This window comes from Carettochelys insculpta, chromosome 24 (assembly GCF_033958435.1).
Source record: "Carettochelys insculpta isolate YL-2023 chromosome 24, ASM3395843v1, whole genome shotgun sequence".
In the NCBI taxonomy this organism is placed as follows: domain Eukaryota; kingdom Metazoa; phylum Chordata; order Testudines; family Carettochelyidae; genus Carettochelys; species Carettochelys insculpta.
Window position 1 is genome coordinate 9065047 of NC_134160.1, and position 121896 is coordinate 9186942.

General features: G+C 44.6%; 1 protein-coding gene and 1 pseudogene across 2 annotated transcripts; both read left to right on the forward strand.

The window, feature by feature from the left end:
• Window positions 1-7450: 7450 nt before the first annotated feature.
• MAN1C1 (mannosidase alpha class 1C member 1) lies at window positions 7451-117367 on the forward strand. Of its 2 annotated transcripts, none has more exons than XM_074976151.1 (13): window positions 7451-8126; window positions 8566-10191; window positions 44113-44209; window positions 83956-84071; window positions 88766-88846; window positions 94968-95062; window positions 101708-101831; window positions 105309-105402; window positions 110215-110330; window positions 110456-110675; window positions 114386-114558; window positions 115848-115963; window positions 116565-117367. In XM_074976151.1, the coding sequence occupies exons 2-13, from the start codon at window positions 9667-9669 to the stop codon at window positions 116686-116688; spliced, it is 1881 nt and encodes a 626-aa protein (XP_074832252.1). In that variant the 5' UTR covers window positions 7451-8126; window positions 8566-9666; the 3' UTR covers window positions 116689-117367. The 2 variants fall into 2 exon arrangements, with proteins under 2 accessions (XP_074832252.1, XP_074832253.1); XM_074976152.1 differs by having other exon boundaries at window positions 7451-8070.
• On the forward strand, window positions 85658-86303 carry LOC142001113 (large ribosomal subunit protein eL13 pseudogene; annotated as a pseudogene).
• Window positions 117368-121896: the final 4529 nt, after the last annotated feature.

The window sequence follows — 121896 nt, forward strand, 5'->3', positions numbered from 1 at the left end:
ACACAAATTTGGTACACAGCTTCCTCTTGCCCTGTCTTAAACCAAGGTCAGGGTCTGGTGGTGCCTGGAAAGTGGGTAATGCCTAAAAACGTAGGATTTCCCAGCCCTGCCCAGCCAGATCACACAGGGCCCATTGCAGCTTGGTCCTGGGCCCCGCTCCCACTGGATCTTAAGCCTGGGCTGTGAGCTGGAGCCTGACCTGCCCCTGCCCTTGCCCTTGCCACCCCCGGCCCCACGCAGATGGAGGGCTGGGAACCACAGCCCAAACCGGTCCCCCAGCTCAGGGACAGGGGGGCAGGCCAGGAGTCAGGGCCCAACCAGGATCCACCTCTGAGGACAGGGGGAGGGGCTGAAAACCACTGCCTGATCTGGTCCCCTAACTTGGGGGCAGGTGTGGGGGGATGGGAGCTGGGGCCCACACCAGTCTCCCTCTCAGGACAGGCAGGAGGTCTGGGAGCCATATCCCAAACCAGCCCTCCCACCCTCCGAGAACAAGCATGAGGGGCCAGGATCCATGGTGTGACCCCCACTTCTCCAGGGGGCAGGTGAAGGGAGGGGCTGTGAGAAGTCAAAAAAAGCCAGTTATGGACCAAGCAACGTCGGGTGCGTCTGCTAGTACTTCAATATAAGATCTCTATGGTGGCTTACAGTAAAATGAAGAATAAGTGTATTAATGAAGAACGGAGCTGCAAGGGATACTAACCAGGAGGGAAAAGGGCTGGATATTGTTACAAACAAAACATGCTTTGTTTCTAGTGCCTAAAACTTAATTTTAGCAAGTTATAAACTTTGCCTAAGCAGGTTTCTCACTTACATCAAGTTCCCGACATCACCAGCCCTGCTGGCTAACAGATCCAACGTTCACAGACTCAGAAGGTGCCCAACCCTTTGTTCCATAGGTGATGGATGACTGGAACGTCTTTTTTGCTACTCTGACATTTCCCTGAAGTCCGCTGACTGCCTCGGACGCAGATTCTGTCCCCCAATGTGTTTCAATATGTTTTCTTTATTTACCTTTATGTATAAACATACTTTAACTGCCTTCCACCTATTGTCAAGCCAGTCAGGCAGGAAAATCCACAATCCTTTGTCTAGGACAGGAGTCTCAAACTCAATTTACCTTCGGGCTGCGGCTAGCCCTCAACTCCTCCTTGCGGGCCAGTGGACATCTCCCTCTGGCAGTGGCTTGGGGTATGTGTGTTTCATTCTCTTGTCTCCCATTGGCCTCACGTCTCCCAGACCTTCATGCTGCCTTTGGGAACACAGCAGGCTGGGGCATTCAACTTCCCACTGCCACAGAGAGACCAAGCTGGCTTGGGAGATGTCAGTGGAGCAGCACAAGCTGCTCCATCCCTCCACTTCCCTGAAGCTTCTGCTGCTGTGGTGCATGCAAGGGGGCCTGGTCGCTGCTGCCACCTTGGTAATCCCTCAGGCTGTATCCCTTGGGGCAAGGCATTTGGGGGAAGGGCTGCACTGGGGGGAGAGAGGGAGGAACGAGTGCAGGAAGAGGCAGGGCAGGGCAGGAGCAGGAACTGGACTTGGGGAAAGGAAGAGATGGACACACATGGGTTGCATGGACCATTGACCAGCTTATGGACCTGCATGGGCCATAGATGACCATGAGTTTGAGGCCCCTGGTCTAGGGTGAGCTTGAATATTGCTCTGTCTCCAAACCACATTTCAAGGACATGTTGCCAGCACACTTACCTAATTCTTTATACACAACCCCTATAACCATCATGCAATAATATTCCTGACCATGGAGCTAGCAGTTTATATATGACATCTCACATGATACCTTTTGGAACCATATGGTGACAGCAGAGCCTTGCGGTTAGTGGGTTTTTCAGGCCTAATAGGGGCTACCATACAGGACATCCTGTGGAGTAGGATTTAAGGGGCTCTGAAGGTAACAGATGCTTCTTAATTCACAGGTTTTGGCCTCGGAGATACTACTTCCTTTTCTGTGTGGTTGCTGGTCGTTTAGACCCATGATCCTCAGTAAGGGAGCTGCACCGATTTATATTAAATGGAGATTTAAGCCATTGGTTTTCCCCTCTCTGCACTTACAGCAAAGTATGAATTTCCTAGTGTATGTGGCTTTAAGAATAACCACAAAGAAAGAACAAATATAAGGTGCCCATTGGAGGGGAGAAAACACTGACTTGTTCTGTAATAGTCTTCATCTAGAATAGTATCTCACAACTTCTCTACATGACTGGCAAGATGCCCTAGGAATGTAAAGGTACTGTACAGAGAACACCAGGTTATAACTGTTACTACACAAAAACAAATGAACATCCAGCATATTTATTGAAAGGGCCAGCTCTTTAATTGGGAAGTTGCCTCAGAACTCTAAATGACGACTGTACTTAAATAGCTTTTTTGGAATGATTATGTACCCCCTGTTGCCAAAGTTAATCCATCAACCAACTATCCAGGTGCCTTCTGCTTTCTCAGTGACTATAAGCTCACAGGGCTTGTCTTTCTGGTGAAACAGTGTGAGCTATCTCCTTCCCAGAGTGTCTGAATCTCAGTAATGTGGAAATCTTTGGCTGTGGTTTGCATATACACCAGCCTGACTGAATGTGTTAATTTCTTTATCCAATTCCCACACAGATCAGTGGACTCTGATGTACCTATAAGATGGACTCAAAGGTCTATATCCCTTATCTAAGCCTTTGTACAAATACAACTCTTCTGCACTAAGTGGGAAGAAAAAGACACATCTTAGTGTCACAAAGGAGAAGATAGCTAAGTGAATATGGTCTTCTTCAGTGTTCCCTGTAAGCTGACCACTTTGGGCAGCCACCCAGGAGAGATTCAGGTGCCACCCAGCTGATTCGCAGAGAGTCCAGAGTTGGCACTATGTGTTTCTACTCGTGGTGCACATCTCCTGATGCCTAAGTGCACATAACAAAATTTATTCTGCCCGTGGATAGAAAAATTAGAGGAAACACTGGTCTCCTCCTTTGCAGTGGCTGGGCTACAGGGGAAAAGGGACACCAACTGGGAAGAGTATAGAAACTGGGGAACTGTGTCAACCCCTAATTCTGAGTAGGCATTCATCATCTCGGAAGATCAGGCCCCAAAGGCTGAACCACAACAAATTAGGCTAAACGCCACCATAAAGCGATAGAAGTCTTTTAACATTGCACTGAAAAAAATGGCACCTCTTTCTGTCAGCCATGGTAAGTGTCCTTTTAAAGGTAAGGAATTTTTAAATGACATTTCTGTCTGTTTTTTGTTATTACCTCTACTTAATAACCACACACTAGGGCTAAGTCTACACTATCCCATTAGATCAACCCATGCAGGGTTGATCTTCCAGGGTTGAATATTATGTGTCTCCTATGGACATGTGAAATCAACCTCTCAGGGGTCTCAGTTGACCCCTGTACTCCTCATGAGACACAAAAACTATGCAAGGTCAATGGGAGAAACTCTTTTGTTGACCTCCAGTATAGACAGCCAAGTTAGCTGAGCACAGATACATCAATTTTAGCTATGCAATTTCCATAGCTAGAATACCATATCTGTGGTCGACTTACTTTGACTAGTAGGTGTCCGCAATTTCTGTAGCTAGAATTGCATATCTGTGATCGACTTACTTTGACTAGCCCAGGTGTCTAGTTTACAAAGTTTGGTGGGTTTGCGGCACTTTGAAGTAATATGCTTAAATCTAATATCTCTTCCTTCCAGATGAAACAGGATTGTTTTGACAGTACCAACCACAATACAACTAAAATTGTCTGACACCACTACAACTACTTTATTCCATCTGTCTTCTATAGTCTCTTCTTGCTTTTGTGTCTAGAAATAATAGGTCTAGGAATTGTAAGACACAGAGAGAGCTTTTATTGGCTACAAAACCAGAATGATAGTCCAGCCCAAGAGATATGTTGCATCTACTCCTTCAGCTAGGACGAAAATGCTTTCTGGAGTGAGAGAAAACTTCAGACTTCTTTAAAACATAAGCTGGAGGCTCTACAAATAAACTTAATTATTTAGCCAAACTATTTTTCCATGCGTACTATCCATTGCATTCTAGTTTTCTTTCTTCTGTAACTGTAGATATTAAATTCTATTTTTCTTGTGGCTATAAAAGAGTAATTTTCCTTAATTATTTCTCCCAGTCCTGCTAAAAATAAGAATCATAATCCAGCTTGACCCCATCTTTTCAGTAATTACACTTCTGCTTTATAACTCTTTAAATGCCAATTTCGCCAGAAGAGGCCGACTATGCCTTGATTGAATTGCAGTTGTGTACAGGGGCTAGGCTCTCTGTGTCGCTCCATGTGCTAAATTGTTTTAGAAATGTAATTAAACATTTACCTTGAAGGCAGTGCCCTGTCATGAAAAAGAAAAGCAAACGGCGGCATGTCTCAATTTAACCTAATTTTTAAAAACAGAAACTTTCAACTTCTCTGGTGGTGTTGCATGCATCTGTCACACCAGTTTTGTGTTGCAGATCTGTGTTTTCTCGCTGTTTCTGATGTTCCATATAATCTTACCAAGCAAGGGTGTCCAACCTTTTCAACTTAAAGGGCAGACATAGAAAAGGGCATGGGGCCATAATTGCTACCTTGGAGCTCTCTTTGCTGTTTCATTCCCTTTGCAGCTTTCAGGCTGCAACAAATGGAGGGGGAACCATCCACTGCATGTCCCTTGATGAAAGCGCTGCCCCGGGGGGCTGATTTACTGGCATAGCCAACTCACAAGGGGAGTTTAGTACATTGGGGAGGTGTAGCTGGACTTGTACACAGGGCTCTGGCCATTCTGCTGGTCCTTGGCCCATGGTGAACTGCTGCCAACGAGTGGAAGCTAGAGCAGTGCTGTGGCTCTAGTGGAAGCTGGAGCCAGTATGTGCCAGGGGTGGGGTGGGGTGGGGTGGGGTGGGAGGATAGATGCAGCCTGGAGCACAAAACTGAGGTGTATGTAGTTGCTGGTTCTCAGCTTCTTTTTCCTTCTCCGGGGCCTATTGCATTCCTGCTCTCTGTGGGGCCCCCACAACACGACAGAAAAGCAGGCAATACACAGAGCTGCCCAGAACTACTTTTTTTCTCCAACCATGGAGACAAAACCCAGCAGTGTCTGGAAAGGGGGACCAGCTACTCAGAACGCTTGTGGCTAACACCAGAACCTCCCCAAGGCTGCAATGGAAACAGGGCGAAGCACTTGGGAGATGTTGCCCCATTTCTTTGCTGGCGTGACAGGACTGAATCGGATGTTCCTGGAGGTACGGCTCAGTGGACATATTTTTAATAATAAAATGTAAATATTCTTCTTAACCCAGTCACCACCAAGGGCTGTAGAGTGGCCACCACTGGTCTAAAATGTGGCTTCTGTTTTCGAATGATGTTTAATGCTGGTTAGGAGCTGGACTGTGGGTGTAGCGAGGGGTAATGTAGAATGGTCAAGTGGCTTGAACAGGTAGCTAGATTCTCCTGAGCCCTAATCGGGAAGATGCCCAATTTATTCCCTCGGTCTCATTTTCCCCACCTACAGAGGGATCGTAATGTTAGCCCTTCTTGACCCAAGTGGTTAGCCAAAATTGCAGGTAATTTCTGTTAGGGGGAAGAAATTGATCAGAGTATCAGGCATTTTTTGAGGCAGTGATGCTAATTTACCAGGAATAGTAACAGAGAGATAGCCGTGTTAGTCTATATTCTATCAAAACAAAAAAGCAGTCCAGTAGCACTTTAAAGACTAACAAAATAATTTACTAGGTGGTGAGCTTTCATGGGATAGACCCACTTCTTCAGACCATAGCCATACCAGAACAGACTCAATATTTAAGGCACAGAGAACCAAAAGTAGTTATCAAGGTTGACAAATCAGAAAAATTGTGATCAAGGTGGGCAAATCAGAACAGAAGAGGCGCAGTAGGTGTGGGGGTAAGTCAAGAGTGAGATAAAACAAAGTATGTAAAATTATTTTGTTAGTCTTTAAAGTGCTACTGGACTGCTTTTTTATTTACCAGGAACGTATAAAAAACCTGTTTACCTGAACACAGTAGGAGTGAAGTTTCTTTGTCCACAGTTCCAAGCACATTCCTCCCCAGTATTTTAGTCCAAAAGCCTCTTAGATTTGGGGTGGTTGTTTTCTTTTTCTTGGAATCACACTTCAAGTCGTTTTGAGACTGGATTTAATGCTTTGTTGCTGCTTTCTCTGCCCCCTTTCCTGGTGTTTTTTTAAAAAGCAATACTTAGTGCCTCAAAAAGATCAGTTACTCACCAACTGTGCATGGCCTGTGTTTTAGGTAGTGGCTGCAATTGTTTCAGAGCTACAGTTTATGAAGGAGCTTGATTATGTCTTACGTTTGTCCTGAATGAAAAACGATGGTTACGCCAACCAACTTTTGTGAATTGTATCCCACTCCTCAGCATAACAGCAATATTTAATTTGTAGAGCGACTACATATATGTTTGTGTGGCCCTTTGAAGATTAAAATGATTTAAGATAAAAAAACACACACCAAAAGTTTGGAAGGGATTTAAGCCTCTGGGCTTCAAAGTTAATAAACCAATCTCTAACTGATGGAGGTTAGGAAGAAGTTTTCTGTATCTGCAGTTTATTCCATAACTTTTCCTGCCTGTTTCTAGCATATTTCTGTGACTTCTCTAGTCTGGACATTGGATTAGATAGATCATTGTGATCCGGCATGAGAATTTCTTATTCCAAAGTACATTGCAGTGTACAGAAATATAAAAGAACTCAAACTGTGTGGTTTTTTTTGCCATTTTAGAAAGATGAAGATGAGACGATCCAAAGCTACAAAGCTTCCTCTCCATTCTGCTTCGGCAGAGTTTCTTTGATCATGATTAAAAGCATTTCATGTTGGGCCACCCCTTATCTCTGTTGGGGTAGGTCAGGTCGTAATAAAGCAGCGTGTTAGTAAACTGCTTTTGTCATTGGGGGTAGTGGTAGGGAAATCGGTGACCCATGCACGCGTCCTCACATCTTTCCATCACCACTTGACTTGGGACACAGCCACTTAGAGCTGTACAGGTGTTATGCCGACAGGTGTAACCAAACCTGGGACGGCTTAGAGTATGCACCTCTGCTGTTCAAGCTAAAAGTTCTCAGCTCAGGCAGTTGAGGAGATTCACTCTTTCTCTGTAAAAGTGATTAAAGTGCCACTGCATGGGAGAGCAAATCACAGCCAGTAGGTCTGTTGGTTACACAGGGCCCTCTTGTCTCCCTCACAGCTGCTCAGACCAGAATGTTACAGAGCAGGTGCTGCCATCCCGAGGGCATGCTGAGTAAGATGAAGCACTGAATCCTGGGCAGGTCCACTTCCTAAGGTACTTGGAGCAAGAGAGAGTGATGCACCCCAAGTGCTCAAGGCAACAAGCCCAAGGGAAACTGTTACTGGTTGAAACAAGCCTTCCGTATATGGCCCACTTAGGACAGGATGGAGCCAGACATGCAAGCCACGGCCCTTCCCATAACGTGGGATAGACTGTTGCATGCTGGCAGGTGCTGAATTTTGGGGTGCCATGGATGGGGTAGAGCGGTGCATGCTGGGTGCTGCCATGCCCCGAGTATTGGAGGACAAGGCTAGAACATTGCCTTAGCACTGGAGCAATGCTACCCGCTGGCTTCAATGTCCACTATTTAAATACCCTCAGCGCCTTCAATGTAAATTTCCTGAGGCTTCTCAGCCAATCACAATGCAGCTGAGCCACTTTAACAGCCAATGGCACGCCTGTTCAGGCAACAGCCTGGAGCCGGGGCTCTGTGGTAAACAACGGGGAGGTGCTGCCAGCCTGTCTGATGCAGAGAGTAGCCAATAGACAGGGGAGACTCAACCAAAGACCCAATGGCAAATAAGGGAGGCGGGCAAAGGCGGGGCCAGACGTTGCCGTGAGTACAACGTTTGGCGGCGATTGGCTTATGACGCCTCCGCCCACTCCTCTAGCGACGGTTGGGCTGTCGCTGCGACGGTTGAGGCGAGGGGGCGTGGCCTGAGGGAGGGTGTGCGGGGCGTGGTCTGCCCAGGGGGGTGGGGCCACGTGGAGAGCTGTCGCAGTGAGAGCTGAGCGGCGGCGGAGGCAGCAGCAGCCGGTGTGTACCGGGGGGACAGCTGCAGCTGCAGCCCGGGAGCAGGATTTTTTTTCGGGGTGAGGTTAGATGCAAAAGGCAGGTGCATCGAAGCATTTAACTTGGGGCGACTGGCTGGGGAGAGGAGCCGGCGGCTCGCAGAGGGCAGCCCATCCCGGGGAGTTTAGCTCCCGACCGACCTAATTGAATGGGCACTTGAGTGCGCGGGGCGCTGCAAACGGGCTCAGCTCCCCGAGCTGTAGCATCCCCTGGGTAAGGCGAGATCGGAGGCGATGCTGCGGTTTCCGAGACGTTTTAGGACCCCAGTGGGGGGGGGGGGCGCGGCGCTGCGAGGGGTTGAGTAAAGGGGGGCAGGAGGCGCAGAGCGGGCCCCCCGGGCGTGGTGGAGCGGCGCGGCGCTGCAGGTCACAGCTCCAGAAGCGGCTCTCTCCGGGCTGCTCGGTAAACTCGCTGGGCGCGCCCGCCCCGAGCTGAAAGTTGTGCGTCTCTTCCCTCCAGGGCCGGAGAGAAAAGCAGCCCCAGGAGAGAGGGGAGGAAGCGTGAGGACGACATTGCCCAGGCGGTGGGAGATAACTGGCCAGACTCGCGGCTGGACGGCCTGGAGCCCCTGGCCGAAGCTCAGCCCGCGAAGGCGATTCCTGGGGAGGGGAAGAGGGGAGCAGCCCCCTCCTTGCTGGCTTTCTCGTCCCTCCCCGCGTCTCGCCTCGGTCCCTTCTCAGGCTGGGCAGCCTTCGCCCCTTCCCGCCGGGGGCGGTGGATGCCCGGTTTCCCGGCTGCCCGCGGAGGCTCGAGGATCCAGGGAGGTGGTGCAGAGCCAGGAGCCGCTCGCGAAACGGCGCTTTGATGGCCGGCCGGCGAAGAGGGGGAGCGAGCTGAAGTGGATGGGAGGGCGGGAGGCTCGCGGCGGCGGCTGCAGACGCACTCCGGGACAAAGGCGAGGAGCACGCTGCGTGCAGCGGCGGGTCCGCGTGGGGAATGAGCCGCTGGTCGCTCCTGCAGAAATGCTGCAGCGTGAAGCCCCCTTCTTCTGCGGACCAGGGATCGCGCCTCTCCGGACTCCTGCGGTCTAGTCCCTGAGCCGCCTTGAACCCAGCCCCAGGACTGGGATAGGCGCCGAGAGCGGCCGGTTGGGAGCTCAGTCGTGGTCCAGTGGGATGGATTCGCCGTCGCCTGCATGCCAGAAGGGGGGACTCTGAACCACTGCCCAGCGCCCTGCAGACGCCTGTGCCCGGGGGAAGGAAGGGGGCGGCCGCAGCCGAGCAGCCCAGCCCCGCTCGCCTGCCAACTCCGCTCCCCGCCGGGAGCCTGGCGGCGGCGGACCGCAAGCGGTGGGGGCGTGAAGCTCAGTCCCCGGGCTCCCCTCTGCCCAGACTGATCCACGTGTCAGCCCGCCTTCCCACCCGCCCGGGAGAGAGGAGGGACCCCGGGCAGGGCAGGGGCCAGTGTCCGGCCATCTACGCCGCCCCCTGCTGCCCGCCGCCGACTCCGCTGGACCCCCCCGGGGCGCCTCGCCTGTCTCTGCCGGGCACCCCTGGTGCCTGCAGCGTCTCCCGGCTCCCCAGCTGCCTCGGCCCCCCGGCGCCCCCGCCGGCCGTGCCCATGCCGCTGCTGCGGAAGCTGCCGGGCATGCCGGGCTGGCCGGCGGCGCTGGGGCTGCGGCTGCCGCAGAAGTTCCTCTTCCTTCTCTTCCTCTCGGGCCTGCTCACCCTCTGCTTCGGGGCCCTCTTCCTGCTGCCCGACTCCTCCCGCTTCAAGCGCCTCTTCCTGCCCCGCCGCGCCGCCGCCGGGGACCCCGACCTGCCCCGCAGCCCCCCGGCCGCCGCCGAGCCCCGCCACGCCAGCCCTCCCGCCCCCCGCCGCCTCCGGGACAAGCCGCGCGCCGCACCGCGACCGGGCGCCCCCCCGGCCCATACCGCTGCCGCGGGCAGCAAGCTGCAGGTGCAGCCCGCCGACCGGGGCGCCCAGGCGGGCACGGACGCGGACCCCGCCGCTCCCCGCCAGACCCGGGCCCCGTTCCGCTTCGACTACGAGACCTTCCGCGGGAGCCTCCGCCACCCGGTGCTGGGGAGACGCGGCGGCGGCGAGGAGCCGGAGATCCGCGCCCGCAGGCTGAAGATCAAAGAGGTAAAAGGCTCCGCGGTTCCTCTGCCTTCCCTCAGGCTGGTGCGGCTCCCGTCTCCCTCTGCCCCAGTGACCCTGCATCCATCCCTGGAGCGCTGGGCTCTGCTGCTCCCCCACGCTGTGTGTCTCTGGTCGAAGCACTCCTCTTCCACCCCCGCTGTCCCCTCGCTGACCCCTCGGCTCTCCTTCACCAGCCCTTTGCAAGCCTCCCTGGCTCTTCTCTGTTGTTGTTTGTCTTAGCATAGCTTTGGGCACAGTAGTTCCTCTCCTCTGTGTATGCTCCCTTATCACCCAGGTCTCCTGGTTTTTCCGCCCCTATCCTTGCCACCTTTGACTTTTCTCCCAAATCCATTAGCTTGCAAGATGCTACAGGATTTCTTGTTTGTAGTAGAGACTAACACGGCTGTCCCTCAGAGCCAAAGCTCCAAAGTTAGAGGGGACTCATGATGCCCCTTTAAACGGGGTGTCTTTTTATCCTGCCCCCAAAGGCATGTAGGCTGTTGGTGCAAGATTCGTGCGTCTGCATTTCGAAACCACACAACAGATATGTATTTGAGCCACCTAATAGGTGTGAGAAGGAGCAATGAGATGCAATTACAAAAAGGGCAGTTTCAGGTTGGCTATTTGGGGAAAAAACTTCCAAAGGGTTGGATGTATAACAGTGTGGAATAGTCTCCCTGGAAACCTGGCCACTTAAGACATATTTAAAACATGGAAAGGCCAGTGCACATTTGATGAATTTTTCTAATGCTTTAGCTAAAGGGGGATAGACTGGATGTGACCTAAGAGATCTTTCTCTCCTGGAGAATTCTAGGTCCTCTTCTGTAAAACACTCTGGCATCTGGAAATAGAGATTCATGAGTTTTTTACCTGGGGAAAAAAGACCAAATTCTGGCCTTGATTTAGACCTATGCTGTCTTGATCATGTCAGTGGGGTTACAGGAGTGTAACTGAGGGTAAAATTTGGCTTCATGCCTATGGTTTGTGCATAAAGGCTGGCTGCTTTGCAAACATTGCAGTGTAATCTGTGACCTAGTTAACCAAGAGCTACAGAATCAATGTAATACTAGATTTTATTTATCCTGGCTTTTGCCATGACTGATGATAAAGTTGGAGTAAATCTTCATACATCAAAAATGCCAATAAATAAAACACACAGATTTAATGATGCAGACTATTAATTTCCTGGATTTGTTCCTTAGTAAAGCTGTAGGCATTCAGCACGTACTTATTCAGCCCCTAGTAGAACCAGGAAGGAAATGAAAGGAGAATGGGATAATGTAAGCATGACAAGCCCTTGATGCAACCTCTCTTTTAAAAATATACTTTTTTTTAAAATTTTTTTAAGCCCTCCTTTTTAGTTCTGAGGCTGCGGTCCTCAAAACAAAGGCTGCAGTACTGGTAAAATTCCAACTACTCTGCCAGGCAGCCAGACACAACACACCCCAGGGTGCTAGGTTTCCTTACCATCCCAGGTATGATTGAGCTATCCTTTCACTCTGCCTGCCTGCACACGGTTGTTAGCCAGCAGGTATCAAAACAGACCAGCATCCTCCTCTCCCATGCGCTTTGAGGCAAGGATTCTTGTATATTGTGATATCCTGTGGACTACAGTGCCAAGGTACACTAGAACAACGTGAGGCACACATATAAAGCTAGCGTTAGTCCTTTTTAAAATAATCAAATGTGGCATTATACTATTTATCTGTGTTTAATTTTTAACATGGGATTAATATTTAGTAGCCTGAATATACTCAGGCCTGAGCACTTGGAATGTATTCATAATTAGCATGGGATGGCAAAATTAGATTTTTGAGGGGTTAAAATACAGAAATACATGTCAAAGGATAGTTTAATGAGCAGGGTACTTAATCATGAAAACTGCTTGCACTTTTTTCCCGCCTCCCTCTGTTCAAGAGCGAAGCAGAAGACAAATGTGACTATGCCAAACAGGAAGGGTATAGGCTATTTTTTATTTTCAATAGAAGAGACATGAGGAAGGAAATGAAGTGAGGTGAGGAAAAATAAAACATTATATATAAAAAGGAGAGTAGAAAGGGTACTAAGTGGTAAAGAGGAAACCAGCAAAGTCCTGACACAGCATTTAGCTTGTCAAACTGCATTTCATTTGTACATATCATGGAAATGTGAGGTTTGGCTGTATGGTAGTAGCAGTGGCATTCTCCAGGGATGAATGATCAAATTACTGCACGTTCAGATATATAGATATCAAAAGAGTCTTGAATTTGATTGAGTCATCATATCTGGTCCCTGATTTGTCCCCCTCCCCTTTCATTCTCCCAGAATTTCAAGGTATGCTGGTTCCTAAAATCTGCTCCAGAGTGTTTGTGTTCATGTCTTCTTTTCCCGCTAGCTTGCTCTTATCGGACACTAGGTGCATATTTCAGACATAGGGAGGATGGATATGAACAGGGCTTGAAAAAATGTTTGGACACGAATGAGCCTGAGGCCAGTGTTAAAGAGGAGATAACTGGGACGTTTTCCAGGACCAGAGATGATGTCTCAGTCAAATCCAGGTCTGTCTTTTTCCTAGCGGTTGGAGGAAGGGGTGGAAGGCCTAACAGGTCCTATTCCTGGTATTCTGCTCAGCAGCTCCATCTTCTGTGTCAGCTTTTTTTTTTTTTTTTTAAATCTTGGCCTGAAACACTGAAATTTGCTCATTTTTCAGGCCATTCTAGCTCACAGGAGTTAGGTTTGTCTCCTTGTTTAGCTCACTTCCAGAGCCTCTTGGCAGTTGGGTGTATCCTCAGTTTCTTGGCTCCTGGGAGGGTAGGGTGATTGTGTGTGCCTGTGTTCTACTCTATTCCTTCCAGCCTCATCCCACTGTAAACTTACAGCAAGTAGCACTTCCCAGATTGCTGTTATTTGAACTGTGCTGCTAGTTTGGAAGGTGCTGAGGATGCAGGCACTGTAGACTTGCATTTGGTGTGAGTGTACAGCTTGTTGTTATTCCACACTCTCTTGCTGAGTCTGGACAGAGTTGTGGCCGCTTTTCCAATCCTCCTATTTAGCTCAGTGTCCAACGGAAAGCAGACTAAGGACTTGCCAGACACCCACTACATCTGCAAGAGATGCAGCAGGGACTGTCACTCTCGTGTGGGTCTTCATAGTCACAGTAGACTCTGTAAATGAAGTCCTCAGTTGAAACTATAAAGGGCGCGATCCATAGTCTATGCAGACTGAAGGATGCCTACCTACCTACTACCGCTAGTTTGGGCAAGTCCTGAGCAGCATTTGAATTATGTACACAGTGTATTTTATTTGCTTCTATTTTGACTCTCTAATTGGAATACAGGGCAGACTGTTGGTGATGTTACTAATTGGAAGAAATAATTGCAATATTACAGTGAACTTAACTGGCTAACATATTTTTCCCAGTGCATGCCTACGTATAGCCTTTCTATATTGGGCGCATTATGGAGGCTCTAATTTTTTTTTATTATTATTATTGTTATTCCTAAAGTCAGGGAGCTATCTCTGCATAAAATACCACCTGTATTGCACAGGCTTCTTACTGCAAAAGGTCATTGTTATCGGGAGACTTGCCTAGGATGTGCCGCTGTATGTTACTTTTTTGACAGTTGAGTACCACAGGAGTTCTGACCTTTGGAGAAAATTGTAATAAAACCAAATCCTGGTATCCCCAGGGCTACAGGTCAAGAAATCTAAAGGGCCTGGAATAATTCATCTCCTCAACTGAGCTCGGAAGAACATTAGTTGGATAATTGATCGGTCATGCCTGGTTTCAGGGAATAGTTAATTTTTAACGTGCCAAATGCTCATTACTGTTCAAAGTCAAAATGTGGTTATAGTCAGAAAGCGGTTTGTGAAAACAACTGTGTGGGATTCAATGTTTTTTTCTCTCTGAGCGATCTTCACATCAGATAGCTCCAATTAGAAGTCAAAATCATTCTCCTTTTTCCCCCAACATCCATGGGCCATCACTGAAAATTCAGGCTGGGATCTGGAATAATCAAGCTGTGTGGTTTCTACCTTTTGCCTCATAAAGATTTTGCAACTGGAGCTTAGCTGACAGTTTTGCTGATGATGCAGGAGGCAAAATAGAATGCAGCATGCACTCCTGTTGCTGCATTGGTCATGCAGGTCTAATGAGAGGAAACTTGGCGCTGCCTGGGACCAATGGAAGAGATACAACTTTACCCTGAAGTGTCTTCAACTCAACAAAAGCAGCAATGTGCTAGCATTGAGACTGCGTACCAGTAACTTAGTAGAAATTGTTCATAAACAAAAGAAAAACTGCTTAGCCTACTTTCTCAAAGCTGTGGAAAATCCAAACAGTAAACAAGCAGCAGTAAACAGGGAGAATTGTAGTTTCTTCAAGTTTAATAATAAGACATTAATAAAGGTTGAACCTCTCTAGTCTGGCACCTTCAGGACTGTGACCAGTGCCAAACAAGAGAATTTGCTGGACCACGGATGGTCAATATTGTGTACCACATTGCCAACACTTCAACTGCTTACTGGGCTCCATAAGACAGTTGGGGTAAATTACAGGTAAATAATAGCACAGAACACTGAGAGCCAGGTCTGGCGGCTGTAAACTAAAATCAGGCTGGATTACAGCCGTTGCTGGACAAGAGAGTGCCAGACTAGAGAGGTTCAGCCACATAAGTAAAGAAATGTGTCTTGACCAGACATAAGAGAATATGATCTTAATCAGTGTCCGTGTAACTGCATTGTCAAGGCATGCAGAGGGAATGTATCAGAGTTAGGATCACAGCCAAGGAGCTGTTTACTCTGAGTCCTGTGCTGGGAATTGTATCCCTCTAATACGTATTCAGATTGTTTTTATTGGAAATTAAAATTTGCTTTATATCGTAGCTGTTTTCATATAGTTTTTCCTCCTTTTGTCCCTACTCACCTTTACGTGTCTGTGCCATTTGTTTGTCCTTTTTAACATGGATCTAAATAAGTATTTGACAGTTTTTCCATATCCAAGTTATTACTCTCAAGAGGCCATCCAGATAGTTTTCCCCAGTCCCTCCTAACAAATTGTTGCCATCACTGAAAATATTATTTAAAGCTTTGTGAGCAGCGGTGAGGCTCTTGTCATCCTGATACAATACTATATTTTCAATTAGTATAGTAATCAGTTTCAGATGTAACTTATTGTTGGACAGCAAACGGCTATCAAGATAGATCAATTTGTAAACCGCTGTCTTGACAGCTAAATTACAAGAATTAGAAACATTAGATTAGGTGTTCTGCTTCCATTGAAAGTCGGTGGTGTTGCATGTCTAATTCCCTTACCTCTGGGATGGGCAATAAGCAGCCTGCCGGCCAGATGCAGTTCACCAGAGTTAGCTTCTACCGGGCCACAGAACACTTCTTTTTTTACCTGTGTGTCTGCAGGTACGGCCACTCATTGGCCAGTGGGAGCTGGAAGCAGTTATGCTCACAGATGGTCAGGTAAATAAAACTTCCTGCGGCCTGCCAGGGGTTAACCCTGGCTGATTGCATCTGCGCTGCTTATTGCCCATCCCAGTTTTGGATGCTTTTGCCAGTCCTACCCAGTAATCCTTCGGTGGGTAAAATACAACAGGTACACTACAGGTAGGTGCCGAGTACAGGTCTTGTATCAGCTGAGAAAATGCCTCAATACTGACCCCTGGTGGGAGTGGAGAGTTCAGATCCCATGCTCATTCTGTCCTTTGTGGCTCTGGAGACAGACAGATGTTCAGGTAGTCGGGTAGTTGTAATTGCGGTATTTGGTGTATACTGAGCCACTAAGAATTTGGACTGAGACCACCAACTTCAGTAACATAGAGCTCCTAATTGTAATTGGTTTTAACTTACCACTGGCCTGATAATGAAGTGTCTTATATGCCATTATTACTTCTGAAGACAATTCCTCCTCCAGTCCCGGGGTAATGAATAGAAGGCTGTCTCAGCCCCTCTGTCTCTCCATGTTCTTCTGTGTGGTGTAATTATTTCTCCCTAATTCTAGGGGCAGCCTTAAAACTAAATACCACATAAGGTCAGTTCAAGTGTTTGCATAGTGACAGTAACACCTCCTGATGGAAAAACGCTTTTCAGAACACATCTGTCTGGCTTTGACTCAGTAAATGTAGTCTTTCCTGGGGGTTAAACATTAGTCAGGTACTCTGTATAAGAGATGTACACTGGAAATTGATTAACGAGTAAACTGTTATAGTAAAACTCTTTGTAGTGAAATAGAATGAAGATTCCGAGCTGTTTCAGTATCTTGGTTTTAAATCATAATTTTGGGTGAAGAAGAAAAATAGTCCTGCTGTATTTTGGGATTCTAGCTGGGTCTAGGCCTACTGAAATTCCCCTTTATCTTGTAGTCTCTTTTCTCATGCATTATTTACTCAACCTTTGAAAAGACACTATACTGTAAATTCCCCAAATGGGGTGTTACAGTATATTTTGTGCTTCCGTCGTGTCTGGTGGTTTAGTGCAAACAAAATTTATACCTAACCTGTGAATTCCTCATTCAGCACAAGTGATATATGGCTAACTGTGGTAAACATACTTGCATATTTGGGTAATTGACTAAAAATATTTGTCCTATTGATGTGATGTATGAATACAGAAAATATTTTTACCTCTGTAACTTACGCTACATAAAGTATATTTGAAGATGCTTATGGTATCTAGGAATACCCACTAGTTTTTATGCAGTTAAGGTTATTTCAGGGGATTATAAATTGTCATTAAATATTTCCTCTTGGCTACAAAATCAAACAATGTGAGCTCTTTTTCCAAAACAACTAAATTTGATATAAAGCTTCTTTGTTAACTGCCGCTGAAAAACAGCCTCCTGTTCACACACAAGTAAAATTGCTAGAGCGTGGACCTCTCCAGACAGATTACAGATAATGACTGAACATAAGCACTGGACGTTGTTAAATGAGTTTCCAGGATGCATAGAAGTCTATTATACACAAGGCCTTACGTATTGCTGAATTAGTTCAGAACATGCATTGAAATTCATTGGGTTATCTCGGATACAAATACAAGAAGGGTGGAACAGTATAGTTAGATAATGGCTTCACCTCATCTGTAACACTTTACCATATACAATTATTGAGAAAATGTAAGTGATTAAATATGTCACAAATATTTGCTAAAATATGGGATCTTTTCAACTTGTCTCATTCTCTGTGCAAAATATTTATAGGTTCTTGATTAATCCTGTAATCAACAATTAAATCTGCTCCCTTACTGGGAGGATTATTTCCATTTGTTCTTTCACTTGGCTTCTTTGCAAGAATTGACAGGAAACACTCTTCTTATTCTTTACATTCTAAATATGTATTTAATCCTGAAAATTAGCTTGTTCGTTATTAGAGGGGAGAGGATATTTTTAAATTTGGAAAAGCGGCGACTATCTAGAGCCAACAGCTACCTTAGAATTGTAAAAGGCATTTGGTGTGTGGAGCTGACATGCCTCCATAATTATTATCTTAAGTATTCTATTATGTGACAATATTTTAGAATATCACCAAAGGATGTGTTGTGATGTTTTGCACCAATGATCTGTACATAATGGCTGCATCTGTGCTAGAGAGTTTTGTCGACACTGCTGTCGACATAACTCAGGGTGCGTCCACACACACACACACACACACACACACACACACACACACACACACACACACACACACACACACACACACACACACACACAGAGCGTTCTGTCGACAGAGGCTCGATCGAACTCTGCATTTGCCTCGACCGTGTTATCCCTCAAAAATTTGATGAATAACCCTTTCTGTCGACAAAAGTGCAGCATAGACACTTCTGTCAACAGAGGGTAGGTCAGTTTGGCTGCTCTGTCAATCTTCTTTGGTGTGTAGATTCATTCTGTCAACAGAAGTTTTGTTGACAGATCTTACTGTTGACAGATGCTTCTACTGTAGATGTAGCCAATGGGTGTATTGTGTGATGGACTTAATATAAACTCAGGGAAGAAGGCGCAGTGGGAAAAGAGGAGGATTGAATAACATTAATTATGACAAGTATCAGAGAGGTAGCCATGTTAGTCTGTAGCTTCGAGAACAAGAAGTCGTCTTGTGGCATCTTACAGACTAACAGATATTTTGGAGCATAAGCTTTCGTGGGCAAAGACCTACTGCATCTGATGAAGCGGGTCTTTGCCCACGAAAGCTTACGCTCCAAAATATCTGCTAATCTATTAATTATGACATACATACATGTCCTATTAAGGACAGCAGAACATGAGGCTCTGGATTCCATGTATGGCCACAGATAGGTTTTGTGGGCTTAGGCAAATAATAGTGAGAAATGACTAAGTTAAGCAGGGCCCAAACTTTAAATGTATTTTATAAAAATAAGCTTTTGATAAACCTGTTATCATGGGCATTTCTGTTTTTTAAATGTCCAACTGAACTACTACCAAAAACTTCCCATTGTTTTTAACCCAGGCAATGCAAATATTATTCTACTATAACAGAATCAAAAGTGAAATTTATTACAGCTAGGAGTGAAATAGGTCTAACTCATCTTCATTATCCATCTTGAAAGACATGGCAAAAGTAAATTGCAGAAATTGTGAAAAATCTTTCAGAGTTAACCTGAACAGCCTGGCATTTGTTGCGTAAAGGATCAAATCTTTAAACGTATAAAATTTTACTCTTAACTCTTCTAGCCTAGTATGTCCATCTATGAAATGCCTATTTCTGTACTTATTGAATTCATTTAGCTGGTGTGAGACATAACTAATGCTTAAAACACTTTGAGTTCCAGGTGCGACTAAGTTAAATCAAGGTGATTAAAATCACAATTTAAGTCATCAAAAATAAATAATTACTGATTTAAATCAGGTTACCCAAAACCTAAGACTGACAGCACTTAGAGGGCACTTAATTTTGGAGAAAGTCCCACTGAACTCACCAGCACTTCTGTTTTTTCGAGAAAACAAGTAGAGAATGGGGCTGCCTTGGAAAAGCTGAGTTAATGCTGAAGTAAAATGGAGAATAGACTTATGGCCTCACTAGTCTGGTCTGTGGCCGTGATGTTCCACAATAAGAGGCACGTATTATGTAATATAAAATAAGAAAATGGCACTCAGTGGCAACTGGCAACTCTAGATTTCTCTTACTGCACCTTTCTGTACTCTCTACTTTTGTGATAGATTCTAAACCTAGTTAACTCATTGAACAAGCCATAAGGATTAGTGAAGATAACGTTGTTTTTTTTTTTTCCCCCCCTAGCAACATCCAACACAGCAAACAGCTTGGGAATTTACTTGTCAAATTACACTTATACTAAATGACATGGAGAGAGTCTTGATGAATGATGCATTGCAAAGTGAAGTATTTAAGTTAGCAACCAGTTCATCCACACCTCTTTCTCCCAAGAAGCAGCTTTTCTTATGATGTTTAATTCTTGCAACAATGGCCTGCATCATCTTGCACTGCTTACACTTGACATGGTTTCCTTTCCTTACACACGGAATGAATTTCTTGAAAATATTACCAGATAGGGTCTCTCTTACGCCCAAAAAGCCGTGCAAGTTTTTCGGTAGGAAAAGTATAGGAGACTATGGGAAGCTGTGTGTGTGCTGAATATCTTCTGGCTTTCTTTCTGGTCCACCCCATTGTTCTTTCCATCCTGCCTCCATTCTTTGCTATATATTGTCTCTCTGTCTTTAGGAAAACGTCTTAACTAACGACAACTTCCACATGAGCGCAGAACAACAATAGTCCTACCCAGCTTGTGTCTGTCTTTGTACTTTTGAGACTGCTGAGAAACAGAAATTGAATACTCAGTACTTTCCAGAAACAAGAATTAGTAGTTAGGGTAGACAGACTGGAGCTGATCATTCATTTTTATTAGACTGTACGGCTGCGTACATCTACACTAGAGAATTTTGTCATTAAAATGGGGCTTTGTCAGCAAAACTCGCGGAGCATCTACACACAAAATGCATTTTGTCAACAGAAACTGCTGACAAAAAAGCTGTGTAGGCACTTGGGTTGTTGGGGGGGCGTTTGTCAACAGTGGCTCAAGTTTTTATGTGTAGGTGCGATTTGTTGACCAGTTTTGTTAGAACATCTCCTCCGACAGTAACTTTAGTAAACTGATGCGTTTAGTATAGATGTAACCTATGTGTGTACATAGCATATATGTGGTGTGATTTAATGGTAATTGTTATTTTTAAATGAGAAATGTAGTATTTGATTGACTTTCAAAAAATGTTTAAATAAAATATCTGATATTTTATTTAAAATAGCTGGGCTACCTAGTGGGAGGGATAGCTCAGTGGTTTGAGCTTTGGCTTCCTAAACCTAGAGTAGTGAGCTCAATCCTTGAGGGGGCCATTTAGGGATGTGGGGCAAATAGATTTTTGATTTTTTTTTTAAAAAGGGGGAGGTATGGTGCTTGGTCCTTCCAAGAGGGCAGGGGACTGAACTCAGCAACCTCCCAAGGTCCCTTCCGGTTCTATAATATATGTATTTCAATATGTTCAATCCACTCTTTTGACTTCTTTGGGGAACTTTATAAATGCTAATTACTTTTCAAGATTGTTCTAAATCAAAAGGTGTTATTCTCCTTCCCCCTGCATAGGTTTATCTTGAATGCAGACATAAGGAGTCCCTTGCATGTAACCAAACGGTTTACTTGACTCGGTGGAGAGGGGATTAAAAGAAAAGCAAACAGAAGTCCCCATTAAAAATAATTCATAGCTGCTTATTTAATTGTGTGAGACTGGGAGCCAGGAATTCATTAGTTCTGATTCGGCCTTTGACATTTCCACTCTCTGGTCTTGGAGGAATCACTTACCCTCTTTGTTCCTCTGACAGGTACGTGGTAGAATGGGGAAAATCATAACAGCATTGTGAAGAAAAAATTTTGCAGGAGGTATGAAAAATGCTATAGTAACATACTGATAGTGCTGTACACTGTCAAAGTGCTGTACAAACACTTACTTGCTATAATAACGATATCTTCAGTATTCCGTAGGAAACGTCAGTTCTTTAAGTATCCTGTCTTGTTTTATTTGAAGTGAATGTGAAGCTCTCACTGACTCTGTCGGGGGGCTTGGGGGTCCTAAATGCTTGTCAGTAGTGAGAATTTAAATCACAGTAGTATCTCTCCAGAGAGCCATGTTTTAAAAGTGCCTTCTTGCAGTATTTGTGTTAACATGATTTTCCTGGCTGGGGAAGAAAGTGCATAACTGTGTACTTTGGAAAGTAACAAAAAGGCAATGATAATGCTATAGTGCCTGCTCATACTATTTCTGCCCTAAAGTCTTGTATATAAGTGAGCCCAGCTAGCAGATAAAAAGCTGCCAATGGAAGCACTGAAGTCTCTTAAATTTTCCAGTTTCTCATCGGAAGGCCCCCTTCTCAGTTTTTAGTGCTGAGAGTCCTGAGTTGTTGACAAAGTCTGATTCTTCTGGAGTTATGGAAATAGAAATTTGCTCTTCATAGCTATTTTAAGGTGCATTAGCTATACCCAGGCAAATCCCCAGCCACCTTTTCTGATGCTGCTTAACCTTCTCAGAAGCCTTCCTCCAGCAGTGGAACCAGGACATGATTTTCCAATTCCTAAACATGGTGTTTGCTTTGCACTGAGGGCAGGTCAATATTACAGCAGAAGGTAGAATTGAGGTACAATGTCTAATTGTGTAGCTAGAGTTGAGTGTACCTTAATTTGGACTTCTGTGCCGTCTCCACTAAGGGAAGTTGATGGGATCGCCTGCTCCTGTTGAGTTCCCTTACTCCTAATGGGGGAAGTAGCGGGGAGCAGGAGTATTGGTGCCGATGCAAGCACTGTGTAAGTTCTATTTAGCACACCCCTATTAGGCTCTCTAAATCAAACTCTGGAGGAACCTCTGTGGCAGGGTCAGCTTTCCCTGTAGTGAATACGTACCTGGAGGCTTGGTCTACATTCGGAGAAAAGTTTGAATTTAGGAGACTTAGATCGAAATTATAAGGAATCAGTCCACACTACAGGGTCCATTATGTCAATTTTAAGGATTCCTAAGGTCAACATTTGTACTCCTGCTTTTTACAAGCAGTAATGCCGAATTTGACCTTGAATGGTTGACCGTAAGGTAGTGGAGACAGAGCGTTCTTGGTGTCTGAGATGTGTCCCACATTGTCTCAATATGACCACTCTGGTCATCACGTTCAGCTCCAGTGCTCTCCAGGCCTGCAGGAGACAGACCAGGAAAACTTGAATGTCATTTCCTGTTTGGCCAGCATGGTGAGCAGAGCAACCACTTTGGATGATTTTTTTAGTTCTTTAGAAAAAGCCTCATCCACTTCTTCTGCCTGGGTAGGTGGTCTGTAGTAGACACCTAGCATATACCCTTGGTTTTTTTTACTCATTTTAACCTAACCCAGAGACTGTCAATGCATCTGTCTCTTATGTCTATCTCCACCTCAGTCCAGATGTGCACATTTTTAATGCATAAGGCAATACTGTGACTGTGCTTGGCTCTACTGTGAGGGCATGGGACTGGATTCAATGACCTCTCAAGGTCCTTCCAGTTACAGTGTTCTATGATTCAATGACTGTCACGTGGCTGTTGGGTCATTCGTAAAGCTGTTTTTCAAAGCTTCCCTGATTCGCTGTGCCCCTCGCTGTACTCTCTCTTTTTTGCCCTAGTGTCTTCCTTCTAATTACTGGCTAGGTGATCTGCCGCAGCGTGGCATGAAAATTTCCCCCTGGCTCTCAAATCAATTACAAAGCACAGAGCAGGCTGTGACGGTGAGGGGAATGTTGCCTTCACTGAGGTCTAACCGAGTTAGGAGGCTCCTGAATCTGGCTTTTAAACTGCCAAAGGCATATTCTACTACCATTCTGCACTTGTCCAGCTTGCTCCTTACTGCAGTCCAGGTTGCCTGTCTATGGCTTCACAAGCCAAGGTTGCAATGGGTAAGCTGGATCTCCCAGGATCACTGTTTTGGCATCTTCACATCTCCCCAGCTAAGAAAATCACCATTGACGAAAGTTCCATTCTGCAGCTTTCTGAACAGGCCAGCGTTCCTAAAGATTTGCGTATTGTGCACCTTTGCCAACTATCCCATGTTGATGTGCGTGAAATGTTCCTTGTGATCCACCAATGCCTGCAACGCCATGGAGAAGTACTCCTTGAGGTTTACGTACTCTGTGCCAAGGTGGTCTGGTGCCAAGATAGGGATGTGCAGGCCATCTGTTGCCTCATTGCAGTTAGGGAAGCCCATCATGGCAAAACTGTCCACTATGTCTGGCACGTTTCCCAGAGTCACTGTCTTTTGTAGCAGAAGAGTATAGATTGACTTTACTACCTGGATGACAGCAGCCCACGCTGTAGATTTACCTTCTCTGAATTGATTGCTCCCTGACCAGTAGCTGTCTGGTGTTGCAAGCTTCCACAGACCTATTGATGCATACTACTTAACTGTCAGGGCAGGTCTCATTTTGGTATCGCGGAGCTTCAGGATGGGAGAAAGCAATTCACAAAGTGACCTTACGCATGCAGAAGTTTTGTAGCCAGTGCTGGTCATCCCTTACCAGCAGAAGAATGTAGTCCCACCAGTCTGAGCTCGTTTCATGCCAGCATCTCCCCATTCCTCTTCTCCAGTGTCTACCTTTCATGTATGTCTGTGTCCTACTCAGAGTCTTTATTGCTCTCACGGCTGCTTAAGCTCTGCATTTAGTGCAGCACAATGCATGAGGTGCTCATAATACTTGCCTCCACTGTTGTAAGGTGTACAGGTTCCATGCTAGCCTTGCAGTAGCATCTGCATTGTCATGAAAAAGGGCGTGAAAACACTTTCTGCCATTGCTTTCCAAAGGGAGGGAGAGGAGACAAGTGCCCTAGGGGGATGCTGACCACACACGCCAGAATGAGCTGTGGCACATTTTTGTCCCATCGCACACTGGGACACAAACCCCCAATGCGATGGGGCAGCAGGAACTGTGGGATAGGTACCTACAATGCATTGCTGGCAACGTGAATGGGGGGACACTCCAGCAACTTTATGTACTTTCAGCTTTGCAAAATCAGGTTCTAGAAAATAGACCTTAACAAATTCAACCTCATTTCGTAGTGTAGACATGCTCTTAGTCTTATTGGAATTACAAGAAACTAGCACATTGGTTCTCTGATTTATATACATTCTTCTACTCTCTGTGATGGACTGATTCAAACTGTATATTTTTGAAAAGGTCAATAAATCCTCTATAAGATACAGGGAAAAGTCCTAGAAACCTCCTCTTCCTTTACTTGCTGGTTTTTAACTTAAATCAAGGACAGGAAATTTTAAGGTGAATATTAGGGTGGAAATTCCTAAAAATGCGATTTATTAGAGTGTGAAATAGACTTCGATCACTTCTTTTGGGAAAATATTGCTTTGGTGTTTAAAACAAGGATAGACAGAGCATTAGAAAATGTATTGTGCAAGGCAGTTTTTCTTGCAAGAACTTGGACTCACTGACCTAATAGGTCTCTTTGGTCTCCGAGTTCTGTGAATTCTTGTGTGTGTTTGTCTTAGTTTATTATCTGTGTCGCCTAACTCTCTTTTCATAGCTTTTTTTCTTTCAGAAGTTCATTAATCATTGTAGCATGATGACCATCTAATGCAGTGTTGGGGTTATGCTAGGGCCAACCACAGGTACTCCTTGTAATGAGAGGACAGATTAAACGAAAGCAAGTCCCCTTAGTTCTGGCAGCTGAATTCTTAACACTATTCTCACATCTACTCCACATGCTTTATTTTTTATTAAAGACCTGGTATTTGAAAGCCAATTTATCTGATTTATTGCTGCCCAAGAGACTCCTGAGGGAGTTGATCAGCCTCTGGCTAATAAATTTGTTATTGTGCTCCAAGAATTTCTTAACGCTTTCATTGAGTAATAACTCAAACATGGGCCTCTGGGAAGGTTGTAAGACAACTTTCTCGTATCCTTTGTGGGATCATTTTCTTGTATCTTTTACTGACCAGAATGGTGATAAATGGTGTCGGATTACTCCTTGCTGCCTGGTTAATACTTGAGAATTGCTCCTTCCCCCTCTTCAGAAGTTCAAATCACAAGTAACTCTTGAAAGGAAGGGGACTGCAATGCTCCAGTCAGTGCCTCAGAGCAAGAACTACAAAGACAGGTGGGCTAGCAGGTCAACCAGCAAGAAATCATTAAACTAGAGCTCACCCACCAGATTGTTCATGTTAAGCATTTCAGGATCTGACTGAAGCACAAGGGACAAAAGTTGTGGGCTATTGTGGGTCCTTCTCACCCCCACACTCCTCCAGCCTTTTGACTGGAGTACAGGCAAATTCACCTCAGATCTCCTCATGCAGACCAGAAGCAGAGAGGAGGTAGCTTACTGTTTGTATCTTCCCTTGCTTTTCTTTTCCTTGACTGTCCCACCTGCTTGTACCTCTGCATGTTTTGAGTCCACATTGATGCCATCCAAGTGTTAGAAAAACTCTTTATCGTTAATGGGGAAGACCTTAAGATGCCAGGTCTAAAACAAAAACAATGATCAACACAAATCATCAAGTGGCTGGCTAACAACCTGTATGTACATTACTTATTATATTTTAAGACCATGTTCCAAGTACCAGAAGCAGTCCCTGTAAAGGAAAATTCTGGGTCTCTGTAACTTGTAGCTCTTATTTGAACCCATTCACCTCCAACTCTTGTGTTGTGAACCCTATGATAGCGTTGTTGTGGTTATTCTGTGACTTCCAGGTGATGGGCTTAATTTCCTGAAGCTAGCAGCCCACTCAACTATTTTGTGTCATTCAAAAGCAGTGCCCTAAGTCAGTGTTTCCCAAAGTGTGGTACGTTTATCAGTGGTGTTCCATGAAGGGATTACAAGAGGTACCCAGCAGAAATATATTGCTGAAACTCAGGAGATAAGCACTGGGGTGGCACTGGGAGAAGGGGTACGCCAATAAGGCCAAAGCCCCGAAAGGGGTATGCGAATGTTTCAAGTTGGGGAAATATTGGGCAAAGTGGTGATGCTGCTGGAGGGCTGTGACTTTCTGGTTGCATGTTACATTACTATTACCTGGTTAGGTTAAAGCTAGAGAGCCTGTCGGGGCTCCTCTGGTCTGAGGCCAGGCAGATATTACAGTGGGAAGGGGAGGAACCTTTTTTGAGTTGGAGGCCACTGACCCACAGCAAAATCAGTCCAGGGCCACACAAAAGCAACAAAACAAAGAACTTTATCAATGTGGCCCCAGACAGAGGAGCACACCAGAGTCTAGGGAGGCCTGGACCCAGGTTAACAGATTTTGTGGGCCCCCCAGACTATGGGGTGGGGCCAGATATGATGGGTTGAGTGCACGGAGGGGCACAGGTGTTGTCTGGGCAGTGGGGAGCACTGACCTACACAGCTCCCCAATGATGCGCATGGCTCCTTGTCCCTTGCCACTCCCAGATGCTCCTCCTTACTGTCCTATTGGCCACAATTCCAGCCATTCAGAGCTGAGGGGGGAAATCCTCCAGACCACAGTTTCCTGTGCTGCTATTTCCCCTGGTGCAGGAGGGGGCAGTAGAAACGGCAGCACTCAGAGCTGCTTCCTCCCTCCACCAGGCAGAGCCCACGGGCAATAACCAGTACTGGTGTGCCTCGCGCTAGCCCACGAGGCTCAAGGCTTCTGCTGCCACCACTGGGGAGGGGGAGTTGCGGGGCTGGTATGGAAGTGCGAGCTCCCCAGTTGTGGAGTGAGTAGCCTCTAGCCTGGGGGACCTGATCCAGGGAAGCTGCGGGCCAGCCAGCAGTTCCCCACCTCTTCCTTGCTTATTTGCCTCAGGACGGCTCGGTGAAAGACCTATGCATAGAAGATCCGTGAGCCTTTCTCTGTTCTTCACCACTTATATTCAGTACCTAGAGAATGTTCCTGGTGTGCACCTTCATCTGAGGCAGGTGACAGCCTCCTGTTCTCCCTTTCTGGTTTCTTTAGGATGTCCGTTTAATTTCTTATAAGTGTGTTAAATAGTTCAGCCTGACAGGTTTTGGGTGGCATCATTTTCTCTTCTCATTTTTTGTTTTTAAAGGATGAAAAAATTCCTTGGCATTTGCCTCAGTTCTTGTAGCCTGATGCTTTGTCCTGTGGAACATCTCTTGGGCTTCTTCCTCTCCAAAAGTGAGAATCCTCAGAGGTCTCTTTTAGAGAAGGGGAAATTACTTGCTTTGTACTAACGCAGTCCAGAAAGAAACAAAACTCCCGCCAGCAGTGTTCCCTCCAATTTTTTCCATCCATGGACCCAATAAATTATGTGCACCAAGGTGTGTGTGGATGTGTACCACCAACAAAAACACACGATGGCAGCTGTGGGTGGCTGCAGGTGCTCTGCTGATCAGCTGGACAGCATCTGAATCTCTCCTTAGCAGCTGCCCAAATGATCAGTTTACAGGGAAGAATGCCTGCAAGACACTGGTCCGCCTATTTTCCCTAGGTATTTCATGTGGCTTGATTCGGAGGTGAAGCACTCTGGGCTCATCCCCTAAGTGATTGTATGTCGCTCAGCTGCAGTGTTGGTTGCTGCAAGAGAGCAAGGGAATTTGGTATTCTTTGTGTGTGGTTAGAGACTTAAATAAAAAGCATGAGGTCTTCTTAAGTCGGAGTCTTTAAGGAAGCCTGCAGGTAAACCATAGGGCCAAATATCTTAGGGCATGGGTGTCCAACCTTTTGGCTTGCGTGGGCCGCATTGAGTGAAGATAGTCTTGGGCCGCGTACAAAATATATAATATAGTTAATGTTATATAAATCACATAATAATGTTAAAAGTTTACAATCTTGTGGGGCCGCATTACTAGCTGTCCAGGGCCGCAGGTTGGACACGCCTGTCTTAGAGGAATTTCTTGAATGACTTATGCTCCAGGCACAAGACCCAGGAGTGTGATTTTTTTTGCAAGATACTTTCAGAGAAGCATAGGTACAAGATAATTTCTTCTCTTTTATTCAAAGCAGGTGGGAATAGTAGTGACTAGTAGCTAAGAGCTAGTACCAGGCTAAACAACTATTTGACAAATCCAAATAATAAAGCAGTTGCTGAAGTTTAACCCTCTGCCTCTGGGTTTTCTCAGAGCCCATGCATGGTGCAGCTCCCTTCCGCATCCCGTGACAACAGTTGTAAAAAGAAAAGGTTATTTTAGGGAGCCACAGTAATTTTGCAAACCTCTTCTAATTTGCTGCTTTGGCAGCAAAAACAAATTTTAAAATTGAAACTGTGACATAAAATTTGAGCTGTAAGGTTACTGATATGAACTGTTCTGTTGATAAAAAGGGGAATTTTCTTTTTTTCGTTTCAAAGTGCTTTATAAACTCCAGATAATGAAAGGATTCTTGAAACCACCATGATGGTAAATTAGAGCACTCTTTTGAGTAACTCTTTGCTTTGTTTCTTACTTTCTAATATCCGATGTGCTGGATGTTTTTGTGGACTTTGCATATCTGTGCATGCACAACAGCCTCTTCAAATATGGGTTGAACCTCTCTCATCCTGCACCCTTGGGACATGACTGAAGCTGAACAAGAGCATTTGCTGGACCATGGGAGGTCAATATTGTCTAGCATAGTACCAATGCCTCCACTGTTTACTGGGCTCTTAGACGTTTGGGGGTAAATTGCAGCTAACAGCACAGAACACTGAGGGGCAGGACTGATGGCTGTAAACAAATTTTATGGAAACCCAGGAAAATTGGCCACTCTCATGATAAGTGGCTGGCTGGCTACTAAAATTATGCCAGATTACAGATGATGCCAAACGAGAGAGTTCTGTAATAGAGAGGTTAAACCTGTATTTTTACCGGAAATGATAGATACATATTTACATCCATAAGGCCAGTTTAGCAAAATATGTTTTTGGGGACGGAATAGTATTCTGTATGCTTCTTAAATGCACGAGTGACCCTAAATCCAGCGTGTTTTCTTCAAATTCTGTGTTAAATTAAGTGTGGTGTGTGGGGTGGTGGAAAGACAGCATTCTGCAAGCAACAAACTAAAATGAAGATTCTTTAATAATGTGTTAATGTCTTCATGACATAGATGTTGCTGAAATGATTGCTTATCTCACCTTTCAGTAACTATAATTGAGGAATTAATTCTCACCCTGGTGGCTTTTAATTCTTATGAAGGAATATGAAGTCCCGGCTTGACAAAGTCCTGTCTGGGATGATTTAGTTAGGGTTCATCCTGCTTTGGGCAGGGGGCAGGTCTCAATGACCTCAGGAGGTCTCTTCCAGCCCTAGGATTCTATGATTCTGTGAAGAGAAAATTTTCCCCCTTCTTAGTTTCTCTTGTCTTCCCCCGAGTCGTTTATATTCTGCAGGTTGTTTGACAAGAAATCTTCAGCTTCATGAGCATCACAGAAACTACAGTTAGGTCTGATCTTAGCAGCTGACCCTAATTTTTTGCAGCGTGCAGAATTACCTTTTGAGCACCAGTCTGCAAAAGAAACAGGCCCTCCAGTTTCATAGGATCATTTCCTCCGGGCCCGTGCAAGTTGGGAACATGTAGAGCCTCTTGTGAAAATTCCCTAAACCTTACGACAGCAAGTACTTGAGCAGCAGCAAGAGGTGATAAGCTATGGACCATTGCTTTTATCTCCACTTGTTTTGTGCTGAAGTAGTGTTGGTCATGCACTGGAATCTGATCTGTGGATCACTTATCGAAGCTTAAAACAAACGAGGTTGGAGAGACCTAGAACACACATGCTTCTAATAGAAGTCTCTGTAAGATTCAGTTGGAGTAAGTGTGGCAACCATTAATATAGCTAAAGTATTACAGCAATCATTGGTTTGTGCCCTAGACTCATATTCATTCTTAAAAAAAAAAAAAAAAAAAGTCTTCCTTTTGAACCTGCTGTTTCATTAAGAATCTTTTGCTACAAAATCAACCACTGTTGCTGAAATGTTTCCTAATTTAGCTGCAGCTGGACCCAGTGGGACTTAATGCCCCATGTGAAGATTTTTTTTTTTTTAATTTTGATACAGTTAAACCCAGTTGTGTTTGGAATTTAATTAGGAGTTAGTTTAATTGTGGCTTGAGATGTTTCCTTTTCCTTTTCAGCTTTCCTAGCAGGGGACAGAAAGGCAGGAAGAGGCTTGTGTTCTGCCCCTGGCTTTGTCGCTGACTTGGTTTATGTGTCTGTTTCCCTGTTGGGAAAATGGGAATAATACTTGCCTTTGTCTCATGAACTACTAGGGCTTCGTTTAAATGTCTGCAGAGTCATTTTAAGATAAGTGTTGAGTATTATTACCCCCTGCTCCCAGTCTTGTCCTTTGTACATGCGAGATATTTGCCTCTCTGGACGTGGGGGAGTGGTGGTGAAGCAGTTTAATGGTTTGTAAAGTGCTTTGAGGTCCTTAGATGAAAGGTGCTGTAAAGTGCAAGGTTTCATAGCAAATCTGCAGCCGCCTGGGGCTTCACAGCTGCTGTTATATTGTGTTTATCAGCTACTCAGAATGTTGCAGCAGCAGGATGGGAGAGCATTTGGATCTTTCTGCTGCAGAAGCGTGAGCCCCTACCATCTAAATGAAAGGAGAACCTTAATTAGCAGGTAGCTGTGCAAGACGTAGGATACAGTTGATCTTTCTGATCAAGTCCAGTAGAGGCCAGAGTAAGCATTCATCTCAGCTAGTTCTTGATGGCGCACTTGTAGAATTAGTTTATCTTAAGTGTGAACCAGGGATGAAAGAAACTTAAAATTTCTTACAGGTACTGTCTTATTGTAACCCAGGTCCCTTATTGTCAGGTCTCTAAATTGCTTCATGTTGACTTTTGCTGCAGCTTAGCTAGCACTAGCTGGAGCTGCAGACCAGGACAGACCTGCTTACTTTCACCTGTGATGTGAACCTGAACTCAAGAATGTGTTATCAGCCCATGTCACAATGCCACTGAAGCACCCTTAGGGTCCTGCATCTTCTGGTCACCTGCCTTTCTGCATAATGCAGCTTACCAGATGAGAAGCATCTAAATCCAGTCTCTGCCAGGCAATAGAAACAATAATGAAGGGTAAGTCTATACTAGGGAAATAAGTCAATTTCAGATACCCGGTTCTAGCTGTGCCATTTGCATAGGTAGAATCAACATATCAGAGTCAACTTGCTTCCCTAGTGAACGCTGAGCCTCTATAGCCTCACATAAATGTCCATTACTCCATGGAGTAGCATGGTGTGCAGGGATTGATGACCGAGCCTAGAGAGGTCAGTTCTGCCATATCTTCACCAGATGCGCAAAATCAAACTCCGAAAGATCGACCACCAGTGCATCAATGTTCCAGTAAGTGTAGACAAGCCCTAAAAGTCTCTCAGCCAGTCTTCCCTTCTTCTGGGATCCACCTTTGCTTTTCTTCTTTGTTGCGCTGAACCTTGTCCCCACATCCAGCCTCAATCAGACTGTTCTCCTGCAGCGGTAAACAGGATGAAGTTTAATTAGGACAAATGCAAAGTGCTCCACTTAGGAAGGAACAATCAGTTTCACACATACAGAATGGGGAGAAGCTGTCTAGGAATGACTACAGCAGAAAGGGATCTAGGGATTATAGTGGACCACAAGCTAAATATGAGTCAACAGTGTGATGCTGTTGCAAAAAAAAGCAAACGTGATTCTGGGATGCATTAACAGGTGTGTTGTGAACAAGACATGAGAAGTCATTCTTCCGCTCTACCCTGTGCTGGTTAGGCCTCAGCTGGAGTATTGTGTCCAGTTCTGGGCACCTCAGTTCAAAAAAGATGTGGAGAAACTAGAGAGGGTCCAGAGAAGAGCGACAAGAATGATTAAAGGTCTAGAGAATGTGACCTATGCAAACAGGTTGAAAGGATTGGGCTTGTTTAGTTTGGAAAAGAGAAGATTGAGGGGAGACGTGATAGTGGTTTTCAGATATCTGAAAGGGAGTCATAAGGAGGAAGGAGAAAACTTGTTCTTCTTGGCCTCTGAGGTTAGAACAAGAGGCAACGGGCTTAAACTGCAGCAAGGGAGGTTTAGGTTGGACATTTATGATTCTATGTTCTCCGGCAGCTTTTGACTCAGGCCTCTTAATAGACATGTCTGGTTTCTCCCTTCAGATTGAATGTTCTCCCTTTTTTTTAAGGACCAGGTGTCCATTAAGTTATCACCTGACACCTCCCAGTCCTGTCTCTCTGGCTGAGGAGCAACTGCAGGTTGAACCTCTCTCATCCAGCACCCTTAGGACCTGACCGATGATGAGACAATTTGCTGGACTACAGGAAGTCAGTATTACCTAGCAGCATTACCAACACTTCCACTGCTTGCTGGACTCTTAGAAGACATTTAAGGGTAAATTACAGCTAAATAACAGCACAGAACACTGAGAGCCAGGACTGGTTGCTGTAAACAAACTTTTTGGGAACACGGGAAATTTGGCCACACCCATGGTAAGTGATTGATTGTCCCACTAACTAAAATCATAGCGGATTATGGATGCTGCTGGACGAGAGAGTTCTGGATTAGAGACATTCAACCTGTAATTAGATACATATGTTGTACCCCTGCTGTAATTAACTGGCTGTTAACCCCTTTCCAGCCTATAGTCTCATCCCTTCACAGCCCTGCTTTTGCTTCTGCAAGTTAACTCTCCAATGAATTCACCTGGTGCTTCCAACTGTAGATTATTGTTAAAGTTATCAGCAATTTTTGCTTTGTTTATGTTTCCAATTCAGTAGAGATGAAAATGATGGGGGAAAAAGATCACAAGTATAAGTAACTTGAAAATGCACCCTCAAGACTGAAACAAAAGTCCTAGGCAGAAAGCTCTCCACTATTATATTTACTTTATAGATAATAAAGGTGCATGTAGCAAGCGATTTACAGTATCTACTTACTTGAATTTATTACTAGACATTATCTACTGCTGTATTTACACTTCAGCAGTCAATTTGGCAGGGTTTCAAGTTCAGCTTTAAAACCCATTTCAAAGCACTTAATTGCATGGGAATGGCTCAAGATTCTGGGCATGACTCCTTGATTTTTACTCCGTGATCGGGGAAGAATCAGCTGGATCATTGCAGAGGGGTCTGTAAAATACTTTCTCTGACCTTGGGTGTCTTTCTAAGAGAGACGTTGGAGACCCAATCACCAGTGACTGGACTTGATGCAGTAATTGCTTGGGTGAAATTCCATGGCTTATGTGATCATGGAGGAGGAGGCGGGGTAAATAATTGCAATGGTGCCTTCTTCCATTAACATGTGAACATAATCCCAGGTGTTAACTTGTGGTAGATAGTCTGTTTCACTAGAGGTGTGTTACTTTCTTGATCTGCTAGGGTTAGAGTTAAGCCATACATGATGGATCAAGGACTCTGTTGTGGTAGAGTATGTGGCCTCTGCATTGAATCCCACTGGGGCCCAAATGCATCTGAATTAAATCTTGACCTGTAATCCTGACTCTGCCATAGAATGTTTGAATAATGTTGGGCAAGTCACTTTCCCCCACCTGATTTTTTTTCCTCTCCTGTAAAACCTTTGGCTACATCTGCATTACCACACTAGGTTAACCTAAGATCTGCAACTCTAGCTCCATGAATAACGTAGCTGGAGTTGATGTACCTTAGCTCATCTACCTGCGGCGTTGATAGCAGACATTCTTCTGTAGACTTACCTTACTCTTCTCATCCAGGGTCAAGTATCGATGTTAACTGGAGAGTGATCTGCAGTCAGTTTGGTGAGTCTTCACTAGACCAGCTAAATCACCTGCCAGTGCATCGATCTCCACTCTTTCAATCCAGCTATAGTGTAGATGTAACCTTTGAGATTCCTACTTTGTTGAAGGTTGAGAATTGATTCCTTTCATGTTATGCACATTTGAACATGCAAAACTCTACTCAAATTCAGTTTAATATAAGTAGTTCGTTTTTACTTATTATATCTCAACACTGCTGTGAAATAATCATTATCTCTAGAATTCAGACTGGTAAACTGAGCCCCACAGAAGATAAAGTTAATGGCAAAGTAGGGGGTTGATTTTTCCAATGGCATCAGTGACAACAAGGTTTCCATCAGGAGGAGTTCAAACTTCCATTCCCAGTTCTAATTCCAGGTACTCACCTCCTCAGTGGTGATAAAGATGAATTGAGTTTTTATTACAGTTAGTTAAATAAGAAAAGATCCAATGACTAGAAAAATGACTCACGTCATGTTTGTCAGGTGCCTGAAGGCCTGTTAAATGAAAATATCTCTCACTCTCCTCATGGCTGCTTTAAAACAGACAGGTTAGCCAGGGTGTCTTTAAATTGCTCAAGTTCCTGTTGGGATCTATTGGATTTACAGTAATCTTTAATTATAAAATGTAATTACTTTAGAATGGATTATCAGTGTTGCTGTCCATTGCTGCATGTTGCCTAGTAACATCCTCATGTGCTGTAGCAGTGTCTGTTCTGCTAGTTACAGGCTTTTATAATCATGAGATAAAGGCCTGTGGTTATTAGCATGGTTAAATTAAACCTGTTAGCCAAGTGCTACAATATTTAGCAATAAAAATATTATGTAGAGTGACTTATTCAAAATGAGTAGGTCTGAAAGGGACCCAGCATGACAGTGGCTTTATGATTAAGCTTTTCAACTTGAGTCAATCATTCTGTTCCTCAATGGGGCTTGTGTGGGAATATAATATATATATATATATATATATATATATATATATATATATATATATATATATATATACACTCGAGGGTCCGATACTGATGTTGCACTGGTTTTACAGTGGTATCATCTTCCTTGACTTTGAAATTATTCCTGATTTACATCCAGAGTAAACAGTTGAGCTCAGGATAAGGCCCTCATACTTGTTTTTGACTGCAAGATACTGAAAGCAAGTTATACAGTTCTACTACATACCTTTGGTTGGATTTTTTTTCAGGTTAGGGGAGACGAAGCTGCAATGTATGAGCAGTAAGGAAATACGAAATGGAAATTTCAGTGTCCCAAGAGGCTGGCGGCAGAAAAAGTTGGCTTGAGTCTGATAGATTATATCAGGCTAAGTGTGGAAAAGGTCAGGTCCTGTCTTGTGCTGCAGCTGATCTTCAGAAAGAGGAAGAATCCTACCAGTTTTGAGTAACAAAACAGTGGGACATTTATATTCATAATAATTTTAAAATCAAGAAACAAAAAGAAAAAACCCAAACCTACTATTGCTGTTGGAGATTCCAACTTAGAATTTTTTTTGTGACAGTTTAAAAATTTATAGGAAGGCGATGGGTGAGGATTTTATCTTTTAAAGCAAAAGAGCCATGAAAGTGGTTATCTTGTAAAGATAATTGCTTTGTATAATGTTCCTGAGAAGCTCTTGAAATGGGCTGATTGGTTGGCATATTTAAATTTCATCTCTTAGGCATTTACTAATTATCCTACGCTAGATGGATAAAACTAATCAAATGACTGTTTGGAAATGCTCTGCATGTTAAAGTCATATGGGGCTGACGTGAGGAGGCAAATGTGAGTTTGATTTCTTGCTGATCCTCTGATTTTACAAGTAGATTTAACTCGGGGTTTTTAATTTAGTGAAATACAGCATCTTTTAAATCACATCCCAAGTATTGTGCACATCCATTTCCGCTATAGACTATGTCTTTGCTAAAGTTTTTATCTTGGATCCTGTTTCGTCATCGTACACCCAGAGGGTTCTCCTTGCGTGCGTTAGCAAAGTGCCTCGCTCACACAACTGGCAGATTGCTTTTACTGTGTTAAATTCTTATTAGTGGCCGTCTTTTGCCTCTGCCATGACACCATGTGAAACCCAAAGCTTTTTCACATGTATTGAGCCCCTTCCCCTTCCCTCGACTCTCTTTGAAGTCAGTGGAATCTGTACGCTCTCAACTATTCAGAAAATCATGCTTCTTAGTACTTAGAGATGGGATTATTCTTGTCCGTTGTGTTCTGTGATCTGCACTCCTGGATTGGAGCCATAAAACACTGCGGGAGCAAGGCACTCATGGAAGCTTGACATGGTGTGACTTTTAGTAGAATTTTGTTGATAATTTGATCGGGATGGGGCAGGGGGGCATGCAGGGGCTATGGCCACCCCAAAATTTGCTGTAGCTCTCCCCCAACATCCACCTCATAGCAGCTGCTGCTCTCCAAAGCAGCACTAGCAGAGAAATACGCCAGGGCAGCAGGCTAGGGTGGCCAAGAGCAGCCCCTAGCCCATGTCCCTGCCCACTGGGACATGCCACTAAGTGTTGGTGGGTGGTCTGAGGCTACACACTGCAGCCTGGACTGACTCACTCCAGTCCAGCCTCCAGGATCCTATCCCTAGGAGTTGCTGCTCCCTGAGGATTCTGCCAGCCTCAAAGCTGATTCCTGCTACCCTGGCAGCTCTTACCAGTTGCAAGCACTGTCTGATTCAAGTTTCTGGCTTCTGATCTGCTAGGGGGCATGCCCACAGGGTGGGCTTGGGCTGTGGAGGGACAGGGGTTTGTGGCAAGGGTGATTGTAGTCTCCCCGGTTTTCTGTCTGGTCAATGCTGATTTTCCCCCCACTAGGAAGGTGTTGGCATCATCACTGAATTTAAGTCACTAAATAAACTTGCACAGATGGTTGGTCATATAAGCAAATCCTGCCTGAGTCTAAATCTGCCCCCCCCACCACCACCACCAAAGAAAGAAAGAAAGGAAGCAAGCAAGCAAGTAAAGAAAAGGGGAGAATCAGAGGAAATACCGTAACAGTGTAGATGCAGCCATGGTCGGCATCAGCAGAAAGTGACTTGTCAGTATAAAGATTAAACACTTGTAATATATCTTTAAAGAACCATTGTCAAGAACAAATTGTCCCAGTGTTTTAAAGATAGTTTTTGTCAACCCCATGTCTAATAGAAATGTCATCTTCCATTTAAAAACAAAGGAAAAAAAAAGTCAGGGAGAATAGTTCTGACAGTCTTTCCTGGGCAGTATTTGAAACCCAAATATAGGAGTATTAGGAACCTGCACGTGAAACTGACTAGGACTCTGAACCTGCAAGCTGTTCTGTCCAAATTAACTTTTCCACCCACTAAAGTCAGTAGGGCTCTACCTGGGTACGGGGTTCCGTCGATGTGGAACAGTTTACAAGAATGAGGTCATAACTGATTTCCATTCTCCAAGCTGAGAGGAGCACAAAAAGTATTCAGAGCGTAAATTGTGACAAGTAAATTATGTCATCAGTGAAAAATTCTAAAAATCCAAAGTACTAGTAAGGTAGGTAAAGAAGTATTTGTCCATGACACATTTAAATTAACAATGCCGTTTGAATATATAGGCTGGATTTCTTTCTGAGAAATAAACTGGATTATACAGTTCAGAGAGGAAAGGCAATCTGACAAGTTTAATTATCTTAAAAATCTGTGCTGTAAATCAGGTCGATAATTGTCCCATCAGGTGGCATGTGGCACACCAGTAAATATAAAATCTAAGTTATGCGGCAGTTTGCATAAAGTTCCTCTTGATGTTTGTAGATGTTGTTTTAAAGCTCGATTTCGTGTGATCTGCCATGGCTAGAATGGTATAAAACATTCACTTTTAACATTGGCTTGTCCTCAGAAATCAGACTTGAAAAGTGTAGTCCTGGGTGGCAGCTTGAGACGAGGGAGTACGTATTATCTGGACCTTTCCAGACAAGTGTATGTCACATGGGTCTGATTTCCATCCTGCATCTTTTTTTACCCATTTCAATTCCAGCAAGACTTTAGTGACTATTATTAACTTCTCAAAAACTTTTAGAGCTACAGACCAAACATCCGTATCATGTAAAAATGTCAAATCCCTACCTTCTGATGTGCAGTTAATCTTTGACTTTAGGGGTTCCTCAAATGCGCTACTAAACTTATACAGGAGAATGGCTGCTGCAAAAGGGTAGAACTGGTAGAACTGTGGTGTCCAATAGGTTTGCCACTCACCACCTGTGTTGAACAGAACACTGTGATGTGGCAATTCCAGGCTCTGGAGCTACATGCAGCTCTTGGAGCCTTTAAAAGTGACTCCTCAGAGCTGCACATGTGAAGTGACCTCTGGCCACTCCACACACATATCCCAATGTTTGGTGGGACGAGCGTGTGGTTGCAGCGGTGGTGGCTCCTGCGCCCCAGGCGTGGGCCTGGGCTCAAGCAGCTCCTGCTGCAGCAGCTCTGGTGTGTTTGCATTGGGGGGGGCAGTCTCTGGGGGAAGGGAAGGGCATTTATTTAGAGCGCAGGGGTAGGGGCTATGGAGAATATGAAAGGATGACAGCTATATGTGTGGAGATCCTTGAACTGTTGTTGGACACCACTGGTGTAGAAAGTTTTGTTACTGTTAAACTTTTCCAGTCGCTATTTCTGGACCCATGATCAGAGGGAAGAAATCCTGATCCTGGAGTATGAGATAAAGCCAAGTCATGAATCTTATCACAGAAATATTCCAGAGTTTAAAAAAAACTGCAAGTGAAATTTTTCTCCCATAAACGAGATGGCAGCCACCCTTCAGTATCTCTAGGCAGCGTGCCGAATCTGTTCTGTCCTCTGTCTGATTATCAGCCCAGAACATAACAGCCAAAGAAAGTCTGAGGCATTGCAGCCAGCAGGAAATCATTTTATACTGAGGCTCTTCAGAACTGCATGACAAATTTAACTTCATTTGCCCGTTCATCCATTTTGAAGGAGAAAAGACGAATCCACGAGTGGGTGGGGAGCTCTCTCCATAAACAGCTTTTTGGGAAGGCCTGTTAAAGTGAGCACACTTTGGAGATTATTCCTGTAGTCTTCTGACATTAGTGGTATAACTGTCCAGAAGTGGGACAGTGAGACCCCTACAAAAATTCTTCCACCCAATTGAAGGAGAGATAATTGGGGTAACTTCTTTTTTTCTCTCCTGGTGTAATTCACCCTCTCTGGATATCGTTAATTACATCTGCACAGAGAGGACAGATTCTGGAGCTGCAACATACTTCAAAGAACAAATGCTAAACACTGGAATAAATTGCCTCTGAAGATTGTGAAATCTCCATCACTGGAGATGTGTACGACAGGTTAGATAAACATCTCTCAAGAATAATCTAGATCAGTGTTTCTTCTGCGGAACACTGGGGTTTGGCTCACAACGAGCGGATGTGCCAACAAACACTTTTTTGATGTCGTGCACTGAATGTCCATATTTTCTGTTATTAAAACCAGATACAGTGTTGTTTTTTCATTGCTGTGATACCTGGTTAAATTACTTCATTTTGGTTTTGCTGTATGTATGACTGTTTGGTTTTTGGGACTCACGACAATTTTTTTGAAGAAAATTTTCATAGGCGTTCTGCATAAAAATATTTTTGTTTGATGTTCTGTGGTCTCAAAAAGTTTAAGAAACAATGATCTCGATGGCACCTGGTCCTGCTGTGATTGCAGGGGAGTGGATTTGATGACCTTTCAAGGTCCCTTCCAGTTGTAACATTCTGGCTACGTCTACACTACCGAGATCTTTTGGAAGAAGCTCTTCCGGAAGATCTCTTCCAGAAGAGCTGCTTTGGAAAGAGTGTGTCCATGCACAAAAAAAGCAGATCAAAATAGTGATCTGCTCTTTTGCAAGAGAGCATCCACCCAGCTCCCACTCTTTTGAAGGAACAGGCCAGGGATCAAAAATGAAGACTGTTCTTTTGAAAAAAGGGCCCTGCAGAGTGCTCTTCCTGAACCGAAAAAGAAGAGGAATTTCGAAAGGAGCACCACATTCTTTCAGTTTACTTTCGAAAGATGCTTTTTGTGTGTCGACGCTCCGTGGATTCTGTAGACGCAGCCTCTATGTTTTGCCTTGTAGAATGGATCAGAGAGACCTAATAGCAGGTACAGGTTGTACCTCTCTAACTCAGGACTCTCATTCGGCAACAGCCATAATCCAGCATGATTTTAGTTAGCCAGACAATCACTAACCATGGTGTGACCAAGTTTCCTGTGTTCCCATAAAGTTTGTTTACAGCCACCAATCCTGACTCTCACTGTTCTGTGCTGTAATTTAGCTGTAAGTTATCCCTAAATGTCTTCTAAGAGCCCAGAAAGCAGTGAAAGCGCTGGTATTGCTGCTAAGCAATATAGACCTCCTGTGGCTGGGCAAATTCTCTCGCCTGGCACCGGTCAGGTCCTAAAGGTGCCAGAAGAGAGAGTTTCAACCTGTATTTAAAAAAATCTAGGGAAGGATACCCAGTCTGTGTCTTTTCATCACAATCTTATTTCTGTGCCTATGGCACTATGTAGTAGACTTATTTTTCAGCAACAAAGTGTGAATGTTGCAGCAGAGTGCATGTGTTTGCCAAAAGGCTGTTACCTTCCTCCTTGGTTAAGATTGACAAGCAGGGAACAAAGGATTGCAGAAGTCCTGCCCCTCTGGTATGTGGGCCTTAGTAGGCATCCTTCAGTCTGCATAGACTATGGATCGCGCCCTTTATAGTTTCAATTGAGGGCTTCATTTACAGCGTCTACTGTGACTATGAAGACCCACACGAGAGTGACAGTCCTTGCTACATCTCTTGCAGATGTGGTGGGTGTCTGGCAAGTCCTTATTGTGCTTTCTGTGCGCTCGCTTCTCCTCTGCTAGCTGTCTGATCTTCATCTCGCCCTTCTGAAGGCCCTTGTGTAACCCCTGCCTCCATCTGCCGCGGTCATCTGCTAGTTCTTCCCAGTTGTCCAGCTCGATGTCTACCTCTCTGAGGTCTCTCTTGCAGACATCTTTGTAGCGCAACTGGGGGCGTCGGGGAGGTCTTTTGCCAGAGGCTAGCTCACCATACAGGATGTCTTTTGGAATCCTTCTATCATTCATCCTGTGGACGTGGCCAAGCCAGCGGAGCCGACGCTGCCTGAGGAGGGTGTGCATGGTTGGGATTCCAGCTTGCTCGAGGACGGCGATGTTGGTTACTCTGTCCTTCCATGATATTCCAAGGATGCGCCTGAGGCAGCGCAAGTGGAAGACGTTCAGCCTCTTTTCCTGGCGGGCATACAGGGTCCAAGTCTCGCTGCCATAAAGGAGGGTTCTGAGGATGCAGGCTCTGTAGACTTGCATAAGGAAACTTTTTTTTTTTTTAGTAACAGAGAAAGCTGTGCTAGTCAAACCAAAACAAAAAAAGCCATCAAAACAAAAAAGGAGTCAAGTAACACTTTAATGACTAACAAAATAATTTATTAGGTGAGCTTTCATGGTCTGAAGAAGTGAGTCTGTCCCATGAAAGCTCACCTAATTCATTATTTTTTAGTCAATAAAGTGCTACTTGACTGCTTTTTTTTTTTTTTTTTTTTTTTTTTTTAGTGTGTGTGTTGGAGCCCCTTGTGAAATGTCTGGCGGAGCATTGCTCTCTTCCATGCCGTACAGGATCAGATCTTCATTAGAAAAGGATAAAGATCCTTTGCAGTGTTGTTTCGTATCATTCAGAAAATGCCCCAACTTTTTCTAAAAGCATTATTATAAAAATAGTTAAATAATGAAAACATCCTGTTAAAAATAATACTGTCACTGGAAAACCACATCAACCTAGGGGCAAAAAAAGTGAAAACCCTGAGTCATATGGTTGGTGGGTACTCAAGTGGCTTTTACAGGCAGTTGTTGCTCTGTTGGTCGTTCCGTCTTAGCTGCCGAGAATCAATGAATGCTAGTGACTAATTCATCCCACACAGAATTCATAGAGCCAGAATGGCTTTACTTTTTCAGCCAAAACTCCTCCTTCTGGTGGGGGTGGAATCTGAATGTTATCACTTAGTTCTGCTAATGTTTATCTTTCTGGGTGGGACCAGCCCTGTGAAACTTTTCTTTGGAAGCTGGATGTTTTAAAAAAAGAGGGGGAAAAAAGTGATGTCTTTTCTGTGTGTGCTTATTAAGGGGGAGAGATGCAGCTGAATAGGGAAGGACAGAAAGGAAATCAAAACAACTAGGAGAGTATCAGACTAATAGAGCTTGTCTGTTTAGACAATACATAGGCCAAGAATTCCTAATCTGGCCAGATAAACATAGGTCACTGGTTACATAGGTGTGACTGTTTTAATCACTCCTCCTCTACAGTCTCACACCCTCACAAGAAGACTCTTATCTGGGTATGTCTTCATTATGGGGAAGATGGACCCGGTTCCTTGTCAGTATTGTCTATATTGTTTACAAGGGAATGGGAATTTAGATACGATTATTGGTTGGGTAACGGTTTGCCAGTCTGACCTATGCACCTCTAGGTTCGCCGTCCACCCCAGACACGCCAATAAGGAGCTATAAAAGCTCTTGTCTGGAGGAAGCTCACTGGACCTGCAGGAACCGTATGAAATCTATAAAAAATAAAACAAAAAAAGTAGTCCTATAGCACCTTAAAGACTAATAATATAGTTTAGTAGGTGATGAGCTTTCATGGGACAGACCCTGTTCTTCAGATCTGGAGAATAATAACTGATAACTCAGTTGATTTTCCATATCTGAAGAAGTAGGTCTGTCTCAAAAAAGCTCATCACCTAATAAACTATACTGCTAGTATTTAAAGTACTACAGGACTGCTTTTATTGTTCTGCATAGGTACAGACTAACACAGCTACCCCTCTGAGTCTATAATGATGTAACAGTAGCACAGAATTTATTACATTTAATAATGGAGCTTGCAATCAAATATCTAGAGTGGTTACATATAAATGAATTCACTTTGATTAGTTACAGAAAACCAATATACAGTACAAATACACCTAGGCTAACACTAAACTCGCACTTCTTCCTGATGGATTCAAGGAGTTGAAGCACCAGCCTCACTCTGAAGGTGCCGAGAAGTGAGACAGTGTTAGATCAGGGGAAGACTTTTAAAAGACCAGCACTTGTAAAATAAATGAAAAATGAACAAAGAAAACTGAAAATTCAGAGGAAGAAGAGCAGAGAAGTGAAGAAGAAGCAAGGAGAACTCCTTGGTCATGGGGTGTTACAGGTTGCCAAACTTCACTTCAGTCCGACCTTTCAAAGCTAAAACTAGACTTCCAGTCCCTAAAATATTGAGGTTACACATACCTGATTGGGGAATGGCAGTCACCCTCATTTGAATGTGCATAAGATACTACATTACAGCCTCATTAACCTTCAAAAATGGCCAGAATACCATCTAATAGCCTCAGTAACCTTGGACTTCACTTTGCAATAAACAAGATGGCTGATCCAAGAGGACCATAAGATAAATGGCACCACATAAGATAAAAAAGTGCTGTGAACTAACTAAACTGAAGTCTGGGAATGCAGATGCCAATCCTCCTTATCTGTATCTATCTGGAACTGTCCAGACGCCCACAACTACCTAGCTCAAGCTAATGTCTTACAGAGTATGACCCCTGTAGGCCTCTTGCATTACAGCTAAAATGGAATGACATTGAAAGGTGAAGGAAATATCAAATACTATATAATATAGGCTTAGGCTGCAAGAAAAAGATATATAAAATAGGCTAACAATATAGGCTACAACATTTACTTAGTTGTGTTTGCCAGGTGTGAACTAATGGATGGTTTGCTATAAGCAAAATAAGGAAATGTTAAAGCTAAAAAGGTAATATTAATTTAGTGAATTAATTGTGGACCCATCAAGCTTAGCATTTATATTTTACCCATCTGTAATTAGCATTGTGAAATTTTAGAAACTCTTGGCTGAAACAATATAATTCAAATAACTTAATATTCATCAAAAATTGTTGTTTAGTTTAACAGTAAAGTATTGGATATTACGTTAGCATCAGACATCTACTTTGTTACCAGAATTTCAAATCGTGCCCCCAGATTGATGGGTCCATCCCATGAAGCTTGATATATCATAGTATAATAAAAGTGTGGTACTGAATGTAAATCTCAAGCAGGATTCTTATGCATGCAGTGCATTGTAGACTTTCATAATTAGAAGATGCAGGACTCCTCGCTGATCGCAGTTCTAGCCCTGCATTAAAACTGAATTTTCGTTCACTTTAATATTTTTTGCTAAGTGCTTCTCCCCCCTTTCCAATCTCTCTTTGTAGATGATGAAGTTTGCTTGGGACAACTACAAACGATACGCGTTCGGAAAAAATGAACTCCGGCCACTGACTAAGAATGGACACGTTGGTAACATGTTCGGTAAGTTGCCACCATGCAAATGTAAAGTAAGAACAGCACTGAAAATTCCAGGTGTTTCTCCTTTGCCCTTGTTGCAGGGAAGAAGCCTGTGTAACCCCAACTGCCGTGCACTTTCCATTGTAATAAAAGGGATAGGTGGGATTTTCAAAGGCACCTCTGGAAGGTCGGTGCCCAGCCCACATTGAAATTCATTTGAAGCTGGGAAAGGAACGAATTACAGTTTTGTGGGGCCCTGGCCAAGAGCAAGTGAGAGTCCTGTCCTCCTATAGGGCTCTTGCCAGGAGGGAACGGAGTTGGGGTTGCAGCAGAGTCAGGGCATGAGAGCTTCCCATACCCCTCAGCAAGAATGTCAGGTAGGCAGAGTGGAGCAAGCCCCCACGCCCCAACCCCACTCTCTGGCAGCAGCACCAACCCTAGTGAGGCACGGATGGGCTCATTTTTCTGGGGACCCCCAGTTGGGTGGATTCCCTGGGCATGCGCCCCATAATCCTATGTCTATTCTGCCACTGAGCTAGGCCCCTAACTCCCTTCAGCTCCTTGGAATATCCCAGCCTAGATCACTTCTGCTCTATCCAGCACTAAGTGTGTATTGGAAAGACACAGAACAATTCTGAAACTGACCAGTTTCTGCACTAAAATACAAAGTTAATCTCACTTTGAAAGCATTGCTGTTTGTCTCTGCTTGTAAATGTCAGGATCCAACCGAGCTCTGTTTTCTCTGTTACTGCTCCACTGTTGAGGGGGGACGTGCACTTCGTGAAATATTGAATAAGGGAATCAATATTAAAGACTCTTGATGCTATGTGTTTACTGGCTTGTATAATTTTTCTCTTCATCAGTTAAGATTTATGAGGAGAGGGAGGAGAGGTAACTTGCATAATTTCAGTGCTAAGAGATCATGACAGAGCTGTGTGGCGATCCCACTCCTGCAGAACTGGTAGTGTAGTAGTGGAAGGGCTTAGTTGCAGGACTGGAAGTCAGGAGATCTGTTCTCAGCATTTATGTCCTCTTAGGCAAAGCACTTGGCTTTTCTGTTCCTGCTTCTTTGTGTAAAACAGAGATACAGGTTGAACCTCTCTAATCCAGCACTCTTGGGACCTGACCAGTGCAGGATGAGAGAATATGTCGGACCACAGGAGGTCAATATTGTCTAGAAGCATTACTAACACTTCCTCTGCTTACTGGGCTCTTCAAAAATATTTAGGGGTAAATCACAGCTGAATAAGAACACAGAGAGGCAGGACAAGAAAGATGTGGAGAAATTGGAAGGGGTCCAGAAAAGAGCAACAAGAATGGTCAAAGGTCTAGAGAACATGACCTATGAAGAAAGGCTGAAAGAAATGGGCTTGTTTAGTTTGGCAAAAAGATTAAGGGGGAACATGACAGCAGTTTTCGGGTATCTAAAAGGGTGTCATAAGGAGGAGGGAGAAAACTTGTTCTTCTTTGGTCTCTGAGGATAGAACAAGAAGCAATGGGCTTAAACTGCAGCAAGGGAGGTTTAGGTTGAACATTAGGAAAAAGTTCCTAACTGTCAGGGTGGTCAAACACTGGAATAAATTGTCTCGGGAGGTTGTAGAATCTCCATCTCTGGGGATATGTAAGAAAGGTTAGATAAATGTCTATCAGGGATGGTCTAGATAGTACTTGGTCCTGCTATGAGGGCAGGGGGCTGGACTCGATGACATCTCAAGGTCCTAGCATTCTATGATTCTACGATTCTATGACCTGTAGCTGGAAAGAAACTTTATGGGACCACAGGAAACTTGGCCACACCCATGATAAGTGGGCTACCCAAAACCATGCCGGATGTTGCCGAACGATTGAGTTCCAGACTACAGAGCTTCGACCTGTAATATTTATATCACAAGAGTACGGGAAGTGTCACATCATTAATATTAGTGAAGTTCTTTAAGTTTCTTGTGTGGAAGCCAAAGATGAACTGACAGAGTAGCTTGAGGAGGCTCATTGTGCCTGCTTGTGCTCCAGTCACTGCTATCACCCAATCCCATTTTTCAGACGTCCTGATTTCACCCAGCCCTTTTTCTCTAGCAATACCAAGAACATTCTGCCATACTTCGGCTTTTTTAGCTCAGCATTTGCATTAGCTGCACTACTTAGTTTTGTGTTGTGTAACTTTTCCATTCTGGTGAATTTGTTGGAATTCCTTCAGGGATGCACTGTAAATGAGCAAAAGATACTGAAAGGTTTGAAATGTGTTTGTCATGCTAAAATGATTGGTGGTACTTATGCTTGCTTGTAACGTGTCCAGGAGGGCTCTTAAGGAAAACACTCTCTGTAGCAGAAGGGTTTTCAGAGAATCGCTGAAGAGCTGCTACGTGGTGCCTTTCATACTGTTAATATGCTTCTCCCGCTTCCCCCTTCTAACTGCTGCTTAGTGAAGAAATAAAACACTAAGCAGTCTTTTGCTGCAGCATCGCATTCCTGTCATATTAAAATGCATTTAGAAATTAGGAGAATGTTTGTTTGTTTTTTCCTCATATAAATCATTTTCATTCCAAACCACAGATGTACTGTAGGCAATCCTGGTATTCTCCTGACTGGAGGTGTCAAACTTCGGCTGAGATTTTACCTCAGCTCCTTGTTTCTGTGTGGGAGGAAGGACACCTTTTGGGGGCTATTTTGGAAAATATTGGTGTGACTGAAAAATATTCAGGTTTTCTACAGGTGATCTGTATGTGATGCTCGCTCACAGCTGAACTGTTGGTTAGCAGCAGCGTCACCCCGAGAAAAGCGGGGGAACTGTTTTTCATCTTGCAAGTCAAAATAGAAATACAAACTGAGCATTCACCTTCTGATGATTGTGTTCCTGTTCTGCTCCAACACTCATGTGTTTGCACCTGCCTGACTAGCTGTGCAGCTAGTAATGAGCACAGGCAGAATGCATCCTTTGCTGTCTCCAGGCTTATTTTCTTTTCTTTCCCCACAAACCAGCTCTGCTTATGAGGGAACAGGTCAGGGCAGTGAAAGGTTCTCTGCCCATACTGCCTTCCATATGATGCCCTTCAGACATGGGGGGTCAGGGAGAGACGGACTCTTCCCTGACATTCAGAATTATACCAGTGCCAGGTTAATCTTCTCTGAAGCATAGACATGGAGACTGAGTCTCAATCTGGCCTGATCAGACCTGGCAAATTATTCTTACACTTTCACATGGGTAAATAATGCACTAAATCAGACGTGTCCAACCCGCAGCCCGCGGGCCGCATGCAGCCCTGGACAGCTAGTAATGCGGCCCCACAAGATCGTAAACTTTTAACATTATTATGTGATTTATATACATTAACTATAGTATATATTTTATATGCGGACCAAGACAATTCCTCTTCACTCAGTGCGGCCCAGGCAAGCCAGAAGGTTGGACAACCATGCACTAAATCTTTCCCTCGTAATCAGCTTGTACCAGGACTTTCCAATATTCTGTGTGAAGCTCATTTGTGTAAGTGGTTCCCCCATTGCAACAACTTAGAATGTTTTAGAGACCACTAGCCAGTGGCCAGTGGTAAAGACTCTTTATTGCGCTCCAGCGTCTTCAGTATGACGTGCCCCACTTGGCATAGCAATCTGCCAGGCTCACCTGTGGGAGGGACAGGTGAAGAAGTCCCTGATCTCAGGGGAAGGGAAAGAAGACCAGCAGTGTCCCAATACATGCAGATGCCGCTCTCCCGCCTCCTCCTTCAAAAAGATACTCCCAATCCCAAATCCTACACACCCCCATGCCCCTGCCCAGATTTCTGAACTCCTCCATGTCCCATAAACCTGACTCCACTTCCTCACCGCTGCCCTGAGCCCCACACTTTCCAACCCCGACCCTCCCCAGCTCCCTTCCCCTCCACTCCACACTTACATTTCTTACAGGTACTCTCGTATTGCACCCCCTTTCCTCGTATCACATTTCTTACAGGTACTTCTCGTCTTGCACGGGAGCCCCCACCACCAGTGGGGTGTAATATGACAAGAAACTTGCAGTTCTCTCCTGAGTCAGGGACTTCAGTAATGGAGTAAAACTATGGAGAACACTGAAAATTCTGAAATTATCAGGGTTGAAAGTGACTTAGGTTTCTTACAGTTATTAGCACTTCTCAGGATCAGACCCAAAGCATATTTGTTTAGAAAAAATGGCCATGGAAGCTCGGCTGGGCAAGAGCACGTGGCCAAGGCTAGAAACTGACGGGCATAGGGGCGTACTCGGTTTTCAAGTGTAGCTCAGATCTGTGCGATCTAATTATTTAATCCCTGTTTTTCTCAGTTTCCTAGCGTTTTGCCTTTGGTGCTAAGAGCTGGCACTAATCAGTATTTGTAAAGAAAGTTGAGATCTTTGGAATAAAAGGTGCTAGAAAAGGGCAGAGATGCTAGCTAGGCATTTCTGATGCACCTGTTAGTGTAATAACAGAATTACTGTGTCTGCTCTCTGTCTGTCATAGCTGTTTGTTTTTGGACAAAATGTTTTGCAATCCCGTTTAATCTTTCAGCATTTACATAGCTGTGGAAAACAAGCTGGGTTCCATTTCTGCTCATGCATCAACTTGAATTGTCAGTTTAAATTTTAATTGCAGGCTCTTTATTACAGTGATAAGTTAAGAAGTTTGATTTTTAGATATTTCATGGTGGATGCAATGCTGGCAACTAGAAAAATCCATCTTTTTGATTTGTAACCTGAGCCAATTTGCCCTGAAATCCCTGACAGGAAATAAATATGGTACCTCACTGTGCTGTTATGGAGCCACTTTTCAGAATCTAACAGCATTTTAATACACCAGTTTTAGTGCAGAAATAGCCATTTCTAATGAGATCTCTTTTCTTTAGCTGGAAATTGCATCTAGCACCTAAAATTGTCTTGTCAAGGCTTCTGCTGTTTTCTGCGGCTCTTGAATTTGTACATCTTTGTGACTCTTTGCAAGTTCCTCTGATGTGAATGTATGTGACAACTGTCACATTGAGGACACAGTCAGGTCAGCAGTACTAGAAGGCGAGACTCTGACAGCAGCTAGGTCTAAATGATGTAAAACTGGAATTTATCCTTGAGGACTGCAGACAGGCCTGGTGTTGCTCCATGTTCAACTGTTGGTGACCAATTACTACAGCATGTTAGGATTACAGATACTGTGTCAACAATTCTTGGGAAATGAGTGGCTGTATAGACTCAGCTCATTTATTTGGCTTGGGGGTTTGTGAGCTTCCTGGACTGTATGACAGTTTGTTTTGAAGATGGGATGTTATCAGCCCTAGCTGCTCGGAAATGGCGCAGTTTCAAATCCCTGAGTTGAGCAGGATGGTAATGAGGTGGGGGAGGGAAGAGAGTGGTTTAAAGTATACATGTCATTTAATTTAGTACTTTAGAACGGTGCCAAAACAAAGGTTCTGGAGACTGAAATCTTCTAGCTTTTCATGTAGTTACAACATGGTCAGTACCAAGGCAAGCTTACTGACCCTGCCTCCTACCATGCCACACATTAACAAGAGTGTGGTGAGCAAGACATGAGACGTCATTCTTCCGCTCTATTCTGCGTGGAGTAGGCCTCAATTGGAGTATTGTGTCCAGCTCCGGGCACCACTGTTCAGGAAAGACGTGGAGAAATTGGAGAAGGTCCAGAGAAGAGCATCAAGAATGATTAAAGGTCTCGAGAACATGAGCTATGAGGGAAGACTGAAAGAACTGGACTTGTTTAGTTTAGAAAAGGAAAGACAGAGGTGGGATATAATAGTGGTTTTCAAGTACTTAAGAGTGATACAAAGAGGAGGGGGAAAAATTGTTCTCCTTCGACTCTGAGGGCAAAACAAGAAGCAATGGGCATTAACTGCAACAAGGGAGGTTTGGGTTGAGCTTTAGGAAAAACTCCCTAACAGTCAGGGTGGGTAAAGACTGGAATAAATTGCCTCGGGAGGTTGTGGAATCTCCATCACTGGAGATATTTAAGAGCAAGTTAGATAGACATCTATCAGGGATGGCCTAGAGACTCTGGATGCTGCTTGGTCCTGCCATGAGGGCAGGGGACTGGACTCGATGACCTCTCAAGGTCCTTGCAATTCTAATGTTCTTTGATTCGTTCTGTGCCTCAGCCCTAACTTGGGTGAATTGATCACTGGAGTGGTGACAGCGTTGTTCAGTTCCCAGCATTCTTTAACACCCTCTGCCTGCCGCAAGTTGCACTGATTACTCCCCCCATACGCGTCCTCTTAGTCCGGCTCTTTGAAATTACCATCTAAAGGATCAAGGAATATCAGTTTTGGTGGTGACTTTTGACATGGACACCCCTCTACTGGCCTGAGACCACCAAATCCATTCCACATGGATTCCTGAGCACTCATGGACTGCAGCAACTTTGTGTCACCACTAACTAGAGCTGCTGAATTCACACAGGTTATTTAGATATGAAAGGTTCTGTGTTCCTTTACCTGTCCCTTGATTCGACTAGTCTCCCCATCTTAAATCTCACATTTTTCAAAGTTACATATTTTGTTGTTTGTAGTGTTATTGTAGTTGTGTTGGCCTCAGAATAATAGGGTATGTCTACACTTACCAGATCGAAGGATCTATCTCATGGAGTTTGATTTTGTACATCTGGTAAGGATGCACGAAATTGATCTCTCTGGGTTCCGCAGTTGGTCCTCTATACTCCTCTTCTCGTGAGGACTAAGGGAGGTCAGCGGGAAAAACGCTCCTGTCGACCTCGTGCAGTGAGGACAGACCTTACAGTCGACTGCAGATGCGTCAGTTCTAGCTACACAGTTGTCGGGTAAAGGTGGGTAAAGGAATGTCTTTTTTTTTTTTAACTTCTGCTGGTGAAAGAGACAAGCTTTGGAATTTACACAGAGAGCATGCAGTATTTTGTTGTTAGTGAGAGAAGAGGAAGGGAGCCATCAGAAGCAATAGGCATTCATGTATGCGTATTTAATGCAGGAAAGGTAATTGGATGAAAGTGTGAACTAGAGACATTCTAGTGACAAGAAGAGCAATACGTGCTCACCCTGTAGAGTTGTTTTTGGCTCGAGTAGGTGCTTTGTTCCCTGTGATCACAAAAGTGCAAAACCCTGGGGTGTCATTTATGTGATTAAAAAAATAATAGTTCCCTGAATTTGCATCCAGAATTATTCCCTCTGTCACATTATGCAGTTTGCTTCGTGTGCTTTTTATGGACAGAAATATTGTTTCCACCTCTGCAGTGCTAATGAAGATGTTTCCGTTCTTCCTGGAACATTGCAATCCTTTTTTTTTTTTTTTTTTTTAAAGTAGCTTATTACAGTTGAATGCTGTTTTTAAGGAAGGACATTTTGTATTTACACTCTCTTGGCTGCCACTGAAATCCGTAGCAACAAACTGATTTCCTGTCCGTATGAAGTAGTGATTCAGGATAACCCTCCAAACAACAGATTCAGTGGGTATTTGTAATGATTTATATTGGAACTGGCATTTATTTCTGTGTTCCCCACAACATGTCAGAGATGTCTCCTTCTAGATAAACTTGACATATCTTTGACCTTCTAGCAGGCATTTATGTGCATCTTTTTCTCCTCCAGACTGTTGATGAGGGTGGTTCCATCAAATACACTAATGCCTTTTAAAAGCCCTCAATGTGACCCATTAGCAGAGCAGCATCCCTCTTGCCCACACAGGCTATAATCCTTGCTTTGTGGCACTTCTGTTCCTGGGCAATCCAGGGAGAAAAAGCTCATCACATCGGGTGAGCTCAGGCCTTCTTTGTTCTGTGGGGTATTGTAACTAAAATACTCCTCCAGGTTTAAAACTAGTTCATGTTGTGAGCCTTGTGATGAGACCTTGTACTGCTCTGGGAGTCAAAAGCCTTGTGATTCTCAATGGTCTGAAGGCTTCCCAGCACAATATGTGCCATGGCTTGTTGTATTGCTTAATTATCAAAGCAGTAATGATCCCTTTGAGGACAGTGAATAAATCAACTTGAGTTGTTAATTTGTTTTTAGGTGACTTTTTATGCATATAAAGGCCATAAAATACTGCAAAGCAAAAATGTGCTGCTTATAAACATAAAGCAGAATCAAAAGCCAGCCTGACAAGACTTTACCAGTGTGGTACGGCTAACCTCGTTCCTGGGCTCCGGGCCTCTGTTCGGTCCACTAGCCCCACAGCCAGGATGCTCTTGCCCTTCTTGAGATGGGGGGGATGGTGGTCTGGGGGGGAACCCGGGCCCCACCCACTTGTTCTGGGTTCTGGCCCAGGGACCCTGTGTGGCTGCTGCTAGTGGGGAAGGGCTCCCCTCGCCATGGACGCTACAGCTCTTCTCCCTGGGCCACTTTCCCAGATGATCCTTCCCCCCATACCTCCTCCACATAGTGGCAGCGGCAGCAGCCGCATGTTCCCCTTCCTGGGTCAGCTCCCCCTGTGCCATCAGTCTGTTCTGGCCTCCCGCTGAATCTGAGGGCTGCCTGGATGGGGCATTAGCCTCTTGCTGCTGCAAACTCCTCCCCTCCTCTGCTGTTCCAAGAAAACTCCCCTTGCTTCTTTCCACTCGCCTCCTATACTCTCCTCAATCACCCTCCCCTCCCACTGGGCCAAGGGTTTTTAAAGGCAGTCTAAAGTGGGACCAGGGCCTCCTCTTCCCCAGCTGCTCCCACTCCGTTTGTTTGCCAGCCCTGCTTTTCCCTCTTGTACTCTCTCCCTGTCACACCAGTTGTCCAGGTAGGGCACTAATGTTCACATACAGTCTTAAGGTCCCCTCAGAGGCCCTAAGTCAAAGCTCAGATTGACCCCAGCGGGCTCTACATCTGATCCACATGATTACATACTATAGGGAGTGGTGCAAATGTTGGCTTTGGCCTTCCCACCCTTGAGTTTTGCTTTGAGTTTCTGATTCAAACACCCCCCACCACCAACCCAAATTCCTAAGATTTTGGCCCACAATGCAATATTCAGCTGCAAATTCAGAAGGTTGGCTCTAGAGTTTCAGTTCAGCTCTTTCAGTACAGGGGGGACAGCTGTGAAGTGTCGACTGCAGGGTTTTGATAGTAGAAAACAAGGCAAACTCATATTACCTCAGCATAAAACCATTAATCATCTCATGTTTCCTCCAGAGCTTTATGAACTATCTGATGACCCTTGGCTGAGTTTTGAATTTAATGAAGCCAAAACCCAGGAAAGTATCGTCAGATTTGCTGAAAACGTTCTGCAGAAGGGAAAAACAAAAAACCTCAGAACAGCTAATAAGAGCGTAACAATGCCCATATTGAGTCGGATCAGTGGTCCATCTAGTCTTGTATTCTGTCTTCCAACCATGGCTGATGCAGGATGCTTCAGCTGGAATGAACAGAACTGGGCAATTTATCAAGTGATCCCCTCCTGTTGTTCAGTCGCAGCTTCTGAAAGGTAGCTGGGCATCCTTGACCATCTTGGCTATTAGCCATTGACAGACCTATCCTCCCTCAACTTAGTTGATTTTTAAAATTCATTGTACTTATGACCTTCACAACATCCTCTGGCAAGCAGTTCCACAGGCTGATTGTACACTGCGTGAAGAACTGCTTCCTTTCCTTTTGTTAGTCTCTAAAGTGCTACAGGACTGCTTTTTGTTTTTTTGCTTCCTCTTGTTCATTTTAAATCTTCTGCCTATTAATTTCTGCCTAATTCTTGGGTTATGTGAAGGGATACATATCAAGACGGCTGTACTATCCCTGCCTCCCAGTCCTAGTCTTTTTAATCTTTCCTCGTACGGAAGCTGTTCCGTCACCCTAATCATTTTTGTTGCCTTTCTCTCTACCTTTTACAATTCATCTTTTTTTTGAGATGGGGCAACCAGAAGTGAGCACAATAGTCAAGGTATGTGCTTTAGATAGGTATGGCTTTATATTGTGACATCGTTTTTTCCGTCTTACTATAGATTTTGCAACTGAAAACCTATAGAAAGAAGAAATTCCTGTTTCAAGGTTGTGTCTAGGGAGTAGAATTACAGTCTCAGAATGTTTTTAGATGGCTGGGGAGAGTACAACAGATACCTACTTGTTATGGCTCCTTTGTAATCCAGAGACCTCACACTTCGTATCTCCTCTCCAGGACTAAACCACAGAGTTTCAGGGACATTCACTAAGTACAAGAACATACACTCATATACAAGAAAAGAGCAGGGTAATAGCTGTCCTGCAACCTTGTAGACAAGGATATTAACCAGTGCTGGGCTGCTTTTCTTTCTCTGATCCCTAAAAGAGTTATTTAATGCTCAGTGAATCTGTTTTTTAAAAATATGAAAAGCAAAATTACCTTGTTTGTGCCTCACTCTGGATGCTAATTATGCAGAAATAATTCACCCATATAAAGCTTATGATTAAAAGGCAGTCATCTGGTAATGGGTGTGGTTGGACTACTGATGGATTCTTTTCAGTGTGATGGAGATGATAGCAGTTCTGTGTCTAAGACTGCATTGAAATTTGCACTTAAAGCAGGGCTGAAATTAACATACAGCACACCCAGTGCTGGCTTAATTTTAATGCCGAATTTCCAGAACTGAATGGCAAATGGAGAGCAGTCACTGAAAGCACAGCTCACCCATCCGTAGATTACCTTATCTCTTCCTTAAATATTTAGGCAAATTTATCTTCCAGGCACTATGTGCAATCAGATGCTGTACATACCCAACTTACACACACACAAACACGTACAGCCAGATACCGCGTAGCTTAGGAAAGTCATAACAACCCTATATTAATCATCAAAAACCACAGGCCTGTAATTAGTGAACATCAGTGTTAAAGCTGTACAGTAATTGTTCAATGTGGGGGCTGTGGGAGGAAGATGGGGAGTAGTTGAGTTTGAAAAGAACTGACTAGTGGATCAGGGTGTTGTGTGCAACTGCTTTTTGCACAAGAAGTCTTGTGGCACCTTATAGACTAACAGATATTTTGGAGCATAAGCTTTCGTGGGCAAAGACCCGCTTCATCAGATGCATCTGATGAAGTGGGTCTTTGCCCGCGAAAGCTTATGCTCCAAAATATCTGTTAGTCTATAAGGTGCCACAAGACTTCTTGTTGTTCTCGAAGCTACATAACACAGCTACCTCTCTGATGCTTTTTGCACGTTGCACTGCTAAAAAGTCAGCCCTGATTTAGTAAATAAATATATTTTTTGGGGGGTAGGGGGGAGGGAGGCACGGAAAGAGTCTATGCTGTGTTATTTCACACCTATAATTTGGACCAGCCCTGGAGTGTCCACACGTGCCCCTCACAGCTGTCTGTGCTATGAATATGAGTGACTCCAGTTGGGGAAGGTCCATTGGCAGGTGAGGATTCTGAATGCAGTAAAAATAATGACCCTGTGTCCTGACCCATAAACCTTTCCCTGAAACTCTCCTTTGTGGTTTAGCCCTGGGGAGCAGATTTGAAGTATGAGGCTTTTGGATTACAGAGGCACATAACAAGCATGTATCTTTTGTAGTCTGCTTATACCTGCTTCTGCCTGCGGCTTTTCTCCCTTGTGCACGCAGAATGTGGCCTCTGAGTGTGTTTGCTCAGAATGGATTCTATTTTTCATTATCTCTTGTATGTTTCATTGTACAGCCCCTAAATGTACTGGATGGGCCTTTGCAGGCTCTCCGTGAAGTCACCATTATCTCAGAGATCATTATTTATGATTTCTATTACTGTTGTGGCTAGCGGCTCTGGTCACAAAGAACAAAAGAAGACAGTCTCTGCTGAAAGGAGCTTACACGGAGAGTGGTCTGTCCTGTGCAGATCTGACTGGATGAACAGAGTCATAGCTTGTGTGATGTCTGAGCCCTGAAGATGAATTAAATCCCTGCTGATAATTTTATAAACATGGGCATTGTATGTCACTTTCTTACGCCTGCTCCCCAGTGCATACCACATCCCCTTCCCCCCTCTCCCCCGAAAGAAAGATGACCACCAGAAAGTCAGCAGAGAATAGGAACATGTTTAGAACAAAGGCCTCTGGCATCAAAGCTTTTTTTTTTTTTAAATCTCCATTTTGATTGTCTACACAAACAGAAAAGGTAGATGTAAATTATGTCACAGGAAGCCCCTTCCTTTTCCTTATTTTTATTCGCTGCTATTTGTCTCTCTTTATTCTGAAAAAATGAATTTCAAAGAGATTTGATTGGGTCAGAACTGGGCTTGCTGTGGTAGCTTTTAACTTCAGGGCTTAACTTCTTTATCATGTTTCTAATTGCCTTATAACTTAATTATTTTTCTCAGAGAATGTTCATCTAGGTTAGTTTGAGTCTGCCTTTTTTCCCCATTTTCCCACAGTTTGATCCCATGTAAAACCTCTTCTTTTGTAGCATTGTGTTCTGTGTAATTTCTCTAGATATCCTTCTTCATTCCCTGTGTTCTCTCGTCTTTCTGAAACTAGCCTTCTTTTATCATGAAAGAGATTAAAGTCTGTTGTCCTGTTTAACACCTATTTAAATGATCGCACAGGACATCAGCTTTCATATCTGATTTGTCAGTGATTTCAAAGTTAGCTTCATGTGACAGGCACTTGAATTCTTAGATCCTAACAACTTTTTAAAAATACCCTCTTATGAGAGCAAACTTCTCTGGTGTGTTTGCTCTCCGAAAGATAAAAAGGGGAAAATGGGTGAAAAAGTTTTTTGTTTTTGTTTTTGTTTTTTAAGAAAATCCCCTCAGCCTTTTCTGGAGTATTCAGCATTTCTTTTGTTCAGATGTTTTGTGATGCTCTGTTCTCAAAAGTCGTAATGCATCGTGCTGATGCTGGCTGTGAGTCCCCAGTGGAAAAGCAATAGTGCTGGATTCATGTTAAAAATTGATTGAAGAAAATGAAGACATGGTATGTGTATTGCACAGGACTGCTCAGATTTACAAAGGTGTGGCTAAAAGCCCCTAATTTTTTTTTTCCAGAGTGCTTTCATTTGAACATATAATCACATGTAGCTGTATTTCTTTTCTGGTTGAAACTTTGTGCTGCAAAGTCACCAAGTTGCAAGTGATGGTGTTCCAAGAAGCCACGTAATTCAGCCATATTGTATATATGAATCCCTAAAAGCCCTACATGTGGTGTTTTCTGCATGTGGTAGCAAATAATTCAGGAATGTAGGAACTGAGGCTTGGTCTATGCTAGGCAGGTAAGTCAATTACAGATATGCAATTCTAGTGGGAATAGCAACAGAATCAACTTATTTATAATCAACTTACCTGGCTGTCCTTATTAAGGAAGGTTGATGGGAGAGTTTTTCCTGTCGACCTCCCTTTCTCCTCATAGTAGTCAGGATTAGGGGGGTTGACTGCTGACCCCTGATAGGTTGATTTCACACATCTCCTCCAACTGCATGAAATCGAACCCCAGAAAATCAACCTTGAGCAATTCAATCTTCTGGGTAATGTAAAAGTGGCCTAAGCTTTGAGTTTCACCCTTAGATGAAGTTAGATGGGCTTCCGTTATTATTATTCCTCTTTATTCAGCTTTGGTGAGGCCTCATCTGGAGTATTGTGTCCAGTTCTGGGCCCCATTTATAGGAAGGATGTGGATACACTGGAGAGGGTCCAGCAGAGGGCGACCAAAATAATTAGGGGGCTGGAGCATATGACTTATGAAGAAAGGTTGAGGGAATTGGGACTGTTTAGTCTGCAGAAGAGAAGACTGAGGTGGGACTTGATAACAGCCTTCAACTTACTGAAAGGAGGCTGCAAAGAGGCTGTTCACAGTGGTCATGGATGGCAGAACACGGAACAACGGTCTCAAGTTGTGGTTGGAAAGGTCCAGGTTGAACATTAGGAAAAACTTTTTCACTGGGAGGGTGGTGAAACATTGGAATGGTCTGCCCAGGGAAGCAGTGGAGTCTCCATCCCTGGAGGTGTTTAAGTCTCGCCTCAACAAAGCGCTGGCAGGGCTGATCTGATGGGTTTGGTCCTGCTTAGAGCAGGGGGCTGGACTCGATGGCTTTTTTTAGGTGTCTTCCAGCTCTATTGTTCTATGATTCTATGATTCATTGATTTCACGGACTCTCTAGCCATATATTTGAAGCCAAAATTTACCCTGTAGGCATCGAAATTAGCATCTTATAATAGCATAAAGTGTTTCTTCTCTAAGGCAGGCAGAGTTCTGGTAGCTGTGAGAGTCAGTATTTAGAATTTTGGTTGTACAGAGGCTTCAGGAAATTCAAATCCTGATGAACTGCTTGTTAATGTCGCTTTTTGTTTTTGCAGCTCAGATGTGAGAGCGGTCAGAAAGCTGTTTAAATAGAGGTTCCTTCCTTCACTTCCCACTGTAGTCCCTCTCCAAGAGTCTGATCCTGGAGGTGCTTGTTAATATCCCCGTGTCTCCCATTGACTGCACTGAGTAGAGTTTGCAACCATGCAGGGCGGGACCCAAAGAGCCATTTCTAGTACTTCCAGTTTGAGCCAGAAAGAAGAGGCAGTTCTTCAAACAGCCTCTTGCGTCTCCAGGCACTGCCCCTACCATTCAGCTGCAGACTGAACAACAGAATTGCTTGTGTTTGAAGCTTTATCCCTGCTCCTTTGACTCAGCTGTAAGCACCAGATCATCTCTCTGTTCATTTATAAACACATTATGAGGGTTGAGTTCTCAGGCCCCTGGGCTGCAGAGCATCACACAGGAGATAGGTAGTTTTCCTCTTCCAAATTAGAGATCTGTATCGGGTCTAAGAATCTCCTCCAGAATGAGTCTTCTGTACCATTTGCTGAGGGAGAAATATTATCTAGCATTACAAATTGTTTCTTTCCTGCCATAACACATCTGCTACTGCCTTTTAGAAAATGTATTTGGAAGATGGAAAGGCACCTTTTTTTTTTTAAGCAAAGTCTCTCTTGAATTATAAACTAAATTAGCAGCCTCCACTCATTAACAGCTAGCTATGTCTCTTACAGTCCATGGCTAATTGTTTTAGATGGTATGTATATGTTCCTTTTAATAGGTCTGCCGAGGCCCCTCTCATTAATGGATGCAGTCCCTCAAGGTGGCATGTGAAGAAGAAATAAAAGGTGTATGTAATCTTATTACCTTTAACCAGTCTAAAAATCATTTCAGACAAATGGAACTGAAACTAGAAGCTTTTCGTTCCAGTTGTATGTCAGTTGTCCACTTCCTGTTTGAACCAATGTCATTTACTCCTTACTGGTTATTAAATGATCAAACTTCGCAAGTAGTGATCATGTCAGTTTCACTGACATCCAGGGCTTGCCCAAATGGAAAAAAAAACCTTCTCTCCCTAAGGAATATTTATACCATTAATGCTTTCAATTTCTCACTGAGTTCTGTATAGGTGCTGATGTTCATTTTTGCTGTAGTAGAACCTTCCCATCCAATCCAGACAGTTTCTCCTTCCAGAAGCTCATGAACAGGTAGTTCAGTATGATTTCCAAGAAATGTAATTTGTTCATGCATTGTGCCACACAAAGTGCAGAGGAGCTCTACACACAAAGGTGAGTTTTACAGGTGGAGAAACTGAGCCACAGAGGCTTAAACTCTGCAATCAGACACTACTAGACACAGTCAACTATGCCCGCTCATACAAGTTTTACTGTGCTGTGCATTTAACTTTCATATTGAGTGCCTCTCCTTTTCACCACACAAGAATATTGTCAAATGACTTCGACCACTCTGATTTTCCCCTGTGGCTTACCTTGCCATATTCAGCTTTCTAAATTAACGGTATCTCTTTTGTTCTGTCCCTCTTGAGTACCCAGGTGCCCTTCTTCAGAGAGACTTCAGAAAATTCATTTGAACAATATACTTAAAATTCTTCGGGGGGCGATTGAGACTTGAAAACCACAAGTGGTTTGTAATGTCAACCCTCTCCCCACCAGAAAACTATATCCAACTCAGCTGGTGGAATCTATGAACGATATTGAATTTGACCTAAGCAACCTAATAGCTTAATCTCATGGGGCTCTCGTCTGTTAGGTGCCAGGTTTTACCTAGTACCTGTGCAGCACATATGCTAACGCACATTGTGCAATACAGGTAGAACTGTGATTCATTAACACTGCCTGTGAATTCAGAGGATCAACTCGTGTTCACAAAGAAAAACAGATTGAGCTGTCTTGCAGCCAGATGTTTGGGTAGATCTTAGTAATGCGGTCTTTAGAATTCTTCTTATTCCAACGGGAAGCCGAGTATCCTCATTTGCAAACAGCTTTCTCAAATTCTGCCAACATTCTGTAGCTCTGTACAGTGAGGTGTACAGGTGGACTTCCCATTCCCAAGCCTCGTACGCTACCCTCGTGTTCTGCGGTTGTTTGCAGGAAATGAGCTGTGCTTTTATTCTTCCTTGCTTTGAGCAGGAATGATGTAATTAGTTCTGAAGCTCTTAGTTCTCACTTTGACACAGGTGTACACTGTTGTCGTGGTCACCTGTGTAACTGGGTGAATACTGTGTAGTGTAACAGATGGATTTCTGATGAATCGTCTATATCCTTCTCAGGGAGTTGCGAGAAAATTAATATCTGCCGCTCCTACTGTGCAAATGTTCATCTAGCTGATTGTATTTTTAGCTTGTGTGCGAAGGATAGAAAATAATTTGGGGTTCTAGCTTTTGATGTAAGCCCAGAAAATACAGCAATGAGGGAAACTGGAGCAGACAGAAATATTCTGAATATAAAGGATAGTGGAACTCAAGTAGTGGTGCATATTGGAATGGTTTATTTGGAAAGCAAAGAAGTCAAGTTACTCGAAAGCAAATAAATGCTTTTGTTTTGGGGAGAATGTGCTGATAAGAACGGAATGGAACTTTTCTTAGTTCTTAGATTGATTTTATCTCCTTTATCTCTTTGCAGTGGCATTTTACTGCCCTGATGTAGTTTGTTTAAGGTAACCTAAACTAAACAAAGGGAACAAAGTTACACTGTTTTATTCTTTAAGCTCACTGGACAAAACCACAATAGAAAATAAATTGACTTAAGTCATTAACAGACTAATCTCTGTTGTTGTTCAGATGGCAGAATTTATGTGGTATATAACGTTGTTGCAGTCCCCTGGATGATATGATAGAAATCATTTATAGACCATTGAAGTAGTAGGATGTGAAAGGATAATTTTATAAGGTCTTAATTTATTTGGATTTCCACTTCTTGGTGAAAAGATCTGTAAACCATTTTGCTACATTTACTTAGGCTAGATCTATACTAGGGAAAAAAGTCGATCCCAGATACACAATTCTAGCTTTGCCATTAGCGAACTAAAATTGACATATCAGAATTGTCTTTCTGCCCTAGTGTAGAAGGGGACTCATCCAGATCACACCCACATCCCTCATTCCACGCATTAGGGTGAAGTACCAGAGTCGATGGCTGAGCCCAGAGAGATCTATTTTTCCGTGAATTCACACACACAGCAAAATCGAACTCTGGAAGATCCATCACAGCCTGTCGATCACCCAGTAAGTATAGACATACCCTTAGCTTTTCTGTTTAAATTAAACTTGCTGAACTACCACTATAACCTCTGTTCAAGAAAGCTAGTGATGAAAGTGAAATAATTACCAATTGTTTTTATCCTTCTCCCACCACTTTACATTTCTGAATTTGCTGTAAAATCAGATTATGTCACTCAACAGTGGTTGAAAGGGAAAAGTTTCCATATTCAAGTGTGTAATTAACGGGGGCAAAGTTAAACATGAAAAAATGGGAGCTTTGGACTGTAAAGTTAAAGCTGAAGGCTACACATTGTTTTGTGACTAGCATATTTATTTGGGCATAAATTTTCATAGGCTGGAGCCCACTTTAGACGTTTATGCCCAAATAAATTAGTTGGTCTTTAAGGTGCCACAGGACTTCTTGCTTTTGCTGAAATGGGCTAACGCAGCTGCCTCTGAAGCTTGTTACTCTTTTATTTTAGCCTATATATACCAGGAAGGTGGTGGTAGGGGAATGAGTAGCTAATTTGCCAGTCTTGAGGGGTTTGTGGAAGAGAGAGTTGAAGATCTGCCTGCTCAAATGACTGAGGAGTAAAGATGGAGAATTTGCTCTTACAGTTGACCAGATTTTGGTAGCAAGTCAATACAGGAGAGGGGTTGTTTGGTTAGGGTCATGGCTGGTGGTGTTTGGTGACTTGCACATATTTTTGGGCCTTGTTTGTTACGTTTTTGTAGCCAGAACTGAGTTTTAGTAATTTTTCATTATAAGAGCTACAGGCTCTTCCAAGGCCTGTTTGACATGAGCTGACAGAATGCCCCTGGTTTGTATTAGACATCTCTAAAACTGCCTTTCCAAGTGTGGGGCCTTGCTGCCATCAGCACCTGATGGTAAATGAAACTGTGCTTTCAGACTCAGCAGTGAGGGTCACTGAGGGTATGTCTATGCTTACTGTACAAATTGTCTTCTTCAGGACAAAAAAGCAGTCAAGTAGCACTTTAAAGACTAACAAAATAATTTATTAGGTGAGCTTTCATGGGACAGCCCCACTTCTTCAGGGCTGATCAGTGTTTGATTTAGCATGCTCAGTGGGGATTTAGTAAGTAAAATAATCAGAGGTCTATGGTTGTCCCTGGTACCCCTCATTCTCACAAGGTGTAAGGGAGATTGATGGCAGAGTTTCTCCCATTGACCTTTCGCTATGGGTAGGGCCAGAATTGGAAATGGGTATCTTAGATTGACTTTTTGATCTAATTTAGACCAGGTCTCAGACCAACTTCTTCTCTGGTCCTGGAGACTGACCTTCAGCTCAAGGTTAAGGCTCCACAGGGCAGGCGCTTGAGGGAAACCTCTGCTGCTGCTCTGGTTGTCCCTCTTCTAAAGCTTCCAGGGTTGTCAGTCAGGCACAAGCCCTGCATAGGAGGAGGCAGTAATAGGACACGGCATAGAGCGTCAGGAACAGAACTTGGCTCTCCAAACTCAACAGGTATGGAGCTGTGACATTGGACAAATTGGTTCCCTTCTGTCTGCTTCTGTCACCTCAGTGGTCAGATGGGAATGATGATATTTGCCCTTTGTGTAAAGAGCCTTGAGCTGACTGGAGGAGAACATAAGAACGGCCAGAGTGGGTCAAACGAAAGGTCCATCTAGCTCAGTGTCCTGTCTTCTGACAGTGGCTAGTGCCAGCTGCCCCAGAGGGAATGAGCAGAATAGGTGCTTATCAAGTGATCCATCCCCTGTCACGGGTTCCCAGTTTCTATGAAGAGCAATACACCAGAGCTGCTGCTGTTATTATTCTTCAAATTGCTTCATAATGGTTTTTTTTTTTTTTGGGCGGGGGGGGCAGAGTATGGGAAAGGGGAGTTGTGTTATGAGAGGTACAAGGATATTGGTTTATTCATTCAGAACCTGAATGCAAAACAGTAGGTAATAGGGTTTGGCTAACAGTGCTGCTAACTGAGTCTGTGTAATAAGGGTTCGATTTTCATTTGTAAGGATCTGATCCTGATTAATGTATTGAATAATAATAATTTCCTGGTACTTCGATTGTAGCATTTCAAAGGATTTCATAAATAATGTAGTCCTCACAACACCCCTATTAGGTCAGTCACTATTAACTCCTTCTGCCCCTTTAAAGACAGAGGAAATGGAGGCAGAGAGAGCCTACAACTAAGTAGGCCAAGATTTAGGACAAAGACAGGTTTAGGTCTCTGGAGTTCCTGGTTCTCCACATCCCCTAGACCAATCAGATTGATTCTGTTAGCCATGGGTTTGAAACCATATTTTCCAAGACATTGTTAAACAAGCCTAAAAGCTTGTTACCCCGTCAAGGAAAGCTGTGTGATACAGGAAGCAACCGATGCAGTATATCTTGACTTCAGTAAGGCTTTTGGCACTGTCTCTCATGATCTTCTCATAAACAAAGGAGGGAGAGTACCTCCTACATGGAGCTGCTGCAAGGTGGGTGCATGGCTGGTTGGAAAATTGTTCCCGGGGCCTACTCACCATTGGTTCACAGTCGAGCTGGACGAATATATTGAGTGGGGTCTCACAGGGATCAGTTCTGGGTCTGGTTTGTTCATCGGTAATTTAGATAATGGCGTAGAGAGTACACTAACAAATTTTGTGGATGAAGCCAAGATGTGAGGGGCTGCAGTTGCTTTGGAGGATGGGATTCAAATTCCAAAGGATCTGGAGAAATGGTCTGAGGTAAATAGGATCCAATTCAATAAGGACAAATCCAACGTATTCCACTTAGGAAGGAACAATCAGTTGCACACGTACAAAATGGGAAGTGATTGTCTAGGAGTCAGGAGTACTGTGGAAAGTGATCTTGGGGTTATAGTTAGGGCCCGAGCAAACTCAGGTCCGTTTTGGTCAGTTTCACGGTCATTAGATGTTTTAAATGATTACTGTGTATTTTTTTTAAATTTCATGATCTCAGATGTTTAAATCTGAAATTTCACAGTGTTGTAATTGTAGAGGTCCTGACCCAAAAAAGAGTTGTGGAAGGGCCACATGATTATTATAGGGGCAAGGGCTGTGATAATGCTGTCCTGTCCTTCTGCACAATTGCTGTCAGCAACACTGCCTTCAGAGCTCAGCAGTGGCTGCTGTGTGGGAGCCCCTCTCTGAAGACAGAACCACCACCACCAGCAGCAGTGCAGAAGTAAAGGCTGCATGGTTTAGTAGTGCTAGCCTTATTTCTGTGCTGGATGGCATGTTATGGTATTACTACTCTTACTTCTGCGCTGCTGCTGGCAGGGTGCTGCCTTCAAAGCTGGGTGCCTTGGCCACCAGCTGCTGCTCATCTCTGGAGACAATGCGGAATGAAGAGTGGCAAAATACAGCAATGTCCACCAACAATTTCCTTCTGGGTCTGGTGTCCCAGTTAGAGAAATTCTGGTCTCCCCCTCATCCAATCTTTATAGGATAGGGTAAAAGCACACAAAACAACAGATTTTACTGGGGGCATATGGGGAGACAAGATTTCATGGCCTGTGACACATTTTTCATGGCTGTGAATTTGGTAGGACCCTGTCTGCAATACTTAGTGTCGAGGACTGGACTAGTTGACCTCTCAAGGTCTCTTCCAGTCCTATGATTCTGTGATCGTGCAGTGAGCTTTTGCAGAATTGTCCAAGGCCTAACAATCGTCACAGTTTGCTTTGTTGCCAAAGCAATCTTGAGCTGTGTAAAACCATATTTAGAGACCCTTTTCCCCTGAGTTCTGTAATATACTGCTACCACCTGTAGGCCATCTCGTGACATGATCTCAGGCAGCTACCAGAGCATTTGCCTGAGTCATTGGGCAAACACATCAAAAGTTCACTGTGGTTTCAGAGCAATATTAATAAGTAAAATCACTGTCATGGTTTCTTTTCTGGATTTGTAGTCTATCCAGGCACTGATTTTAATCAAAACTAACTCAATCTTTTCCAGTCTGCAGTAGCTACAATCGCCTGAAGAAAGGACATCAGTGTACCAGTCCTCAGTTTCTGCCCTTTCTGGTACTGCAGCTCCCCGAGAAGTATAACTACTAATGTATAACAAGTGAATTCTTCTGTGACTGAGCAGTTAACAAGCTCATCTTGTTCCATGGAAACAGCATCCTAATTTTTATTCCAAACAAGGTTTCAGTACTAATTTTTGTTTTGACAAATATGATTTGACATAAGAATAGTGGGAGTCAGGGCCTTTCATTTTTGATGTAGGTTTACATTGCTAAGATCTGAATTCCTCTCCCTCTCTCGTGTTCCTTTCACTTGTAAGCTTAGTTATTAAAGTTAGCAAGATGCCATTTGAAAACTCTGTGCTCTGTAGCATTTAAACAGCCCTGCTATATGCAAGATTAAGTATGATCGCTTTTTAATGACTTGTGCTGTTCGCTTTGAGCATTGACACAATGGATTACTGTGTATTTTTTTTGGAAACAGCCTTGCTGAAAACAAAAGATTCAGTTTCTATTCAGTGCGAAACTTCAGAAGAGAATGTTGATGAGGCAACTGAGTCAGGACTCCTGGGTTTTATTCCCAGCAGTGCAGCTCAATCTGTTTATGAAGTTTGTACAGTCTCTCAAACTCTTTGCCTTCTCTCTTTTAGGACAGATCTACCCTACAGCAGAAGGTCAAATTAAGGTGTACAATTAAAGCTACATTAATTACATAGCTAAAGCCAATGTACCTTGGTTCGGAACATCGAGCTGTCTCCATTAAGGGAGGTCAATGGGAGCATGCACTCCCATCAACATCCGTTACCCCTAATGGAGACCAGGAGCGCTGCGGTTGATGGGGCTCCCTGTTAGTTCAATTTGGTGCATGCCCACTAGGTGTGGTAAATTGAACTCTGGAAGATTGCCAGCAGCAGGATCAATCTTCCCTGTAGTGAAGACGTAGCCTTAGAGAGGAAGCAGTATTTATCTGTCTCCCAAAGGTTCTCTGAAACTCAGTTAATGGCTTTACCTGTCATAAGACACTGCAGAGTTTAGTCACCACCATGGTGATGACTTCAGCTTTCTCTGTCTCATTCATCATATGCAGCAAGGTGCTCTAATAAACCAGATGTGGCACCTGGATGTCACAGTCCAGCAGGAGATACACAGATGGATGAAGCATACCTGGCTCAAGCTAAACTGAGATGAGACAGAGGAGGAGCTAATTGATGAAGGGAAGCACTTCTTAGAGCCAGCTAAGATGCTTCTTCTTTCTGGCAATGATGGTCACCATTCCCCTTTACCCACCTTGCAAAGGTAGTACACAGTCTTCCACATAGATTGCAGTGCTAGGGAGAAATGTCTGATGAAGATCTGACAGCTGTGATACATGTCGTTGCTTTCCCCAGATTGGCAGAGAAGATGCCATTAACAAGAATAGAGGTGAAGCTGTTGAGAACTGGAGGCAAGACGTTTTTGGAGGAAGATCCTAGACTGTGAAACATCTTGACCAGGAGAAGTCTGGCTGAGTCCGAGTCTATTAGCACTGAGGGCAAAATGGAAGACAATTGTGGGATGCTCGTACCAAAATCATGCAAAGCTGAAGACAGCCATTGCAGGGAAAGAAGATTCTCATTTGCATATATACAAATTCTTCATATCCTAAGGAATCAGCAGCCTGCTGAGCAGAGTACAATGTTCCTTCTGGAATGTCCTGGTGTTCTTTAACTTCCAGCAGAGGCTCCAGTTTAGCTGGGTATTATAGCTCCTTCATTAGTCACTACATCAGATTGATTCTCTGAGTGCCTCTTCAGCATCCTTGAGGCAAGTGATCCTTCAGTCCAGGTTCTGAAAGCTTCCAGGAGCAGGAGTGATGACCCAGAGCAGATCTCTCCACGTGTTTGCCACCACGGCAGACCTCTATTTAAATGTGCAGTGCTCCATTTTTCTCTATCTAGACACAAGCTCACATTAAGTAGCACAAGACAGAGAATACCTAGCTGAAGTGGTATGTAACAGCTTTTGAGCTGCACCATGGTGGCAGTGCTAGGGGATTGTAAACCTGTTATTCACCATAGTGCGCCAGTTCCTGGCATCAGCATCAAGTGTGGGAGCCAGCTAGAGTCTTTGGAAATGGCAGCTTCTCTTTTATTGGCTAATAAGCAGGTCAACTTTAGCTACAGGTTTACTGCAAATCTCCTCTGTAGACAGCTAGGGCAGCCCACTCATAGCATCACTCAGCTAGTGGTGCTGGACACCTACCCCGGATCAGAGCCATGAGATGTGGCAGAGCAGTGCTGCTGCGACATTGCAAAGGAGTTGAGATCACCCCAGGCTCCTTTTGAAATGCTGGGACCCCATGCAGCTCAGCTGTCCCCTTTGGTCCCCACCCTACCCCCACCCTATCAGCTGGCCTGCTTGTAGATCTCCCTTAAGGAACCTTGAAGGACAGAGTCATCTCGTCTCTCAAGTCTGGTCTTTGGTGTCATTTGCTGTGAAGAGCTTGTGGAGCTCCTGTGGGGATTCCATGTGGAAAATTGGAGGGTTTCCAAGGAAGATAAATGGTTTAGATTTTATCTTATACAGGCCTATGCGGAGGATTATGAGGCATTTCCCTATGTCAAACATTCCTGGAAGCAGAGCTGCTAAAATAAGGGGCTCTTTCCCCAGGGTCTGTTCTGTTGCCCACCTCCTTTAATTAAAACCTTCTGTGACAAAGGGGAAATGGACATGTAGTCTGTGTTGTGTACATGTGAGCTGCTCTGTGGACTCTCTGCCTGTGGGCTAGCCAACATCTTGTGTTCTTTCTTTTCCCAGTAAAGCATGCACTGCCGTAGAACAGCCAGCAAGGCCCAGGGGATTGGACTTGCCGTCAAGCACAAACATTCAAAGGGTTTGTTTTCAATGCAACAAAAAGTCTGGAAATCCTGCATCTAGCTGCACTGAAAGGCACTGCTTAGGAAGGCCAGAGGTGGTTTGCCTGAGTTATGGGCTGTGCCTTTTAACACTCGGAGCTGATCAGACACCCCTAGAGCAGGGGATAGTAACCCTTGCAGCAAACACGGAATACAATCTAGAAGCCTTATGGGGCCATGAGAATGTACTTAATGATCTGATGAGCACAAAAGTTTTCTCTCCTTTTTTCCTTCATCTTCTCCTTCCCTGCCATTCTCAGTGTTATTTCCTCCTTCCACTTCTGCTCATTTCACAGCTGGGTACCTGCGAGTAAAGCAACAAATAGAAATCCGTCTGTTACAGGCTGAGCCTCTCTAGTCCCAACACTCTCTGGTCCAGCAACATCCATGTTCTGGAATGATTTTAGTTAGCCAGATGTCCAATAATCATGCTTGTGGCCAAGTTTCCTGCAGACACATAAAGTTTGTTTATAGCCACTAGTCCTGCTCTGTGTTCTCTGCTGTTATTTAACTCTAATTTACTCCTAAATGTCTTCTAAGAGCCCAGTAAGCAGTGGAAGTGTTGGTAATGCTGCTGGAAGATACTAACCTACTGTGGTTTGCCACTGGTCAGTTGCCAAGGGTGTCAGACTAGAGAGGTTCAACCTATGCTCTATATCTTACTGATCTGTCTGCATGTGGCGTGTAGGAAGCAAAGGTGTTTTGTGTGGCCATCCTCTGGCACATGCGCTGAAGATCGCTGAGCCTGGATCTGAAAGATAAAACTGTTTTGAAGGTTTGAGGTGGTCTTCGAGTTGTGACTGCCTCGCTATGTGTCAGCTCCCAGAGAGACAGCAGAAGTGCTAAGCCAAAGGTATTGGCAAGATAGCTGGGAAAAGGGTGATGCTTTTGTGGAAGATTTTTCTTTTATTCTTTGATACATTTTTAGAAGTAGGACTGTGTAACTTGGCCTGCGGGGCTCTCTACACCACAGCAACCAGCCAATTCATGGGAACACCATCAGAAAGGATGTGCCAGCGTAACGGACTCTTGTGTTGGCACCTTGTAATGCCTAGGCAGGCCCTGATTATAACCCTATGCAGGTGCAGATCAATTTGAGTTTGCAGTGGTTTGAGCTTCAGACGTAAACCTTGTGGTTAAAAAAGATGCCACGACTGAGAAGTAAACTGCTAGTACTTGACGTGTTCAGACTAGAGGCTGCCTGGTGTGTGAACGTGGAGCTGATGGGCTTGGCCTGTCCATGTTTATTAAAAAGGTGTCTGGTTTTGTTTACTGATGATAGGTAGTGTAAAGGTGACTGTATAGACAGCAGTGTAGGGTGTGATTTTTTGCTACCATTGTGTTCGTTCAAAGTGCTTTGGAAGCCTTAATTACAACACTCCTGGCAGGTAGCTCGCATTCACGGGGAACCTGGGACCTTGGGCAGGACACTTGAACTCAGCAGAGCCAATTTAATTTCTGGTGTTGCTCCTTTAATATTTGTAGAGTTACACTAGGGATGAAGTTGATAACATGTTTGTCTGAGTCTGGCAGCACCAGGATTAGTCTAGTTCCCAGGCCCATGCTCATTCCACCTGCTCCAGCTGCGTCGTCTTATACTGTACATTGTGAATGAATAATGCTGCACTGTTCACTTCTCCTCATAGTATTTATTTGCTGGAACCTCAGAGAAGAGCGTGTTAGCAGCCCATGTACCAATGGTTGAGGCACGTGTCTGTACCAGGCAATCCCAGCTGCTATTTATCTAACTTGGTTGAATGGAGCCAGTTTTTTTATTTTCTTTTTTTGCTTTGATTATTATCATTCATCTTGCTGTTAGGATGACACATCTGTTGTGTATTGGCTTAAGTCCATGGGCTCATCTTGAATATAATCAATGCAAATCTCTGTGTTAGCATGAAAGTAAACCTTAGGCTTCCCTGTTAAGCAATGGAAGTAAGAGAGAAATTATTTATTGTGCTCACATACTGTTGTCTGTTATCCCAAAGCACCTGGTCAGGGGTTACTTAGGCCTGGTCTGCAACAGAAAATGAGGTTGATTTAACTACATCTGATGGGGTATGAAAAATCCACACCCTGAGTGGCGTAGGTAAGCTGACCTAAGTCCCCCATATGCAGCGGAAGATAAAGGAGAAGTCCGTCCGTCAACCTAGCTCCCACCTCTTGGGGAAATGGATTACCTATGCCAAGGAGAGCATCCTTCCCATCAGTGTAGGGAGTGTCTGCACTGAAGTGGTGCAGCTGGATTGTTGTAGCGTTTTAAGTCTTGATAACTCCTAAGAAGTGTAACGCTCTGGTTAGTTACATGACAGACATTTAAACGAGTTAGTGTCTTCGGCTGTGCTGTTTGATGTATGTCTGCCGAAGCATTCCCTTTATGGCCCAGTGAATACCTGCTAACCCTCCGAATGAGCCCTAGGCAGTGTATTCAAACCATCACCACTGCTGACACCTTCTCAACCATCTCAAGAGAAAGGCCAGCAGTTAAAAACACGGAAACTCAGGGTGAAGACGACCCATTAAATTGCCCACAAAATGTTGGACATACCACTTCTGGGGCAGGATTGTTTCTTACGGTATCACTTTTCAGTGCCTTGTCTGGTGTAATGTTAAATGTTTTTAAGGCCCAGGCTTCCAGCAAGTCCCGTGGTTGACTTGCCATTTCCACTCTCCTCTTGTCCCTTGATTTGGTTCCCTCCAGGCTAGTTCTCAGGCCCATTAGTATTGGGTGTTGCAGTGTCTCTTGTACTGTTACTGCATGGTGTGTACACTGCTGGATCTCTTTCGAGAGCTGTCCATTCAGCACTGGTCAAGACTGTTGCATTAATTTAATGAGGGTAGGGATGGTTCAGTGGCTATCATATTGGCTTTGTAAACCCAGGGTTGTGAGCTCAATCCCTGGGGCCTTTGAAACCTTCAAGACGCAAGAAGTCATTCTTCCGCTCTACTCAGCGCTCATTAGGCCTCACTGGAGTATTGTATCCAGTTCTGGCTACCACATTTCAAGAAAGATGTGGAGAAATTGGAAAAGGTCCAGAGAAGAGCAACAAGAATGATTAAAAGTCTAGAGACCATGAGCTATGCGGGAAGACTGAAAGAACGGGGCTTGTTTACTTTAGAAAAGAGAAGATTTAGAGGGGACGTGATAGCTGTTTTCAAGTACCTCAAAGAGGGTTACGAGGAGGGAGAAAAATTGTTCTCCTTGGCCTCTGAGGGTAGGACAAAGATCAATGGGCTTCAACTGCAGCAAGGGAGGTTTAGATTAGACATAAGGAAAAAATTCCTGTCAGGGTAGTTAAACATTGGAATAAGTTACCTGGGGAGGTTGTTGAATCTCCATCCCTGGAGATATTTAAGAGCAGGTTAGACAGACACCTAACGGGGATGATCTACGTGGTGTTAGGTCCTGCCAAGAGGGCAGGGAACTGGATTCGATGACTTCTTGCGGGCCCTTCCAGTTCTAGTGTTCTGTGTTTCTAATATTTGTTGGTAATTTCTGCGAGTGAGCGAGCTGAGGTGGATGATTTGCTCTCTAAGTGGGTAAAAATAGATATAGAGCAGTTTTGTTGTCTTCCTAGATGTCTCCATTCTTTTCTCGTCAAAGGGCAAAAACACTTGAGGCTTAGTACAGGATGGTACACGCTCTCCCTGGAAGTGCCGAGCTGAAGAGTTGAAGCTTTGTATTAGTACTTCTTCTGGATAGCCGCTTGTCTTCTCTCAGATGAAATTTAAAACAGAGGTGGCTCTTGTAGTCGTGAAAATTGCCATGATGTCCACAGCTAGAAGAACATTAACTCAAATTTTATAGCCAAATTTGCTTGCGTTCTACCTACCAAAGATTCTGCCTGTGCTTTTAGCTGGAAGTGTTGTACTTTTTCACACTTGTTCTATACCTAAACCGTTGCTTGTGATTAGCATGCAGTATTAAATAGTTGTCACATTTCACCCACCAGGTGGCTGCATTTCAGTGTGTGTCTGACAAGGGGACGATGTCAAAAAGTTATAATTAAATTACTAACCCACAGTTGAAAAGCAGACATTGTGTTTACAAGCTGTAGTAGTACATAGTGACTGGATACCGATGATAACTGTCATGGAAAGAGACTGCTTTAGATTGGAGAAAGAATCTGTCTCAGGTCAACAAAAATGTTGGACATTTAGCTTATTGGCCACTGACTACTTCAGTTTGGAGTCCACGCCTGACTCTGGACAATACCGCTTGCTGGAGAGAAAGGCAGCTGTCTCAAACATCTTCTCTCGCTCTCCTATTTGGAGCTTGATCTAGCAATTCCCAAGACAATTTCTGGGTCAGAGGGCAGAGAATCCACTAACTTTCTTTTCTCCTCCTCACTCTTAAGACCAGAGGGAGTCTCAGAGAGATAGCTTTGTTCAAATGAACCTTTAAAACTTGATTACAAAACAAAAAAGCAGTCCAGTAGCACTTTAAAGACTAACAAAGATAATTTATCAGGTGATGAGCTTTCCTGGGACAAATCCACTTCTTCAGATCATAGCCATACCAGAACAGACTCAGTATTTAAAGAAAGTTGAATTGGAGCTCTTTACAAAATCATAGCTATACACTTAGGTCTCAGTAAGGATCTAAATTGGTTAATGCTCTACAGAGATAACTTCCCCTGGACGGACATTCACATCTCGCCATTGGCTACGCTGGCCACAGTCACCTCTGACTGATCACCCTAATTTACAATGGATAGCAACCTCTTTCTTTTGCAGTAATTTTCTTACATATATATCCACCTTTGTAGTTCCACACCATTTCACCTGATGAAGTGGATTTTACCTATCAAGGTTTATACCAGGGATCAGCAACCCCCAGCAGGGGTGCCAGGAGTGGCATGTGAGCCAATTTTCATTGGCACACAAGGCAGGAGCTCGGCCCGACCCCTCCTCCCCCGTGCACTTGGAAGCTTGATCAAAGCCCATGGATTAACAAAAGGCCAGCTAATGTTACCAACCAGCACCTAAACAGTAAAGCTCTGCATCTTCATTTATTTATTAACAAAGCTGTTGTAAGTAGGAATATTAGTGACTTTAAAAACTATCCCCGGCACTCGGACCGGTCAAAAGGCACTCTGCCTCGGAAAGGTTGCTGACCACTGCTCTATGGCCACAGTTTCCAATACTCTGTCCGTTTGCCACATGTGCCAAAAAGGACACCGTGGTGTGGCGAAGCGGCTCCTTAGAGCTGCACGCATGGAGCGTCCTCCACACACAAGCCCCACTGCTTGGTGGGACGAGTGCGTGCCTGCAGCTGTGGAGGCGGTTCGCTCGGGGCAGTGGGGAGGCTCGCGTGGCTCAGGGCAGTGGGGCGGCTGGCGTGGCATAGCTCAGGGGAGCAGGGAGCTTGCACAGTGCGGCTGTGGTGGCAGCTCTGGTGAGTCATCGGCAGTTTGTGCCGGGAGGTGAGTGCCTGTGGCTGTTGATGTATTTTGTTGTGGACTCCATTGCTCTAAGCTGTTAATGACTCCTTGTCGTTTTTACCAGACGACAGCCTCAGCCTCTGCTTCCCTTCTCCAAAGGTTAGTGTTGGCATCTGTCTGATGACTGGGTGGGTCTCAGAACAAGGTGGGGCAGGGCTGGGGAGGGGGTGAATCCTAAAGGATTAAACACCATCTGACTGGAAGGGGAATAACATACAAGATCTCCTCTGGATAAGAGTTGGCCCTTTTGTTCATTTTGTTCTCAGCCTTCCCCATCTCTGGAACTGTCTTTTGGCTGAGCGTAATCTTCCTGTGATTACTCTGGAGCCACCCAGCATTTGAGTAATCTGCTTGATCTCTCTTGAATGGGTAAGGAACTGAGAAGTATTCACACTAATTAAAGATGGCCTTCCACAAATGAGCAAAGCCGAGCCCTGGCTGGAGTCTGATAGGTTACCCCTGAGATGCAGGGGAGAAATCAATGGGAGTAGCAAAGGCTTTACTCCAGAGTGGAAGCTGGTCTTCACAATTTCAGTTGAGGGGTTGTACCTGGGAGTTCAGCTCTTTATTGCGGTGCTGTGTGTGTTTGTGTGCTTGTCTCTGCTTGCTCCTGGTGGCATGGAAGAAATAAGTTGTTGGGGTTTTTTTTCGGGGGCGTGCCTGATCCTGCTGCCAGAACATAAATAAACACCACATGAGACAGCCCGTAATGAGCTAGTCTGTGTGAGAAGTAATCCATTTGGAAAGTGCTTTGTCCAGGGGTATTTTCAAGTTTAAAAATGAGAACTGCCATTTGTGTGCCTGAGGGTTTCTTGAAAAGATTTGTTTGGTTTCTCATTAAAAAAACCGCGCAACAAAGGGAGTGTCAGGGTGAAACCAATAAAGTTCTCACAGGCTCTTTCCTATCCCCTTTGATTGTGTCTTTTGCATTAGATCTGTAGTTCTGGCAAGGTGAAATATTTTTAAAAATATCTTGCGGTCTCAAAGTATGCAGTATATCGGCCAAAACGTCACCTTCCTTAGTGTCTGAGTATATAAAACAAACAGGCTATTAGCATCTGCGTCTTCTGTATACCAAACAGGATCACAACCACTGGACCATGTGTCATAAGTGCTATACCACTGACTGCTATTGATGAATATTCTCTTCTAGGGCAGTGGTTTTCAAACTTATCACACACCCCTTCTTTGTGGCTATGGTAATTTATTCCCGACATCACTACACAAGTGCATACCAGTGCATCTCTTGAATCAGTTTCAGCTTCTTTGTTCGCACTTGAGTTGTTTTTGTTTTTGTTTTTGTTTTTCTGTTGCTTGAATAAGCCAATGATCCATTGTAGCAAGAGCCAAGGCAAAACTGCAATTGTGGTCAATGCTTATAGTACGCACCACATGGTAGCAAACAGATTACTGTACAGTCACAATGCACAGTGCCATCTAGAGTCAAACGCACAGCACCATCTGAGGATCTGGCATGTCTGGAGGAATCAGCTTTATTAGTTGTTAATTGCTGTAGCTAAATTGTGAACAATAAGTCTGATTTCAGCCCACCCCACAAAAAACTCTTCTCATGACTTCTGGAATATATTCTGTGCATGTCCCCCAGTCCTCCAGGGGGCTTACCCCACACCTGCTCACTTTGTGAACCCCTTGTAGGGAAAGCTGATCAGGTCCTGTAGTCAGGGTCTGGCTCAGAAATTCCGAATAGCCCTATCCCGTGACCCGTTTATCTCAAACCTGGGCTCCACATTTCTGGCAGTTGCGTATCTGAGACTCTCAAAGCCCCGGCCCAGCATCAGACTCTGCCCCTCAGGTCCGATTGGTGGAGTCCCCATGCAGCTGATCGCCCCACTGGCTCTCCTCAAGCTAGTAGCAGAACAGAAAGCTGTCCAAAGCAGCGCGCTCTGCCCTACACTGGCCTTATGCTCCCTGCTGCTGCTGGCTTAGCTTGGTTTCCTGGCATTCCGACCCTGCTTGACTCTGAGCAGCTGACCTGAGATTCCCAATCTTAGTTTGTCTCTTGCTTCTGACCCCGGCAACGTCTCTGAGTACTGGGTCTGGGTACCTGTGATCCAGCCACACTACTTGGTATATAACCTCAATGCAACTGTGACGTCCTTCACAGCCATAAAATTGTTACAAATTTCGTCTTTGCTCTGAGATTACTTCCATTTACATAGTGTCTCTCCTATATTCTTACGAGAAAGTGTGTGTGAATAGGGAAGAAGTCACATACAGCTGCTGCAGATCACTTTGAGCAAGGCACGGAAGGCAAGATACATTTAAAAGACCACCGTGCAAAAGACACAGCTTTCAGTTCCTCTGACATCCTTGTATACGAGGGATATTTAAACCACTTTAGTGGAAGGCAAAGACAAATGATCAATGAAATGCTGCCTTCTTTTGTGAAATACAAGGGCGGAAACGAAAGCTAAACCAACGCTGCATCACACTGAAACAAAGAGCAGAGCATATTTCTAACCCCCTGTGTGCTTCGTGTATTAAAAGGAAAACCTAAAAGACGCTGTAAATTCAAACACTATTTTTTCATTTCAATTAATCATCCCACAAAACGGTGCCTACTACTCTTTATCCCTATTCAGTTCCAGCAAATCCAACTTTTTGGATTGTTTCGGAGTTTGCAGATTATGAGAGGCTTTGTGGATTCTGTCATCACATTAAATCGAACCCATTAGTGTGGTACTCTCAGAAGATCACAGTAATGGGCTGTGCCTCAGGCAATGCTTCACTGTTTTTTTTCTTAAAGTGTTTTGCCTCTGTCCATGTAGCTCAGTGCTGGTATGTTTCTCCTCGCTAATAGGAAAGCGCATAAAAATCCCATAATCATCATTAATATTGCAGAATCGTTAGGGTTGATAAAAACAGCTCTGACTGAGCTGTTGTTGTTTTTCATGGTCACTGCATTTCATAAACATGCGTCAGGACCATTTATTTATTTTATTTTATTTATTTTAGACCAAGCTTGTGGGTCTGTTGTTCAGGACAGTCAAAACCAAAAGGGATTGTGAAGAACTACAAAAAGATCTCAGCAAACTGAGTGATTGGGCAGCAAAATGGCAAATGAAATTTAATGTGGGTAAGTGTAAGGTAATGCACATTGGAAAAAAAACCCAAATTACACGTACAACATGATGGGGTCAAATTTAGCTACGACAGATCAGGAAAGGGATCTTGGAGTTATAGTGGATAGTTCTCTGAAGACATCCCCGCAGTGTGCAGCGGCAGTTAGTAAAGCAAATAGGATGTTAGGAATTATTAAAAAAGGGATAGATAATAAGACAAAAGATATCATACTTCCCCTGTATAAAACTATGGTACGCCCACATCTTGAGTACTGCGTGCAGATGTGGTCTCCTCACCTCAAAAAAGATATATTGGCATTAGAAAAGGTTCAGAAAAGGGCGACTAAGATGATTAGGGGTTTGGAACGGGTCCCGTATGGGGGGAGGCTAGAAAGACTGGGACTTTTCAGTCTGGAAAAGAGGCGATTGAGGGGCGATATGATAGAGGTATATAAAATCATGAATGGTGTGGAGAAAGTGAATATAGAAAAATTATTTACCTCTTCCCATAATACAAGAACTAGGGGACACCAAATGAAATTGATGGGTAGTAGGTTCAAAACTAATAAAAGGAAATTTTTCTTCACACAGCGCACAGTCAACCTGTGGAACTCCTTGCCGGAGGAGGCTGTGAAGGCCAGGACTCTATTAGGGTTTGAAAAAGAGCTCAATAAATTTTTGCAGGTTAGGTCCATAAATGGCTATTAGCCAGGGGTAAAGTATGGTGCCCGAGCCTTCAGTACAAGGGCAGGAGATGGATGGCAGGAGATAAATCACTTGATCATTGTCTTCTGTTCTCCTTCTCTGGGGCACCTGGCATTGGCCACTGTTGGCAGATGGGATACTGGGCTGGATGGACCTTTGGTCTGACCCAGTATGGCCATTTTTATGTTCTTATGTTATGTTCTTTATGTCTGGTAGTTGTTTTAACTCTGTCTACAACTCTTCTATAGATAGTGGCAGTTAGGTGATTATTTTCCAAGTCTGTCAGGGTGAATGAGGCTCCAGTGATTAGCTCCAATGCTTTTCCCAGGTTGTGTTGCAGACGGCATTCAGAAGCCAGAAATCTGTCGATTTTTATAAAGTGAGCGATGTGCTGACTGGTTGAAAAGTGTCAAAATTACAATCTTGTAACATTGCCAAAGTCAGTCACGGGGCCTTTTTTTAGAGGGAAACAAGAACGTTTAAAATAAAAATTAGTCCAAACCAAACATCTAGATTGAATCACTTGGTTTGGGGGGTGGAATATTATATGCCCAGGTGATTTTTTTTCCAGGTGATTTTGTTTTACATGAAGAAGGATTTTCGAGGTTTGTTGCTACTGTTCCCCATATTTCATTTTTTTTCCATGCTCTCCAATTTCCTGACATATACCACTTCCTGTGAAGACGCCTCAGTGTAAATTAAGGGTGTGTCTTCACTACCTGGAAGATCAACTTGGTCAGGGTTGATCTTCCCGAGTTCAATTCCGTGCGCCTAGTGAGGATGTGCAAAATCGAACTATCTGGGGTCAACAGTCAATCCCTGTACTCCTTAATACTGTGAGGTGAAAGAGAGGTCAATGGGAGAGTCAGACTTACTAGCCTATAATTGCTCAGATCATCTCTGGAGCACTTTTTTAAAATTGGCAGCATATCAGCCATCTTCCAGTCATTCGGTACAGAAGCCAATTTAAAGGATAGATTACAAAGTACACTTAATAGTTCTGTAATTTCACATTTGAGTACCTTCACAACTTTCGGGTGAATACCATGTGTTCCTGGTGGGTTTTTAGTGTCTGATTTATCAGTTGTTCCAAAATCTCCTCTAATGGCACCTCAGTCTGGGACAATTCCTCAGATTTGTCAGCTGAGAAAAAATGGCTCAGGTTTGGAAATCTTCTCACATCCTTAGCCGGGAAGACAAATGCAGAGAATTAATTTAATTCCTCCACAATGGTCTTATCATCCTTGAATTCTCCATGAGCATCTTGATAGTTCAGAGGCCCCACTGGTTGGTTAGCAGGTTTTCTGATTCTGGTGTACTTCAAATTTTTTGCTAGTACTTTGAGTTTTTACCTAGCTGTTCTTCATACGTTTTGACCTTCCTTTGGTATAGTTCATGATGCTTCCTATTTTACTCACTAGGATTTAACTTTCTAAAAATACCTTTTTGCCTCTCAGTGCTTCTTTTACTTTGTTGTTTAGCCAGTGAGGCTCTTTTTAATTTGGGGTATACATTAAAACTGAGGCATTTGTGGACACTTTTCAAACAGCTGGAGGATATTGATTTTGCTGATGTCGCCCTCTTTTCACACCAACATGGAAGCGTGGAAGAAAAGGTCCCAACGCTAGAGAAAACTGTCTCAGTGACTGGACTGAACATTAACAAAGGAAGGACCAAGACAATGAGAATCAACCAGTCCAGCACCACCACCATCACACTGGGAGGGGACGACCTGGAAGATGTGGAGCAGTTCGCTGGCTTGGCAAGTATTATGGGCAGATGTGGAGGAACAGATAAGGATATCAGTGCCAGGATAAGGAAAGCAACAGCTGCATTCAAGACTCTTCGTCCCATGTAGAGTTCACAAATAATATCCACAAAGATGAAACTGCGGATCTTCAACACTAATGTGAAGAGTATGCTCTTGTATGGATGTGAGACCTGGCGCACTAAAAAGTCTTGAAATCACAAGCTACAGACATTCATAAACAGAGGCCTGAGGTACATCCTTCACATCAAATGGCAAGACTTGGTCACAGATGAGGAGCTTTGGAACAAAGCGAGACAAGAACCACTTGACATTCAAATCAAGAGAAGAAAGTGGGGATGGCTAGGCCACTCTCTCAGAAAACCGTCACCCAGCACAGTCCGTCAAGCTCTCACATGGAAACTGCAAGGAAAACACAAAAGAGGGCGACCTTGGAAAACGTGGAGAAGACCTACAGAGACTGAAGGACAACAACTGGGACAACTCCTGCTGGAGTCAGCTGTAAATTTTGTCTCAGGACAAAGTGAAGTGGAGGAGACTTGCAGATGACCTATGCTCCATTCGGCGTGTGAGGGTTTATGTCAAGTTAAAACAGAGCCTCTATTACAGTGTCTTAAGTTTCCTGGCAGCTTGCAGAGATTTTGCTTTTATCACTGTGCCATTTGCTTTCTGCTCAACGAACCTCTTTGTGTGTGGGTGTGGGTCTGCATGTGGGTAGCAATACTCATCTCTTGGACCAGAACCTGTGGTCCACTTAGGAGTAAATCAGGAATTGCCTCTCCTCTTGTGGATTCCAGGACCAGCTGCTCCAAGAAGCAGCCATTTAAAGCATCAAGAAATTTTCTCTCTTCACGCTGTCTTGAGGGGAGACATACCCAGTCAATATGGGGATAGTTGAAATCTCTCACTGAATTTTTATTGTAATGACCCATCTAACATCACTGAGCATTTTACAATCACTATCACCATCCTGGTGAGGTGGTCAATAATATATCCCTACTGCTGTATTCTGATTATCAGAGCATGGAATTATTATCCCACAAAGAGTCTGTGGTATGGTTTGGTTTATCTAAGATTTTTGCCTCATTCGATTCCATGCTTTCTTTCACATAGAGTTCCTCTCCCCCACCAGCGTGACCTCTTCTGTCCTCCTGAGATGTTTTGTACCCTGGTATTACTGTGTCCCATTGATTAGCCTCATACTACCAAATTTCTGTAATGCCTATTATATAAATATCCTAATTTAATACGAGGTACTCTAGTTACCCATCTTAGTATTTAGACTTGTAGCATTTGTATATAAGGACTTTAAAAACTTGTCACTTTTTAGCTGTCTGCCATTACATGGTGTAGTGGAATGAAACTTTCATTCGACTCTTTCTGATCAGATCCTGCCTGTATTTTATCATTTTCCAACCTCTCCTCCTTACTAGGACATAGAGATTAATCTCCATTAATACATTCTCCTCTTAGGGATCTCTGTCTGAACCACATAAGCTTCTGCATCTGTTGGCTTTCCACTAGCTCTTAGTTTAACAATTACTCTGTGGCCTTTTCAATTTGAAGTGCCAGGTATCTGGTTCCATTTTGGTTTCGGTGGAGTCCAACGTTCCTGTATAGGCTTCCCTTTTCCCCAAAGTTTCCCCACTTCCTAATAAACTTGAACCCACTCCTCCATATACCAGTTTCATCCATGCATTGAGACCCTGCAGTTCTTCCTGTCTGCCTCCCCCCCCACCACATGTAACTGTAACTCAGAGAATGCCACTACATTTTATAAAAGTCCTAGGCTTTAATCACTTTCCTAGCAGGCTAAATGTGGCCTCTAGGACCCTATGCTGTTGGTACCTACATGTACCACAACCATGGGCTCTTCTCCAGCACTACACAGAAGTCTTTCCAGACTCAAAAGACCTGCACCAGGCAGGCAAGTCACCGTGCAATTCTCCCAGTCCTCGCAAACCCAGCTGTCTGTGTTTCTAATGATCAAATGACCCATAACTATTACCTGTCTCTTGCTGGTGTCTGGAGTTCCCTCCCCTGGAGAGGTATCCTCATTGCAAAAGGATACCGCAGCATCATTTGGAAGCAGGGCCAGGAACAGCGAACAGTGGTCAGTGGGAATGGAGGAGGCATTGCCAGCAGTGAGGGGCAGCTCACAGAGCCATGTGTCCTCCACCCGCAGGGCCACAAGGGCTCATTGTCCCCTAAGGGGTGAGGGGGTTGGTGAAGGCAGAGAGCCTGTCTCAGCCTCACTGTGCCACTGACTAGGAGCTGCCAACGGTAAGTGCCATCTGGTGGGAGACCACACAGCCCCCTTTTATAGCCAGCATCCTACACTCCCAAGTCCCAGCTCTGAGCACCTTCCCATAGCCAGCACCCTGCACCCCAACCCTCTGTCCCAGCCTCACCCCTCTTTAAGCCAGGACCCCATGCCTCCTCATGCACCCCAAGTCCCTGCTGTTGCTGGCTGGACTTGTATATTGGGTCTGGGAAGAGGCCATTTATATGCCCGTTGTGGCTATCGGCCCCCAAATATTGTGCTGGGGTGTCATGTGAGGTGTCCGATGAAAGTTGATGATGCCCTGCATCTACGTGTGCCACTTGTGTGTCTGTATCATGTACGTAGGTCAAGTTATGGATTTTTAGTTTTGCCGCTGTGTGAGAAATGTTTCAGTGCTGAGGTTCACAAGGGGAGGTGGGGCTCCACCCCAGCCGGGACAATAGACTGGGCAAAGGCCCAGACTGCCAACACTCATTTGGTGATGGAGGGATTTTCCTACTAGGAGTTCAATGAATGGAAACTCAGCACAGTGACCCACCTGCTCAGGTGGTAAGCCAAGACCTATGCAGAAGAATGGAATTTTCCCTCCACATATGAAGAGCTATAAGATGGGCCCTTGCAGGTCCTTTCTTTGTTCTTCATTCCTCATGAGTTAAGCCTGTCTGCACTGAGCAGGTGGGTCACTGCTGAGTTTCCATTCGTTGCAGTCCCAGTAGGAAAATCCCTCCATCACCAAATGAGTGTTGGCCACCTGGGCCTTTGCTCAGTCAGTTGTCCCGGCTGGGGTGGAGCCCCACCTGCCCTTATGAACCTCAGCACTGAAACATTTCTCACACAGCTGCAGAGCTAAAATTCCATAACTTTACCTACATACATGATGCAGACACACAAGTAGCATACATAGATTCAAGGCATCATCAGCTTTCATTTGACACCTCACATGGCACCCCACGCACAATATTTGGGGGCCAGTAGCCACAATGGGCATATAAATGGTTTCCAGACCCAATATAAAAGTCCAGCCACATGACACCTGCCCTAAGAGCCCTTCTAGAGCCTGCACCTGGAAGCCCCTCCTGCGCTCCCATCCCTGAACCTCTCTCTGAGCCAGCACCCCATACTTCCTCCTGTACCCTGAATTCCCTCCTGCATCCCAATTCCCTGCCCTAGCCCAGTGAAAGGGGTGGGGTTGGACTGAGCAGGGCAGGGTTTTGAGGAAGGGGTGTGGCCTCAGGGTAGGGCCAGGGTAGATCCTGGTTTGCCCTTAAATTCAGAAAGAGGTCTTGGGCATAAAAATGCTGGAGACCACAGCAGCAGCCAGTCTTTGAGCCAGGAGGTCCATGCACCAAATGCAGACACCTGCCCGTGGGGCATGTATGCTGCATTGGGTGCCATAAACTGGATGGCCCTCCACTCTGTTGCTAGATTTCTGCTTGCATTATCGTTTTACTCCCTAAGCTCATTCCTGTGGTGTGGTGGTGGTGGTGGTGGTGTTGTTTTATCAGGGGCTTTTTTGGGCTTTACGTTTAAGATTGCTCCAGATCAAGGAGTATCACCACGTGACATCTGTCTCGATGTCATCAGCTGCAGTCACTTTGCTAGAGCAGTAGTCCCTGGTAGATTGCATATGTGTGATGATGACTTCTCCCAGGAGCTGTGCAACTGTGTTGGGAACTAGATTAAAGAGGCTGCAAGTCGGTTGGGGCAAGGCTTTGCATCTGATCAGCTGAAATCTCTTGAGCTGTCCTGACTTCAATCACAGTCCAGAACTGGACAGGAAAACCAAGATTTGCAGATGTGACTAGTAACTTTCAGGCCCAATTTCAAGACCATTTTTCAGCAAGTGCTCAGTATCTGCTCTCTGAAAATCAGGTCCCTTTTAAAGCATCCCTATTCGGACACCCAAACTCACTGCTACTTTTTATTGGAAAATCTTTGGTCCAAGCTCCTTTGCACAAACTTTGTCCAACATGGAGGAACATTCTCAAAGTCTGGCAGAGATCCAACCTAGAGTTCTGGCATGGGCTGTTTCTAGATTATAGCCATCTGCTGTTGTGGTTCTCTACCTGATCTCTGCGGTTGCTCTCATCATATCCTAACATGCTATTGTCTTATCCCATAGTTAAGGCTGGAAACAGGAAGTGAGCATGTTAAAGGGTTGACACCTTCCCCAATGTGGACAGTCATCTTTTGCGTTAAAAGGGTGAAATGAAAATGCACATGATCGGTTGATAGCTATAAAAGGAAGGTGAGCATGATTTAAACAAGTTGTTCTTTGTTTGCCAATACAGGGGGCCTCCGTGGGGCTACCATCGTGGATGCCTTAGATACTCTGTACATCATGGAGCTTGGGGAGGAATTCCAAGACGCGAAAAGCTGGGTGGAGAAGAGCTTTGACTTAAATGTGGTGAGTCAGTCATTGAAATTGTCCGTGTGTGCTGCAAAAATGCCTGGTACATTTATTGGTGTGTCATAGCAACAGCATTTTGACCAAGAGATGTTCTGCTAGGACAGTCTATGACGGGGAAAATGTAGTTTGCAAGGAACTGTGAGTCAGCTTGGTAGATTGCAAGGCCAGAAGGGAACACTGTGATCCAACTAATTAGCACCCCCAGCACAGACCACAGAACTCCACCCTATGATTCTTGCATTCCCCGTTGAAAATAAGATCTTCAGTAGCATTATCCTGCACAGGCTGTAATGCTCTTTCTGTTAGAAAATTACTGTCTCGGATTTTTGGAAATTTGATCATTGTAAACAGGAGACTTCTGGCATATGTCCCCTAGATTCAGCACCCCAATACCAGTTTTTCTTTCTGAGTATTACAGACTGATCACCCTGGAATTTTTTTTTTTTTTTTTTTTTTTTTTACTCCCCTTACACATTATTGATCAATAGCTCTATCTGGTAAGGAAAAACAGCACAGGATCCCAGGGCTGAGGAGAAGGGGAGGATGCGACAGTTGTCCCAGGCCCCTGAGTTCCAGAGGACCCCAAAACATCTGGGTAAATAAAGTGAAAATGAGAGGTGTCTGTCCCCAGTCACAGTGCTGGAACCTTGGATAAGAGAGAAAAATGAAGAGCTCTGCCTGCAGAATGACCAGCACAACTTCCGGTGTGTTATTTGAAGGTCACCCATCTACACAAAGAGTTACTCTTTCCTTCTGAGATGGGATCACGGCCTGACATGGTGATCTGTGGAGGCCATTAAGCTCAAAATTCCATTAACATTTTACTTTCCTTATGCCTGTCCTAGTTAGTAGCTGGAGAAAAATGGTTCTGCCCATGTGAACAGTGAGTGCAGCTGCCTTTTTAGGAAAGCATTATTTGAGAAGGGCTGGCCAGCATAGATTCATCAGCTCACATTTGATAAATTTGACTGAATGCTTTTAAGTATGTTACTGAATCAATAAACAAGGGACAAAATCAATGGAGAGAGAATTTATCTGGATTTGACAAATGCTTTTATTCCTGGCCCACATGACAGAGTGATCTGCAAAGTCTAAAATGAATACTGTAGATTGATCACTGCAGTCAGATGTGCAGTGCAGAGAGGAAAGGATTGAAACTAATTAAAAGTTGGCTTTGAGACGAGATGCTACCTTCATCAGGCAGAGGTGGGTTGGTGGCCTGGGCTGGAGAGGGGTATCCAGTGTGAGGCTTGAGAGAGAAATGGTGAGGAAGAAGTGTCATTTCAAAAGCAACCACATTTGCTGCTGAGATAATTTGCCAGGATGGGGAAGAGAAAACAAATTTCAGAGCTACAAACCAAACAGTCTCAACAGAGGACGTTCCACTCTGAGCCGTCAGCAACAGTCACTCCAGTGAGTTTTTTCCCCCACTGGCTGCCCGCTAAGCACAGTTAAAGCTGGAGCTACTGGTCTTGCGTCAGAGGGCTGGACCTAAATTCTCTGTGGGACAGCCTCTCCTTGTGCAATCAAGGTTCCCCCAAGAGTCCTCCTGTCTTCAGGAAGCCTGGAATTCTCAAGCCATCATGGCACGTCGTCGAAATGGCATGATCCCCATTTTCACAAAGATTGGCAAAGGCAAGTTGCCACATGGTTTAACTAGCCTGCTAGGAAGATCAGCAGGAGAAAGGCCCATCATATTGCTCCATATCCAGTGTCTGGGCCAATCCAACCCAGTGTGAGGTGTACCACTATTAGGTACCATACAGAAGTTCATGCTGGCAGAGGATTCAGCTTGGAAGAGCTGAGAATGGCTGGCATCAGTAAAAATGTTGCCCAGACTATTAGGATTTCTGTGGCTCACAGATGATGCAAGAGGTCTAGAGAATCCCCACAGGCGAGCGTGCAGAGATTGAAGGAGTATTGCTCCAACTTCTCCTCTTCCCATCTGCGACCAAGAAGTGAGCCAGCTTGCCAGAAGATCTTGAGATGGCGACTCAGCTCTCTGGACCTATTATGCCGATCAGGAATGTTTACAAAAAGGAAAACGCCCATGTCATCTCCGAGGATGAGAAGTTCAAAGCCTTTACCAGTTTGCATGTGACCAGGGCAAATGCCCATCTCTTTGGGATCCGTGCAAAACTAGCCAAGGAAGCTGCAGAGCAGGATGTAGAGAAAAAGAAACTGTTCTCCTTTGAAATGTCAACAGAAGAGTATAGAAATGTTTTTTAAAAAGAAAAAAAACCCAGCAGGACCTGGCAGTCCCTGTCACACTAACCCAAGTGACTCCAGCATAACGTATAAAACTCTGTATTCTGACCAGAGCTAACTCTGAAATAGACGGGGGGATGAGCCTGACTCAGGGAATAGGGAAAGAAGAGGCAGTTCAGGCCTGGTAGAACACCTGTTTAGATTTCCTAACGAATGGCAAGTGTAGTACAGCTGCCTTGACAGAGCACTGACTCAGTGGGAAGTGAAGTTAGCTTCGAGGAGTGAGAGACAGTGAGGCAGAAGGACAGAAATAATCACTGAATCCTAAAGGAATGCAGCACGAAATCGAGGAGCACAGCAGGGCTGTGGTAACCAGCATCAGGCTGAGTCTACAGCAGCGCTGCATGAGCCTGGTTAATTTATAGCCTAAGATCTAGTGCACAGCAAACAGCATTAGTTGGTAGTTGCAGCTATGTTAGGGCCACTGATTTTATTTCCCAACCTGCATCTTTTACTTTTTCTCTGCCGTCCAGTTGGGCTTTTTCCAAGTCTCCCGCTCCAGGGCCATCCTCGGGGGCAGGGCAGAGCCCACGCAATGCCCCATCCAGTGCCTCAGGCACAGGACTCCAGGCAACCTCCCTCCCCATGCTGCAGGCCCCATTCCTCCCCCTTCCTGCCTTCTTCACCTCCTCCCTCACCAGCTGGATCAGGGATTACCTGAGGCAAGGTGGTACAGCCACACGAGGTAGCAGCAGCAGCAGGGCATCGCCTCCTCCCAGCCGGCACACACCAAACAGCAGTCTGCTCTGCTCTGCTTGCCCTCTTGGCATGCTGAGCCCCACTTCTCCGTGGGCAGCAGGGAGCAGAGGACACGGCCCACTTCTGCAGAGAAGAGAAGCTCGGTGGGCTGGGAAGGCAGCGGGGAGTGGAGCAGAGCAGGCTGCCGCTGGTGCTGCCCGCATGGTGTGTGCAGGAGGGCCGGGGGAAGGCAAAACCCTGCTGCTGTTGCTGTCACACCCTACCCCAGGTAATCCTCCCCTGTCCCGTCCACAGGGCGGCTGGGATGGCCACCTCGCCTCATCTTCTGGACAGGATTGGCTGTGTTCCCTTTTCAATATTCTCTCTCCCTGTGTGATCTGGAGATTCTTCCTCTGGCATTTGCCTCCCTCACTGACTGGCAACCAGATCCTTCCAGCCTTCCTTAGGAGAATACACCCGTTCTCTTGTGCAACCCAGGGAGCTGGCTGGAAAGGACAGATTAATGCAGTGGGTAAAGAATTCCTATCCCATGTGCTGAAATTGCTGAACTCTTGTAAGAGCCTCCTGTTGGCGGTTTGTGTGCTTATTGAAGGGGAAGGAATCATTTGCCTTGCAGATTCCCAGTCCAGGAGCATATTTTTAAAAAGCACAGTTTGAAGGCAATTACTTTGACATTTGCTGATTGGGAATTGAAATAAAATAGATCTTAACTTGTTCCAGGTGAGCGGCTTCTTGAGGAGTTCAGCGAACCACATCATTGCATGTTCATCATGCCCATTGGCACTGGTTGGTTTGTCTCCTGCGGAACGTGGCAATAGCTGTGCCACTCTGGGCTGGAGTCCTGTCAGGTGTGACAAACTAAGTTGGGGTGGGGATGGTACATCCTTGAATGGGAGACTTCCGGAGAACATCCGGGGGCTGCAGGAATTTGTCCTGATGAGGCAGAAGGTGGCACCCTCCCCATTGAGTCTGTGCTGAAGGATTACTTTCGTTTGGTGCAAGAGGACACAGTACAGGTGGTGCCATCATTTGACCATAAAAAACAAAGCCCTGATTTCTTGTGGTCTGTCAGAATCCCTCAGTACTTGTTAACTCCAATATCTTGTCCAGCTTTCAGCTCAGGGAACTATTTCTGCCTTTGCGTTTTCAACTGAATAAAGTTTCTCACGCTTTCTTCTGGAAACGGCTGTGTTGTGTTTCTGTTCTTTAAACAGCTGCTGCGCTTTACCCAGGAACTCTTTCAGTGGTGGCAAAGTGATCACTGTAGTTTGCTTACGTTACCTTCTAGGGAGTTGTGAGGCTTCATGTGTCCCTTTGAGATCCTAGATGACAGATTTAGAGGGCTAGCCGTGTTAGTCTGTTTGAGCAAAAAACAAGGAGTTCCATGGTGGTGCCTGAAAGACTACCACATTTATTTGGACATTAGCTTTTGTGGGCTGGACTCTGCTTCTTCAGCTGAATCTGACAAAGTGAATTCTAGCCCATGAAAACTTACGCCCAAATAAATGTGTTAGTCTTTAAAGAGCCGGAGGACTCCTCCTTCTTTTAGATGAAAGATGCTCCAGAGAGGCAAAGTGTCACTGAGCTGTGAATAAGGGTCGCAGAGGTTTGCGACCACATCTAGAAGAATTACTCCCATGTATTAGTATTAGCCTGATATCTGCGTGGATGCTGTTTGGTTTCACTTGTACCTTCCAGTGACTATTTGACGATGATCTTTTCAGAATGGAGAAGCCTCCTTGTTCGAAGTGAACATTCGTTATGTCGGAGGGCTGTTGGCGGCATACTACCTAACCGGGGAAGAGGTTCGTTTCTACACATCCTGCGTATCCCGGGTGGTCTCAAGTAATGACTGTGCAGGTGTATTTCTAGACATGGCCGCTTCCAGCAGTGCTCCACTGAACATAAGTTAATCCCCCTGTAACAAGAGGCTAAGTCTGTTTTTATGAATATTGAACTCCCACTAACAGTCTTTTAATTAAGCCTCACACAATTACCTTATGCTCACCATGCATGTCTCATCTCTAAAGATCTTTTCTCAGACGGACAATTTCAGCAAGATCGTTTTTCAGCTCGGTACATTGCTCCCTACTGAAAGGCATTTGTAGCGAACTTTGCCTTCCTTGTTATTTTGCAGCCTAAATATAGGAAATACCAGGAGAGTTGGGGTCAGTCCAAATTCCTTGTAATTAAAATGTTAGCTTTTTAGAGGCAGCTGTTTGGAAACCCCCAAACTGTTATATTTTTGGTGCAGCAAAAGTTTGCGCTGCTAAAGCGGGGGCCAAGTTATGGCGAACAACATCCATGCACAAGAAGCTTTTCTTCAGTGAGCAAGTGTCATGCACTGCTGAGTGTGTGTTACAAGCCCCCCTCTGTGCTAGTCCACAGTAAATATGAGTCTGTTACAACCAGTGTTCCTGCTAATTTTTTCCATATATGAGTGGAATAGATTTTGTTATGTGCACCAAGGCCTGTGCAGATGTGTACTTGGGAACCCTGGTCGCAACCCTCAGCTACTGAGTTCACCGCTCTTCACAGCTCACTCCTTCGGCTCCAAAGAGTCCCAATTCGTTGCCCGTGTTTGGACCCAGACATCCATCATCACATGTATGGGGATTCATCTGGGATTTGAACCCTTTGAGAAGAGGAAGTGAGTAATATACATATATACCTCATAGCACTGGAAGGCTGCGTCTACACGTGCACGCTACTTCGAAGTAGCGGCACCAACTTCAAAATAGCGCCCGTCGCGTCTACACGCGTTGGGCGCTATTTCGAAGTTAACTTTGACGTTAGGCGGCGAGACGTCGAAGTCGCTAACCTCATGAGGAGATAGGAATAGCGCCCTACTTCAACGTTCAACGTCGAAGTAGGGACCGTGTAGACGATCCGCGTCCCGCAACGTCGAAATTGCTGGGTCCTCCATGGCGGCCATCAGCTGAGGGGTTGAGAGATGCTCTCTCTCCAGCCCCTGCGGGGCTCTATGGTCACCGTGGGCAGCAGCCCTTAGCCCAGGGCTTCTGGCTGCTTCTGCGGCAGCTGGGGATCTATGCTGCAGGCACAGGGTCTGCAACCAGTTGTCAGCTCTGTGGATCTTGTGTTGTTTAGTGCAACTGTGTCTGGGAGGGGCCCTTTAAGGGAGCGGCTTGCTGTTGAGTCCACCCTGTGACCCTGTCTGCAGCTGTGCCTGGCATCCCTATTTCGATGTGTGCTACTTTGACGTGTAGACGTTCCCTCGCAGCGCCTATTTCGATGTTGGGCTGAGCAACGTCGAAGTTGAACATCGACGTTGCCGGCCCTGGACGAAATAAGCTATTTCGATGTTGGCTGCACGTGTAGACGTAGCCGAAGGGACCTTGAGAGGTCATGAAGTCCAGTCTCCTGCATTCACGGCAGGACCTTCTACCATTTCAAGCAGACTTTTTTTTTTTTAATCTAACCTGCCCCAGATCCTCAAAATGCCCCCTCAGGGGTTGAGCTCACAACCCTAGGTTTACAAGGCCTATGCTCTAACCACTGAGCTATCCCTCTCCCCTGGGATGGCTACCCTCCTGGCTATCAAACCAGGGATCGAGCAAGAGACTGCAAAAGAATGAGCATTGGTTGTAACACCTTGGGCTGAAGAGCCACAGCCAGTGTTCCCTCTAATTTTTTCCATCCATGGGCAGAATAAATTTTGGTTTGTGCAGATGCACACTGCTGATTACTGTGCACTGTGGGAGGCTGTGGGTGTTCTGCTAATTAGCTGGGCAGCACCTGAATCTCTCCTGGGTGGCCACCCAAGAGCTCAGCTTACAGGCTGTGTAGCTGGGGGTTGCTAACAACTCATATCCTGTGGGGGTCAGCCCACAGGGGGATTTATAGCAGATGGTGCCCACAGGGTCACACAAGGACTGATAGGAGCAAGGGGTCTGGGAGAACTGTCTCGCCCTACGGGGGGGAGCCCTTTCCCACGGTGATGGAGCAATGTTTCAACAGGCACGAGGCCCGCAGTGAATTCTGGCTAACTCAGAAGGCTTCCACTACAGACGCTGCTTCCTCCTTCTCTCCACTGCCACTCCCAAATGCGGGTCATGGTTTAATAACACCATCTCATGAATGATATACTTATGCTGGAATTTTATAACCAGATGTGCAGAGGTCAAGAGATTTTTCCTCTGCCTTGAATACTTCTGGCAAACAGACGGTCTGATCTCGCTAATCTCAGTGGGAATTCTACCAGCAAATGGTTGCGCAATTGGACCTTAAGCGACCAGTAAATGACCCTTTTCAGAAACTCCCATAGTGCTGCAGGCCAGCTTCTGCAGGAGGGAGGTTTCACAATGGGAGGAAATGACTTGTGTTTGTGGTGCCATCGATTTGTGGAGGTGGGTGAGAAGCTCCATGATTAAAGCTGCATTTTAGATGAGTTACAGGAATTCCGTCCTCTTGGGCTTTCTCTGCTGAGAACACTCTCAGAGATCTAGTGCCCAGTTCTGCAGCCCATCGTGCTCCCAACTTCCAGTGACTTCAGCTTCACAGAGAAGCTTGGGCAGCAAGCTAGAGAGATCTCAGCAGACAGGTCAGTGTCTGCCCTGTTTTGATTCAGTGCCTCCTCTGCCCCCAGTAATCCAGTCATTGCTCATGGCTTTCACTTCTGAACCAGAGCCTTGTACCTTCCTGCTACTGTAACAAAGGCTTGAGAGCCCATGCAAAAGCTCAGGTTTGCTCAATGCTTTATTTCTCCGAGCAATAGTGTCCTGCTTTCTTACAATTATAATGACAGTGTGGACTAAAACAGGGGCCTCGAGGTAGCAGGCTTGTGCTTGATATACTGTCACATACAGGCTTCTCTTGCTCAAGACTAATCTCTTGAGCGCAGATTACAGCCTGTATCAGTCTGCCCCCAAATAATTGTGTGCGGTGGCTGTCTGCAGCAAGCCCTCCTTTGGGAAACCCACAACTCAGAAATTAGAAATTGAAAAGGTGATAACTTAGCAATGAGGCCAGGGATCCTCTCTCATCATCATCATCATCATCATCATCATCATCAATAACCGTGGGCTCAGCACCCATTGGTGCCTGATGCCTCTCGCTAGTTCCTTCCATCTTTCCCTATCCAGTGCACAGTGGCTTAGTTTTTGTAGACTAGCTCCACACCAATCTACTACATCATCTATCCATTCTCTGTGGGGTCTGCCTCTCCTATTCGAACCATCCATTATGCCGCATACTATGTTCTTGATTTTTTCATTCGTCATTCGTTCTGCAAATATGTCCAAATAGTTGTAGCTTCCATTTTATAACTTTCTTCAGCAGGTTCTCTTTTGGCTGTATCGTCCTATATAATTCCTCATTGGTGACTTTCTGCATCTATCCCATTCTCAGAATCTTTCTATAACAGCTGCTTTCGAGCACCAATATTCTTCTTGTCAAATCTTTTATCATCACCCATGTCTCACATCCGTACAACATGCTGCTGAATACATACATTTTCAAGACGCCTTGCTTCGTTCTTAAGCTAATTGCTTTGCTTTTCCAGATCTTATCTATTGCCTTGAAACTCGCTCTTGCTTTCGCTATTCTAGTCGCTATTTCCTTCTTACAGTCTAGATCATACGTTATGTTGCTCCCCAGATATGTGAACTTCTCTATATTTTCTAGTTCAATACCATCCACACTGATCTTCCTTTCTATTTCCTTATCTCCAAATACCATAGTTTTTGTTTTACTGATGTTCATAGTCAGTCCGTACTGCTTCCCTTCTTCGTTTAACACCCACACCGTTTTCGCTAGCTTCTCCTCATCTTCCTCAATGATAACTATAACATCCGCGAACCTCAAGTTGTTAATCTTTTCCCATGCACAGATACCCCTTCTACCTCTTCCTTGATCTTGCCCATTGCTCTCTCAGATGTGCGATGAAGATACTTGGCGATATTGGATCTCCTTGTCTCGTGCCTCTACTTGTTTTAAACCAACTTCCCAACTCCCGACGTGTTCTCACTGCTTCCTCTGCATTATCATTGATATCTTTCAACAACCGTATTAGTCTGCTATCCACTCCGTATGACTGCAACACCGCCCAAGTCACTTTCTGATCTATACTGTCAAATGCCTTTTGAAAATCGACGAAGCAAGTGCATACATTTTTGTTCTTTCGTCAAGCTTTCTCCGCTATCAGTCTTAGTGCCAATATCTGCTATATGGTACTTCTGTCTTTTCTGAACCCTGCTTGCTCATCTGCTATATGTTCTTCTTTCTGTGATCTCAATCTCTGTCAGTATCGTCATCAGCACCTTACCTAGATGACTCATTAGGGCAATCGTTCTGTAGTTCTTGCACTCCAATGTACTTCCTTTCTTGGGTATTGTACTAGCACATCTTGTCCATTCCTTAAATGCCTTCCCTTCTTTCCATGCTATATTACATAGTCAGTGTATTTCCTGAATCATGCTTTCTCTGCCATATTTGATCATCTTTCTGGAAATTACTTATGTGTAAAGGTGTTCTTGACATTAGAAGTAATATGAGCTATCAGCAACCAGAGGTGGAAGATGTACCTAAAGTGTTACTTGAGTAAAAGTGCCACTGCTGGGGGTGTGCATGTTTTACTTAAGTACAAGTTACCAGTGTCCAGCTGGAAAACTACTTGAGTAAAAGTACATGTGTGGCACATCTAGGTTGTACTCAAGTATGCAGAAGAGAGAGCACCTTTACTCAAGTAACTTTTTGGATACTTTTCCCACCTCTGTCAGCAACCTGCGTTGTAAGATATAATCACTGTTAGAAATCTCCTGTAATATTGATGTATTCAATTCTGCTTCCCCAACGCACATTCCTAAGAGGGAACCAACTCAAATCAAAACAGCTCAGAGAGGCGCATTTTGTAACCATGCTCTAAGCAAAGCGACGAACCAACTGCACAGTGTTGGTGTTAGATTAGAGCAGCCAGTGGTGTTTGAAGTGGAGACCCCTGACCCAAGCAACTGGTCTTTGCTCAGTAGGTTAAAGGAGACGTTCCAGTCACTCAGAGAATGGAAATCTGTGCCTAATTCATTTTATCTATTGTTCCCCCAGAGAATGCAGAACTTGGCTTTGAGTTCATGGGAAAATACTTGCAAGGATTCAGAGAGTCCGGAGAAGAGCTGGATGTAGCAATGGGTGGCTGAACACCTACAGACATTGCTATCTTCAGGCAGCAGGAAGCATACAGCTTTGGGAGTGATAAGAGCTGCACTGAGGTTGGGGCTTCACTAGCCTAACCCAAGCCAAGTTCACTTATGAGTCTGGGACGATCTCTGATTTCACAAGGAAGCAATGGAAAACATGGTGGCTTGGAGCCCTACTTGGTCAAAACTTGGCCGTTTTAACTGAGTTAACTTTTCTAAGTTCAAACTAAAACTCCCAAGGAGTTTGTCTGTAAGAATCAAAGCCGAGGGCAAAGCTTCACACAAACCCCAGTGATCTGAAACTCCCAGATGTCCTTACTGCCAGTTAGGTTCCAAATAGGAACTTTCAAACTCACTGGCCCAGACTCTGCATCAGAAGGTAACAGAATTGATCCTTTACTTGTCTAGAAAGGGTGATCCCTTATTTGGTAACGTGAGCCAAAGCTGCACAGCTCACATCCATATCCAAAATTTAAGGCTGTTGGGATCCAGGATTTAAGACTGATCTGTTGCAGATATCTAGGGCCATCCATAATTTCCAGTCCATATTGCAACTTCCTCAGGGTTAATTAGTTCCCTCCCAATGGATAGGCCTAGGAGTGATCCCACTGGTTTTAAATGAGAGCCCGGTAATGTCTCCTTATTCTTACACATTTTATAATTGTGTATGTCTGTTTGTGTATGGAAAAATGAAGTTTAGGCAAACCAACACGACTGACAAGGGTGAGCAATAAATTGTACTTATTAACTCTCCTTTCCTCTTTTTGTGTAACAGGTATTCAAGAGCAAAGCTATTGAACTTGGAGAGAAACTTCTACCAGCCTTTAACACCCCCACTGGTATCCCACGGGGCGTGATAAATCTGGGCAGGCAAGACACCTCATTACTTTCCTGTTGTTCGTAGGGGGTTGTTGTACTGAAAACTTGTAAAGGAATGACAAACCACTTTGCCCCAGACAACATAAGAGCTGACACATTGAGTCAGACCAGGTGCCATTTTACTCAGTATCTTGTCTCCAGCAGCGTGGCCAGAGCTTCAGGGGGAAGCGTTCTAAACAAGGCGATTACAGAGTGATTACAGATTTTCTTCCACACTCAGCTTCCAGAGGTTGAACCTCTCTAGTTGAGAACTCTCTCGTCCAGCGAGACTGAGGGACAATAGCTAGTTTGGTGGAAGAGTTCTTCCATTGAGCTAGCAGTGGCTACATTGTGGTAGGCTGGCGTGGCACATCTCTGTGCACATTTCACATACCTGTGCTGATACAAGTTTCCTGTAATCTGACATGATTTTAGTTAGCTGGATGACCACTTAGCATGGGTGTGGCCATGTTTCCTGTGGTCCATAGAGTTTGTTTACAGCCACCAGCCTGGTTCTGTGTTTTGTGCTGTTATGTAGCTGCAATTTACCCCTAAATATCTTCTAAGAGCCTAGTAAGCAGTGGAAGTGTTAGTAACGGTGTTAGACAATATTGACCTCCCAAGGTTCAGAAAATTCTGTCACCCAGCACCAGTCAGGTCCTGAGGATGCCAGACTAGAGAGTTTCAACCTGTAGTAATTAGAGATTTTGGGTTGCCCTGAGCTTGGAGTTGGAGTTGCCCATCTTGACTAATGTTGTTGATGGAACTTATTCATTTTTTTCACCTGAGTTATACTTTTTAGCATCTTCCTGTAGTATTTCCCCTCCTGAGGCCTGGAGGAGATTCGTTTCAGCAATTCAGACTCCAGGAGGCATCTTGGCAGTAATCAAGAGTGACTCACATTAAACCCAGCTGTGTTTTATTAATTTTTAAGCAGTCCACATTTTCTTCCTTCACTTCCTGGCAGAGGTGCCCCATTGGAATTGCATGTTCCCACTCACATTGTCCTTGAGTCTTATTTGTGGGCCTGCATTTAGAGCTCTGCTTGCTCTGCGCATTTTGCAGTGTGCCAGACCGGATTTAGGATGCTACCGTTTTAGATATTCACAGGCTCTAAGCATGGGCACTGAGAAATAGATCTTGTGGTAAATGTCAGTTTTGCGTCTAAATGTGTATGAATAACCATGGTCCATGTTGTTTTTCTGCTTGCTTTGGCTCCACAACATGCGTGTCGTTCACTTAGATTACAACTGTACGTAAACTGCTTCTGTGACACAGCTGCAGCTTAGACAGTTACTGCAGTGACTCCTGTTGCGATAGCTAATCCACCTCCCTGAGGAACAGTAGCTAGCTTGATAGAAGAGTTCTTCTGTTGAGCTAGCAGTGGCTGCATTGTGATAGCCTTGCATAGCACATCTCTGTAGACTTTATACATTCCTAAGAGGCATACCTGTGCTGTTGCAAGTTTTGGGGATAGACCAGGCCTTTGGGCCACAGCATCGCCTCTGAGGTGTGTGACATAAAGTGGGGTGCTGAGGCAGATGGATTAAATAATTTGCCCAAGGTCACTTAGTAGAAGAGACAAGAACATAACCCAAGTGTCTTGATTTTCCATCCCCTTTCTAATTACTACACAACTCTTCCCGCTCATCACGACTCATTGATTCATGCTGATGCCAGCTAGGTAAAGTCCCTGGGATTTTTAAAAACTGCCCACAAGCTCAAGCACAGAGAATAGGAAACATAGCTTAACAAAAGCCTTTCATCCTGCCTTCTACCACAGTCATGGAACAGCCATGTCTTTGTTCATCTCTCACTCCACAGCTGCCGTTGGTTTCCTTTAGCCGAGTTAGTCTGTTTCAGCAAAAACAATGAGTCGTGTTGCACCTTAAATACTGACATATTTATCTGGGCATAAGATTTCCTCAGCTGGACCCCACTTCATCAGTAAAGCCCTGTCCTCTAACCCTTTTATTGCTACTTTTGCCACATTTTGCAACCAGTATCTGCTAACTTAGAGAAACCCAGCAGGGTCCAGGCTGGAGGAAGTCTCACAAACTGAATATTCTTTTACTGAGGTTCTGAACAAAACAAACATAAGACCTGGCACGCGGCCAGTTCTGTGTCAAGGTCCTGATGCAGTAAGGAGAGGGATCACCCTGCTTCTGTTCCCATGGGCACTACTGCCTTATTTTTCCAGTCACCTCAGTGCAGCCTTCTGCCTTGCACTCTCAAATCTTCCAGTGTGCCTCCCCATGCCCTGGGCCCTTCTCTTGAAAAATCCTTCCCTCCGTCCCATCAGTCTCTAACTACAATCTTGTCACCTTCAACCCATTTGTCTCCCATGATCCTACAACATGCTGTCTGCCGTTGCTGCCTACGCTTCTTCTCCACCTGCATGGTCTTTGATTCCGTGTAGTCCAGCTCCACACCCTGTTCCAGAGCAACTGTTGTCCAAAGTCCCTAGTAGCCTTCCTCTTTCTAAGGGCAAGCCGTGGTGGTTCTTATTGTACCTCTGTTTTTGATGCCCACCTTAACTTTTCCTCCTTTCATTGTATTTGTAGCTCAGCTCTCCTTGTGTTCCTCCCACCTCTCTGTCTGCTCCTTAATCATCTCCTTTTCCCTGGTCTTTTGAGATACTTGAGTTTCTGTGTTTATTATCAACCCCATCCCCACACACCCACCCACACCACTTCTCTCTTGGAGCTTTCCTCCACTCCCATGTGTCCCCTGCATAGACCATTCCCATATCTATCTTTGTAGCCCCAACGTCTCCCTTTCTGTCTGAAATGTCTTCCCCCCTGGATGTTCCTCCACAGTCTCACACTTTCTCATATTGAACTTCCAGATCCTTGTCCTACTCTTCTTCTTTCTCTGTTAACAACTTCCACCATCTTTCCCCTGTCCCAGGTTTGTCATCTCATTGCAGTCCTCTTTCCTACTTGTCTTCAAGCCAGAGGGCTGGCGAAGGTGAAATCTATTTCCAGATGGTTGTGTTCCTTCATTTGATCGGCAAACCTCTCCCACGGTTCTGCTTTGAGTCCTTGGTTGACCAACCCCTAGCAGCCTTTTAGTCAGCAGTACCAAGCATTTGGGATGCAGATTTTCAAGGCTGTTTGATTCACCTCTGCCTGCTAGGCGTACTGCAGTCATAAGCAACACAGTCCTTAGCATTGTCCAGTCAATTTGGGACATACTTAGCTTTAAGCCGCTGTCATAGTTCAAGTCACCTGCACCTGTATTCCTCTGCTATGGTCCACCAAGGACAACTACTCCCAACCTTCCCCATCTGTCACCTGACTTAAGTGGAGACATGCTTCTTTCTCCCTCCTGACCGGGGCATTTTCAGGCCGCACAACTCCCCTACACAATTTTCTTCTCATTAAATCCAACCGCCGAAATGACTAGCGGCTGACCATTGCTTTCTCCTCCAAACTGATAAACCGTGTAACTGCCCACAGTGGAAAGGGGCCATGCAACTTCTCTTAGGCAGGCATGTTGTTTTTTTTTTAAGGTATAGCACTTTAAAGTGTTACATGACTGCCTTTTTGTTTTGATAGAACACAGTCTAACACGGCTATCTCTCTGTTACTATTGTTAAGGTGGAAAAGGTTCAGGAAAGGGCAACAAAAACTATTCTGCATATGGCACTTGTTCCAAATCCCTCAAGATTAAAAAGACTGGGAGTTTTCAGCTTTGAAAAAAGAAGACTAAGTAGGGAGATGATAGAGGTCTAAAATCATGACTGGTGTGGGGAAAGTGCATAAGGAAAAGTTATTTTTTTGTCCCCACAACAAAAGAACTAGGGGTCACCAAATGAAATTGATGGAGAGCAGCTTTAAAACTAACAAAAGGAAGTGTTTCTTCACACAGCACATCGTAGGCTGGGGAACTCCTGGCCAGAGGAGGTTGTGAAGACCAGGACTTTAACAGGGTTCAAAAAAGAACTAGGTAAATTCATGGAGGTCAGGCCCATCAGTGGCTATTAGCCAGGATGGGTAGGAAAGGTGTCCCTGGCCTCTGTTTGTCAGAGGTTGAAAATGAATGTCAGGAGAGGGGTTGCTTTTGTGTCTGCCTGTTCTGTTCACTCCCTCTGGAGCACCTGGCATCAGCCACTGTCGGAAGACAGGATGCTGGGCTAGATGGACCTTTGGTTTGACACAGTGCAGCCGTTCTGAGGGAAAGCACTGCACAGAAAGCCTATTAAAGCAACAAAAGAAATCTACACGTGTGTTAATAAATTGACCAGAAATCAACCCCAACTCTAGCAAGGACTCTGATAGGAATCAGTCGTTCAGCCCCATCCAGAGATTTGCCTGTGTTTATGAGTTCACAATACCTTTTGCTCAGAACAAGAACTCCATGAACAAGTTGGGCTGTCCTTTGTACAGCCCGGATCTTTGCTCTTGAGATTCCAGGAGCAGCTGATTAGTAGACAATGGGCTTTCCCTGGGGCATAATAGCTTCAAAAGGCTGGATTTCTGTGTAACTGGAGGGGTGAGGTACACTTGCTTTCATCTCCCCAGGAAATCCACTTACCAAAAGTTCATTTTTGTCTGACACATTGTTTAAAATTGTCCTTCAAAGCTCCTAGCACCTAGGTCTTATGTTGGTTGTCTCCCTCGTGCCTCAAGACATTACCTACAATCCCACAAATGTCTGCATTTTAATGCGGTGAACATCTACGGCGCTTAACCGTAATTCAGTGAGGTTTGTGCAGGAAATTGTTATTTCTGTCACAGCAGCTTAAGTGATTTCTGTTTGAGATCATGTTTCCCTAGTCTTTTAATGAGCAGGTAAAGAAAATGTGATCATTAGGGTCCAAAGAGACAGATACAGGAAACACCCGTGAGATCATTTAGTAGTGCATCTCTCCAATGGCAAGATATGGTCCTCTGTGGTAGATATGGCCGATATATTACATTAATATTGCACCTAACCTCCCTTGGATGGAGTTTGTGTTTACTGTAAAGCATGCCCTTCCTCCAGATATGGACCATGGGGTTCCTAGCCCTGCAACAACAGTAATTCCTGGAACAGCTGTTCTAACTGCAAACACCAAAGTTTGCAGCCCGTTTTGGACAGAAACGGAAGAATATCAATACATATTACAGGGGGGATATGCTATCTACTGCAAGGTTTGCAGCTTTTCTCTGGAGGCATAAAAAATAGTTCTCCACCTAAAAATGATTCGGCTTTTCCCAGGAAACAGCAACATTTTTCTGGAGAAAGGTCATTTGTTTTAGCCTCTGATCAATAACAGAAATCCTTATCTTCTAATATAGAAGCCTTCAGGCGCCATCTAGTGTTTTTTTCATAGTTGGAGCGATGGTTATAGCTTCCTTAAAAAAAAGGAAAGTGCGTGATTGCAATACATAATATTGTCATTATGTACCATGGAATCATGGCAGTCAAGGGATCGCGGCTGCCTCACTGCTGGAAAGAGGACTGTTAGCTAGCAGGTGCAGGGGCTATTTTGAGATCAGTCCCTTAAAGCACAGGTCACTTTTCTTGTCCGTGTAGATTTGTGAAAGACAGTATCACTGCAGAGAGCTGTAATTTACAGCAGCACATTGGGGGAGGGAAACAGGTGAGTGAAAAACCAAGCCCAAGTAAGATTGTTAGTGATCAGAGAGCTTCCCCACTGCCTCTTCAGCAATCCATTTCTGCCCAGTGTGAGATCTGATCACCCATGTTCCCACTGTCATTTTCCAAAGAGCACGCTCCCCATTAACAAGATGGGGATTTTCTCCCCTTTTGCCTGGAGTTGGCAGAACTGGAGTTTAGTGTAAAGAACCGTGGCTGGTGGAAGGAGGGTGAGATGAAGGGTCTAGTCTGAGTAGATCCAAATAAGTGATGGCTTTGTATAACGACTAGTTTCCTTTATACAGCGTCTCCGACGTTTCTGGAGGTGTATCTGGCTCTTTGTTCTTTGTACGTTCGGTATGATGAGGACCAGGAAGTTAGGGTATCTCAGAGGAGAGCATGTAACATGGCTGTTACATCCCTATCAAGCCTGGGTCAATTCCTGTGGCCATTTCCCCTTCCCACATGTTGCATGGTACTATGTGCTGGTTTGGTTGCTGCCCCGCCCGCACCTGCACCCAGTGACATTAAATACAGAAGAGCACAAAGAAAATGAAGATCCTTTTGGGGCTAGCAAATGTCAGATTAGAGGTGCTGCACCACAAAACTGGGTTCTCAAGCCTCCCGAATTTACAGGGTGTTTGGAATCTGGAATGGGATTAGCCCATTGTAGAGATGGAAACCAGCTGGAAAACGTGGGTTCAGATTCCATATTCCCAGTGTGCCCTTTTGAAAATGCAGCCCTTGCGTGAGAGCATCAAGGGGCTGGGTCATGCCCATCCCCACGGAGGAGACTGTGGTTATTTGAGATTGCCTTCTCCAGTGGACCTGCTCAGTCTTATTTGCATTGGGCCAAACTGTGTCTGTAATGTTAAGTGCTCTTTGTGCCACCTCAAGCATTCAACGCGAAGGATCCCTATAGCGCTATGAAGACCCACAGTATGGGTTTCGCACCGGAGGATGAACACAGGAGCTGCCCAGGGATTACAGAGGGAGAGCTTTGCCCCAGGATTGTGGAGAGACCTGCTGTGTTTGACTTGGTAACGAAGGCTCCCTCTTTTGTCCTTCCAGTGGCATGAGCTGGAGTTGGGGCTGGGCCTCGGCAGGAAGCAGTATCTTAGCAGAGTTTGGCACCCTGCACTTAGAATTCCTGCACCTCACGGAGCTCTCTGGAAACCCAGTGTTCGCTGAAAAGGCAAGTACATTACTCCCCATTCTGTGCTGAACTGCGTGCCCCTCACCCCGGCCTCTGGGCTTCGGACATAAAGTAGCATGTTACATGCAGCTGCCCAGAGGAGACTCTGATTCTAGCCATCTTTGCTCTATAACCCTTCCCCCAGAAGCAGTCGGGGGGAGGGCATGAAGGGTCGTGTGCCCCCAAAGACTGATGGGCAGGAGGGGGAAGGGGCTGGCCAGCAGTTGGCAGGGGTCAGTGGGGGAGGGGCTGGCGCCCACAGGAGGGATCTGCACCCCTCCCCTCCCCCACACTCACCGGCAGCAGTGGAGGACTCTGTCCTCCTGGTGCATCGTCCGGGCAGGGGCGGGACTGCTTTCATGCTCACTGGCGGAAAGCCAAGCAGGGTGAGCTGGGACCGTGTGGTTCTCCCTGCCCTGCCGCTGCTGGTGAGTGTGTCAGCTGGGCCCGGCCCCCGCAGCCCAGCTAGTCCCACAGTCGGCCTCGGCTGGGGAAAATGGTGGGGTGGAGCAAAGGGGTGGGGGAGGGTAGAGGCATGGCTTGGGGGCAAGGGGAGTTGTCCCGGCCCTTCCCCGGGTGGGGTGAGTGTCATGTGGCTGGTGGCCTCCCCAGTCGCCCCTTTGTCCCCTCCCCCCACTCAAAAGAGAAGCCTTTCTGGTGACGATCCAGAGAAAAACATGTGGCCATAAATATGTGCCCTGCAGCGGTGACTGACAGGCTGTGGCAGGCAGCTGAAGGGAGCAAGGGCCACAGCCAGGGACCCTCCCCTGCAAGTGCCTTGCTTGCAACCTGTCAGCACAACACCTCAGCTCATCCCAGGTGGCACAGGTCCATCTGGCTGCCATGGCAGAACGCCAGGCTGCGTAGGTGCTGTGCCGACTGTCTCACTTGCAGGCCGTGTTCCTTTACGTCATGTAAGTGTATCACGTGAGAGAATTTACTAAACCACTCGTGTGTTCACCATGCCGGTGGGTCTAATGGCTGCTTCTGGATCTGGCGCACTCACTGTGGTTTTTAGGAGTAGGTCTCCTATTTGTGCACCAGTCCTGTGCACTGACCACACCCTGAACTCTCTCCGGTTCTGGTGCCCCACTTTGCAGTGGAAGACTCTTACAATTTTGTAATTTTCTTTGGCCTGTCCCCATTCCTGCTTCCTATAGTGGTGGTGACTGACAGATGTCTTAGGGCTTTTTGTCCCTCAGTCTTACTAAGTTGAGGCAAAAAGCTAGTCCTAAATGAAGAGGAATCAGCTACATTAACCTGTCTGGTGCATCCCAGAATGGTAATGGTTAATAACTCTGGTATGTTAGTATTACTGCGCTCCTGGAGAATTGCAGCTTTAAACTCACTTTAAATGTAATGGTCCAGCCATCAGGATTTTCGCAAATGTCTCTTCTGTGGGGAGGGTCTGACAGTTGACGCATTGGATTCCTTTGGCAACTTCTAAATTTAAAATCTGTGAATATTACACGTTCCCTCAAGGGTATTTTTCAATTGGTCTTATAGTGCATGTGAGAGCAACTTAATATACTGTTGGATATCAGCTATCATTAGCCTTGCCCAGGTGCTCCCTGAGGAGCTCACTGTGAGGGAGACAAATCACTCCGATTAGAATCCAAACCTCCCTGTGAGTTTGCTGAAAATGCATCACACCCAGAGCACCAGTGTGTGGTGAAAATACTCTAATGCTTCTCCCTGGATTTCCAGTGAAATAGCTTGAGGGCAGACTGTTCCCAGGAGGTTTCACAGTGCTCGCCTGTCACCCTGCTTGCTCAGTGATTTGGGGGTCAGGGACAGAGTCACTGAAAGGAACGGGAATGGGGGAGCAGAGTAGAGAAAAGCCAACAGACACCATGAAAAAGTAATGGAGAGAGATGGTGTCAAAGCAGAGAGAAATTCTGAAGAAGCAGAAAATGAAGGAAAAGCAGAAGCCAAGGAAGCTGAATGGGAAAGCTAAGAAAAGAATGGAATTGTGGGGATGGAGAAGAGAGGCTGCTGATACAAGAGGAAAATGATAAAGATAAATTGCAGAAAGAGGAGGGACTGGTAGGAGAGGTACAAGAAAGGTGGGGGGGAAGGAGAACTGAGGGGCTGAAGGACACATGAGCGCCCAAAAGACAAAGGCGGTAAAGGGGAGATGGAGTTTAAATCTAGAGTTAATCACAAATTCTTTGCCAAATTGTGCTGTATTGGAATAGTCTGGTCCCCCTCTTCCACTCCCCCCAGAAGCCAATCAAGTTCCCCTTTTCTGGCTGCAAACCCAGCAAATGAATTAGGTGAGAACCTTTCCTGCAGTGGCTTCTCCTACCCTGAATGTGCTCATTATATCCCACAGCAGATATCGTGTGGGGCAGGAGATAGCACAGATAGCATGGGAGAGAGGAAGCACAGGAGGATATGGGCTCAGCCAGTCATCCAAAGGGAAGTGAGTTCAGAGGAGCAAATCAGCTCATTAGCACACCGCTTGAGACTCGTGATTTTTAATGGGAATGATGCCCATCTGTGTCTTTGTTCAACTGTGTCATCAATGCGCCATGGAACTAAACGTCAGTAAATGTCATGCAGTACAATAACTTCCTTGGAAACATTGCCTGAAGTCCATGGCCAGCCTTTGGCATATAAATTTTCTAATCTAAAAGAATGTTTAGAGTATATGAGCTGTTATGCCAGTTGCAATGGAATATATACTGCCAACAAGCTATTTTCATCCCCTCTGCAAAAGTCCTGTAGTAGTGGGTTGAAACCAACGAAGGCTCCAAAGGTATTAAGTGGGGCTGTTCTAGGCATTCAAGATCCTGATTCGCCAAAGTATTTGAGCACGTGCCTGCCTTTAAGCATGTGAGTGGTCCCGTTCAATTCAAAGTTAAGCAGGTGCTTATGTAACCTGTGGAACTGGGACATGGGTGACATTCTAGAAATTGTTCTAAAAACCGAAAGAATGTAACAATCAATATTAGCCCCTTGGAATAAAATTGCTATAGAAGGGTCACTCTCTTGAGGACCCTTCTCTAAGGGATACAGTAGTTTTTTATTTTCCAATCCTGATGCAATAGTAGCATGAACAGTAAATGATGTTGCCCTTGGACCATTTCTTTTTGAGCTGGATGTTAAAAACAATAGGAAGAAAATTGTTCTTGTTAACTTTGTGTCCAGAGGTGTAGGTTGAATATTGAGAGAAACTTCCTAACAGTCTGGGTGGTTAAACACTGGAATAAATTGCTTAAGGCAGTTGTGGAGTCTCCATCATTGGGGGGGTTTTAAGAACACATTAGGCAAACACCTGTCAGGGATGGTCTAAATAATATGTAGTCCTGCCCTGAGCGCACTTGGAAGGCCTAGATGACTTCCCAAGATCTCTTCCAGTCCTACAATTTGGTGAGTCTAATAACAGAATTTCTCTGGTTTTGCTTATAGTGCAGAAATATTGGATTTCTTAATGGAAGAATAGAAAAGGTCTTGATGGTTTTCTCTTTATAGGTGATGAACATCCGCAAAGTCCTGAACAGAATTGAGAAACCACAGGGCCTGTATCCTAACTTTCTCAGCCCGGTCACTGGGAACTGGGTACAGCGTAAGTATCGCTCTCTTGTTCCAAGCTGTGCTCTTGAAATGCTACTGATGCCTTTACACTGTCCTTTGGAAGGTGATTTGTGACTGTAAGAGCAGCGAGCCAAGGAAATTTCTCATCTCCCTGATAAAAGCCCTCACTAATGCTGGTCAAGGAACTCATTATCCACAGTGATGAGACAAATGTATCCTTATTGAGAAGCTGTGGTATAATCATCTTTCATGGAAGTCTTATTCCCAGCTGCCTCCAGAGTGAGGTTTAGGACCCGTAGTACATTGTGCATGGTAGGATTATGCTATGTGAGTCATTAGAAGTTGGCATGTCTCTCTAAGGCTCACTTCCATGATCCCATTGTCCCCGCTGGGAGTTACACAGGAAAAGCTCCAGAGACCTGAAGAGATTTGGCCAGTTCTCTAGATCAATACGGCAAGTAAAAAATCATTTGGCAAAGCAGTGAGAGAGGGGAGTTCGACCCCAGAAAACAACATGAGGAATGAAGGAGTCCTGCTCTGGTAGCCCACTAGCCAGTCCAATCAATGCACTAACGCACCAGTTACCCATGGCAGTTGCTGTTGGATTTTCCTGTTGATACAGTGAGATAGATGTACATGTCTGGGGGTCCTTCCCTTGCAGCACTATTAGGAATGCAACACTGGTCTTTGGGGAAAATACAGATCTTTAACCAGGTCTTCGAGAGGAAGGAACATGAGGGATCATGAGGACAGTAGAAGTGTAGTGGAATGAGGTGCTTTATTCTGATCTCGCTTCTTCCTAAGCCACTTCCCCCTTCCAGTATCCTGAGAAAAGACTATGCACCAGTTGTTGTTCAAAGGCAAAGTCTTGCTTTCCAGTTTGTGTGTGAATCCTGACTCCTTTGTCTTGTTTCTCCCTGTGTGCGCAGAACCCCTGCTTCTGTCCTTCCCACTCCATTGTATTACCGGTCAGACAGCAGAATTTTACTTGAGGCATTGCTGTGTAAATTAATCAGGAAGTTCCATAGAGGCTCCTTTTACTTTGGTCTCCTCACTGGATTCAGATTGGTCCCAATTAAGCAAAGTTCATTGAAACAATTTTTGCCTTATATCTCTGCAACTCTTTCCTTCCTTTGTGACCTTTTTAACACCATAGTAGCCCTAATTGTAAGTGACAGAGCAGTTGCACAGCTGCCATTGTATCTGGCAGCTGAGACTGCACTAGCTGTGATCAATCCATGACCTTTACCTGCCCTATCAACACCCCTGAACAATAATTAACAAGGGTTGTGTTTAAAATAGTCCCAGCAAAGCATCTTGAGCGACTACGATTTCCCAGAAAACTGGAACGTTCCTTTATTTCAAAGAGGAAAAAAGAGAGTTCTCTGGTTTATCCCATTAATTGAGTTTTTGAATGATCTGTGTCCCCTAGTAAGTGGCTTAACCTGTCCCTTCACATTTGTGTTTGTGGAGTAATTGCCACATTTCCACTTGCAAAATAAATCTTGCATCTTTGTACTACATCCTCGTGATGCTGTTTTCTTTAGGTTACTATTGTTTGCATGAGCACAGTACATTTCCCCAGACAGAGTGCTAATCCTGCCTGTTTTGCAGCATAACGGGGAAAAAAATATGACTTGTATTTGTCAGTCTTCATTGTGAAAACTGATGCTAATGCACTCTTCCCAAAAAGCAGCATCCATAGTGTTCTACTTGTAAGTGACTAGATTTAAGCATGTAAAATACCTTGCTTGGTATTTAGTGTTAATCCATTTTGGTCACCAGTTCAGTTCCGTTTAAGTCCACTTATTTAATTCATTTTAGCCACTCTTCTCCCTTGTTTTATGGAAAAGGAGGATGCTAAGCAAAGAGGTCTGACAGGTCAGATATAGGTTGCTTACCTGGGGGATCAGCAGGGGAAATTGCTGGACAGGTTTGTATCTTTAAAATGCAGCAGGGGAACCCAACACTACGTCTTTGGAGCAACTAAATTCACCCTTCTTATGAGCAAGACAAATTAAGGTAGATCTATTTATTAGGCCAAGACTTGTGTAGTTGTAGACTTTTTTTTTTTTTTTGTAGCTGTTTCTGTAATTTTGGTTTTTACATATAGAGTAGTTAACCCTGAGCCAATCAAATGGCAAGACTCCGTCACAAATGAGGAGCTTTGGAACAGAGCAGAACAAGAACCACTTAACGTTCAAATCAGGAGAAGAGAGTGGGGATGACTAAGCCGCACTTTAGAAAACCATCATCCAGCATAGACTGTCTAGCTTTCAAATGGAACCTGCAAGGAAGACACAAAAGAGGAGGACCTCAGACAGACAATGTGGAGAAGATCTGCTGAGATTGAAGGAGAACAACAGGGGTATTCCTAGGGTCAGCTGGAAGTTTTGTCCCTAGACAGAGTGAAGTGGAGAAGACTTGTAGATGACTTATGCTCCACTCAGAGTACAAGGGTTTAAGTTAAGTAAATCATTGATTAGGCCTACCCAACCACATGTTAATAACGGTCCCTGTTTGCCTGATTTGGAATGAGCTGGAGGCATGTTTGATGCCACAGGACTAAAGAAGAATTCACCAGCTGGCTAAGACAGTAGCTGTCTCGATAGCACTGCAGACTTCTTACAGCAGTAGCACATAAACTGGATCCAGGATCTGAACCTGATATGGAGGGAGGTGAGAGATTGTTCAGCCTACGAAGTCTTTGGAGACAGCTAAGAGTTGCCACGGTTGAGGGAGAGCGTAGCTCTGTGGTGTCCAATGCACTGACCACTAGTCACATATGGCCATTTGGTCAGTTGAGGGTGTCTAGTTGGCTAGGGCAATAAACATATTTTTCAGAATAACGTGGCTAGTTCACTATAGCAGTAGCCTCTGTAGTGGCTGCTGCTTCAGAACTGGTTGGACCACGGTTGTAGCTGTTCCACTACAGGGAGGGAGCTGTGTAGTCTTTCGTTTTCTTCCTTGGTAAAAGCCATTTGCAATAAGCCCTTTTCCTTAGAATTGGCATGTTTCCCCTAAAAGGTGTGGTGGTGGCCAGAGCAGGTCATCAGACCAGCGTAGTGAGAATGAATGGTGGACCTCTGCTGCAGTAGTTAACCTTTTGAAAACTAGAGCAGCGACTCCTTGATAAAATTCATTGCTTGTTTACATATAGGACCTGAGAGGCAAATTCTGGCCTTGATTTTAACAGTTTTGCCCTAGTGCTCTTGCGCTGGTGATTGTTCTGACGTACCTAGGATCGTTCAGCTTCCCTGTAAAAACAACCTGCAGTCTGTGTTTGTAAAATGTTTTATCCTCTTTCCTGAATCTAAGCTTCTAATCTTTTTGTTTTGATGTGGATTATTTTACAGTTCATTGGATACATACTTTATCAGGGATGTTGCACTTCAGGTCAGTCAAATATGTAGCTGTTGATCTCTCCTCTAGAGAGGATTTAGTATTCAAAATAAACCTCAGGATTGATATGCTCACACGGAGAAGTGAAAAAACACAACAGCTAATCCAAAACCCCTACTGTATCTACTTATGTTTAATATGAAATGCTACAAACATATAGGTGGGTAGGCCTAATTAATAGATGTACCTTAATTTGTCTTGCTCAGCTGAAGCATGAACTTGGCTTCTCCAAATAACTAGTGTTGGGTTCCCCTCTGTTGCATTTTCAAAGTACAAACCTGTCCAGTGGTTTATCCTGCTGATGTCCCAGGTAACAACCAGCATCTGGGGTGTCAGACCAATTTCCCACAGTGATTGCTTTGCATGCGCATCTTCAGTAAGGTCATACCACTTTGTAGTCTGAACAGGCAGCCTTGGAAATCTGATTTAAAAATCCACTGCGCATCTCCCCACCCCCTGGCTTTATTTTTAATATCCCTGAAACCTAGGACTTCTGCATGAGGGCTGTACCGCTCCAGGCAGAGACGAGAAACCACTAGTTCACATCAGCAGTGATGGTGTTCTCTGCTTAAAGTTCTGTCCAACCATCCTTTTCTGCTGTCATGCTAATATCCAGTTCTCATTCTCCCCTTCTTCCGTTTGCCAAAACCCCTCTCCATGAGGGGAAGAGCCAGAGGTAGGGCCACATCCTCAAAGGTATTTAGATGTCTGACTCCCATTATATTCAATGAGAGTAAGAGCTTCTCTATACTTACCAGAGAGTTGATGCTCCAGAGGTCGATCTTCCAGATTTGATTTAGTGGGTGTAGTAGGTATGTGCTAAATTAAATGCTGAGGGCACCCCCTGCCAGCCCCAAAACTCCTCACAGCCATGGGGAGTGAGGGACGTTGACAGGAGAGTTCTCCCCCCCCGCCCAATCTCCCGCTTTGGGGACAGGGCACAAAATTGATGTAAGTTACGTCAACTCCTGCTATGCAATTCATATTGCTGGATTTGTGTATCTCACGTTGATTTTCTCCTGTAGCATAGACCTGGCCTCATGCACCTGAATATTTTGAGGGTCTGGACTGTGATGCCCAGTGGACACGTGCAGTTGCAGATCCATCTTTACATGTGTCTGCTCTCAGTTTGGTAGCCAAGTTTTAATTGCATAAACAGGAAGAATCTTCAATTTATCACATAAATAAACCTGGCAAGTAAAAACTTTAAATGTTTTATTGAGGGCAATGCCCTTTATGAAAGACAGACTGTTTTCCTTCTGGTTACACTTTCCTTCTTAATTTTCTAAGAAAAAGTTAATGCCAGCTTGCAACAGGAAACCAAAAGGGGGAAGAAATATAATAAGGTTAGAATTGCTCTGTCTTGTAAAGTGACTGTGCATCATAGATCATGTGCAAAAGTAGTTATGCAGCAATGTCTTGTGCCCTTCCACTGTTACAGACCATGTCTCCATTGGGGGACTGGGAGACAGCTTTTATGAATATCTGATCAAATCCTGGCTGATGTCAGACAAGAGAGATGCTGAAGCTAAGAAGATGTATAATGATGCGATAGAGGTAAGTTTGATTGCTTCAGCAGCTGTGTGTCTTATAAGGACTGTTTTGTCTACAATGTTAGTCAAAGCAGTTTGGTTTTTGTTCCTACAAGATGTGTTCAGATACTGATTTTTCATACATTTTAGGCTATAGAAAAACATCTGGTTAAAAAATCTGCTGGAGGATTGACCTACATTGCAGAATGGAGAGGTGGTATCTTGGATCACAAAATGGGCCATTTGGCTTGCTTCTCTGGCGGCATGATAGCCCTTGGAGCAGAACAAGGAGGAGAAGAAAAAAAGCAACATTATATGGATCTAGCTGCAGAGATTACTCACACATGTCATGAATCTTACGCACGCTCAGGTAAACATTGTGGATTAAAATACTGCTGATAAATTACTGTGGTAGGTAAGGATTTACAGCCACTAAAAAAATTGAATCTCACATGTGAAAGGATTGCAGTAAATCTTTGGTCCTTCTGCAGCATCCTCCATCAAACTAAGCTGGCTTTTAACATTCATCTGTCCTTGTAGTTCCCCTGTGAGAGAGTCAATATTGGTATCCCTATTTTGGACTGGGAAATTGAGGCACAGAGAGGTAGAGTGGCTTATCCAAAGTCTTACAAGAAACCAGTGGCAGGCCTGGTAACTGACCCAAGATCTCCTGAACCCCTGTCCTGCGTTCTAATCACAGAGTCACACCTTTTCCCTACAAAAGGAGTAATCTGTTTCTCTGCATCTCACATCACAGCCGCACTTGTGGGGAGCACCAAGCCCTGTGGACCTGCAGGCTGTGCCTGGCAGGGAGAGGAAGGATCTTTGTACGCTGCCATTTCCCCTCACTCATGGCTGGGAGAACAGCAGCATGGGAAGGTTTTGTCCATGCCTTTGTTTGCAGGCTCCACCCCCCTCACTCCCACTGGCCAGGAATTGCAGGAAATGAGAGGGCTATGGGACGGTGCCCACAAGTGCAGGGCAGCACAAAGCCATCTGTGTCCCCCCATGAGCTATACCACGTAGGTGCCCTGGTCCCCAGTCCCTTCCCATTCAGACCCGGCAACCCCATCCCCAGCCTGCTTCTGCACCCCACTTTCTGTTCATACTTGACACCCCACTTTTGCTTAGTACATCCCGTCCAGATCCTGTATGCCCACTTACAGCCGGTTCCCCAGCAGCCCCCTCCTGCACACTGAACCCCTTATATCTGGCCCTACTCTAGAGCCTAGGGGGATCGACAGAAATCTGCTAGCCCCAGGACCCCGGAAGAAATACTCTGACCCTAGGGTAAGCCCTGAGCTTTGGCTGCCGCCACCTCTCCCCCAGTGAGGCTTCTCAGTTGGAGGCCATCTCTGTGAGGGTTGGTTTTATTTTCCTCCTCATCCCCTCACTTTTGTGGCCACATCCATAAGGTAACGTATTCAGTGCAGGCACAGTAAAGCCTAATCATGGGACAAGTATGGTGATCTCTTGGCAAGTGACACTTCAGGCTGGAAGCGTTTGTCTTAGATCCAGAGACACCTCCTTTTGTAAAGCACTTTGTGCTCTACAGAGGGAAATCATTTCTAAGAGTGCCAGGTATTGGTATTAGTATAGTGTGTAATCTGGCAAGACCTTGTAACCATCCTCTAGTCCTCACAGAATCCTTTCTGTGGTTAGCTCTAGGCATGCCCAGCCTCGACATGCTTGTAATTATATGATTGTTACTCCTTTCTCCTGAACATTTGTGTAGCACATCTGAGGATAGGTAGCTGCAGTCTGCTGTCTAGGCGGCTTGCCTGCAACAGGTCTGGCTTTGATCACTGTTCTTTTGGATTGTTTCACGTCTTAACGGCATCAACAGGCACCTATTTATGAGCTGCGTCTAGCTCATTTGCCTAAAGCATCTCTGACAAACGTCCAGACAAGCTGAAATTGCATTTGGACGCTCTTTTTACAGCACTTAGAGAACTGCAGCTGGGCCCACCCGGCTGCAACTGCCTGGAGCCATTTTTCACTTTCAACTGGATGCCTCAACACCCAAAGGATAGCACCAAGCCAGCCATTAGTAACTATCCTGCTGGCAGCATCAGCTTGCTGTGTTTCAAATAGCCACTGTGCACTTCACCTTTGTCTAGTTGTCAGGAAACAATGCAGATTGTTTGTGCTTTAAGTTCCCCCTTCACTTGCTCATCTCTCATAGCCCAGGTAGGGCAGATAAGGTGTGTAAACAAACAAAATGTGAATGTGAAAGGTGGCCTTTTGGCTATGGCACCAGAAATGCAGCCAAAAGATCTAGATTTTGTTTCCATCCCTGCCACTGGTTCTGCATGATCTCGGACAAACTCTGTGCCTGATTTTCCTGTCTGTAAAATAAGGGTGATGATTTTCTAATTCACAGGGCACCTGGGAGTGCATTAGTGCTTGGAGAACCTCGCACAGAAGGCACTCAAGAAAGACAAAGCAGTAGTAGTTTTATATTGTTTTGTAATCAGAAAATACAATGGAAAGTAACTGCATCCTATTTCCTAGTGAACTGCATTATGGAGTTAACATACTGGAAGCTAAAGGAAGGAAAAGGGTGGCAGATGTAATTCCTAACCGTCCTTTTGAAAAACATCCCTCATGACAGTATGGTAATGATCATAAAATCATAAAGAATCATAGGACTGGAAGAGACCTTGAGAAGTCATCTAAACCGGGCCCTTGTACTCATGGCAAGACAGAGTAGCGTAGACAATCCCTGACACCTAATCTGGTCTTAAAAATCTCCAGTGATGGAGATTCCACAACCTCCCAAGCAGTGTGTAGTGCCTAGCTGCCCTGACAGGAAGGTTTCTTAGTGTACAAACTAAATATGTCCCTTGCTCCAATTTAAGCCCATTGCTTCTTGTCCCAGCCTTAGAGGTTAATGAGAACATTGTTTGTCCTCTTCCTCGTAACAACCTTACAGGTACTTGATGACCTGGTGCAGCATTATCTACTGGCATCTGCAAAATGATTTGAAACAATAGCTTTGGGAAGTGTAAACTATCCCCGTTTCACAATGTTGTATTAATGCTGCGGTGTAGCAGTCTGCACCCTCTATGTAACCATTTCCATGGCATTTGTTGCTATTGTAGCCAAGTTACTTGCATTAGAAATTCATTTCATTGCTGGTTATTTTTATCCATAACCAGTGTTCCCTGTAACCTGAGCTCTTGAGCAGCCTGAGAGGGTCAGGTACTGCCCAGCTGAACAGCAAAGCACTCTCAGATGTCCGGAGCTGGCAGCACGTGTTTCTACTGGTTTTGCCCGTTTGCACGTGCCTTGGTGCATGTAACAAAACTTATTCTGCACATGGATGGAAAAAATTAGAGGGAATGTTGATTATGACCCTCAGCTCACTTTCTGTAGTACTCCTTCCCAGACCCTTGTTTCCCATGACCTAAGCCAGGACCAATGTTCCCTGTACTCTTTTCCATCCATGTGCAGATTTTTTCCATCCAGGTGTGGAATAACTTTGTGTGGACGTGCACCAGCAGTAGAACCACAAAACCTAGCTGTGGGCGCTCTGCTAATCAGCTGGGCAGCATTTGACTCTCTCCTAAATGGCTGCACAAGCACTCAGCTTACAGAGAACACTGTCACACTGGTTATAATCCAATACTGAGTGAGAGAAATGTCTCTAAGAGCTTCCATCAAGAGTCTTAGGTCCCAGTTCAGCCCAGGCAAAAAGCCAATGGCTGCAATGAAAGTTGCACTCACTTTTTCCAGGGTTGCATGTGGCCCTTTGATCTTGCTGCCATGGCCCATGCTGCTGTTTTCAGAAGCCCTTTCAACTTACTTTCAGCTTCTATCCCAGTAGTTTCCTGCACAGGGTGGGCCATAGTCACAAATGGGGTAAATAAGCACATGGTTTGCGTCAACACAGTTGTGCTTGTTTGACGCCAGGTCTGAAGGCATACTGAGGTGTTGCCGTGATGGATTGTTTGTTTAGTGTACCCCATAGCAAGCCTTGGCTGTACTAATTTCTCTCTGGCCACCTAAAGCCTGTTAGGGTCAGTTATGAATTTTAAAGGTGATTATTATGTGTGGGGGGTTTTCTTTCTCTCTTAGATACAAAGCTGGGCCCAGAAGCTTTCCGCTTTGATTCTGGAACGGAAGCCATGGCCTCCAGACTCAGCGAGCGCTATTATATACTGCGCCCAGAAGTGGTAGAAAGCTACATGTACATGTGGAGGCTGACTCATGATCCGAAGTACAGACAGTGGGGCTGGGAGGTTGTGAAGGTATGATCGTTGAATGGGCAGCATTTGCCGTTATTGCACCTGGATTCTTACAGGTCTCTTTTTTTTCTTGGCTAGGAGAAGCATAAGAGGAGTTAAAATTGTATTGGCCAGTGTCCTGTGTTAACTACAGCACAAGAGAAACGCTTTTTATGCTTTTGCCCCTGCTGGGCATTGAAAACGTTTTCTGTTCCTCTGTGGGCTTTGTTTTTAAAAATAACCCTTATGGGGTTTAGAGCAGTGGTGGGGCAGGCCACATGCCGCTCACTGGGACTCTACCTTCTGCCAGTGGACACCTTGCCTGTCCCCTTCACCCATCAGAGCCCTGCGTTTTCTTGCTCCTTCCCCTCCCTTCCAGAACTGGAGCAGCGCAGATCAGCTGTTCGCAGCATTCCAGCTCTGGGAACAAGGGGCGGAACAGGGACAAAGCACAAATCAGGCAGTTTGCATGCTTTGGAAGTGCTGGGAGGGAAGGGGAGGCCAGGTGAATTTGGGGCTCCAGTGTAGTGGTACATGAGAGGCTCCTGTGGGAAGAGGGCTGCAGATGGAACCCCAGTCGCTCCTTTAGCCTACTGAGGGAAAGGAGGGTCTCTCATGCAGCCAGTTCAGCCTCAGAAGTTTCCCGTTGCTGGTTCAGAGTTAAAAAGAGCCTCAGACAGCATAATGGCTATGAATATAATAATGTCCGATGTAATGGATTGAGCCACATGGTTGGAATTACTTAAACTCTGTGAAATCACAGTTTCATATTCTTGCGGGAGTGACTCAGCCCTGCATCGTATTAAGGTAGAAATATGAGCATCATGAACTGTTTGGCTTCACAATGAGACTGTAAAAGACAAGGTCTTCTCTGTGTTATGCAGGTGTAAGAGATCCCATAAAGACTTGCAGCCCCTCATTCCAACACTGTCCTGTGTGACGTGCAAAGGGCTGCTGTCCTATGCCCCAGAGGAGATCGCTGCATTTCAATGGCAGCATTCAGTCATTCGTAAAGAGTCTTGGAAAGGAGCTGTGTAAAAGCCAAGGTTACTACTTGACACCAGTTGTTGATGTGGGGGCAGCATCAGCGCCAAGCAATCAATAAGCTTCCATTGTTGGCTTTTCCCCAGCTATTTCATTAGAACTAGCATCTTTCCCGGACTGTTGAGTAATGATCAAACTCTTCAGTGAGAGTGAAGCTGCTATAAAACCTGAATCTGATTTACAAACCTAACTTGTAACACGACTGCTGCTGATGAACAGATTCCTCTGTGCAGCTGTGTGTTGCTGAGATTCTTCTTTCCTTTTCTCAGGCACTGGAAAAATATTGTAGGGTAGAAGCGGGCTTTTCCGGGATCCGAGATGTTTATACCACCACCCCAAACCATGACAACATGCAACAGAGTTTTTTTCTGGCAGAGACATTAAAGTAAGTCCAGCATCATGAGAGAGCTTTCAGGGTAAATCTCCTCTCTGGGCACAAAAGTCTTTATGGTGTGGGCTGTCTTTGTGCAAAATATAAATAGCTTCATCTCAGAAAGTATTGGATTCCCTGCAGAGCAAATTGTGGAAGATGACGGGATGCTGCAGGCTTTTTGTGTTGTTTCTGCAGCACAGTTACATAAAGAGCAGTGAACGCGAGTTGGGATAGATTTCAGCAATTTCCCAAGTGTTTTGTAAATTTCAGCTTGCACATTGTGTCTAACACGAGTTTTAGCTGGATTCTCAGCTAATTGGGTTTAAACCAACTTGTCTCTGTGGACATCGAGCTATAGCATTTACTGCATTCCGGATCTGGCCTTGTATAGAATCATAGAACACTAGAACTGGAAGGGGCCTCGAAGTCATCAGGTCCAGTCTCCTGCCCTCACAGCAGGGCCACAAACTGTCCAGAGTCTCTGGACCATCTAACCTGCTCTTATATATCTCCAGCGACAGAGATTCCACAACCTCCCTAAGCAATTTATATGTACATTTGGAATCCCATTAGTCTGTCTTTAATGCAATTTACCCATTTTTCTTTTCACCAGGTACCTCTATCTTTTGTTCTGTGAGGATGATGTGCTGTCTCTGGAAGACTGGGTATTCAACACAGAAGCCCATCCATTGCCAGTAAACCACACAAACTTAAGAGCTAAAGCAGGCGTGCAATAATGAGGCTGTTACTCAAGCTTTCTGCTTCGGCAGCACTCTATAGCGGGTTACTGCATTTCCTTTCCATTAAAGGAATTAGCAATGTTCCTAAAATGGTATTTTGGGGCACTAGTCCAATTCCGGACAGTATTATATTGAGGAGAATAAACTGTGACCTAAGCACCTTCTTTTCCTCTATGAGGAGATGTATTAGCCTAGTAACAAGTTGTTGATTCTGGGCCATATTGTAAACAGATCATGGACATTCCTTTATACAGAGAATTTATATGAAATCCACTGACTTTGCTTTCTAGTGGCCAAAGGATTGGAAGTTTGCCATATAATAGTCTCCCTCCCCCCTTGTTCTTCTTTTCATTTTTCTTTTTGATTTTTGTCTTTTATATACAGTTGGATTTTATCACATTTCTAAATACAGTTTTCGATATACTGTGCTTTTTAAGTGGTGTCAGCATTGTATCTGAAACAAAAATGGTCTGCAAAATTCTTGGCCCAAACATATTTTTATATATTTTTTCCTGTGCTCTTTAAAACACAATTGTAATACATTGCATCACATGTAGCTTTCCTTTATAATATTTTGTTTTTCTACTTTTATTTGGAGCTAAATGTTATGAGTCCCTTGTAATAAATTGCACTGCTGTAATAGTCAAATCTGTGAAATAGAATAAAAGGTCTTGTAAAATAAGTAGCCTGATTGAGTTGATCCTACACTAACAGCTATCCATAACTGTCAAAGAGTTGCTGTATAATCCTTGGAATGAATAGCTGACAATAATGGTTGATTTTGAGAGTAATTTACAGTGAATGTTTATTTCAAGTATAATCTAGCAAGTGTACAGTCAATAATTCCAACCTGCTTCAGCCCTCCTAAATTGCTTATTCATTGTTCCACTGGGAGGTAGCAAGAACTCAGTTAAATGTCTTATATCCTAACCCAAAGAAGTCCCCATTTAAGTTTCTTCCTCATATTTTATCTCTGGGATGACGTTACAGAACAGAAAAAGGAGAAGAGAAAATTGAGCTAGATTTGCCAGCTATTACTCACAATCTTGCTTTGTAAATTGTCCCTCCTAATTGACTGTTAGTAGAACAGCCCATGCGGTGCCCTTCGACATGACGAAGGGTACCAGAATCCAGTTCAGAATCACAGGTACAGAACAATTCTAGGCTCCGCAATGGGCCTGATCCTGGAAGAGGCTGGGTGTCCTCGTATTCCATTGATGGAGAACTTGGCATGATCAGCACTTTGCACAACCTCTTGCTGACTCCCATCCTTGATATCTTTGTTGCTGTCTAGTAGCTGGTCCTAGCTGTGCGTAGTTCCCTTCAGTAGTCTGTTGTTTCAGATTTACTTGTTTCACCAACAAACTTGTCCCCCGCCACTCTGGGTCGTTCAGAACCTGCCTGGAGCTTTGCGTTACACATGTTTCTTCCTCGTGTTGTGAAAAGCTGATTGGTTTCTTCAGCAACTTGGGAAAAGAAAATCTCATTGAGCAAGTGGGAAGAGCAAAGTAAGATTTTAAATCTGTGCCTCTCAAAGTCCCAAAGAGAAAGAAAATTGTCATATGGGGACTTAACATTTAGCCCAAAGATAAAGATACAAGGGGGTAAGCTTGGCCTTGAGGGGTGGTTATTGGTAAATTAGTGCCTTGGGGAGAGTCATTTCATCTGAAGGATTTTGATACTGGGAAGTAATATTAACCAGGAGAATTATTGCAGTGGATTAAGAAATATCATGAGTAGCCAAAAATTCTTTGCCAAGCATGGTCTTAGAAAGCATCCTCCAAGTCTCGTTAACATAGATTCCCAGCAGTTCCTTTGGATTGTCTTGGTTTTGATTTTGATCCTGTTATTTTCTTTTCCCAAACCACAAACCTCCTTTCATTTCTGCGTAAATATTTAGGTGTTGCAATAAAAACAAATGGTACTTTTTAAGTCAAAAAGACTTCTGGATGGGAGTTTTCTCTCCTGAAATTCAACAGCTGCCTCAAAAATTATCTTTTCATTAGCCAGTGGGGATGCCTGTAAATATAAAGTTTATTGATGATTCCATAAAAAAGGTGCTGTGACTGATGCTCAACATCAGCCCCAGAGAAAAGCATTTGGTGCAAATGTCTGTATCTAAAACCTTCTAATGGTTTAGCCCACAGTCCTGCAAACAATTGTGAATCTGCTTAACTTGGAAGTCAATGGGATGACACACATGAATAGTGTTAAGAAAGTGCATTAAGATGCTAAGTCCTTTTGGGGGCAGAGACAGTCTTTTTGTTCTGTTTGTAAAGCACCTCGGGCAATGACATCCAGGTCCACTAGGGTTTCTAGACACTACCACAATCCAGTGATCTCTGCAGGATTGGAGCCTTAGATGTCTCTTGGTTCTCTTTTTCTCAGTATCCTTTGGATCTCATTTGGCCATCTTTATTCAGGCAGACCTCTTGACTTCAGTGGTCATTTTGCTGAAAGAAGGGGAATTATATCCTTTTGGTTTCACACACTGTGCCTAGCAAATCTCCACTTTGGGTAGGTCTACGCAGCAAAGTTATTTCAAAATAACAGCCATTATTTTGAAATACCCTAGCATCTGCATGACGCAAGTGCTATTTCGAAAGAGCGGTTGGCATATTTCAATTGGCAAACCTCATTCTACAAATAGTGCTTATTTTGAAATAGCTATTTCAAAATTGGTTCTGTTAAGACAGGGACCTGTGCCTTATTTCAAAATAGGCTCTATGTGTGTAGACGCTGTATTTCAAAATAGCCAATTTTCACCAACCAGAAGATGTGAACGACTCTTCTGTATAGCAGGAAGTTTCAGACTAATGGGGCTCCGATAATGGTAAGCTGTATGAGATAGTGGATTTCAGGATCCTGACAAAAGGAAGGAAGAAAGGTGAGCAGTAAAATACAGACCCTTGATTTCAGAACAGCAGACTTCAACTCCCTCGGAAACCCGACGGGCAGGAGCCCCTGGGAAGCTAATATGGAGGGGAAAGGTTTTCAGGAGAACGGGTAGTATTTTAAAGCAGCCTCATTGAAGGCACAAGAACAAATTATCCTGATGCACAGTGAGAAAAGCAAATATGGTAGGCAACCAGCTTGGCTTGACAGGGAAATCCTTGGTGAGCTTAAATTCAAAAAAGGAGACATATAAGTGGAAACTTGGACAGATGACTAAGAAGGAGTATCAATACATTGGTGGAGAATGCAGGGGAGTAATCAGGAAGGTGAAAGCACAATTGGAACAGCAGCTAGCAAGGGATCTGAAGAGTAATAAGAAAGGCGTTTTGGTTTTGTTTTTTGTTTTTTTACAGACATTAACAATATGAGGGTTACCAGGGAGGGTGTGAGGCCATTACCGGATGGGAGAGGTAGCCTGGGGGCTAATGTGGGGAAAGCTGAAGTATGCAATGCTTTTTTTGCCTCTGTCTTCACGGACCAGGTTAGCTCCCAGACTACTGCATTAAGCAATGCAATATGGGAAGGAGGTAGGGAGCCCTTGCTGGAAAAATAACAGGTTGAGGGCCATTTACAAAAGCTAGACATACACAAATCCATGGGTCCAGATTTAATGCAGCCAATGGTAGTGAGGGAATTGGTAAATGTCATTGCAGAACGTTTGGCCGTTATCTTTGAAAACTTACGGAGGTTGGGAGAGGTCCTGAATGACTGGAAAAAGGCAAATGTAGTGCCCATCTTTAAAAGGGAAAGAAAGACAATCCAGGGAACTATAGACGGGTCACCTTTACCTCAGTCCCTGGAAAAATCACAGCAGGTCTCCTCAAGGAATCCATTTTGAAGCACTTGGAAGAGGGGAAAGTGCTCAAGAGTAGCCAACATGGATTTCTCATGGGCAAGTCATGCCTGACCAATCTGATCAGCTTTTATGATGAGGTAACTTGCTCTGTAGACATGGGGAAGTCAATGGATGTGATATACTTTGCCTTTAGCACAGCTTTTAACAGGGTTTTACACAGTGTTTGTATCCATAAGAATTAAGGACAGCTGGACTGGATAAATGGACTGTAAAGTAGGTAGAAAGCTGGCTAGATGATCAAGACCAACTGGTAGTGACCAATGGCTCAGTGTCTGGTTGACAGTTGGTTTCAAGTGGAGTGCCCCAGGGATCAGTTCTGGGGCCGGAATTGTTCAACATCTTTATTAATGACCTGGATGAGGGGTTGGATTGCACGCTCAGCAAGTTTGCGGATGACACTAAGCTAAGGGGACAGGTAGATACATTGGAAGGTAGGGATAAGGTCCAAAGTGACCTAGGTAAATTGTAGGATTGGGCCAAAAGTAATCTGATGATGTTCAAGAGGGGCAAGTGCGGAGTCCTGCACTTGGGATGGAAGAATCCCAAGCATTGTTACAGGCTGGGGACCAACTTGTTAATTAGCGGTGCAGCAGAACAGGACCTGGGGATTACAGCGGAGAGAGAGGCTGGATAGGAGTCAACAGAGTGCCTTGGTTGCCAAGAAGGCTAATGGCACATTGGTGTGCATTAGGAGGAGCATTTCCAGCCAATCTAGAGAAATTATTCCCCTCTACTAGGCAATGGTGAGGCCACATGTGAAGTATTGCATCCAGTTCTGGGATCCCCAGTATAGAAAAGATGTGAATGCATTGGAGCAGGTCCCGTGGAGAGCAACAAAAATGATTAGGGGGCTGGAGCACATGACATATGAGGAGAGGCTGAGGGATCTGGGCTTATTTAGTTTTCAGAAGAGTGAGGGGCCATTTGATAGCAGCTTTCAACTTCCTGAAAGGGGGCTCTAAAGGATGGAGAGAAGCTGTTCTCGGTAGTGACTGATGGCAGAATGAGGAGTAATGGTCTAAAGTTACAGTGGGGAAGGTGTAGGTTGGATATTAGGAAAAACTACTTCACCAGGAGGGAGGTGAAGCATTGGAATGCATTGCCTAGAGAGGTGGTGGAATCTCCATCCCTAGAGATTTTTAAGTCCTGGCTTGACAAAGTCCTGACTGGGATGATTTGGTTGAGGCTGATCCTGCTTTAGGCAGGTGGCTGGACTCAATGACCTCCTGAGGTCCCTTCCAGCCCTAGGATTGTATGATTCTATGTATTGCCCAGTATAAATTAACTTCTGTATTGAGAACTCAGTCCTTGCCAAATGGCTGTCAATTGTTGCCTGACTTTTACATAAACGACAGAATGAGATAAGACAAAGCTATTCAAAAAACAGATGTAGC

Excerpts from the sequence above, each read along its gene's own strand:
- MAN1C1 (XM_074976151.1), top strand. The coding sequence starts at position 9,667 with ATGCCGCTGCTGCGGAAGCTGCCGGGCATGCCGGGCTGGCCGGCGGCG. Across the intron at positions 84,072-88,765 it reads AGAGCTTTGACTTAAATGTG|AATGGAGAAGCCTCCTTGTT; the intron begins GTGAGTCAGTCA and ends TGATCTTTTCAG. Across the intron at positions 110,676-114,385 it reads TGAATCTTACGCACGCTCAG|ATACAAAGCTGGGCCCAGAA; the intron begins GTAAACATTGTG and ends TTTCTCTCTTAG.